This window comes from Lissotriton helveticus, chromosome 8 (assembly GCF_964261635.1).
Source record: "Lissotriton helveticus chromosome 8, aLisHel1.1, whole genome shotgun sequence".
Classification (NCBI taxonomy): Eukaryota; Metazoa; Chordata; class Amphibia; order Caudata; family Salamandridae; genus Lissotriton; species Lissotriton helveticus.
The window spans coordinates 70,763,704-70,907,882 of NC_136069.1; the positions used below are offsets into that span (position 1 = coordinate 70,763,704).

General features: G+C 45.1%; 1 protein-coding gene across 1 annotated transcript; it reads left to right on the top strand.

Moving 5' to 3' along the window:
• Nucleotides 1-575: 575 nt before the first annotated feature.
• Nucleotides 576-97,921, top strand: GPR156 (G protein-coupled receptor 156). The gene is made up of 9 exons (XM_078658854.1): nt 576-683; nt 47,429-47,553; nt 53,486-53,621; nt 54,743-54,853; nt 66,624-66,749; nt 74,970-75,065; nt 83,837-84,073; nt 89,973-90,134; nt 96,515-97,921. Exons 1-9 carry the CDS (start codon nt 576-578, stop codon nt 97,919-97,921), a joined length of 2,508 nt encoding a protein of 835 aa, XP_078514980.1.
• Nucleotides 97,922-144,179: the final 46,258 nt, after the last annotated feature.

Genomic DNA, 144,179 nt, shown 5'->3' on the forward strand with positions numbered 1-144,179 from the left:
CCACTTTGCACACCAGGTACATTCTTTATGGAAGACCAGTACAAAAAATTCTGACTAGCAGCTCAACAACACAATAACTTAGAAAAAGAACCCACAGGGCTTAAATTACAAAGATGAAGATGATAAATGTAATGTAATAACTTTAGCAAGGTGTTTCATTCGTATTTCACACTGTTCTTTTTCTTGTGTTTCATCTTTATGGCAGGCCTAAATGATGGTCCTCCTGCAAGAAGTGGGACAACAGGCATGAAAAGTAAGACACTAATTTGTCAGAGGCCTGTAATACAACAGCAAAGACTGCCATCTCCTGGTGCGGCTGGGATACTTCTGGTGGCGTGGAACCAAATACGTTTGTATACTGACCTCCTGTGGTGGAATACCACTACTGCATCTGTGCATGATGTGGATTACATGCGTTGGCCAAATAGGACCGGGTAATTTATCTGGACGTGTTTAAGAGACTGCGCATCAATGTTTCTCGCTTGGAAGTCGCATCGTCTACCTGCCAGCGTCTTTCTTTCTTGCAGTGAGAGCGCCCTCTAGTGGAATGAGCTGGAGAGTAACATCTGAAGGACATGGAGCCTGCAGCAAACTGCACCGGCCTCTGCGACTGCCACACAGAGGGCACCAACAGCAGCCAGAAGGCATGGAGACTGCTCCAGGAGCTGTGCCGGGCCACCAAGGTAAGCATGTCCTGAAAGGCGGTGGGGCACTTTGACCATTAGGGCCCGGTGCACTCTGGCCATCAGGGCCCAGTGCACTCTGGCCACCAGGGCCCGGTGCACTCTGACCATCAGGGCCCGGTGCACTCTGACCATCAGGGCCCGGTGCACTCTGGCCATCAGGGCCCGGTGGCGTGAACTTCAGAGCACTGGCGACGCTCAGGTGGTAGATGTGTATTTAAAACTCACTGAAAGGGTTGTTATCTGACCGATATTATACCAACAGGGTTGGTATTTTTATATCAAAGGCGGGAAAAAAAGAAAATATAATCTAAGTGAATCTAAACTTAAAATTGCAAATACAAGATGGAAACAATTCAAAAGTAGTTTAGAGCAGTGTAAGATGTTCCTCAATTAATATTAGAGCAAAGAGAGGCATAACTGCTGTGATAAAAAAGAATATAGAGGATTTTACACCAAATTTATTTTCAAGTCCCAAAAATGCCGCACAAACAAGCTTGACATAAGAACTGAGCAGGTTTAGAGTTTGCTTTTTTTGAGCATGAGAATTTTCGGGGGGCTCCGGGTGTATAGGTGGCTCTACGTCCCCGCAGGAGTTTAATCTAGAGGCCAGTACATTGAGCGCTGACCCCCTAATGTTTGATTGTGTGAAGAGACATTGCATAACTTGAGGTCATAGAAGCCATTGGGTTTACAAGATAACAAGAGAGCGAATAAAACAAGCAATGGCCACACAGCCGTGAAAGCGAAACGGCGGCGCGGCCGCAAAAGTGAAAGTAATGGCCAGCAATGCGGAGGAAGAGATAAGAAAGGCAGATGGCGCCTGCGCGCGTGCACGTGTGCGTTCACGTAAGCTTGAGGCCAGGCAAAGCTTGTGGGCAGCACTTTGAAAACCCCCTTACTAAAAGTCGAGCAAGCAGCGCATGCGCTGCTCTAAGCTCAACCTAAAAAGGAAGGGATACAACCGGATGGGAAATGTATGTGTAGTGTGGGTAGAAAATGTGATATCATACACATACTATTAGATTGTTTAAATGTTTTATCATTGCCAAAAGTGTTTTTACGCCCTATTTTAAAAAAAAGCAAAATTATGTATCGCAACCAAACCTTAGAATTTCTGGTTGATATGTGTAACCTTTATATTGCAATAGCTATTGGAAGGTCCATAGCTGCCGCAAAAAAGTTTTATATGGTGTAATGAGTCGAACGATGTAACCATGGGGAAGTAAGGAACCATGCGGAGGGGAAGAACCTCAGATCGATACGAACTGAAAAACTATAAATAGGATGATTATCTTTTAGGGTTTAATAATCATTTATCTTTTTATTAAGTATGTATTAAGAAGATGTAGCGTGATTATACCGTATATATACTGTGGGATTGAACGGGGAAGTGTTATGAAAATGTAACCAAATTATTTTTAAGATGGTTGTTTCAACAGTATTAGTTGATGACTTTATTTATGATATTAGAGTGTATATAAATTGATTGTTCTCGTGTTGTTTAAAGACTAACGGTCTAAATAAACATTATCCTGACTGACTGACTGACCATTGGGTTATACTTGATAATCTTACCCCTCCTCATCTGGGTTAGCTCCATGTGTTCTTAGGTGTTACCCAGGGCAGGAGGTTACACCTTGATGTAGCCTCTTTCATGAAAACACTAAATTAGACAAGCTGCATTGTTTTCTTTATTTTCTGGGAATTTGTTTGGAAAAGGTTTTTCTATACTAGATTTAGTACTTATGTCCAGATAACTGACATTCAGTAACGTGTGAGGTGGGAGTGCAGGTCACAACGACTGGTGTTTCCTGCAGTCAAAGGTGTTAAGTATCGCTAGGACAAGAGCAGTTGTAGACCTGTGTCAATTTTAAGAAAAAAACACTTGGAAAAACACATTTTGACAAACACAGACAGATGAGCAGCCAACTTGTTGGCAATCTAAGATGACGAAAGGAAAAGGTGACAAAAATCTGACGAATTCCATCAACTGTTTGCCCCAGCTACTGAATGGATATTAAAAAATCCTCCTGTTTAGCACACAAAGGGCAAATGTAGCAAGATGAACATAATGCTGGGCAGTGTTGAATTGCCTGAACAGCAGAAATATAGCAAAGAGCCATATATAGAACATTTGGGGGCCCATTAGGATGGCGGGCGGACTTAGTCCGCCCGCCATCCCAGTGCAAAACGGGACCGCCCGAATTGATGCGGTGGTCCCGCCTTGACAATTAGGGCGCATCCTGTATTTTTACCTTTGCGCCGGGCGGTGCAGAAAGTGCCGCCCGCCGCAATGGTAAAAATGCACGTTGTGCATATCAAAGCACAACATGACAGGCACCGCGCGGTGCCTGCCATGTTGCACTTTGAAATGCGGGGGGGTACCATAGGTACCCCCCATGTGCACCCCCCACCCCCCGTACTCCCAGGCAGCCCGCAACGGGCCCCCGCAGGGAGTCTCCGCATGCCTTTCGGATGCCTGGCAGGGGCAATCCGCCCGACATCATAATGGGCTCCATAGTGCGCCAATGACGTCATCACCATGCTTGTGCAAAAAATAACATCTGAGCAGGAGATTAAACTGGATTTGGTGTTTGAGCAAAGGTGCGCAGTGTCTTATGTGAGGTGCGTGCTCGAGGCACACCCTCCAGTATAAATCTCTATGCACACATGCCTAAGTGTTAATTACTTAGTATGTGGAATATGACATTGGAAAATTGTGAGATAGGATTCCACACAGGGTGAGGTCGCTCCAGGGGTGTAGCTTGGTCACTAAGATTGTGGGGGGAGCTTTAGATTTTCCAACAATCACGCCAGCCACGACCCGTGCAGGTAAGAGAGGTGGGGCCGGGTGGGGGGGGTCGACAGACGAGGACAAGGGAAAATTAATCATTTATTTAATTTTCCCTCTGTGTCATCTCTCAGCTACTGAATATGACTAAAAGAATAGTATAACATATTATTTGGAAAAGTAAGAAAAGCATGCTACCACAATGCGAAATTCACATTCACACAGGTAGAACCAAATAAATTTAGCAACCTTTTTTAGCAAAAATCTCATACTTTGGGTACAGCTGGCAAAAGACGGAACAAATGTGTTATACTATTAAGTCATTCCAAGGAATGTTATTAATTCTTCCTTGTCCTCAGGAGCATGCAAGTTCTCAATGGTTTTTACCAACTGCTCTTTAGGTTTCACTCCCTATTTGGTTAACCTATGGCCCAAATATTTCTGTTTGTTTAAAATTGCATTTATTCTCTCGTAAGGTCAGACCTCTTGCTCTGAACCGCTCCAAGACTAAGGTCAGTATACAATCATGTATAAGAGATATAGAGGAGATATTGACGAGAAGATACTTGTCCACGACCACCGTCCTATTGAGACCCCTTAAATCTACGCATAAACGTATATCACCTGAGGTCTTGCATGCTAGTGCCACTGGTGCAAGCCATTCTGTTGCTTAAGTCTTGACAATAATCCCCTGTTTTTCCAATTAATCAAGTTCGGCCCGCATGCATTGTCTCAAAGCTAAAGGTATTCCCCGCTACTTGCAAGCTACAGGCGAATTCTAATTTTCAGCGTAATATTTTGCATAATTAATGAAGGAACAATTTACACCAAGTTTGATAATAAAATATTCATAAATGATCACAAGCAATGAGGACAATTATTCACACAATCCTGGTGGATCACTGAAATAATATCGACTACCAAAATATCGACTACCCAAAATATCGAGGAAAAAATATCTACAACCAAAATATCGAGTTTGTATGTACAAACAGGTAAGTACAAAAATATCGAGTACAAAATATCGTTTACAAAAATATAGTTGTAAAAAATATCGACTTTAATAAAAACAATGTTTAATTACATTAATATAAAAAATTAATTACTAAAATATAATTAACAATACTTAAATTAACTTTTAATAATTAAATAATTAATGAAAGTAAAAAAATAATATTTTTTTAATCATATTTCTTAAAACATATATATATAGTAACAACATTTTATTAAATAATAGCCAATATTATTAACGTACAAATACAAAAGAGTAAAAATTACTATTCCCACTGCAAAGAGTGCAACAGTGGATATATGACGTTACAACGCAACTTTTACAACGCACTACCATTACAACGTAAGTATTGGTAAGTATATAATAATTTTTTTTAATTTAAATTATTTAAAATTATTTAAATATAATTTAATTTAATTTCATTTCATTAAATTAAATTAATGTAAATTTAATTTTACTTTATTTTTACACTGTACCCCTGTACCCCTGTACCCCAAAACTGACCCTGAACCCTAAAAAAACCCTTTACCCAAAAACCCAAAACTGACCCTGAACCCTAAAAATACCCCTTTACCCAAAAACTAAAAACTGACCCTGAACCCTAAAAATACCCCTTTACCCAAAAAATAAAAACTGACCCTGAACCCTAAAAATACCCCTTTACCCAAAAACCCAAAACTGACCCTGAACCCTAAAAATACCCCTTTACCCAAAAACCAAAAACTGACCCTGAACCCTAAAAATACCCCTTTACCCAAAAACTAAAAACTGACCCTGAACCCTAAAAATACCCCTTTACCCAAAAACTAAAAACTGAACCTGAACCCTAAAAATACCCCTTTACCCAAAAACTAAAAACTGACCCTGAACCCTAAAAATACCCCTTTACCCAAAAACTAAAAACTGACCCTGAACCCTAAAAATACCCCTTTACCCAAAAACTAAAAACTGACCCTGAACCCTAAAAATACCCCTTTAATTTAACATAATTAGCAATTAATCAATTAAATTAAAATAATTACCAATTACATTTTAATTAATTAACAAATATTATTTAATTACCAATTAATTAATTATTACTACCAATTAATACATTTACATATTTAATAAATAATAATTAAATTACTTCCCACCCTATTCCCCTATAAACCCACAACCCGCTACAGGAAATACATTATTTTAATTTACATAATTAGCAATTAATAAATTAAATTAAATTAATTACCAATTAAATTTTAAATAATTAACATATATTATTTAATTACCAATTAATTAATTATTACTACCAATTAATAAATTTACATATTTAATTAATTATAATTAAATTACTTCCCACCCTATTCCCCTATAAACCCACAACCCGCTACAGAATAAAATTACACAATAATTTAAAAAAAATCATTAATTAAAAATAATTATAACATAAAATGACACTTTTCAGACATATTATAACATTAAAACACTATAAATAATTACATATATAAAAAACGATATTTTTTACTTTCGATATTATTTACAGTCGATAGTACTTCACTTACCTTAAAAACGATATTTTGGCTGGTGATATTCTGTCCTGTCGATATTTTCTCCAAACGATATTTAAAACTCGATATTCTGTCCAAACGATATTATGGAGTCGATATTATGTCTGTGTACCAATTCGGGTATCAGAATAAGCAAAACTCATTAACTCTCCAAATTGTTTTAAGAGAAATGACTAGAGAACTCCTGATCAATAAATAGTTTTAACTGGGACTTGGTGTCCGAGAACACCCCAACACACCCCACTTCACTCCCTTGCGAGCTTTCCGGTGACTGAGAAGACACCCGAAAAGATCCCCCTTAAAATGAAAATGAAGTTAACACTAGTATTACTACTTCTCAGATGCTGATAAGTTTCTTCGTAGCAACAGCAACATTGTTCCCAGTAACAAAGCTGTTGAGATCAAAACGAAGATAAGAGGCTCTGTAACAATACACTGCAGCAGTGAAGAGTTGCGTCCGAGAGAAAAGATGTCACTGTAGCGTTCATGCCTATAGCAGTGATGACTTGAGTCTTGGTTGGCGAAGAACGAATAGATACCGCCGCAGGGAGTCAAACAACCAATGAGTGGAGTACCAATGTCACTGAGCAACATAGAAGCGTGAGAAAACATGAGGAAGAGCTCTGTCAGAGCTGTGGTCCTCGTGGAGAAGAACTCACAGGAGCACCCACATGGAGGATACAGTGGTACGTTCCAACATAACACATGAGACTAAGCAGTGTTAGAGGGAGCATGAGGGAATGATTTGTAGCGCCAACAGCGGCTCGCACAGGTAAACACTGTGAGGCGGTGAAGCAGGGCAGGGCGGGGGAAGTAGAGTTCGATATACAACGGGAAAGGTGAAAGTAAATAAATAAATAAATAAAACCACTTACCTTGCGCTCACCGCATCGCCGACCCACAGTGTTACCTGTGTGAGCAGCCTCTGTGTAGCACGTGAGGTTGTGCACATCTTTAAACTGAAAGCTTGATTGTCCCGCGATGAGGTTCAAAGTCGTCGCCAAATGTGGTAATTGAAGATCGTACACGAAGAAAGAAGGCTGAGCCAATATGAAAGGAAGCTATACACGAAAATGTCCCAGCCATCTCAACCACTGCAGGCCAACTGCTGCTGGGTTAAACATTCTGAGCCCCCAAGAAGACCGAACTGGTTCTTAAGGGTGGCAGCCCGACTGATCTACAAACTCCCCAAATTTCATCACTCTTCCCCCTTGCTAAAATCTTTACACTGGCTCCCTATTGCTGAGCGCTCACAATTCAAGATGGGCTGCATGACTTTCCAGGCCCTGGCTGGCACTGCTCCAGCCTTTATTAATTCTAAAATGACACCATATGTCCCCAAAAGAGATCTGCGTTCTTCATTCCAAATCCTGCTGCGCGTTCCTCGCTTTACAAAGAAGAAAACGGGGGGACTAAAGTTCTTCATTCTGGCGCCGTCCTTCTGGAATGCCCTCCCCTTCACCATCAGGTCCATTCCAGCCTACCCCTATTTCCGCAAGGCCCTCAAGACTCTCTTGTTCACTCGAGCCTTTCCACGCTAGCCTACCCTCCCTGTCTGCCCGGGCCATTGGTCCTCAGCGCCAAGAAACCACTTGGTGATCGAGCGCTTTACAAATCCCTTAACTTCAACTTCAAGAAACATTCTATACACTAAGCATTGGTGCAATATAATAAACCAGGATACCACACATGGCTCGTGGAGAACCGTTCGTACTGCTGCTTTCATTGCCCTTGGAAAACAGAGTGCCAAGGCAGTTTCAGATGACAAGCAAGGGGTAGCATCTGGATGCCCCAGATTGATGTCTGAGTATGCAGGAGACCACTTGGCACCTTGTAGTAGTCTAACTTGTTCCCCATTGTTTCTCCAGCAATCGTCATCACATGGCGCTGGGGTAAAAACAGGGCCCAATTCCCCTAAACAACAGATAGTGAGAGAAGGGACTCACTCCTTCATTCTACTCCTCACTCCTCTTCAGAGCTGCATCAGAATGAACCCCCAGGCCTTTTACCTCATCTCCAGTCGCAATATAAGCAGCTGCAATATTTATCCAGTGATAAGAGTCCCTGAGGATGGGAAGGTCATGGGCCAGGAAGCATTGAAGAAATGCCTTTCTAATTCAATTCTGAATAATGTCATGTGAAGGATACATCTGTATCATATGCACAGAGTAGAGGTTTGTAAGTTTAGAAATTACCTGCACGTCATTGGCACTGCACTTCAGCACCCCATAACTATTGATGCAAAGGTTGCATATGTCCATTGAACGGACAAGGGGACAAGCAGGACCTTAGAGGGACACCGTTCAGCACATCACACCTATCAGATTTAGACCCATCCAAGGCATTTACGGTCAGCATGAAGGGATGTGAACCAGTCTTTGGCCAGTAGCAATGCCCGCGGCACCACCTCCAGGAATCAGGTACGTAGCATGGGGTGTCTCTCTCCGCAATGGCAGAGGAGCGTCGCCCCACTGCCTGGCTCAGAGCCAGTAAATGAAAAATAAAACAATGTCATTTTTTTATTTTTCATTTTCCGGCCCTGAGCCAGCTTGCACAGGGAGGGGTGGGGCATAGGGAAGAGGAGTGCTATGTGCACTCCTTAAATGCACATATGTGTTTGGCCGGCCGGCTCAGCCCGACTAAAACACACATGCGCACTTAGGTTTTCTCCAGCCCAGCTGCACTGAGCAGCCGGGCTGGAGAAAACCCCACAGACTACCCGGTCTGAGCAGGGCTTCTTTCCTGCCTGCTCAGACCAATCCCGCACTGCTCTCACATGAGAGCAGCGCAGGGATTGCATGGAGTCCGTGACGTGGCCCCAGTGCTTTCTCGAACCAGGAAGCACGTGGCTGAGCGCAATGCGACAGCTCCAAGTACTTTTTTAAAATTATAACCCCCACCCCCTGCATGCTGCCACGCTTCCCGCACCTCCTACCACTTCCGCACCTCTTTATTGTGGTGGCCAAAACTGGACGTAGCTACCATTGGTGCAGCAGGTGCAGTGCACCAGGGCCCATGAACCTTGATAATTGCTGTATTTTACTACCCCACCAACAGTAAAATGGCAATTTTCCTTTTTTGCACTACGACACATGGCATCCTTGCTACAGTATTGTCAAAAAATCAGGAATGGCGGGAAAGGCAGGAAGTAAATCTAGCAGACTAATGTATGGTGAGAAAGATGAAAATGATTAAAAGAAGAAAAAGAAGAAAGACAAAGATGAAAGATGAAAATAACACTTAAACACTGCAGGTCTGTGGGTGGTCTCACCCTTTCAGATCCTGGCCAGAGATCAGCCCTGCTGCTGCTGCTGACCTGGCCATTGACGTCATAAGCTGCCAGTGATCTGTTGACTGAAGTTCTGCTGCCCCCCTGACCCCACCCTACCACCAGCCCCACTCTGGGACAGTCACTCTGAATCCCGACTCTTTACAGGACACACTGTACCTGAACCTATAGGAATTTACAAAAGTTTAGCCCCTCTCAGCTACACTTTTTTTTTTTACAGAGTTTTATATAGCGCAAACTTGACCCGAATCGGGTATCAGAGCGCTTTACATAGCTATAGTTGCGTTACATGAGGACACATTCCTGTTTTTTGCATTTTTAGGGCTCGGACTCCTCCCCACTGTAAGTGGGGGAGGAGTTTCGAGATCCTAATGTTAGAAGAAAAAAAAGAAGTATCTCCTAGGGCCTTGGCGAGAGGAATTCCACACATTCCTTAGCGTTTTCTGTCATCTGGCCAGTGATTCGTCTTCCTTGTGTTTTCGTTTTAATAGGCTTGAAGTGATAGGGTAAATGTAGTTTTGTTCCGCCATTTTGGGCATATTTCGTTCGTGCTCGCGCAAAGAAGTACATAAATTATAATTAGGAGCTGTCAGGGTGCCTCCGTTAGTGAATCCAGATGGCCGGGCGCGTTCACAATTCTGCAGCGCTCAGCGCGCAGCTTCCTTGTTCTTGTTTTTTTTACAATTGGATCGCTTTCGCGATTTGTGGTCCGGCGTTGTGAAGCTTGTTTGTTCGGGGATTCTACGCGCGTTCAGTTTTTCATCGGAGGTACATGCCGAGTTGTTATGAAGTACATGGGAGCAGTTTAACAGGATGTGAGCACTCGGATAACTCTATTGTGCGGACCAGGCATGTGAGTGAGCACGAGCTTATTGCCAGCGCGCCGGAGATGCACCTTAACCCTGCGTGTAAAGAAGCGTCGCTGTGTCAGGTACCGAGAACTCCGACTGCTCTTCCGTGGGCTTCTATCCTGACCCCCCGCATCCTTATCATTGTACAGGGGCGCCATAGCTCAGGCATTGGGCCTCAATTCTGATTCCAGGGAAGCCACTCCCTCTGCTCTTTCATTACTAGGCGCGCACACCACAGCGGTCGGTGCACCTCAATCCCGACCTGCCACATCGTCTGCTATTTCAGTTCCGGAGCGAGCTTAGCTCCGGCAGTGTACCTCAATCCCGACCTGCCGCATCCTCTGCTATTTCAGTACCAGGCGTGCACAGCTCTGTCAGTGCACCTCAATCCCGACCTGCCGCATCCTCTGCTATTTCAGTACCAGGCGTGCACAGCTCTGTCAGTGCACCTCAATCCCGACCTGCCGCATCCTCTGCTATTTCAGTTGCGGAGCGAGCATAGCTCCGGCAGTGTACCTCAATTCTCACATGCCATGCACACTGCTCTTTCAGTACAGGGGTGCACAGCGCCATTTTCTCCTGTTTTTAGGTCCGGGGCGCACACAACTCGGTCAGTGTACCTCAGTCCTGAACTGTTGACCCTCTGCTATTTTTGTACTGAGGCGCATCCTACCCACCTCAATCCAGACCGACCGCACCCTGGGCTCCAGCAGTCCCGGAACGCCGCAGCTCTGCCAATGTGTCTTAATGCAGAGCTGCCGCCCCCCCTGCTGTGCAATACAGGGCGCACTCACTTCAGCCAACGTATCTCAGTCGGGACTAGCACAGCATCTGTTACAGCACCACCACACTGTGCCAAAGTACCTCGACCCAGACCTCGGCAGCCTCTGCTGTTACACGACTGACGCACACTCTGCTCTTCCGATGCACACCAATCCTGACCCGCCGCAGCGTCAGGTATTACAGTACTGGGACATACTTAGTTCTGGCAGTGCCCTCTGTACAGACCCGTCGGACCCTCGGCTCTCACAAGCACACACTATCTCTTCCCTGTGGCTCCCCATCTTTTTCAGGGAGACACCCACACACTGCAGAGTGTGAGTGCAGAGTGTGAGTGCAGAGTGTGAGTGCAGAGTGAGAGTGCCGAGTGAGTGTGAGTGCAGAGTGAGTGTGAGTGCAGTGTGAGTGCAGAGTGAGTGCAGAGTGAGTGTGAGTGCAGAGTGAGTGTGAGTGCAGAGTGAGTGCAGAATGCAGAGTGAGTGAGTGCAGAGTGAGTGCAGAGTGCAGAGTGAGTGCAGAGTGCAGAGTGAGTGCAGAGTGAGTGCAGAGTGAGTGCAGAGTGAGTGCAGGGGCAGAGTTAGTGCAGAGTGAGAGCAGGGGCAGAGTGAGTGCAGAGTGAGTGCAGGGGCAGAGTGAGTGCAGAGTGAGTGCAGGGGCAGAGTGAGTGCAGAGTGAGTGTAGAGTGCAGAGTGAGTGTAGAGTGAGTGTAGAGTGAGTGCAGAGTGAGTGCAGAGTGAGTGCAGAGTGTAGAGTGAGTGCAGGTGCAGAGTGAGTGCAGAGTGAGTGCAGAGTGAGTGCAGAGTGAGTGCGAGTGTAGAGTGAGTGCAGAGTGTAGAGTGAGTGCAGGTGCAGAGTGAGTGCAGAGTGAGTGCAGGTGCAGAGTGAGTGCAGAGTGAGTGCAGAGTGAGTGCGACTGCAGAGTGACTGCAGAGTGAGTGTGACTGCAGAGTGATTGCAGAGTGAGTGTCACTGCAGAGTGACTGCAGAGTGACTGCAGAGTGACAGTGACTGCAGAGTGACTGCAGGGTGACTTCAGAGTGACAGTGACTGCAGTGACTGCAGAGTGACAGTGACCGCAGTGTGTGTGTGCAGGGTGAACAGTGTGTGAGAGTGCAGGGTGAACAGTGTGCAGAGTGAGTGTGAGTGCAGAGTGAGAGTGAGTGTGAGTGCAGAGTGCAGAATGAGTGCAGAGTGCAGAGTGAGTGCAGAGTGCAGAGTGACTGCAGAGTGACAGTGACTGCAGAGTGACTTCAGAGTGACAGTGACTGCAGAGTGACTGCAGAGTGACAGTGACTGCAGTGTGTGTGTGCAGGGTGAACAGTGTGTGGGAGTGCAGGGTGAACAGTGTGCAGAGTGAGTGTGAGTGCAGAGTGAGAGTGAGTGTGAGTGCAGAGTGCAGAGTGAGTGAGTGCAGAGTGCATAGTGAGTGCAGAGTGCAGAGTGAGTGCAGAGTGAGTGCAGAGTGAGTGCAGGTGCAGAGTGAGTGCAGGTGCAGAGTGAGTGCAGGTGCAGAGTAAGTGCAGAGTGAGTGCGAGTGCAGAGTGAGTGCAGAGTGAGTGCAGAGTGAGTGTAGAGTGAGTGCAGAGTGAGTGCGACTGCAGAGTGACTGCAGAGTGAGTGTGACTGCAGAGTGACTGCAGAGTGAGTGTGACTGCAGAGTGAGTGTGACTGCAGAGTGACTGCAGAGTGACTGCAGAGTGAGTGTGACTGCAGAGTGACTGACTGCAGAGTGACTGCAGAGTGACTGCAGAGTGACAGTGACTGCAGAGTGACAGTGACTGCAGTGTGTGAGTGTGCAGGGTGAACAGTGTGTGAGTGTGCAGGGTGAACAGTGTGTGAGTGTGCAGGGTGAACAGTGTGTGAGTGTGCAGGGTGAGCAGTGTGTGAGTGTGTAGGGGCAGTGTGTGAGTGTGCAGGGTACGAACACTTGAACTAAGTCCACCACACACACATACATAAGACCACACACACATCACACACACACCACATACACACACACACACCACACACACACCACATACACACCACATACACACCACACACACACACACCACACACACACACCACACACACCACACACACACACACCACTCTCTCACCACCACACACTCACCACCACACACTCACCACCACACATGCAACCACACACACACACCACCAGCCGTCAGTGCACGCTTTCACCAGGCACAAACACCACCAGCCATCAGTGCACGCTTTCACCGGACACAAACACCACCAGCCGTCAGTGCTTGCTTTCACCAGGCGCACTCACCACCAGCCGTCAGTGCACGCTTTCCCCAGGCACACACACCACCAGCCGTCTGTGCACGCTTTTACCAGGCACACACACCAACAGCCGTCAGTGCACGCTTCCACCAGGCACACACACCTCCAGCCGGCAGTGCACGCTTCCACCAAGCACACACACCACCAGCCATCAGTGAACAATTTCTACAGGCACACACACCACCAGCCATCAGTGCACACATCAATTGTTAACGCATCCACAATAAACTATTGTAGCAATTGCAGTATGGTGCACTTTACTTTTAAACATATTCATCTAAAGCGCAGCATGTCACCATTGCTACAATTCCAATCCAACCCACATAATTCCACTACACACCACATGCATACACTCCATAACACATGGCTAAAAGACATTGCCATTGACAATGCCATTAGCTCTAACTCAAATAAATCCGAGACCTATTGCATTTCCAATGCTTGTTTTTTGTAAGGGATGGGGAGATTAAGTGATTTGCCCAAAATCAAAGGATGTTCAGCGTCGTTGCCGAGACTCGAACCCAGTTCCCCAGATTCGAGGATGACCACCCTAGCCATTAGATCAACTGCTCTCTCAATTAAACTGTAATGGGCAGAGCTTAAAGGCCCCTTCGGTCTAATGCAAAGGGGACAGAAGTATGGGTTTAGGGGTAGTGGCTGCTGCAGCACCCCCAAAATAAGAATGCTGGAGTTCAGAATCTGAATGAGAAATAAAGGATCAATTTAAATGTTGTTTTTATCTTGACACATTCATAGTGTGTTCAGAGACAGAGGTCAAATGTCAGTCTATGCCTTCTGACGAATCGCTGCTTCTTCTTTTAACATAGACATTGGTGTTTAACCTTTCTTTCTCTCACTGGAAACATAGAGCATTCCTGGGGTTCAGGGAGTATCAAAGGAAAAGCTGTAGGCTGTCAATTTTCTTCTAACACACAACAACATTTAAACACCTGTAAATTAACTGTAGGACTATTTCAAACTGCATCACCAATGAGGAAAGCACAAATGAAGCACTTGATTGGAATTCTGAAGGCGGATGAAATAAAGATTTTAACAGGATCAATGCAAATCAAGGCACTTTACTGGGTGATGTGCAAATGATAAATATTTGCTGAAATCCGATTTCCACACATTTTTGTTTGTGCACTATATAGTTTTATCAGTAAAACAGCATGCCAGTGCCAATGTTGTGGCCATTTCAATGGAAAATATATTGTCTGAAAATGGCAGTGCACTACCACACCACACTTTGGTAATATATTTGCAACAGTGAACTCCAAAATTTACAACTGGCTACTGACCATCTTTCTTTATTTCGGCACGATTATGCTGGACGTAAAAGTACCTAAAAAACATCATCAATAAATATAAAACATAAAGCACATCAATAAGGGTAAAAATACACATATATTTTAAATACCCGAGCCTTCCCTAAAACTGTTTACTGCAATATAATGCTTTTCCTGAGATGTATTGCCCCTGCAAAAAGAGAGCAGTATTAAAACATACAGTCCAATCACCAAGTTCAAATAAATACTGTAAAGTGTAATTGTAGTCTCTTATATTCTGTGCAAGGAAAATCGGGTTGAGATAATGTCTCCTCAGATGGCCATAGAAACCACAAAATAACATAAAGGGCCCGATTCACAGAATGAACTTAAGACTCAATCCTAAACTTACTACTATTTTGGTATTCACAGAATCCACTTACTACTTTTGGCATTCACAGAATGAACTTACTACTTTTGGTATTCACAGAAGTTAGGATTTTGTCTTAAGTGTGGCTTAAGACAAACTTAAGACAGACTTAAGACAGACTTAAGTTAGGATTTTGTCTTAAGTCTGTCTTAAGTCTGTCTTAAGTTTGTCTTAAGACAAACTTAAGACAAAATCCTAACTTCTGTGAATACCAAAAGTAGTAAATTCATTCTGTGAATCCCAAAAGTAGTAAGTGCATTCTGTGAATACCAAAATAGTAGTAAGTTTAGGATTGAGTCTTAAGTTCATTCTGTGAATCTGGCCCTAAGTGCTGTGTGCTTTGCTTCAATAGACCATCACAGGGGCAAGGGAGGGTGCCTAGGTGTCGTGTTTTCCTTTCGGAGAAGGCTACTAAATGATGGACCGTAAACTGGATAAGGCAAAACGATGCTGAGTGGTAGTTACCATGGACAAATAAGGCTGGCAACGCTCCTGCAAACCATTCAGCATATATAAAACGACCGTAGGCATCCTAGAATCTACACACATTCGATCTTCCTGTCTATAATTTAAAAAGGGTGATTTAAATACAGTCTTATCGAGGGATAAGGTACTGCGGAGGTCTTGAAGTACTTGTCTGTTGAAAAGTAGGTTAAAAAATCATTTATTTAGGACAGCAAGGAATTTTAACCATGTGATCTAGAGTTAAACAATCTAAAATTGCAGATTTTGTAAAACTTGTTTCTGCTTTTGCCCAAATAGAAAACCAGAGTAATAAAGGTTTCAATACAAGTGAGTATTTCAAAAAGTGCAACCCACCTTCCTTTTGGACAATAATAGAATGAACGTACTACTTTTGGTATTCACAGAAGTTAGGATTTTGTCTTAAGTTTGTCTTCATCCATGAAGGCGAAAGGTTTTTTTTGAGTCATGCAAAATAACTGGCGTATCCCTGCTAATATGCAGGGATGCACCAGTTATTGTAAATCTGCCCCTATGTACTCAGGGGCACCAAGGGAGACCACACTCAGCCCCATGGCAACCCAACTAAGGGGCCTCCTGTGACGTGAGAGATGGACTTGACACTGCCCCACTGAGAATGCCAGGAGCTAGCGGGATCTAAGAGCAGAGGCCTCAACAGATTGCAGCACGGCGGGACGGTTTTCAAGGAGCCAAGCCACAGCACTAAGGCAAGCTTCAAGATGGACTACGACTCTGCTCCTGACGCACTGCGCTTTTTGAACTGTCAACACCAACCACAAACCATCTGGAGCATCAGCAGAGTGGACCAACTGCACACACTGGACATGACTCCAGCCGGCATGCAGCCAGAAGGCTTCGGACATCCTTGAACCAGTGTTTGCGTCCAGTCTGACTCAGATTTCAGTATGAATGTGAGCAGGGCCGGACTGGGAACCAAAACCGGCCCTGGCAAAGTGCTTGGCCGCCGCACCCCCCAACCCGCGGGGGGTTGGGGTGCCACCGAGCTCTTTTCCAGGCCCGGTTATGCTGCAAAAATGGCCCTGTAACAAAATCGGCCCCCAGGGACCCAAAACCGGCCCCACCCCGCCCCACCCCGCCCCGGGGGTTTGCCCGGTGCCCGCTATGGCCAGTCCGGGCCTGAAAGTGAGCACAGATGTGTTGCACTACGTCGAAATAAAGCTCCCTTTGAAAAACCACAATCGCATACTAGGTCACACTTTAGAAAAATATACACCAATCTGATATAAACGAAGACCAGGAACCTTCTTGGTCTTTGTTTATATTAGTTTGGTGTATATTTTTTTAATGCTATTGAAAAAGGGTTTTTCACTTATATAAAAGTTTTTAATTGTGAATGAAATGTTGATGTTGATTTATAAAAGTGTGATGTATCCTGTCCAAAAATTGTCGATATACATTGTATAGAACTCTTGATTGTCAAATCACATTTTAAACACATGAAGTTTTATTAATTCTTTTTATTGTACTTAATAGATATTTTTAATGTTTTGCATTCACCCGGTGAATAAAGCATTCATGTATTGTCCTTTGGCTACTGTTATAGTCTTAATGTGAATAAGGTTTGATTGAGAATTGATTGACCTAGTATGCGATTGTGGTTTCCTAAAGGGAGCTATATTTCGACGTAGTGTCATTTTGAGTCCTGTCCCTTTGGTGAGTAGGACCACTCTCTATCTTTTGGAGCACAGATGTTTTGCAGCCAGTAGTATCATCTGTCCATGCGTCCACCGCTGTCCTGCTGAGTGCCTCCAGAAACTGAGGGACTATGTGGTATCCCAATAGCAATGTTTTTGTTTCCACTGGTTGGACTCGTTGTCCTTTCTTTTGGATTTTGGAAGGGATGTAGGGGCATATTACCAACGATTAGCGATATTTATCGCTAACGAGGCTTAGCAACGAATTTTTTATCGCTAAGCATCGCCGGAAATTATCGCTGAGATAACTTGCTATTAGCAAGGTTTACCTCCAAAGCAATACATTTTCTGGCGATAGCGTGAATATCGCTGGGAATACAGCGATATTAACGCATTAGCGACAAAATGTTCTTAGCCATGTTATCCACCCATTGGATAACATGGCTAAGAACTGGTCTGAGCAGGCGTTAGTTTTTGGAGATATTCGCGCTTAGCGCAAATATTTCCATCGCTACGCCTGCCTTGTTAATAGGCGATAGCGACGTTATCAACTGCTTTCAGTCGCTAACGGGTTGGGTTCGCCAACTTTGCATGTCATTAGCGATAAACATCGCTGACATGCAAAGCGGGCCCCAAACCGCTCGCTATCGCCTAGAAGCTGTCGCTAACATCAGTTAGCGACAGCTTGCTAATGGGGCAATAGAATTATCGCCGCAATCGGTGATAATTGTCTATCGCCCCCCTTGGTAATATGCCCCAGAGTTTCCTGCTGGACACTTCATGCAGCCTGCCTGGGGGCAGTCCTACCACTCACCCCACGCCCCATACATCTCACATCCATCTAACACAGGCGTCACCAGTCAGGTGCCCCCGCCAATAAAAGGGGCCGGGCACCCGTGCCCTGGGGCACTTACACCCACCATAACTGTGTGTCTGTGTCATCACTTTATTTAGTATGTGGTCCTAGGGCCACTACTTACAGTAACATTGATGGGGGAAACCCACTCTGAAAGTGTTCCAGCAGCACTGCTCTCATAACTACATTTTCTGTGTCTAGACCAGGTTACATAAAGCCAACACACCGTGTGATCCTGGGCAAATCAGTTCCTCTTCCCTTGCCATGGTCACCAATACTACAGGCATTTGGGAACGTTTCGAAACGGAATGAAGCTGCTACATATAATAAGTAGGCAATTTACGGAACGGCTCGTGCGCACCTACCGTTTCTTGGCGTATGGCTCCCTTTAGTGGTCAAAATAGGTAGTGACACGTACTTTAATATCTGCATGTGTGTTGTACTTCTTTGGCCATTGGAAGCTGGTCTTATGCAGTAAATATATTTTAATTGGTTTAGTTTTGAGAATCAGATTGGTTTTTTTCTGATTTCATGCCTTTAGATGTGCTTCGCTGTAGGTATATCTTTAGATGAGCTACAGGCCTGTCGCTCCTGCTGTGAGCACTTCTCTCCAAGTCCAGATGTCCCTGAGCTGCATCTGCAGTGAGTAAAGTTGTTTACCTCTGGTGTTAGAGGACTAGAATATGAGTTCATTACAGCTGGCAGGACTAAGTGGTAGTAATCCAGGCTCTCAGTCACTGTCTGAGACAATAATGATACTCCGTGAATGTCAACGTCAGGTCAAACCATAATTTCTAAACAAAATTGGTCTTTACTTACATTAGAAAAGGATAAGGCAGAAAAAATAAAAACCCTGAAAAAATGAGGTTACCAGTAACTTCTTGCGGGGCATATTATCAAGGAAATGCAATAATTATCGCACATATTATCTAGCAAATGCAATAATTATCGCATTTCCTGCTTAGCGCAACTTTGCACAAAACCGGCCATCGCTGGATTCAATCGCCGAGATATCGCGTTATTATCAACGCATATCTCCATGGCGATCAATACTCCGGCGATAGCGGCGAATTACAGGTTTATGCACCGGCAGCGTTCGGGGAATCCTTGTTAATAGGGAGATGTGTATTGAGCCGTACGATCCATTATCTCTGCTTTTTTTGGCTTTTAAAGCCAAAAAAGCTGAGATATGGCCCTTGTTAATATGCTCCTGCGTTCTTACACAGTAAGGCGCTATAGTCCATCAACGGTGTCATCCTATTAGCCCTAGACTGGGACGCCACAGCAATATCCAGATCCTGTTTGTCACATTGGTTCTACTATGAAGTTGGTTTGCTCTGGTAAAGGGAGTCCAGGGGCCAGAGAAGTTCCCATGTGTCTCTGGGGGCCGCCATGGTTCTCCACAGTGCAAGGTTCATGGGTAATAGCTCAGCAGGGCTCGGAAAACACAGAGACGCTTACACGAATCCCAACATCAGCACCATGCAAAAGGGCACGGGAAACACAAAACCCTGACAGGGGTTTACTGGTTAGCACAAGAAACTGGACAGAGTCATGTCAAGGGGTGGCCTGTGTCCTGAGGCCACTGGCTGCAGCGTGGCAACCGGACACAGCTTAAGGGACCTCACACTGGTCCCAAGATTGCCCAGGGTAACACGACTAGGCCTCCTGGCTGGACGCAGCTACACCTGCTCTAAGCAGGAGCATTCTAAGCTAGCGTTGGTGGCACCAGTGCTTGTAAAAAAAAATTATAAATCAGATCACTAAATCACGGAAGACTGGTGCAACAGGTCTGAATTCAGGCCCCAAGTAATGTGTGACACCCCAGAGATCCTGGATGGAGCGGACACACCCTGGTGATCCTCAAGGATTGGAAAACGTGAGGTGCGGGAACCCCACAAAAACATAAGGCCACACTCCATGTGCACCCCTAAATCACAAGGGTCTGGCCTTTAACGCTGGAGCGGGCTTTTAATAGCCGGTATAGCCCGCTACGGCGGGCTATAAGGCTTTAGTATAGAGCTGGTGGATTTACATGGATCATCCCTGGGATACATTTTTATTGCAGGCCAGAGACCAGATACTGTTGAAACAACTATGGGATCTCTGAGGTGAAGGCCACAAAACCTGCTCTAAGGATGCGGATACCGAAATTGTCGTAACTCTGAGGAAGCGATCCTCAATCTTGTATACCTAACACCCAAATTATCTCCACACAGCACATCAGCCCCAAATCTACCTTAAATATTAACTCCTCGTAGCGCACTGATAGGCGAGACCAGCAAACTTTAACAGGAGCGTTGGTAAACAACTTTCCCAGTGTTACAACGACAAAGGCCTAGGTCCCTGTGTTACAGGTTGACTGTGGTCAACCTTCAGACTCTCCATAGCCAAGCGAGGGTCCTGCTACCAACCTTCAGCCTCTCCATAGCCCAGTGAGGGTCCTGCCACCAACCTTCAGCCTCTCCACAGCCCAGTGAGGAGGTAAAGACCACTCTCTCCTATAAGGCGGGTGCACTTTGGCGTCATCCCCAATACATGCTCCTGGAGCAACAAAACATTGTGGAGCGCCCCCGCGGGTCTCAATGAAGTGATGGCCACTTGGGGCAAATGTACATGTCAGCATGAAAAGCAAAAGACTTTAGCAGAGTTATGTGGAAAGGGCAAAGAGTTTGGTCTTTCAACCTGGTTTATCATAAATGAGTAATAATTGTTGTTCAGGAGGACTTGGTTAAATGAGCAGTAATTGATCAGGTTAATATTGAAATGCTTTGAAAAGTAAATGTGTCTCACCTACATGTCCTTTCCACTTTCTCATTACACCCTAGTCTGTGTAATCCAGCCTCAGGAGGACCCCCTATAATAAAGTTCTACCTGTTTTCCATAAAACTCTGTGTTGTGAGTTAGTTTGCATTACACAGATAACACCTACAATATTGGTAATCATAGGTGTATCAAGGATCTTTGCTGCAAACATCTCACCTACTTGGAAATGGTTCATCTAGCACTGGTTAAAATTGGGACTCTTCACAGCTGTAGAATAGCTGGGGGTCCCTAAAAATGTGGACTTTATTTCTTGGTTTCACTGTGGTATTTCTTGGATTATACTAAATTGCCAGTTTTAGGAGAGTGGTTGGAATATCATTCATGGAAACTGGTTTATTTAAAATATATGACATACACTCATTGGAAAGAAGCATTTGTGTGTAACTTTAACAGCCAGTTCTGTGTCTTTGGCTGAATCTAGGCTGAAAATGTCAATTTAAATTTAGAAAATTCAAAACATTAGTTCCACCACTAAGGAACCTATAATTACAGATTAAATATAGTCTGTTTTTCGAAAATTCATTAAAATGTTAATTGCTTTTGACATTCTTCAATTGGTTGTTGCTTAAGGTGCCTAGTTCTAATCCTCTTCCTAGCCCTTCCAATAACCCTAAACATACACCTGTCACTACTATGAAAGCTAAACCTACCCCAGCCCCAATGTTAACTCTAGCCATAACCCTAATAGAAACTCATCCCTAAGCCTAATGCTAACCCCATCCCTGCTGCTACCCCTATCCATAAACCTAACATTAACCCGTTATCTTCCCCTAAAGCTAACCTTATGCCTAACCCTAATGTTGACCCTAATGCTAACCCTATCCCTAACCCGAATTCTAATCCTTTACCTACCCCCAATGTTAACTTTAACCCTAACCCTAACACGTTGGGCCTTATTACAAGTATAGGTGCTCTTTATTGCACCTAGTAAATAATGATACCACAGGGTTTGTTATTTAACCCCTTCGCTGCGGCGGCTATTCTGCCGCAGCGCTAAGGGGGAGGCGGGGCCGCGCGGCGCTCCCGTACTTGTGACGGAACCGCTCCGTCACGGCCCTCGGGTGAGCTGTGCTTGTGACGGAACGGTCCCGTCATGGCCCCGCCCGCTCTTTAGAACGTCAGCGCAGGCGCGGAGTTGGCGCCACGCAGGCGCGGCGAGCGGGCCGTGACGGAACCGTTCCGTCACCAGCACAGACCACCCGAGGCTCGTGACGGAACGGTTCTGTCACGAGCATGGGAGGGGTTAACAGGTGCGATAAATAGCATCTATTATGCGTTTCTGGTGAAAAACATGCAGAATTTGGTGTTTAACGCATCAAAATCAACAGGATAGGGTAAATAACGTACACTTTTCCCCTGTTAAGTTTTGCAGGAACTTTACCGCAGGTTGAGGTATTTAACATATCGGATGCAATAAATAACACTCACCTCGTTATTGTGATCACTGCAAAAATAGGGGTTTATGTAGGAATCGCAAAATAACAACCTACTCATAATCAGGTCATAAGCCTATACCTAAAGCTATTGTTAACCCCATTACGAACCTTATTGCTAACCCTGTTCTAACCCTAATGCTATCTCTAGCTCAATGCTAAACCTATCCCTAACCCTTATGTTAACCTTGCTAATCTTAACCCCATCCTAAATGTTAAAGCTACACCTAAAGAGAACCCTATACCTAACCCTAATGCTAACCCTAATGATCACCCTATCCCTAACCCTAATGCAAACCCTGCCCCTAATCCTAATGCTAACCCCTTACTTACCGCTAATACTAACTCCAATGCTAACTCTATCACTAACCATATCCCATACTAATACAAACCATATCCCATACCCTAATGCTAACTTGTTACCTACCCCTAGTGCTAACTCTATCCCTAACCCCAATGCTAACTCATTGACTTACTTAAGATAATCATACTTAAATATTAAAATGTAAAGGCATTTTTACATTTCCTCACTTGTTTTTTTCAAACGTTTATTTCAAACTTGGTTTTTTCTACACGTTACGAACTTAGGGGTCTATTTAGTATGATTTTATGCTGAGTTTGCATCACAAAAGGGACGCAAATCAACGCAAAATGTTTTTTACCTATTAACTTTCCAGCGCTAAACTTGTTAATCACTGGAAAATCACTTGAAATTAATGCAAAGCAAAGCAAAGCATACCACTGCTTTCCATTACTTAGCGAAAAGGGGTCGTACCATGGGTGGTGCATGGGCGTTCCCATGCAACCACCCAAGGATTCAGATGCTGAACCCTATTTACTTAAAAAAGCAGACAGAGTTTAGCATCAGAAAATAGAGCCCATTTCACGTAGGCGCTAGTAAGGAGAAATGCTTTCATTTCTCCTTCCTTTCCAAATTTGTATGTGTGCTGCACAGACAGCACACATAATGGTTCAACGTTAGTGGAGCGTAGTATTTTGTACTGAAAGGCTATCCTTCTAGTACAAAACCTATGTTAGACTCACGCAGACACCCTTACTCTATGGTGCAAAGGTGTGTACATGGTGTACCGCAGCTAAATTCTGTGCTAAGGAGAGGGGAGGAGAGTGCCATATTTCTGTAAATATGGCTCTCTCCTGCTCTTCACTTCTAGAGCAATGCATCACACCTTTTTTGCCTGCTGAGCTGCTTTGAATGAGATTTTAGTAAATCTGCCCCATAGCATTTCAAACTAATTTGTGATAGGGCTGACACAGTAAGTTTTGCCACCATTAGGAAAGTGGCAATTTGACAACCCCTACACAAGTCAACCGTTCCTGCTTGTAGGAACAATCTAGCATCTCTTGCCAGTGGCACCCTAAATGGTCATATAATTGGGAACCAAAGTTGTGGGACAAGCCACATAGTTTCCTCCAAAACAGCTCCTTAATAGAAGTATGTGAGGATGTCGAGATGCTGAAAGGTGGAAGTTAGAAAAATGCTGGTCCCCCTATGGTGCAGGCGCCAAAAGATGTGATGTCAAAAGACATGGATGCCAGTGGGCGGGGGTGTTTATAGGCATGATGTCTAAGAGGGCAGAGACCGGAAGTCAAAGAGGACTGAGGTCAATATTGAAAGAGATGCGGATGCCAGAGGCAAAAATATCAGAAGATGCAGACCCCGCCAGGAGGTGTGGATGCAAGAGGCGTAAATGGCAGAAGGTGCTGATATTAGAAGATGCTGTGGATGCCAGGCAGTGCAGGTGAAGGTAGGCTAAGATGAAGGAAGGTACAGATGCTGGAAAGCACATATGTCAGAAAAAGTAGATGACAGAGTGTTAGACCTGTCTGCTTCTGGGAGTATCTTTACCATTAATTATTTATTTTGTCCCCTTTGGCCTTCCAGCGAATCCAGTTATGTATTTTTTTTTTTATGTCCTCCAGAACTTTTCTAGTATTGTCGCGAGGGCTAGGTGTTCCTTGAACCTGTTATTTTACTAAGGCCTAGTTCCCCTCAGAGAAGTAAACTGTCAGCAACTGAGACCTAAAATGGTGGCTTATAACTGCCATAACGGTCACCTCAGGGAGGCAGACCCATAGGACAGCATAGGGAAGGTTCTGGAACCATCTAGTAGGTTCTAGTGGTCTGAGGCCAGCCTATAAAAGGCCAGTGACCGGGCAGCCATTTTGTGCACATACAGAAGTGACCAGTGTGGAGGGAGGCAACTTCATGAGGAGGGCTGTGCACTGGTAGGGGCGAGATCGACCTGTGGGCCGACTGTTAACCTGCTTGGATGTGACCTCTCATGGGCTGACCAAACCCCACTGAGGCAGAAAAACACTTGAGTACCAGGAAACCTCATTATCACCTCAAAGGCACTGGAGACGCTATCGGTGTAAATACTGAGGAACAGCGGGGTTCGTACATCCAAGGGACGACCCTGACGTCAGTGAACTCGGTACCCCATTGGTGATACGCTGCAAGAGAAAGGAGAAGGGGGCTGAGAGCGAAGCCAATGAGACTGAAGCGCGTGAGGTGAGGTGTACTCACTGCGGGGGGGGGGAAGCGGCGAAGTCTGCTGGCATCCATTCTGAGAGAAGGCGACCTCTGCGCCGTGAGTTTCCTGACGCGGAATCGGTGGAAACGGGGCTCAGCTGCTCCGCGTTGACATCCGGGGAGTTCCGGAAGGTGACGTCGGAGGAAGAAGGCGGACCAGCGCCAGAGGAGGCCAGGTGAAGAAGGAGCTTCCGGAGGTGACACCATCGGAAAGAAAGATCGGCGGGGGCTGCGACGCGTCTCTCCAAAACCAGAGGAGAAGATCGGCTGATTCTTCCGGGCCGGTGGCAAGGAGCACAACCCTCACCGAAACGATTCCAAGGGCGAAGCTACAGACCGGGACTGACCCGCTCAAAAGAAGGAACTCCAGCAGAGTCAAAGTAAGCTGGGACATACACGGGTAGAGGGCGGAGGCAGTACCGAGCTGAGCTGGGCTCTGGAGGGTGTCGGGCTGTGGCCGCAGATACAACAACCAGGCCGGTGGCGCTTTCAAACTGTCCTGCAGCCACACGAGAATCCAGCCTTAGGAATTGGACCTACTTAACCCTTGAACTGCCGAACTAAGTGAGGGAAGAGCTTGGGGCGGGGGAGTGAACCACGGGTAGTGTACAGCCCCGGTGGAACAAGGAGAAAAAGGCTGAGTTAGAAGCCCGAATTGTAGAGAGATTATCCCAGGCATTAAAAATGTATGTAGGGTTGCCTGAGTATTCCTTATAGAAGAAGGGGAATCTAAGTAGAAACAAAGAAAGTGTGTTTCTAACCTACCTGTTCTTTTCTAGTGGAGCAGCTGTGCAAACTAATGTCAAAGATGGTGAGAGACAGTGATCTTTAAACCTTTTTGACCCTGCACGCCCAGGGGTAATGAATAAACCGGTTACCCTTAAGGAAACATCAAACTGAGTACCCCTTTTGCACTTATATTGTACTGCTTTCTCTAGAAGGAAGGTCAGGTTATCTTCCAATTGAGGTAGAAAAATGTCTAAGAATGTAATGTAAGAATGTGATAAGTGAAAATATTGTACTAAATTGGAAAGTGTCGTACTGATGTGAAGAAAATATTAAGGAGCACAGAGAAAACAGAGTTAATTTTATAAAGTACGATCCGTATTTTTCTAAAACTGGTGTGGAGTCTTTATTTTTAGTGGTAAGTCATTGAGTTACTTTGAGTAAGTTTATAAGCACAACACGTAAGCCTTGGAGGTTAGCTGTTTCCATTCTGTGCCTGGCTACCCTATGTAGTCTAGGTTTCCTAGGTCTAACATAATTGGTGTTTCAGCGGTGGGATCGAGCTTGTGCTTACATCTACTCAGTAGTAACGCAGTGCATACCACAGGCCTACACCTGGAGTTTTCTCCTTGCGGACTCCCTAATTGTCTTTTTGTTTTCCAAATTTACTCCTGGTGGTGGGTGGAGGAAGCTTCTAGTTACCCTCTGAAATAATTCCTTCGAAGTGGCTGTCCCGAAACTCTCTTGGCAAAAATGGAATTCGCACTGGAGGAGTTAGAAACCTATACTGTGGCAAAACTCCGCGAATTTTGTCAGAATATGGGAGTGTTTTTCAAGCGTGGTGCTAAGAAGGGGGAACTTCAAACCAGCTTGAGGGCGTGGGTGGCAGCTCACCCAGATGGGAAGGAGGAGGAGGAAACAGACAGGGACACTGTCATCGGGGTGGATGTGTTGTACCAATCTGAGAGGGAGAACTTACTGACAGGTCCCAGAACACTCTCAAGAGAGGGCCGCAGTGTCTCAGCGAGAAGCTTGACTGAAGCTGAACTAGCGGACAGGAGGGAAAAAAGACAACTAAAATGGGAGTTAGCCAGGTTGGAAAAGGAGAAGGAGGAGCAGAGGATGGCTCACGAGTTGAAACTCAGAGAGTTAGATCTCAAGGTCCTACAGGCAGGGACTCCCAGTTCTCTAAATGGTGGCAGCGAATCCAAGGATGTGAACAGGGAACCCAGACCTTACCTACCTAAGGATGTAGTCGCCAGCTACAGTACAGGGGATGACATCGCCAAGTGGCTGGCCGCCTATGAGGTCTCCTTAAGAGCCCATGGGATACTGGAGAAACACTGGGGGGGTGGCTTGTATAAATACATACCTCCTGCAGGAAGGGATACACTTTTGGCCCTAGAGCAGGGTGAGCAGACCCACTACCCCACCATGAAAGTGGCGCTGATCAAGAAGTTTGGACTGACCCCAGAGAAGTATCAGCAGAAATTTAGGGGTAGTCACAAATTAGGCACACAGAATTGGGTGGATTTCCTCGATTACGCAAAGAAGGCCTTGGAGGGTTGGGTGAAAGGCAGCGAGGTAGGGGACTATGAGGGGTTGTATGACCTTATACTCAAGGAACACCTACTCGAGAAATGTTTTCCCGAGCTGCGACAACACCTGGCGGACAGCAAGCTGACCAGCCCCAGGAAGCTTGCTGAGGAGGCGGACATCTGGGCTAGTACCCGGGTGTCCTCAAAGGGGACTGGAGGGGATTCCCAGAAGTCCGGACAGGGCGCTCCCCAGAAGAAGGAGGGGGGAGATAACAAGAGGGAGTTCTCAAAAGGTCCCCAAAATAATTTCCAGGGTAGGGGAAGAGGATTCATCCCTAAGGCTAACCCACCCCGAAACCCTAATCCTGGCCAAAGCCAGCAGCCAAGGGTTATCCATTGCTTTGAGTGTGGTGGTGTTGGACACTATAAGGGAGACGTGAAGTGCCCCAAGAGACCACCCCCTCCCACTGGAGGAAAAGCCCCGGGAGTAGCTAGTGTAGTGCTCGGGGAGGAGTTGCCCTTAGATAAGGGGGGGGGAGTGGGCGGGTGTCACCTTAGTGTCCCTGGGAGATCGGGAGATGGTTCCAAAGATCCAGTTGCCCTCAAATACTACTAAGTATGAGCAATGGGTCACCATCAATGGCCAAAGATGGGAGGCTCTGAGAGACACAGGAGCCAGTATGACTATGGTAAGGAGTCATCTGGTGTCTCCAGAGCAGATACTTCCCCATGTACTCCACCCCGCCGCGATGGCTGACGGCAGAATGGGTCACTATCCAGTGGCCGAGGTTCCATTTGAGTGGGAATTGGTTGCAGGTCTACTTCGAGTTGCCGTAAGCCCTGCCGTGCCAGTTGATTGTCTGTTAGGGAATGACATAGAGCACAATGCTTGGAGGGAGGTGGAATATCGGACTCATTCTGAGATGCTGGGTACACCTGACTGGGCCTGTGTCAGCACAAGGTCCGCGACTACCCAAAGGGGGAGTTCGCTTACGCTGGAGCCTGGAACAATGGCCCAGCCAGCTGCCGTAAAAGGGAAGGACCAAGGGCAGGAGGAGCCTGCCTCAACATCCCCATCTCGTGAGATGGATAGGCCACTTGCGGTGGTAGACCTGGAGTCCACAGAGGAGGATGTTACTCCATTGGAGAACCTACCCATCCCTTCTGAATGGCATGTGGAGGGAGGTCCTACCAGGGAGGAATTCTGCAAGGGCCAGAAGGAGTGTCCTACCCTGGAGGGACTGAGGTGACAGGCCGAAGCCCAGGCAGCAGGGAACGTTACAGGGCACTACCATATTTACTGGGAGGATGGACTCCTCTACAGTGAACCCAAGGCACCCGTGCACGGTTCATCACGGGCCTTGGTGGTCCCTCAACGTTATCGAGCCTTTCTTTTAGAACTGGCTCATGAGATACCCTTGGCAGGACACTTGGGTCAGGACAAGACCTTTGCCCGGCTTGTCCCCCACTTTTATTGGCCTCAGATGAAGGCGGCGTCTGACACTTACTGTCGGACATGCGCGTCTTGCCAAGCCAGTGGGAAAACAGGGGTGAAGGTGAAAGCTCCCCTGGAACCACTTCCTGTCGTTAGCACCCCCTTTGAAAGGGTGGGCATCGACATTGTAGGGCCATTGGATCCACCAACTTCAGCTGGTCACAGGTTTATCCTGGTTCTGGTGGATCATGCCACACGGTACCCAGAGGCAATTCCTCTGAGGACCATCACTGCACCTGCAGTGGCAAGGGCCCTGATGGGGATCTTTACCCGAGTGCGTTTCCCCAAGGAAGTTGTGTCCGACAGGGGGACCAACTTCATGTCAGCATACATGCGGGCTATGTGGAAGGAGTGTGGAGTTACCTACCGGTTTACCACTCCTTATCACCCACAGACCAATGGTCTTGTGGAAAGGTTCAACAAGACCTTGAAACTCATGATAAGAAGTCTGCCTGAGAGCCTGCGGAGGAAATGGGACGTCCTCCTACCCTGTCAGTTGTTTTCCTACAGGGAAGTGCCACAGAAGGGAGTGGGCTTCAGCCCCTTCAAGCTTCTGTATGGGCACCCTGTACGCGGACCTCTCAGCCTGGTGAAAGACGGATGGGAAAAGACTCCCAGGAAGCTTCCCCAGGACGTGGTGAGCTATATGCTGGCCTTCCGGAGCCAAATGGCTAAGTTGTGGAACCAAGCTTCTGGCAACTTGGAAGCCAGCCAAGCAGTGATGAAGGAGTGGTATGACCACAATGCTCACCCGGTGGAGTTGGAGCCTGGCCAGAAAGAGTGGGTGATGGAACCTGGAGAGCTAAGTGCCCTTCAGGACCGCTGGACAGGCCCCTTTGAGGTGAAGGAGAAAAAGGGTAAGGTCACTTACTTAGTGGACCTTAAGACCCCCCGACAGCCCCTACGGGTGCTTCATGCTAATCGCCTCAAACCCCACCATGAGAGGCCCGAGGTCATCTTAATGATGGTGACTGATGGGGCGGAGGAAGCGGAAAGTGAGCCTCTCCCTGATCTGTTCTCGTCTCAGGAAAAGGATGGGTCGGTGGAAGGAGTGATTCTCTCACCATCCCTGTTAGAAAGGCGGTCCCTGGGGAGGCAGAAGATGTCTGACTGACCACCCCGAGTTCCACCTCTCCGTATGGAAGTTGGCCGAGCGCTGTCGAGAGGCCACCTGAGGGAGGCTCCTCTCTTAGAATTGTACAACAGAGCAATCACCCCACTACAAAGGGACACCACACAAGAGGATACTTCTTAGAATCTTTATCAGCAATAACGATGGATTCCTTCGGCACTATGGACATACGGATCGGGGGATCCTTAAAGTCTCGATAACAAAGGGAAAAGGGGGTAGCGGGACAGTCTTAGTACCAGCTCGGTACGGGGATACCCTACGCACAGCCCTCAATCCTCGAGCCGGGGGGTTCCGTCAGGTCGAGCCGCGGCAGCGCCAGCGGGCTCCGAAGATGGTTTCAGCGAGGATGGGCCGCGGCAGCGCCAGCAGGCTCCGAAGATTGTTTCAACGAGGTTGGGCCGCGGCAGCGCCAGCAGGCTCCGAAGATGGTTTCAGCGAGGTTGGGCCGCGGCAGCGCCAGCAGGGCTCTCGACTCCAGGATACAACTACTGACCCATTCCAGAGCTGCCCCAGATATAGGTCTGGAGTCCTTTGATGTCCAGACCCTTCGGGCCTGGGGGTCAGAGGGGCCGGGATGAGAGTGTCCAGACACCCAGCAGGGGGGTGGAGCCAGCGCCCAGGGAGGCCGGAGGGCAATCGAAACCAGGTGTCTGGGGACGGCTGGAGGGCCATCGAAACTCCCCGCCTCCTGGATCCATCAAGTGGCCGCTTTACCACCTGGTCGGATCTTGGTGCCCCGACTGGGACCGCAGCCGAGGTCGGGCCGAGGCCATGTGGTCCGAACGTGGAGGGTCCAAGATGGAGTCGGGGCCTGAGATGGCGGCCCGGGAAAGGGGTCGGCCCAGCAGAGTGGGGCTAGTAGGGGTCGCCGTGCTTCTGAGGGGGAGAGCCGGGGGTCACCAGGAGTGGGGGCTCTCGTGGAGGGTTGCAGAGGTAGCTTCGTTGGTGAGGTCAGGGGTCGCTGCTGTCCAGGGCCCGCCATGAGGGAGAAAGGGGACCACGCCACGAGGCCGGGTCCAACACACGTCACCCCCAGCTGAAGGCGGGGAGAGTCACCCATCTTCTTGGGGCGTCTCCTCGTCGAGGCGGAAGAAGCGGGACAGGCCGTCGGCGTTGGCATGGTCATTGCCGGGGCGATGTTCCACAGTGAAGTCCATCCCTTGGAGGGAGATGGACCATCGCAGCAACTTTGGGTTCTCTCCTCGCATCTGCATCAACCACCGCAAGGGCCGGTGGTCAGTTTGCACCCGGAAGTGGGTCCCGAAGAGATAGGGTCGGAGCTTCTTGAGGGCCCACACCACGGGGAAGGCCTCTCGTTCAATGGTGCTCCAGCGTTGTTCTCGGGCCAGCAGACGTCAGCTGATGAAGGCCACAGGTTGATCAATTCCCTCGGGGTTGACTTGAGAAAGGACTGCCCCGACACCGTGCTACGAGGCATCTGTTTGGACTATGAATTCCCGGCTGTAGTTGGGGGCCTGGAGCACGGGGGCGGTACACATCGCTGTCTTCAGAGTCTCAAAGGCGGCCTGACACTCGGGTGTCCAGTGCACCTTCTGTGGCTGCTTTTGGGAAGTGAGTTCGGTGAGGGGGCCCACAATGCTCCCATAGTTCTTTACGAAGCGCCGGTAATACCCAGTGAGCCCCAGGAAGGCTCAGACTGCTGTCTGGGTGACCGGGGGCTCCCAGGCCATGATGGCATCGATCTTGGGTTGGAGGGGGGCCACATGGCCGCTTCCCACTTGGTGTCCCAGATAGGTCACGGAACCTTGGCCTATCTGGCATTTGTGCGCTTTGTTGGTCAGTCCGGCCCGTCGGAGGGCCGCCAGGACCTCCCCGAGGTGCTGGAGGTGCTCGGCCCAGTGGAGGCTGTACACCGCAATATCGTCCAGATATGCGGCGCTGAACTCTTCTAGCCCCGCCAGCACCTTATTCACCAGTCTCTGGAACGTTGCGGGGGCGTTCTTCATCCCGAAGGGCATCACCCTGAAGTGGTAGTGGCCATCGGGGGTTGTGAAAGCGGAGCGCTCTTGGGCGCCCGGGGTGAGTCCGATCTGCCAGTAGCCGGAGGTTAGGTCGAATGTGCTCAGGTAGCGGGCCGCCCCCAGGCGGTCGATCAGTTCATCGGCCCGGGGAATGGGGTGTGCATCGGTCCGGGTGACGGCGTTCAACCCCCGGTAGTCGACACAAAATCGCAGTTCCGGAGGGGCGCCAGGGGCGGCGGCTTTTGGGTACCAGGACGACAGGGCTCGCCCAGGGACTGTCCGAGGGTTCTACTACCCCCAGGGCCAACATCTTGGAGTCCTCCGATTGGATGCAGGGCCGAACTCGGTCGGGAACTCGGTAGGCCTGGTGTCGCACAGGCGGGCTGTCCCCGGTGTCGACATCGTGAACGCACCACTGGGTGACGCCGGGGGTGAGGGAGAACAAGTCTGCGAATTGACCCAACAATTTTCGGCAGTCCGGGTGTTGTTCTGGGGTCAGGGGGATAGAGAGGGTAAGCCCCTCGACGGAGCCGTCTTTCTCGGAGGTGCCCAGGTAGGGGCTCGGAGTCGTCTTCGGCCCCGCCATCGGTAGCCATCAGCAGGCTAAGTTCCGTTCGGACAAAGTGAGGCTTGAGCCGGTTGGAGTGGAGGACCCAGAGGGGGTTTCTGGGGGACTTCAGGTCCACCAGGTAAGTGACCGGGCTCTTGCGTTCTACCACTTTGAAGGGCCCCGTCCACTTGTCCTGGAGGGCACAGGGTTCGACCGGGGACATGACCCAGACCTGTTGGCCCAGCTCGAACTCAATGGAAGAGGCGTTTTGGTCATACCAGCGTTTCATCTCCTCCTGGCTGGCCTCGAGGTTGGCTTCTGCAAGTTCCCGGAACTTCCGAGTCTGATTTCGGAGGGTCAGGAGGTACCGGTAGACGTCGGGGGGAGCCCCTTTGACTGCAACCTCCCAGCCTTCTTTGACTAGGCTGAGGGGACCCCGGACGGGGTGTCCGTACAATAGTTCGAAGGGGCTGAATCCCAGGGACTTCTGAGGGACCTCCCGATAGGCGAAGAGGAGGCTGGGCAGCAGCACGTCCCATTGGCGTCGCAAGGGCTCTTCCAGGCCCATGATCATCCCCTTGAGGGTTCGATTGAAGCGTTCCACCAATCCATTCCCTTGGGGGTGGTAGGGGGTCGTAAACTTATACGTGACCCCGCACTGCTGCCACAGGGACTTCATGTATCGGGAAATAAAGTTCGTACCCCGGTCACTGACGACTTCTCGAGGGAAGCCCACACGGGAGAAGATCCCCATCAGCGCCCGGCCCACCACGGGGGCCGTCACAGTCCGGAGAGGGATGGCTTCAGGATAGCGTGTGGCATGGTCCACCAGGACGAGAATAAACCGGTGTCCTTGGGAGGTGCGGGGCTCCAGAGACCCCACAATGTCTATTCCCACGCGCTCGAATGGGGTGTTGACGACTGGGAAGGGTTGGAGAGGGGGCCTTGTGCTTCCCTCCACTCTTCCCGCTGGCTTGGCAGGTAGGGCAAGTCCGGCAGTGATTGTTCACATCATTCTTCATTTTTGGCCAGTAGAAATGGGTCACCAGGCGGCTGTATGTTTTGTCCTGCCCCAGGTGCCCGGCGAGGGGCACATCGTGTGCCAGGTTCAGGAGGAAGTCTCTGAATCGGAGGGGGACCACCAGCACGCGGCCGGCCCCCAGTTCTGCAATCTTTTGCTCACTGTAGAGGAGATCGTGGTCCCAATAGACCCAGTGGGACCCCGAGGGGTCTCCGGCGGCTTGAGTGGCGGCTTGCTGTCAGATTCCCTCGAGGGAGGGACAGGTTTTCTGTTCTTGCCGGAACTGTTCTCGTGTGGGGCCACCTTCTTGGCGCCATTGGGCTAGTTCCGGGAGGCTGCCGAGCTCAGTAATTCCTTCACTGTTGAGCCCCAGGGGTTCGGGCTCGGGGTCGGTGTCTTCGGATACGGCGGGCGGCGGAGGTGCAGGCCACTCGGGGACTTCAGCCGGGGCGGCTTCCGCCGGGGTGGGGGCCCGGGCGGCCATGGATCGGGTGGTCGCACAGACCCACTCGGGAAGGCGTAGCATCCCCAGATGTTCTCTTCGCTCGATGCCGGCCCAGGGGGAACTTTCTAGGTCGTTCCCAAGGAGGCAGTCCACGGGGGCATCGTCCCGGATGGTCACCTTCAGCATGCCCGACACCCCTCCCCACTCGAAGGGGATGCGGGCCATGTGGCACAGGCTCTCGGAATTGTCTGCCGACCGTACTGGGCACAGCACGTGGGGCAGGGTTTGGTCGGGGGTCACCAAGTGGCAACGGACGGCCGTCACGCTGGCTCCGGTGTCGCGGAGGGCTTCGGTCCGGTGGCCATTAATGGTGACCCATTGGCGGTACTTCTGAGTGTTGCCCGGAATCGGGGCCCGGGGGACCATGTCTCTCTCGCCTAGACACACCAGGGACATGGCGGCGGGCTCCCACTCGGTCTGGTCTTCGTCATAGTTCCCTTCTTCGCCCCTCTCTTCTCCTAGGGAGGCGGCCGCGATCTGGCGGTTTGGAGGACCGGTAGTGCCGGGTCGTTGGTTCATCGGGCAGAGGGGGTCATTGGCATAGTGATCGGGCCGCTGGCATCTGTGGCAGGTAACGTTCGGGCGGGGCCCCGGTCGTGCCGGGGGGCCCCTCTTCCGGCCAGGGGTGGCGAAGTGGAGGTCGGGGGCGGCCCCGTGGGGAAGTCTCGGCTCCGGTTCTGGCCTCCTCCGCCGCCGCGCGGCCGGTGGTTCCCCGGGGAACCTCGGCCGTAGTCTCCCATCGGGCTCCGGGGGACTCGGGTGCTCACCCATCTATCGGCCTCGACGGCGAGTTTACGTGGCTCGGTCAGTTTGCTGTCGAGGAGATGCTGCCGGAGTTCGATAAAACAGTTGTTGGAGAGGTGCTCCCATACAATGAGGTTGAACAGCTGCTCGTATGTGGTGACTTGGCTGCCTTTGATCCACCCCTCTAGGGCTCTGCTATAGAAGTTCACGTACTCCACCCATGTAGTCCCGGGGAGTTTCTTACAGTCTCGGAATCGCTGCCGGTACATCTCGGGGGTGAGTCCATAGCGAGTAAGGAGGGCGGCTTTCATGTGTTCGTAAGAGGTCATCTCCGTGTCTGGGAGCTCCAGCAGGGCGTCTCTCCCTTCGTTGACGAACTTCCCCCATAAGCCGGCACCCCAGTCTTTTTGGGGTATTCTATGAGAGGCCATGGCTACCTCGTAGGCCTTAAAGGACTGTTGGATGTCGTCATTTTTATAGTATTCTTTGACGACATCTTTGGGGATGTGGACCTTCGTGTCTGCAGGCGGAGGTGGGCTTCAGTTCCCGGAGGCGCTGGCCTCACCATTTTTGGCCTCGATCTCAAGTTCTTTTAAGCCACGCTCGTGCTCGAACGTGAGCTTCTTCTCCTCCTAAGTCTCTCTGCCTTCGTTTCTCCTCCAGGTCTCCTTGCAGCCGTAGTTGCTCAAGGGCTATCTTTTTCTCGGCCAGCTGTAGTTCTCCGTCCAGACGGAGTCGGGCGAGCTCCAATTCGTGGAGCCGGCTCCTTTCTCGCTCTCGGGCGTCTTCGTGGGAGAGGCCCGTGTCTACGTTTGTAGGTCTTCCCCCCGCCGGGGTTGTGTCGGTCTCTGGCTACATGTTCGGAACTGTGTTGTCTTCGCTCTGGGGTGGCGTCGCTCCTGCCTCCACCCAGGTTTGTAGGGCCAGCTTGAAATCCTCCTTGGTGTTCAGTCCAGTGGTAGCGATGCCCAGGTCCTTGCAGAATTGTTTCAATTCTTTGTGGTTATAATCCTCCAACCGTTATTTCTGGAACTCCGCGGTTGGTCTGGTTTCTTTGGTGGTCATGGTTGTGGTGTGTTTCTGTCAGTAGTGGGTGAGTCACTCTCTGTACGATTTGCGTCGGCTCGGATCGCACCGCCTGCCACCAATGTTAGAAAGGCGGTCCCTGGGGAGGCAGAAGATGTCTGACTGACCACCCCGAGTTCCACCTCTCCATATGGAAGTTGGCCGAGCGCCGTCGAGAGGCCACCTGAGGGAGGCTCCTCTCTTAGAATCGTACAACAGAGCAATCACCCCACTACAAAGGGACACCACACAAGAGGATACTTCTTAGAATCTTTATCAGCAATAACGATGGATTCCTTCGGCACTATGGACATACGGATCGGGGATCCTTAAAGTCTCGATAACAAAGGGAAAAGGGGGTAGCGGGACAGTCTTAGTACCAGCTCGGTACGGGGATACCCTACGCACAGCCCTCAATCCTCGAGCCGGGGGGTTCCGTCAGGTCGAGCCGCGGCAGCGCCAGCGGGCTCCGAAGATGGTTTCAGCGAGGATCTGCCGCGGCAGCGCCAGCAGGCTCCGAAGATGGTTTCAACGAGGTTGGGCCGCGGCAGCGCCAGCAGGCTCCGAAGATGGTTTCAGCGAGGATGGGCCGCGGCAGCGCCAGCAGGCTCCGAAGATGGTTTCAACGAGGTTGGGCCGCGGCAGCGCCAGCAGGCTCCGAAGATGGTTTCAGCGAGGTTGGGCCGCGGCAGCGCCAGCAGGGCTCTCGACTCCAGGATACAACTACTGACCCATTCCAGAGCTGCCCCAGATATAGGTCTGGAGTCCTTTGATGTCCGGACCCTTCGCGCCTGGGGGTCAGAGGGGCCGGGATGAGAGTGTCCAGACACCCAGCAGGGGGGTGGAGCCAGCGCCCAGGGAGGCCGGAGGGCGATCGAAACCAGGCATCCGGGGACGGCTGGAGGGCCATCGAAACTCCCCGCCTCCTGGATCCGTCAAGTGGCCGCTTTACCACCTGGTCAGATCTTGGTGCCTCGATGTCGGGGCTTCGCTGGAACCGCAGCCGAGGTCGGGCCGAGGCCATGTGGTCCGGACGTGGAGGGTCCAAGATGGAGTCGGGGCCTGAGATGGCGGCCCGGGATAGGGGTCGGCCCAGCAGAGTGGGGCGAGTAGGGGTCGCCGTGCTTCTGAGGGGGGAGAGCCGGGGGTCGCCAGGAGTGGGGGCTCTCATGGAGGGTTGCAGAGGTAGCTTCGTCGGTGAGGTCAGGGGTCGCTGCTGTCCAGGGCCCGCCATAAGGGAGAAAGGGGACCACGCCACGAGGCCGGGTCCAACAATCCCTGACTCCTGAACAGCAGAGGGACTGCCGCCAGGTCCTGGAGCAATATTCCTCGCTGTTCTCCCTTGTCCCGGGAAGAACCCACCTGTGTACCCATGATGTGGACACAGGAGACAGCCCACCTGTGAAGTCTAAGATCTACCGGCTGTCAGACAAGGTGAAGGCCAGCATCCACAGTGAAGTCGCTAAGATGCTGGAGCTAGGAGTGATTGAACCTTCTATTAGCCCCTGGTCCAGTCCGGTGGTTCTGGTTCCAAAAGCTGCCCCGCTGGGCACCACTCCAGAACTGAGGTTCTGTGTGGATTACCGGGGACTGAACTCAGTGACAAAGACTGATGCTCATCCGATCCCAAGGGCGGATGAACTCATTGACCGGCTGGGAGCTGCCCAATACTTGAGTACCTTTGACCTTACTTCAGGGTACTGGCAGATCTCCCTTACAGATGGAGCAAAGGAAAGGTCAGCCTTCTCCACGCCTGAGGGTCACTACCAGTTCTGTGTGATGCCCTTTGGGCTTAAGAACGCTCCTGCCACTTTTCAGCGGCTGGTGAACGAGGTCCTCGCTGGAATGGAAGCTTTCTCTGCTGCTTATCTGGATGACATTGCTGTCTTCAGTAGCAGTTGGGAGGATCATTTGCATCACCTACAAGCTGTTCTCCAGGTCCTGAAACGGGCTGGCTTGACAATCAAGGCCAGCAAGTGTCAGATTGGGCAGGGGTCAGTGGTGTACCTAGGCCACATGGTGGGCAGGGGAACGGTGCAGCCCCTCCAGGCGAAGATCGAGGCTATCATGGCCTGGGAGCCCCCCAAGACCCAAACAGAGGTCCGAGCCTTCCTGGGCCTCACAGGATACTACCGTCGCTTCGTGAAGGGGTATGGCACCATTGTGGCACCCCGCACTGAACTTACATCCAAGAAACAACCCCGACGGGTAGTCTGGACAGAGGTTTGCCAGTGAGCCTTTGACACCTTGAAACAGGCAATGTGTACTGCTCCAATTCTCAGGGCCCCTGACTTCTCAAGAGAATTCATTGTCCAAACAGACGCCTCAGAACATGGCATTGGGGCAGTGTTATCGCAACTCAACGAAGAGGGCCTGGATCAACCTGTTGTCTTCCTGTCCAGGAGACTGCTTCCCCGGGAACAGAGGTGGAGTGCGATTGAGGGGGAAGCCTTTGCGGTGGTATGGGCTCTGAAGAAGCTGCGGCCATACCTGTTTGGCTCGCACTTCCTGGTTCAGACTGACCACCGGCCCCTTCGTTGGCTGATGCAAATGAAGGGGGAGAATCCCAAGTTGTTGAGATGGTCTATCTCCCTACAGGGAATGGACTTCCGGGTGGAACATCGGCCTGGAGTGGACCACGCCAATGCAGACGGTCTCTCTAGGTATTTCCGCCTTAGTGATGAGAACTCCCAAGGGGTTGGGTAGCTCTCCCCACTTTCAGCTGGGGGGGACGCGTGTTAGACCTGTCTGCTTCTGGGAGTATCTTTACCATTAATTATTTATTTTGTCCCCTTTGGCCTTCCAGCGAATCCAGTTATGTATTTTTTTTTATGTCCTCCAGGACTTTTCTAGTATTGTCGCGGGGGCTAGGTGTTCCTTGAACCTGTTATTTTACTAAGGCCTAGTTCCCCTCAGAGAAGTAAACTGTCAGCAACTGAGACCTAAAATGGTGGCTTATAACTGCCATAACGGTCACCTCAGGGAGGCAGACCCATAGGACAGCATAGGGAAGGTTCTGAAACCATCTAGTAGGTTCTAGTGGTCTGAGGCCAGCCTATAAAAGGCCAGTGACCGGGCAGCCATTTTGTGCAGATACAGAAGTGACCAGTGTGGTGGGAGGCAACTTCATGAGGAGGGCTGTGCACTGGTAGGGGCGAGATCGACCTGTGGGCCGACTGTTAACCTGCTTGGATGTGACCTCTCATGGGCTGACCAAACCCCACTGAGGCAGAAAAACACTTGAGTACCAGGAAACCTCATTATCACCTCAAAGCCACTGGAGACGCTATCGGTGTAAATACTGAGGAACAGCGGGGTTCGTACATCCAAGGGACGACCCTGACGTCAGTGAACTCGGTACCCTATTGGTGATACGCTGCAAGAGAAAGGAGAAGGGGGCTGAGAGCGAAGCCTCTGAGACTGAAGCGCGTGAGGTGAGGTGTACTCACTGCGGGGGGGGGGGGAGCGGCGAAGTCTGCTGGCATCCATTCTGAGAGAAGGCGACCTCTGCGCCGTGAGTTCCCTGACGCGGCATCGGTGGAAACGGGGCTCAGTTGCTCCGCGTTGACATCCGGGGAGTTCCGGAAGATGACGTCGGAGGAAGAAGGCGGACCAGCGCCAGAGGAGGCCGGGTGAAGAAGGAGCTTCCGGAGGTGACACCATCGGAAAGAAAGATCGGCGGGGGCTGCGACGCGTCTCTCCAAAACCAGAGGAGAAGATCGGCTGATTCTTCTGGGCCGGTGGCAAGGAGCTCAGCCCTCACCGAAACGATTCCAAGGGCGAAGCTACAGACCGGGACTGACCCGCTCAAAAGAAGAAACTCCAGCAGAGTCAAAGTAAGCTGGGACATACACGGGTAGAGGGCGGAGGCAGTACCGAGCTGATCTGGGCTCTGGAGGGTGTCGGGCTGTGGCCGCAGATACAACAACCAGGCCGGTGGTGCTTTCAAACTGTCCTGCAGCCACACGAGAATCCAGCCTTAGGAATTGGACCTACTTAACCCTTGAACTGCCGAACTAAGTGAGGGAAGAGCTTGGGGCGGGGGAGTGAACCACGGGTAGTGTACAGCCCCGGTGGAGCAAGGAGAAAAAGGCTGAGTTAGAAGCCCGAATTGTAGAGAGATTATCCCAGGCATTAAAAATGTATTTAGGGTTGCCTGAATATTCCTTATAGAAGAAGGGGAATCTAAGTAGAAACAAAGAAAGTGTGTTTCTAACCTACCTGTTCTTTTCTAGTGGAGCAGCTGTGCAAACTAATGTCAAAGATGGTGAGAGACAGTGATCTTTAAACCTTTTTGACCCTGCACGCCCAGGGGTAATGTATAAACCGTTTACCCTTAAGGAAACATCAAACTGAGTACCCCTTTTGCACTTATATTGTACTGCTTTCTCTAGAAGGAAGGTCAGGTTATCTTCTAAGAACTCTTCCAATTGAGGGAGAAAAATGTCTAAGAATGTAATGTAAGAATGTGATAAGTGACAATATTGTACTAAATTGGAAAGTGTCGTACTGATGTGAAGAAAATATTAAGGAGCACAGAGAAAACAGAGTTAATTTTATAAAGTACAATCCATATTTTTCTAAAACTGGTGTGGAGTCTTTATTTTTAGTGGTAAGTCATTGAGTTACTTTGAGTAAGTTTATAAGCACAACACGTAAGCCTTGGAGGTTAGCTGTTTCCATTCTGTGCCAGGCTACCCTATGTAGTCTAGCTTTCCTAGGTCTAACACAGAGGGTGTGATTGCCAGAAGGTGTAGATACCAGAACGTGTGGAGACCACAGAGTCCGGGTGCAGAAGGTTTGGGTGCTAGAAGGTGCAGGTACCAAGAGGTGTGGATGCTAGAAAATGTGAATGGCAGATGTTGCTGATGTGACAAGATGCAATGGATACCAATAGATTAAGATGCAAGAAGGTGCAGATGCCAGAAGGTGGATCTCCCAGAAAGTGGAGATAACTGAAGGTGCAGATACCAGAACGTGTGAAGACCATAAGGTCTGGATCCAGAAGGTTAAATGCCTGGTGGTGTGGATGTTAGAAATGGTGAATGGTCGAAGGTGCTGCTACGACAAGATGTAGTGGATACCCGAAGGTAGAGATGCCAAAAGGTGGATCTACCAGAAAGTGGAGATAACTGAAGGTGCTGATGCTAGAGTGCGTGGAGACCACATCTTAATGCCAGAAGGTGAGGCTGCCAAAGTGTGTTGATGCCCAAAAAAATGTATGCGAGAAGGTGGATGCCAAAGGAAGCAACTGCCAAAAATTGGATGCAAGTGGCCCCGGAACTGATGCCAGAAAACATGGATCCCATGGGACATGGATGCAGGAGAGCAGAGGTAAGAAGGCATCACTGAAAGAAATAGCCAACTTTGCAAAAGGGAAATGCCAGAAGCTTTACATGCCAAAAGTTGCAGAAGACATAAATTCAAGAAAGCAAGGGCACCAAAAGTCATAGATCTAAACAATGGTGAAAATCATAACGGATGCATAACAAAAGGTGTGCACACAAGATAACGCTGATGCCAGAAAGCTGTGGGAGGATAAAATCTGGTTAGTTCTTGTTGCAGTCGGATTTACCTGCTTGATTCTTCTCAGTCTTCATAACCTTCATACACCCTCATAATGAGTCATATCTCTATTTTACATGTGTGGAGGATATATATCTAAGAATCATCTTTGTATGAACACAAATTGGTTTGTTGGCCCAAAGGATTCCCATGAGTATCAACAAGGATGGATAATGGGGTTACCCTGAAGTTAACTGCTTGAGCAGGAACCTCTGCTGCCTGACATCAAGTACAAGGAGAGCCTTTCATGTTGTTTTGTTTGATTGGGCCACCGTCCACCGTTGAGCAAGAGGCTCCTTGTGAGAGGAGTTGGCCTAACGGCTAGAGCGGTCGACCTCGAATCTGGGGATCTGGGTTTGAGTCTCGGCAACGACGCTGAACATAAAGTGATTCTGGGCAAAATCCTTTAATCTCCCTGTGCCTCAAAAACGTATGTGTGTCCTCATGTAACTTAACTGGTGCTATGTAAAGCGCTCTGATACCCGATTTGGGTCAAGTTTGCGCTATATAAAACTCTGCAAAAAAAAAAAGGATGCCAAAAGGTCACATAAACATCGTGACTCACTTCTCGAAATCTGACCAGCACACGGGCTAGCCGGTTCACCCATCTGGGTCCAACTCTACCAACAAAGACCTGCTTTTTTTACCTCAGGATGTAGAAGGGGTGATACCTGCATTGTAGCAGGTGGACACCTGTACCTAGCTCTGGGGCACCTCAAATGAGGTAGCTATGTGCTTTAGAAATCACATTATTATTATTATTATAACTACTGTTGAGAAGTCAGCAAGACTGTCTGCAACAGCTTTCTCCATAGTTGTTCGCATTACAGTCATGATGGGCTTTTAGCCTGAGAAGACGACCATACTTAGATGTCCAATCTGAGGAGCTGGCCATGGACCATCTGAGAATGATTTGTTGATAATAATTGACCCCCTCAGGTCAGAAAGCTTGTAGGCAAAGCGCTCATTTTATCATGCTTGGACTACGGAAATGCTTTGTACCGGGAAACATCCTTTACAACGCAACTTTTACTCCGCACTACCATTACGACGCAACTATTACAACGCAAGTCATTACAACGACTTGCGCTGGAAGGCGCTCTAGGATAGGGAATAGTTTAATTACTATCCAACACATTCCCTACTATCCACGGGGACTGGAGTTGGAATAGTAAATTAAACTATTCCACTATCCAGCGCCCCCCAACGCAAGTCGTTGTAATGATTTGCGTTGTAAAAGTTGTGTTGTAATGGCATGCGGAGTGAAAGCATGCGTTGTAGTGTCATACATCCCTTTGTACCTTGGTGCCCCTAGCCTGGTGCTGGCCAAACTTCAAACCGTGAAGAGCTGTGCTGCTAGGATTCTTATGGGAATTCATAGCCGCCACACAGCAACGCCAGCCTTAAAGGTTCTGGAAAGAGTCCAGTTTAAAGCCCTGTGTATTGCTCACAGGCTGATAGCAGGGAAAGGACCTGCTATTATTTCATCCTTGGTCCAGCCCTATCGAACTAATAGGGCCCTGCGCTCTAATCACCTTTATTTGGCCTTTGTCCCCAGAATCAAGAGGGCTCAAAGCGGCGGCCGTCTTTTTTCTTACAACGCCGCTAAGCTGTGGAATTCACTCCCTCTGCAGCTATGAAAGAAACCTAACCATATGACTTTCTGCAAGATACTTAAAACTTGGCTTTTCCCCAAATGACCCTGCCTCAGCTTTACTCAACTTTGCACATAGCACTGGGATGCCCTCGGGTAACCACGCGCTTTATAAATATTATTTCCATTCATTTATAAATATTTTCATTTCAAATGGTTTCGGAGATTAGAGGCGCACAGTTTCTTAGTTTTACTGACAGCTGTCTCTGAGTCTCAAGAGCTGAGTTGATGAAGGTGTCTTGAGATGCCCGTTTCATTGGTGTATGTGATGTGGAGCTGTTGTCCACTGGTAGTATTTTCTTTTGAAGAGGGTGAGTGGCTGTTTCAATGATCTAATGTATTGGATTGTGGTCCCCACAGTGCATTCCTATGTTAAAACACTGGTTAATTCCTTGTTTAATCCTTTTTGGCCTGCTACTAAGGTACGCCCTCCACCCTGGGTGTGTATACACAATACACCTCTAGCTGTTTGTCGACAGACAGATAGTCCCTTAGATGCACTGCTCAATGTGCTGAACAGTTGACACTGGGATGCGCTGTTGTATTGCAGCCTTTCCCTTGCTACACAAGTGAGATTGAACCTTTGTGAATAGGATGTATCTCCTCCTGAGGAAAGACTAAAATTGACGATTGCTTGATGAAATTCAATAAAGGATCATTTAGGGCAGCCAATGTCCAAAACAGTGCGCACACAAGAAGATACCTGAAACTGACGAGCATACGCGCTGCTGGTTATCAAGCCAATCGTGGTAATCTACTGTATAAAAGTCTCCTCAACATGGAAACTATGACAATTTGTTGGAACATACAACGTCTCTGAACATGTTTTTCTGACACTTGAATAACCCCTGAAGAAGTCTCGTTGTGAGACGAAACGCATTGGCTATGGTCCTTTGAATTTTAATAAATGAACTTAATATAGAATAGTCCTGTTAAGAAACCAACATCTGGGACCTGGACATCTTCTTTTGTGCTCACTGTTTTGGACATTGGTTGTTGTAACTGTTGGAAGTGCTGAACCTTTTTGTGTTTAATGTTTGTGTAGGAATTCATTCCTAGGTGAGGAGCATAGAGGGAAGTGCTCCTTGGTGCTTTGCACTATCACAATATACCTAGACACACTACACTTGTCAGGTGTGAACTTCTATAGCCTCTACCCTCAATCCACTTGTATCTAAAGGATCATTTAGGGCCTGATATAGAGATCGGCGGACAGGTTACTCTATCACAAATGTGTCACAAACATGACGGATATGCCATCTGTCTTAGTACAAGCGCCATTGGATTTAATTCACTTGTAATTCAGCAATGGGGATATTCGTCATGTTTGTGATGGAGTAACCGTTCACCAAACTCTAAATGAGGCTCTCGTTTTCAAAAAGTCCATCATTTTATGTGGTGCAGTCATGGACTAAAAGTTTGGTGCTGTGTTCAGAACATTGAGCAGTATATCTAAGGGACTACCTGTCTGTCGACCAATAGCAAGCAGCATATTGTTTTGATGATCTGACATCTTGCCTAAGGTATCTTTCCCACTGGTGGCATGGGCATTACATGACCTTCATGCCCGAGCCATGGATGGGTCTAGTAGCTGAGGAAACAGTATTGAGGAAGAGAAGAGTTTAATCATGATTTTTAGAGAAATAGATTTCTTAATAATCTATAAGCACATATTTATAATTTTTCAATGTTATCTTCTTTACTCCAGCCCTTTGGAACCAGCTATTCAATAGCAATTTAAAATATATTAACCAAACAGTAATGCATTTTGATATCATCAATGTAAGGCAATGTCTTTATTTACTATCGAAGAATCAAACTATTAATCCAATAGAGACCTCAGCATTGAGCTCACCCTCTCATATAACACCCAGATCCCAGTTTCTTTGTTTTCCTTTTTTTACCAAAGGTTGTAAATTTCCCAGAAAGAGGTTGGAAAAGTGCATCTCTATTCTATAACCTCTGGCTGGGACCCATAATTCACATCTTGGTTTTTACTCCATTAAGTTTGAGACCAATTGCTATTACTTTTCATCCAATGGGTCAATAGGAAGTTTCTTAGGATCAGAATGCTGTCTTTTGGGCCTGTTGTTATTCAGATACACCTGAGTGTCATCTGCAATGAGTGCTAATTCAGGTCTCTGTCCCTGAGGATGAAAACCAGTGGCTAGATGTAACCATTGAATAGTAGCGATGAAGGGGTTGAACGCAGTTCTACTCTGTACTCAAACCTCACCTCGGAGGATACAAAAGAGCCAAGCCCCACACTCTTTGTTGTCCGTCCATAAGAAAGGTTGAAACCATCTCAAGGTTGCATCGAAAATGGTGGATCGCATCATATGACGATCAGGTAGTAAATCATAGTCCCCATGTTGAAAGCGGTTGACAGATCAAGAAATATGAACCGGTAAAGGTGTCCTTTATCAATGATGGTAAGCACACCCTCTAGCAGTGTGTTCAACACTGCCTCGGTGCCATGATGCGGTCTAAAGCTTGACACAGGAGGCCCACGAAAGCCTAGAATAGCTCTACTATAGAGCCAGAGTGTGTAAGATAATCAGGATCTAATGAAGTCTTTTAATGAGAGGAGTTGATACTGATTTTATTTTAGAGAATCTGGAATCTCTCCCTCGTTAAGCAAGTAAATGGCCAGTTTCGCTATGCAAAGGCCAATTATTGCGCCATTGTCGCCAGTGGGTCCTACCTCATTTTTAGCTTGGAGAAGCGGAAAAAATATATTTTTTTCTTTGCATTATGGGTTCATAGTAGGATAGCACATGATTAACGCGTGCGGTCCGTTTGTTCACATATCACTAGATTTTCCTTGTTTCACACCGTTTTCACATATTTCATTTTGGTCTTGAAAGATACCGGTGATGAAGACGTGAGCATACTGGTGAGTACCTACCAGCAGCTCCTTTGGTGGTGCTTATGTGAGGTACTTTCAGACCTTCACACACATTATTTTTCCAATGGGCAAATGTAAGAGGGGATTCAAGTAAGGGGGGTAGACACACTACTCCTAAAATTGGACAGCAAAACCATATTTCGAGTAGCATTTTTGTAGCTATTCCATTAGTATAGTAGCCAAGTACGGTGTTTGTGGTTTTTCAAAATAGAGTAGGGTATCAAAGCAGGTCTTTGTTGATATATTGTGCTTTGAGTGGAGGGCGAACTGCTTTGTAAATCCCTCTATTGCTCCTCATTGTACATTTTATTGGTGACAAGATTGGATAGCACATCATAATTGTGACAAGTTGTTTTAAGCTTTTTTGATAGTTCTTTAATTTCTCCAGGTGTCACATCAAGGAACTAAAAGTTTGGTAGCAGCTCTTTTTCCTGGCTATTCTTTTTTAACATTGTTTTTACTGACTCTTGTATAACATCTGTGCAGTGACAAACATATGATTGGGGTATATCAAAGCCATCAAACAGTTGACTTGGTGTACAGAGTGCTGAATGTTGTATTTTGATTCTGAATTGTGCTTGAGTGGCAACTTGTCTTTGGGTTGTGTTTTTGCTGTTTGAGTTGTAGGTTGTTTTACTGTTGTGGGTTTTATTTAGATTATGGTTTCTATTGGTGAATTGGGTTGTGTCGGAGCAGCAATGCTGCAATACAAATCATTAGTGGTTAATATTGGAAGTGAGGTTCACGTTGTGGGTTGTGTTTGGGACTCATGGTGTGTATGGCTTTTGTTTTTACTGTGGGGTGTGTTTGAATCATGGCTTGTTTTTAGGTCACTGGTTATATCTGGATTTTGTAAGATGTTTTTATTGGGTTTTGTGGTTTGCAATTAAGTTGCAGGCAGGGTTGGATTGCAATCGGGTCGATAGATCTTTGTGGAAATTAGGGGCCCAATTCAGAGAATGAACTTAAGACTCAATCCTAAACTTACTACTATTTTGGTATTCACAGAATGCACTTACTACTTTTGGCATTCACAGAATGAACTTACTACTTTTGGTATTCACAGAAGTTAGGATTTTGTCTTAAGTTTGTCTTAAGACAAACTTAAGACAAACTTAAGACAGACTTAAGACAAAATTAAGACAAAATCCTAACTTCTGTGAATACCAAAAGTAGTAAGTTCATTCTGTGAATGCCAAAAGTAGTAAGTGCATTCTGTGAATACCAAAATAGTAGTAAGTTTAGGATTGAGTCTTAAGTTCATTCTCTGAATCGGGCCCTCGGTATTTTAGTTGTGGTTTGGGTATTTCTGTGTGGCGTGTTTCACTTTTTGATTCTGTTTGGACACGGTTTGCATTTGGCGCAAGCAATATTTTGGTGTGAATGTTGTATTTGGGTCACGCGTTGTGCTTGAGCCGTGTTTCTGTTATTATTGTGGTTGATTGCAGATTGCGATTGGGTTGTTTTTTGGTTGTAGGTCGTATTTGAGTTAGTCGTGTTTGTAATTCAATTTTAAGCATGTTATATTTTGGACATCGATTATGGATGTATGTGTCATTTAACATTTGTTGTATTTGTTCAACTCTGACAAGAGTAACAATTAAAAATATGCACACACCATCATTTTCTAGTTGTGTATAGGTTGTGAGTTGTGTTTGTGAAAGATTTCTTACATATGTGTGTTATTGCCCTTCTCTCCCCACTAACCTATTCCACAGCTTATACCTCTCTCATGGAACAGTAACAAGTCTGTAATAGAACATTGTTACTTTTCTCCCACCCATTTTTTCATCCCCCAGCAGAACTCCACGGACAGCAGTAGGATCTCAGCGCTGCTCCTGGGCGCCCTGTGTACTCTCCTTACCTGCGGGCTGCTGCTGGCAGCTTTCTTCTTCGCCTTCACAATACGCTTCAAGAATAACAGGTAAGAGTTGTGTTGAGCTCAACAAGGCTCCCAGGTGGTGCTCTGTGAGGTCCCCATAGCTAGGTAACCCTACTAATTCTCATCCTGCCATTCATATCCAGTACTTGTCTAATCGATACAGAACAGATGCCTCCAGGATCTAAATGTGTGAGTACATTCCCTTTTGTGTATGATTATTTTGACTTCCCTTGAGCTCTCCTCCCATCTTTCTCTTTCACGTTACTACACATGTCCTGGAGCTTTGTAGGGCAGGATGTGTGCTCAATGGCTGAAGAACATTGCCGCTTCGTTCATACTGCTGGGGTAAATAGTTGCCTCTTGCTCGGTGTAGTTGCCCAGTTTTGAGGCTTCTTTACCCAGTATGTGGCTTTAATGCAGTGTTTTGAGCCTGTGCAGTTGGTGCAGTTAAGCTAACTTCTGAATGGTTGATCTGTGGCTTGGTGAGAGGATATGGATTTACCTAAGGGGTGGCTAACACTTGAAACCTTTTTGGATCACAGTTTTGCCATGGCTTGCATCTACTGAAAAACACTAAGCATTGGTTATAATCATGAAATGTTCTGATTTCAATGAATGTGATTGGCCGGAAAGATTTAGTTGATGCTGTATCGAAATAGATCTATTTGACCTGTCGTACCACATCAAAATTCCCTGGACCCCTGCACCACAGGTCGAATGATTAAAGATATACAGCTGTTTCTTAGAATTTCCTTTAAAAAAAAGTCATGTCTGATTTTTATCTCAAATGTTTTGGGGAATTGGCAAATCAAAGGTACTTTATTCGGTTAAAATTATTAACCATAAAAGCATACAAAATACAAAATTCATTTACATTAGAATAACAATAAATTTAAAAGAAAAGTACATCAGTTTTCCTTACAATCAGACAATACAGAGTTGGTATGAGTGATATCCTTGTCCTATCAGAGTAACATATCTGAGGCAGGGGGTAGGATCTGGTAATTATGGGAGGCTATCTGCTGGTAACTAATTGATACAGGGCCCCTCCTGCCCCCCCGGTGGTATCCCTCTACACTCCACTTTGTGATTGGCGAATACGCAATTCTAGGGTAGAAATCGCACAATTCAAGTGTTGTTATAGGCCCGTCTCCTCTTTGTGGCTCCCAGCTTTGCAGATAAGGGACGACCAGGTTATCCCAGAAGTTTACAATGACCAGGTCTCCCGCTGTGTTCTTGGGACGGTATCCTATCCACCCCACCCTTCTCACATTTAGGATTGTCCCGTTAATGTTGGATGGAAGCGGTCTGTTCTTTGTCAACCAGAACTGGACTTTGTTTTTAAGGTCCTGATGACCTTCAATTTTTCCGGTAGTGAGCTAAGGCACTCCCGAGAGGACACACACGTAGGGTGCTGCCTCTGGTGGTAAGTTTATGCATTTATTACTCGCAGCTAGCCCCTCAGACCATTTGCCTACTTTCGACCACCCAGCTCTGGGAACAGAGCGAAGGGCCATTGTCGGTTCTTTGGCTACCTCCTTGTTTTTGAACACTGATAGTACAGGATCTGGTGGCTTATTCTGGGCAATTTTGCTGTGTACAGTGGTATCAGACGTTTTTGGGGCAACTATTCTCTGGAATTGGTTATTTGACTTGGTTGGCTTGGTATTTTCATCTATTGTTGAGAGCTTTTCCCCAATTCTCTCTATCCTTTCAATAAGCGGGGATAATAGGGTTTTTACCAATTCTTCAAAGTGGGCCAACAAAATAGATGGTAAAAGGGATATAGGGTTTTCCAGTATTTGACATGCTTTGGGTGTCTCAGGGGTGGTGGTGGCAGTAACCAATGGGGGCTTAAGATTATTTTTCGGTATTTCGCTGGTTTCCCCTTGTGTTTCATGCCTTTACGTTTTGTGCTCTGGGTAGGGACCTGAGGATGTGCTTTCCCTTGAGTGGTAAATTTATCTGTTATTACGACGGGAGTTTCCAGTGGACTTTTACTAAGTTGATACGAATTCCTGAGCTGGGGGCTTCCACTACCCGTAGGGTATGTTGGGGAGCCGGTTTGTTCGGTTCCCTGTTCTATGGGAATGTACCTGGTATTGCAAATAGCATTTAATTCCCTCTGTAGTAAAGAGTTCGGCGAGTCGGTTGAGATCGGAGGGGATCGTTCGCAACATATGGTGTCTTTAGAGAGGCTGTGTTCTATTGACTCAAAAGCCGATGTTACCCTAGTTATATATAGGTCCCGTGTCCCCTTGAGTGACCCTCCTTGAGAGGCGGATTGTTTGGCTGGCCCTTTAGAGGTCATGGTGGAACAAGGTTATGACCCAACTACACACACCTAGTAAGGGACCAATGGATATCTAGGTAGACAAAGAGGCTACTTGAGAAAAATAAACAAGGACATTCGTTGTTGGGCTCTAGATGGTTAGTCTCTAATTGGGCATACCTTAGTTTATGTCATTAGTACCGAGTGCCCAGCCAAGATGGGTGTCCCGACCCGACCTCCTCTGGCCTCTGAGGGCCACAGAGGGCCCGCCCTTTGCCCGGGCTTAGCCCGGCGTCCCGCTCGCTTCCCGCGAGGGAGGGCTGTCGATAGTTTTATGCGCCTCCTGGCGCTACGATGAGGTCACGTGGTTCCCTGGGCTGCTGGGGATTGCAGTCCCCTGACCTGCACTCCACGCGGCGGCCAGCGCTTCCCCAGATGGAAGTGGGAGCGGGCAGCGGGAGGCAGGTGGCAACCCCAGCAGGTCGGACGGCGAGAAAGGCAGCAGCCCTCCACCCGGGCTCCCAAGCGGCAATTTCAGTGGCAACAGGCAAGTCCCAAGGCGCTACCCCCGCTCGGCAGGGCTGTCGATAGTTTTATGCGCCTCCTGGCGCTACGATGAGGTCACGTGGCTCCCTGGGCTGTTGGGATTTGCAGTCCCCTGACCTGCACTCCACGTGGCGGCCAGCGCTTCCCCAGATGGAAGTGGGAGCAGGCAGCGGGAGGCAGGCGGCAACCCCAGCAGGTCGGACGGCGAGAAAGGCAGCAGCCGTCCACCCGGGCTCCCCAGCGGCAATTTCAGTGGCAACAGGCAACAGGCAAGTCCCAAGGCGCTTAAACCATATCATTAAAGTGGGTCAATGTTTTTTGCTGCTACATTAATTAAAAAGCCTATGGCATCAGAGACTTGTGAGACGTTTAACTCTGTCTCATAGTTGAAGTTCAGGGGTTTTCGGGTTATTTAGGACCTCAGAAATTATCCACAAATACAATGATAAATTTCACCCACTCAGTAAGTTACTGGCAGGGTAGAGGTGTAAGATAACCCTGAGGCTTTATAAACTCCAACCAGTCTTATCCAATACCCTCAATTCATCTGTCCACAGTTTGTGGTTGCTAAAGGTTCCTAGAAGCAGCCCTGGCTCTCAAGATAGGGAGTGCAGACCACACACAAGACATAACCCCACCGAGGTGGTGGAAGATGCCAAAATCAGCAAGTACAAACATTATACAGTTACGCAAAACTGAACCAATGATTCAGACAAAGACAGACATACAAATAGTAAGAATGTATAAACTGAATGCCTCTAAAAGATGTGATCATTAGCGCAAACTGGTTTGAAGTTAACTTTGTTGCAGCCAGCCTTAATAAATCTTTAACATTATCTCAGGGTAAGTAATAATGAACAAGAACCACTTGTGGTGTTTGTGGTTCGGCTTCCCAAAATCATGAGACAAAGGCACTGGCCCTCCCTTACTCATGGTGACATACAGGCCTGGAGTCTCCAGGGCCTTAGACCATGAGAACAGGTGTTGAAACAGCACTAGCTCAGGATTTCCACAGAGTTCTTAGGACTCTGACCCACAAGGTCCTTTTCCTGTCCCGTGTCTCTGCAGGTTTCCGATCACTTATATAGGACTAGCTTACCCATCGCGCGTTGCTGCGGTCTCAGAAGAAAGCAAATTTAAGGAAACTTGTTATGATAACATTCAATTTACATTGTGTCATTTTTATTGAAACGTATTCATTTTAATATGGAAAACATTTCAAAATGTTGTTTTAATTCTGTTTATTTATTCGAGTGCTTGTGGCAACATGCTATTTTTTGTTTTTCCGTCTGGTGCGTACACGAATAAATCAGAAGGTTTTCCTACGCGTGAGCGGGCCACATACAGTTGGCCATGTGAGAAGCACGGATTCTCCAAAATGGTGTAGTAATGCATCATGGATCAAACAGACAGACAGACATACATTCGTTTTGGGCCGATATTTAACAAAGTTTTTATGCCAGAAACCTTTCGCGGGAGTGTACTCAACAACTTCCCAAAGTTTCATGGCGATCGGATGAATGGTGTAGTAATGCTAAATCAGAATATTTTCCTACGTGTGAGCTGGCCACATACAGTTGTCCTTGTGAGAAGCACGGATTCTCCAAAATGGTGTAGTAATGCATCAAGGACAAACAGACACACAGACATACATTCGTTTTGGGCCGATATTTAACAAAGTTTTTATGCCAGAAACCTTTGTGGGAGTGTACTCAACAACTTCTCAAAGTTTCATGGCGATCGGATGAATGGTGTAGTAATGTATCAAGGACAAACAGACAGACAGACAGACATACATTCGTTTTTATATATATAGATTTGGCAGGGCGTACCATATTTAAGGACTAAGAGTTTTTTGGCTTCTGCTCCCGGCTTCATGACAGAAGTCACAGTGGCAACAAAAAGAAAGCGATGACGTGCTTATAAAGCAATATGTCAGACAAAGTGCCACTTTTTACATTTTTTGAAGATGGACCCCCGAAAGAGTGAGCTTTCAAATGTGGAAGTTAAAGGGCCAATGCCCTTGCTGTTGTGGAACTGTCTATGCACATGACAGTCCTGGACAGGAAAACATACTCTGGATGTGGTGTCAGATAGACAACCTTGCCAGCTGGTAAACTCATTAATTTGTTCCATTTAATGTCACTGAAAAACGCCCCCTTTAACCAGTGTAAAATGAAGCTGCTGGTTTGCAAATCCTGACTAGAAGCAGATAGAACATGTTCTGAGAGTTTAAATGGATGGAATTCTCTCACAATCCATCAGCCGGACTGCAGTGCATTCTGCGTTTTTACTCCTGTTCCATCATGTGATGAATCTTTTCAGGAAGTCTGAATTGATAGAGCATTGTAGCCAATCAGGATAGCTAAAACAGCCAACACCATTGACTGTGTCACTCCTTTTGTTTTTTGACATTGTGCTGTCATACCTAGTAGGGGAACATTGGTGGCCGCAAAATGTATCTCCATAGTGCCATTCCATAGTGACATTCCGTCAACTGGCATGACACCGGAATTCTACCCACACTTACTCCCGACCAGTATGCCCTCTTCCTTCTCTTGGACTCTCTCTACCAACATAGACATCACCGATCCTTTTATTCAAAACTCAACTCTCTTGTTCTCAATCTCCTGTTATAAGGTCAAGGCCGCCGCATGCCAGTGGTGTCCTTCGATACAAAGGATAGGCCTTGGAGCTACATGGTACAAAAGACAAACTGTAAAGAGGATTCTGAGCCTGTGCTAATTACTTGGTCCAGGTTACCCACGATAAAATAGGAAGTACAAAAGTACCAATAAAAACACTGAGGGCCATATCATCAAGAAAGGGCGATACATTATCGCCGCTTTTATCGACAGGAAACTGCCGCTAAAGTGGTGATAATGGGCTTGATAATATGCCCTTGTGATTTCCCATAGAAGCTCAGGTTAACCCCAGATCCTGGGCTTCTATGGGAATTCATAAGGGCATATTATCAAGCACATTATCGCCGCTTTAGCGGCAGTTTCCTGCAGATAAAAGCGGTAATAATGTATCGTCCTTTCTTGATAATATGGCCCTGAGTTCTAAAAAGTATGAAATTACCACTGCCTTGTATGCTCAACACCTCACCCCTCTAACACCTCAATGTATTTTCTCTCTGCCGCTCTCTTGTAGGATTGTGAAAATGTCCAGCCCTAACCTGAACGTGGTGACCCTGCTTGGAAGTGGCCTGACGTATGCCAGCGGCTACCTCTTCGGCATCCAAGAACACAACATGGCAGCCGGGGCATCCGTAGAGACTTTAGTTCAGGTGGGTGATCACCACAAGGGTAAATAGATATTGACTGTTGGGATGGGTGTGAGAATGACACCACTTACACATATAAAGAGGCTAAATGGAAAGACCAGGCAAATGCCACAAGACCTTCATCTTAAGCACCCATTAGTAGGGCTGATTGTTTCATGTTGTTCCATGTTGAGATGCTGGAAAATATATACAAAGCTCGTGACACAGTGAGATTGACACACGTTTCATAGCAATCGTTTCTCATCGCCATCTTGGCCAGACCCAGATTCCATTTTAGATCCTGTCTTGTACACACAGGGGTGCATGAGCTTGGTAAACCCACCCAGAGTGCAGAGACGATGGAACATGTCATACTTCTTCAACCTTCCCATACTTCTAACATTCACGGTTAGAATCAAAGGCAGATTTTGGGTCCCTGATATATTTACCAGCGGCTCCAGTTTTCAAGAAAGATCTAAATTGAAGATGTCCACAACCGAGAATCACAGCCTGGCTGTAGTTCACGCTATCACTGGAGGAATGTATTTATGACTATGGACCCCAGAATATCATGATAGAAGAAGAGTATCGAGGACAGAATATCAAGGGCGGAAATATTGGAAGGTAAATGTAAATAAGGAAGCATAGATTTCCTATTCCTAACTCCACTAATCTAGGTACCTTGAAGATTTATGTACCGCTTAGGTACCTATATTTTAAGTTGGGTATAGAAAATCTAGATTTACTTACAAATAGAAATTTGTTTTATATACTTTGTCCTCGATATTGTGTTCCATCGATATTCTGGGGGCGAAATATTCAGTGTGCATTCTTCAACTGCATACCACTTTCCCACCATAGGTGCTGACTCCTGGATACCCTCTCGGGTGATTAGTACGCTATACAAATCAACATATCAACTCTGTTACTGTTACTATTCATAGTTTTAAATCAATTTATGCATAAGTAAAACAGGTCAGATATTGACACAGTTCAGGCTCTTTTACAAACCAATTAAGAAGCATGCCCTGAAAAGAAACCCCAGATATCCCTACACCAAGTGACACCAAGAGTCTGTTAAGATGTTTTCTTCATTATCTACAAAAAAACAGAAAATCAGGAAAACTGTTTTTTTTTGTTTTCAGATGAGGATTGGGATGCTGTACCTCGGCGTCTCACTGGTTTTTGGGCCCATCCTCGGCAAGAGCTGGAGGTTATACAAAGTCTTCACACAGCGGGTTCCAGATAAACGTGTGGTGAGTATCAGACAAGTTGCCTTATGTCTGCACTGGCAATGGACTACTGACAGTAATGAAATCAATCTGAGCACAATAACCCAGGACTTTAAAAATATTCGAGGACAATCTGTATAAACAACACATATATCACACAGAAGAAAAATCAGCATTTCTGAAACCATTCTAATGAATCTTAAGAAAAAAAGAATAAATATAAAAGAGGAAAAGACAGGCTATCCACAGACAATTCTTTCCAAAATGTATTGTCAATTGCTTAAGATAGCATGGTACTCTGAATTTCAGGATTTATAAATCTGGATTTGAGTCATGAAGATCTCCTTAGTTTTACAGACACTTAATAGTTTTTTCCTACCATTTCATTACAATGGGGGAATTGGGTGTTAGTCAAAACGCTGCTATCGGTTTTCTCAAGATTCGAACGCTATTATCATAGGAAGATTTAATCTCTAGTACTTTCTAATTAACTTCTAACAAAGTTAACCAAACTCTTTTTTCACTTTTCATTTTAGTCTCTACAATTGTCCTACATTTCCTCTGCAGTTCACAAATATTAGTCAGATTTTCTTTATATGTTAAGAAATGCACTTGGAAGTGCCCTCACACTTAATTTCAGATACTCTGGGGGTTTAGTGTACTTTGCACAAGATATAGTTGAAAAAACAAAATGAGTTTCTACTAAATAAACCAGCGCTCTAAAATTTTCATGTTAAATTGATGTATTACAATTTGGACCCGAAAACACTTCGGACATATGTAAAGTACTTTTTTCAAGAGCAAAATGTTCTAAAAATATCTAACCAAATAATTTTATTATAATTACATTTCTATCATCTTATAAATGCAAAAAATATTCATATTAAAAGAAAAATACATTTGTAGTACAAATGTCCCTACAAAACACCAACAATTAATATTTCTTTGTTCAATACATTACGAGCTTAAATTGAAGAAAGCCGCTACATCTTATTTTCCACTAACCCGACATCTTGTGCCCCATTACCAGTATGAAAGAAGTACTAGGACAATTCAGTATGGTGGATAAGAATCTGGGTAGTAATACAAGAGAAATAACAAGATCCGTTATTGACTCATTCAAAAATGCCATATTTAAGTGGTAAATCAGATGGGCTTAGAATCAATTTGCAAAGTATATTATTGTTTATTAATCCCTCTGAGGCATTTGTATTGTTTAAGTCTTAACAATAGTTTATTTACTCTTCTGTCTCTATTTTAAATATTTTTAATCTAAGAGAGTAACTATAGGTTATGGCAGCTCTGCACTTCATTGACATGATGCTCCAACAGGAAGACATGGAGCATCCACGTGATACTGCTAGATTGCACATATAACTTTGTGAATCAGGAGAAGTTTGACAGCTGTGTGGAAATTGCTATTTTCTAGTCTCCATTTCCAAAACAAAGAAGCTACTATACAATTATCAAGCTGTTTTTTAAGTGCTTGACTATAAATACTTGGGATTTCTGTATACATTTGTGGTGCATGACAGAAGACATAGGATTGACCTTGGATACTGAACCCAAACAAATGTTGGCTATCTTCATGAATTGGAATACTGAAAAATGTGTTTTTTTGGATCTATCACTATAAACGATTTTGCATTGGCTGGGATAGAAGAAAACATTGCAGTAATATCTGGGACCACTGGATATTAAGGCTAGATTATTTTGTTAATGACCCGCAAATCAACTATCATACGATATTTAATTTGTCCTGTACCTCCATCTCTTTTGACCACTGGTAAAATAGGGCTGTTGCATACATATCCAGATACACCTCGTATTATTGTTTTATCTAATAAATCCAAAATAACCTATTTTAGTCCTGCATCACATTCCTTTGATATTTTGTATTGAGGTATGCGAGGCAACACAGCATTATTTTTTACTGGTATGTGTACTGGGTCTTTTTGCATATAACCAGTGTCACTTGGTTCTTGGGCCCATTATTGTGGATCTATGGACAACAATTCTTGGGGCAAACTAGTTTTTCCTGTCATCAAATTGTTCTTTGTTAGTGCATCTTTTTAGCATTTCTGTTATACGCCATCTGGTAAACAATATATAGTGAAAAGTAATTGGGGTGAGATGCACACCTCTTTACTCAAATTGTTGCTTGTATTCCTTGTCATGTACTCTCCAGTTTCAAACTAGTAGGCGTGCTCGCTTGCTCCGCGCTCCGTCCACTTGCGCTGCAACATAGTAGGAACACGAGGGCACCACTTTACGATCCCCATCAAGCTGCACAGCCAATCGTCAATGAATCCAATGAATTACATTCTTAATAAACTTTTTCCATTAACACCTTCCGTGCGGGGCTTTTTCCCCCCGCTGTGCTGAGGAGGCAGGGGCGCATACAGCGCCCCGGTGCTCATGACGAGGTCAGCTCATCATGAGCCACGGCGCTCCGGTGCTCATGGCGAGCTGAGCTCGTCATGGCCACACCCGTTCCCATGGAACGCTCAGCACAGCAGGGGAATCAGCCCAGCGTGCGAGCGTTCCACGGAACGGGCGCAGTCATGACGGAGCTCAGCTCGTCATGAGCACCGGAGCGCCGTGGCTCATGACGAGCTGACCTCGTCATGAGCACCCAAGGGGTTAATCCTCAATTTTATCCAGAATTATTCATCCTTTTTTCTCCCCTTTTTTTTCAATTCATTTTACTAATTTTCGTTTTTGTTCATTTGCTGTTCATATAGACACAGGAGAATGACTGTTTCCACATGCCACACTTTATTTAAAATCACCCAATGCATTTCGGGAAAAATCTCTTCTTCAGGGGTTTCGTGACATGTGCAGGTTAACCTCTAAATACGAAGCTTTTCTAAATAACCTCTCATTTTCAGCTGTATTCATTTCCATAACGCGGTGAATCCTGTGCACTGCTCCCACACGTCTAGTCACCAAAAACCCGAAATGCATTGGGTGATTTTAAAGAAAGCGTGGCATGTGGAAACAGTCATTCTCCTGTGTCTATATGAGCAGCAAATGAACAGAAACGAAAATGAGTAAAATGAATTGAAAAAAAAGGGGAGAAAAAAGGATGAATAATTCTGGATAAAATTGAGGATTAATAGAAAAAGTTTATTGTGAATTTAATTCATTGGATTCATTGGCGATTGGCCGTGCAGCTTGATGGGGATCGTAAAGTGGTGCTCTTGTGTTCCAAACAATATATAGTGGCATACATCATTCTTAATGCTTTCAGGACCAGCACATTTAGGGAGCATTTGTCAGTCAATACTAATGGCATTTGTCCTGTCAAAGGAAAGCATTATCATATCTCTCAAAATAATGAGTACTTGCACAGTGCCCTGCATGTTCTACCCTTGTCTGTCCTTGGCCTCTACCTCTGCCGTTGCCTCTCATTAATTCTGTTTGTAGCCCTTGTCCTCTTCCCTGAAGAGAAGGATATTCATTTTTCCAGTGCCCTTCTTGTAAACAGTATGCACAAGTATTATAGCCTATCCTAGTTCTCTGCGGTGCGGGGCAGATTGCACTCAGCCCCTCCCTCTACTACTTCCTCTTGCCCTCATATTACTTCCAAATGCCTGCAATGGATATGCCGGCTGCATCAATGCTTTCTTTGTTAACTCTTTCATTTCATTATCTGTTTTCTCTTTCTTAGCATTTCTTTTATTCGCGCAATAACAAGCCATTGTTAACAATTCTGCTTTGCTTTGCTTTGCTGTCATAAGTCTTTATGCTCTCTCCCAAATCAGACGAACTGAATGGCATATATGCTTTGCCCTGCCTCTGTGCCAAATCCTGCCCACTGTGAGCCTTGCACGGTTCTTCAAGTCTACTAAAGAAATCAGTTATTTCCTTGTCCTCCTTCTGTTTACATGCTGTTAATTTATCCCAATCAACCTTCTCCCTGGGCAGAATCAATTGCAATCTTCTAATGAATAGTTGAGGCAACCGTTAAATACTTTGCGGGGGTAAATCTCCTGCGTGTCTATTTCAATCATATCATCCCAAATTAGCCCAAACTAAGTTCACTTGGGCGTGGCCATTTAGCCTTACCTCATCCCATATTTCAAGTGGCACAACATAACCAAACAACATGTCAATATCTTTCAGAGTCATGGGGGTGTTATTAGTGGCTTGCTCTAAATTGTCATAGATTCCCTTGGGGTCTTTCCTAGGATTAGGGTGATCCTTTTTTATTGACATTAATTATGTCTTTGTCCATGCGGTATGAACAAACTGTGGGACAGGGTTTACTTCCCCAGCCAAAGGGGGCAAAGGGTGTATTTCTCTCATTGGCAATATGTTTGCTGTGTTAGCATTTCCCTCTTCACTGTTATAATCTAAATCTGGAATTTCCAAAAGTAGGCAGGAGGCACGTGCGTGCCATGCATAACACTGCTAAAACCAATCTTCCCATTCGCGCTCAGACACGCGGGAAACATCGCTATTCCTCCATAACTGTCTTAATTCTTGTGGGAGCATTTCACTACCCTCTGTTTTTCTTTCTATTTCTCTAAATAAATCAATTAGGCGATGTGCCATACATTGTAGGACATAATTTTTAGTCCTTGGGGACATGGGGTGAAACATATTAAATGCATTTTCTTTTGTTACTTCCCCTTTTTCCATCCATTCATAAGCCATTGCCCTAATTATTTTATTTTCATGTTTGTCTAATTGCGTACGTGTGCTCATTGGTGTGCCTTTATCCAAAGAGGAACGTCACATGGGCGTTTTATATTTATTTGATGACCACTTAAAACATGGTGACCATTCAATAAAATCATTAGACTGGGAGGGGACAGAACCTCCATCTACCTGCAGTCGGGCGGTATTAATAATATTGGACCCTATCTGTGGACTCACTGATGCTCCCGTATTGGGCGTGTTCTGGATGCTATTCGGAACTATTGGAAAGGGTAGACGACGTGCCAGAGGTGCGTTGGGAGCTATCTGCACCGGAGGCAGTATTTGTTGCAGGGCAATAGGGGTGTAGTTTGTTGGGCCATGTTATATGGGAGTGGTCTATCTAAAAGGTCTGTGAAGAAGGGATCGTCCTCATTTTGGCCCGTTTTCCCTATTTGCGCTACAAGGTATTTCTTTTTCTTCATTTTGAGTCCCCTATCTTTTTGTTCTAAGTTTTCCTGTATTATCCTAACGTCATATTCAGATGCTTTAGTTTGTTCTAACCTTTTCTGATGTTTCTCTCTAGCTAGTTTTTCCTTCTTTGCTAGCGTGCGCGCATAATTTTCTCATATTTTGAAAACTTCCAACATTGCAGGACATACTTTTCTTTGCATTACATATTCTTGTAAGTACTGCAATTTTGCAAGATCAAACGTTTCATTACAAGGAAATTGTAATTCCTCATTCTATTTAGTATACTTGGCCTATAACTTGTTGTACACATTCACAAACACTCCTTTATTTGCCATTAGAATCCAACCTGGGCTATCTTCAAATGGAGTGGGGACTTCATCTAACCTATTCCCTGAATTTATACATCAATTCGAAATGCATTTCTCCAATTCGGTACAATTAGTACCAATATTTGTCGACAATCTAACCCAATACCAATATGACCAGTTAATACCAATACCAAATATTTGCAAATACCAATACCAAAATGTTTCAATACCACTACCAAAGACTTCTAGAAATCAAAGAATTCCAATACCAATGAATTCCAAAACCAAAAGGAATTCCAATACCAACACAAAAGAATTCTAATACCACAAAGAATTCCAATACCAATACAACAGAACAATCTTTCCGATTGTTTTCATCTGTGGAGTAGTGTGGCTCACTGGTTAGAGGCGGCAGACCTGGGAGCAGAAGTTGGCCTGGAACCAGGGTTCAATTCCCGACGCAGCAGGGTCATGGACTTGGGTCAGCGGACTCGATAATTCTCGCTTCGGTGCTTACTCTAATCAGGGGTTCCACTCGGCAACTCTGGGCATTAGCTTGCCTAATCTCCACAAAGGCCCCATCAACTCTGGGGATGTCTGACTCCACCTTGGGGACTGCCAGCAGGGACCATCCCACAGGGAAAGCCAGGACGGGTTCCCCAGAGTTATACAGCACCAGTTGACCTACGGACGGGTAGCAGTGCGCTTTACAAGCTCAAATACATTTACATTTACATCTGTTTATGACGTACGGACATCAGCTGCTTAAGAAACGTGGTCTCTTTAAATTGCAGGGCGCCCCATGATCAGTCGGTCCCAGGTCGCACCTCCATGACCACGGTCTTTAAACCTGTTGGATGTCTCTCAGCAAGGTCCCTTCGTGGTAGCCAATTGTGGAAATCGCTATTTTCTAGTCCCCACTTCCAAAACAAAGAAGCCAGTAGTTGGAGGTCTTTCAAAGCAACTCGTATTTAATAGTAACACGGGGTGCGCATAATCACAGCGCTCAGGTGGCTATGACAAGAGTGGACAACTTACACAGTTCTGCTAGAATATTCATACAGTTGGCATCGGCTGGGGATGTGCAAAATATTTACAGAAGGAACAATCCCTAACGAGGTAACAATGTTAAGGTTTGGTGCAGATACTCAAATACTAACATACAATGAAACAAACCAGCACAAACATTATCGGTGGACATTTAACCCCTTCGACGCTCATGACGAGCTGAGCTCGTCATGAGTTACGCCTCTCGTACACTCATGACGAGCTCAGCTCGTCATGTAACGCGGGTTTTTAAAAACCGACGCGTACAGCGGGAAAACCGCTAGCGCGCATGCGGTTAAGACATTGGCAGACAGTCAAAAAAACAAGCACCAATATTACCCGTGCTCATTGCTTGCTCCTTAGGTCATTGGCAGACAATCGAACAAACGTGCATAAACGTTTTCAAGATGACATTGCTTTTTCCTTCTCCTACAACTGCAGACAATTGAACAATCAAGTATAAACATTGCTAGATCAGCCTCAGACGGTGAAAGGGCAGGTATGTCAACACCAGGTGTGTAAAGACACAAGCAAAACAAGTCTGTTTGTGTTAACTTTAAAAGAAGTCAGCAAGGCACCAAAGTTTGTGATCAGAAACTATTCAGGGAATTACAAATGGAAGAACTGATGTTCAAAATCATCAATAAGATACGTTTGTCACAGCTCGATTCACGTATTATCTAACTGAGCGAATGAGTGAAAATTCTGTATTCCCCTCTCCATTGGCAGAGGGCCTCTGAGCCCTCTGAGAGGACCTGTCTATGAGACTACCATAAAGCAGCCAGGTCCCACTAAAGAGGAAACCCCCCCAATGGTTGATGCTGAGCCTTCACATTGCTGAATGTTGGGGTCTCCCTCAGCCCTGACGGGGTCCCCCTCAACTCTGATGGACTTCTGCACTTATAGATGCTCCCGCTTTTCATTGAAAAAAAAAAATTCCACAAGGGGGGGGGGGGGGGGGGGGGGGGGGGTGTGTGTGTGTGTGTGTGTGTGTGTGTGTGTGTGTGTGTGTGTGTGTGTGTGTGTGTGTGTGTGTGTGTGTGTGTGTGTGTGTGTGTGTGTGTGTGTGTGTGTGTGTGTGTGTGTGTGTGTGTGTGTGTGTGTGTGTGTGTGTGTGTGTGTGTGTGTGTGTGTGTGTGTGTGTGTGTGTGTGTGTGTGTGTGTGTGTGTGTGTGTGTGTGTGTGTGTGTGTGTGTGTGTGTGTGTGTGTGTGTGTGTGTGTGTGTGTGTGTGTGTGTGTGTGTGTGTGTGTGTGTGTGTGTGTGTGTGTGTGTGTGTGTGTGTGTGTGTGTGTGTGTGTGTGTGTGTGTGTGTGTGTGTGTGTGTGTGTGTGTGTGTGTGTGTGTGTGTGTGTGTGTGTGTGTGTGTGTGTGTGTGTGTGTGTGTGTGTGTGTGTGTGTGTGTGTGTGTGTGTGTGTGTGTGTGAGAGAGAGAGAGAGAGAGAGAGAGAGAGAGAGAGAGAGAGAGAGAGAGAGAGAGAGAGAGAGAGAGAGAGAGAGAGACACCTAGGCTGTGGGGAGCAGGCCAGTCCTTATAATGTTAGTAAACCCTGATAAAGTCAGACACTGTCTCTGTGATGTCCAGAGCATTATTAGGACCAGTCCTCATAATGTGTTTCACTAGCAAGTGTCTCAAAAAGTTATGTTGATGTTAGTTTTCTACGTTCAATGGCCAGTCCTTGTACATATAAGGTAAGTGGTGGGCATAAATGAGATTAGTCTTTGCTGAATATTTATGATGTGTGTTAATATTTACAAGTTGTACTGAATGTTAATGAGGAGTGGGTGCTGAATGTAAATGAGGCCAGTCTGTGCTGAATATTTATGATATGCGCGTGCTGATGATGAACGATGAGCAGTGTGCACTGAATACTCATGATCAGTGTACAAGCAGAAAACTGAGACCTGTCCATACAAAATATTAATAATGAGCATCGGTATTGATGAGGAGCAGTGTACTGAGCAATGATGAGTGTGTACGCTGAATACTAATGAGAGCAATGCTACTGAATATTAATGAGGAGTGTGTGCTGAATACTAATGAGCAAGGCCAGTGCGGAACTTTAACGAAAGGTGTGTGAGGAACACAAATGAGAACTCTCTACTATATCAATAAGGTGCCGTGCATTGCCCAATGACAGTGAGGAGTGAGTACACAGAATAATAATCAATCATATCATTTGTAAAGCGCACTACTCACCCGTGAGAGTCTCAAGACGCTGGGGTGGGGAATGCTGCGACGGCTCGAAAATCCAGGACTTGAGGAGTTTTCTGAAGGTCAGCAGGTCTTGGGTCTACCGTAGGTGGATGGGGAGGGTGTTCCAGGTCTTGGCGGCGAGGTGGGAGAACGATCTGCCCCCTGAGGTCGCTCTTCGTAAGCGGGGGACTGTAGCGAGGGCAAGGTCGGCGGAGCAGAGCTGGCGGGTGGGGGTGTAGAAGCTGAGTCGTCTGTTGAGGTACGTTGGTCCGGTGTTGTGGAGTGCCTTGTGTGCATGGGTGAGAAGCTTGAAGGTTATCCTCTTGTTGACCGGGAGCCAGTGCAGGTCTCTCAGGTGGGGTGTGATGTGGCTGCGGTGAGGGATGTCGAGGATCAGGCGTGCAGAGGCGTTCTGGATGCGTTGGAGCCGTCTCAGGAGTTTGGCAGAGGCTCCTGCGTAGAGGGCGTTTCCATAGTACCACCTGCTGCTGACAAGGGCCTGGGTGACTGTTCTTCTCGTTTCAGTGGGGATCCACTTGTAGATCCTACGGAGCATATGGAGGGTGTTGAAGCAGGAGGAGGAGACGGCATTGACCTGTTTAGTCATGGAGAGGGTGGAGTCGAGGATGACCCCTAGGTTGCGTGCGTGGACGGTGGGTGTTGGAGCGGTTCCCAGTGCGGTCGGCCACCAGTAGTCGTCCCAGGCCAAAGGGTTGGATCCGAGGATGAGGACCTCCGTCTTGTCCGAGTTCAGCTTCAGTCGGCTGTTCCTCATCCATTCAGCAACGGTCTTCATTCCTTCGTGAAGGTTGGTTTTGGCAGTGTGGGGGTCCTTGGTAAGGGAGAGTATCAGCTGGGTGTCATCGGCGTAGGAGAGGATGTTGAGGTCGTGCCGATGGGCGACGTGGGCGAGCGGTGCCATTTAGATGTTAAACAGAGTTGGGCTGAGGGATGAGCCCTGGGGTACGCCGCAGATGATCTCGGTGGCTTCGGAGCAGAAGGGGAGAAGGCGGACGCTCTGTGTTCTGCCGGAGAGGAAAGAGGTGGTCCAGTCCAGGGCCTTCTCTTGGATCCCAGAGTTGTGGAGGCGTGTTCGTAGTGTGTGGTGACACCGTGTTGAAGGCGGCTGACAGGTCCAGGAGGATGAGGGCCGCCGTTTCTCCGTTGTCCAGCAGGGTCTTGATGTCATCGGTGGCGGCGATGAGGGCAGTCTCGGTGCTGTGGTTGCTGCGGAACCCGGACTGGGAAGGGTCCAGGATGTTGTTCTCCTTGAGGTAGCAGGTCAGTTGTTCGTTGACGGTCTTCTCGATGACCTTAGCCGGGAATGGGAGCAGGGAAATGGGCCGGAAGTTCTTGAGGTCCTTGGGGTCCGCCTTGGGTTTCTTGAGTAAGACGTTGATCTCGGCGTGCTTCCAGCTCTCCGGGAAGGTTGCTGTCTCGAAGGAGGTGTTGATGACTTTCCGGAGATAGGGTGCGATGGATGTGCTGGCTTTGTTGAAGATGTGGTGTGGGCATGGATCTGACGGAGATCCGGAGTGGATGGTGTTCATGATCTTGATGGTGTCATCGTCGCTGATGTTGGTCCAGTAGAGCAGCCAGTTGGTGCGGATTGTGGTCATGGGGGTGGAGGTCTCAATGGTTGTCGGGGCGGTTGTGGCGTTGAAACTGTCGTGGATGTCTGTGATCTTGTGGTGGAAGAAGGTGGACAGCGAGTCGCACAGGTCTTGCGAGCGTGGGACGTCGTTGGTGTTGGAGCTGGGGTTGGAGAGTTCCTTCATGATGTTGAAGAGCTCTTTGCTGTTGTGCGTGTTGTTGTCTAGGCGGTCTTTGAAGGAGGCCCTTTTGGCAGATCTGATGAGGTGATGGTGTCTGCGGGTGGCATTCTTGTGGGCGGCGAGTCTGTCCGAAGTTTGTTCATGGAGCCAGATCATCTCCAGCTTTCGGCAGGTTTGCTTGGAGGCCCGGAGGTCTTCAGTGAACCAGCTGGCTTTCTTGTTGGTATGATTGTTGGAGGGTTTCTTGATCGGGGCGAGGGTGTTGGCGCAGTCGTTGATCCACTGTCCGAGGTTGCGGGCGGCGGTGTTGGGGTCGGTATGGTCGGCGGGAGGGCTCTAGGCAAGGGTGGTGGTTAGCTGGTCTTCGGTGACTTTGCTCCAGCAGCGGTGAGGCATCTGTTGGGTGCGGTGGTGCATGGTGGGTTTCTTGAAGGTGAAGTGGATGCAGCGGTGGTCGGTCCAGTCTAGTTCGGTGATATGGTTGAAGGAGACTTGGGGACTTGCGGAGAAGATGGGGTCAAGCGTGTGACCGGCGGAGTGGGTGGGTGTTGTGACGAGTTGTCTGAGTCAGAGGTTGGCTAGGTTGTCGATCAGGGTGGTGGAGTTGGTGTTGTCATTGATCTCGAGGTGGAAGTTCAGGTCCCCGAGGAGGATGTATTCCGTGGAGGCGAGGGCATGTGTGCTGACGAAGTCGCGATGGATTTGCTGAATAATGAGAGCAATTGTACTTAATATTAATGAGGAGTGTGTGCTGATTACTAATGAGCAAGGCCAGTGCAGAACTTTAATGAATGGTGTGTGAGGAACACGAATGAGAACGCTCCACTGTATCAATGAGGTGCCGTGGGCTACTCAATGACAGTGAGGAGTGCGTAAGCAGAATAACAATGCGAGCAATTGTACTAAATATTAAAGAGGAGTGTGTGCTGAATATGAATGAGAACATTTCTACTGAATGTGAATGAGGAGCGGTACACTGCCCAATGGTGGTGATGAGTTTCTATGATGAATATGAATGAGAGAAGCCAGTCCTGAATATTAATGAGGCGCATTCACTGAATATACATGTCATCGATCTGCAGTGTTAAACAAGAGAAGTGAGCTGCAAATGGTGGGTTTGTATGCTGAATATTAATTAGACCAGCATGCCTGGAATATTAATGAGGTGAGCTCACTGAATATGCATGAGATCAGTCTATACTGACTATTAATGAGGTGCAGTGTACTGAACAACGAGGATGATACGTGTCCATGAAGAAGGTGTGGAGAACCTGAAGGATGCGGTCTCTGTTGAGCAAAGCGGTGAGTGCCATCCATGGCTCTTCTCAATGACCTCTGCTCTTCCTGCAGATTATTAAAGACCTCCAGCTGCTGGGGATGGTGGCGGCGCTGCTCTTTGTCGACATACTCCTGCTTCTCACTTGGATGCTGTCGGATCCCGTTCATTGTGTGCAGTCGCTCAATGCTGCCATCAAGGTAAAGCGCAATCGAATGTTGAATGGCCCATTATGCGAAGCGCAAATATGATGAGCACCCGAGAACTAATGCCTAAACTGTACATCAAAGCTTTCAATCAAGCAATCAATTCTCTGATTTATAAAGCATGGCAACTCACCCGATAGGGTATCCAGGCGCTTGCAGGTCCCAGAGGCTTATGTGAACAGCCAGGTCATGAGGGCCATTTAGAATTCCGGAAGTGAGGTAATGGTTTGGAGGAAGCTGTTCTGGGACTTTGCTATGATGTGGGAGAAGTAGCGTCCTCCACTTCTGCTACGGTCGATGCAGGGAGTATGGGCAAATGATAGAGAGGCAGAGCGTACACTTCTCGATGGTTGGTGGAAGTTCAGGTGGTGGTTAATGTAGGCGGGACCTTGGTTGTGCAGAGCCTTCTGTGCGTGAGTCAGCAGCTGGAATTGGCATCTCTTCTGTACGGGGAGCCAGTGGAGCTGCCTGAGGTGGGGAGTGATGTGGGTTTGTCGAAGGCCGAAGATACGTCTTTGAACCCCTCTAGGGTCGATTCTGCCACTCCTTCCAATGTCAGTAAAATGAGCCCCATTGCATTGGGTAATAATAACACCTCCATTTCCATTAATGGTGTGTGTAACATAAATCATGAATATGTACAGAGTGATGTACCCACAACTCTCTAGTATAAGAACATTAATAGGGTGCAATGCTGGAGGATGAGAACTTTGTACAGGCACAAAACTTGAAGGTGATTTCTATGATTCTTATAATGTAACCGATGGGGTGCATTATTCTGCGACCCCTGGCACCGTCTTTGCTACTCCCAGCCTCAGAGGAAGCAAATTCATTTTCAAAAAGACTGAGACAGCTTGTCCTATTGGACTTTGTTGCTCCACCCATGTTTTCTGCCCATGTTTTATTATACTAATAGTAATTAAGAGTTTATTATTCACTAGTTTAATAAAAAAACAGAGCACCAGGAGCTGGAGCGAGTTCCACTGTTGCAGATGATGTAAGTAAAAGAAATGTTGCTACATTTAAGCTGTGTGCATGCTGGTGGATAAGAGTGTGGTTGTGTGCAAGGGAGTGTGTGTTTGTGGCCATGTGTCTGTATGAGTAAACATTTGTGAGTGACAGTGAGTGAGAATCAGTGACAGATAGTGAGTGAGAATGATTGTCAATAAGTGTGTCAGTGAGTGAGTAAGAGAATGCAAGAAAGTGAATTCATTGCAAGCAAGTGAGAATTAGGGAGTGTAAGTGACTAAAAGTAAGTGAGCGTGGGTAAGAATGTACCGGAGAGAGGTACCGAGGGCAGACTGAGGAATAAGCGCAGTACAGGAGAGAGGTATGGATGACAGGCTGAGGTATAAACACAGTACCTAAGGTATCAATGGCAGGCTGATGTAAAAGCAAAGAACCGGAGAAAGGTATCAATTGAAGGCTGAGGTATAAACACAGTACCTAATAGAGGTATCAATGGCAGGCTGAGGTATAAACACAGTACCCAAGAGATGTATCAATGGCAGGCTGAGGTATAAACACAGTACCTAAGAGAGGTATCAATTGCAGCCTGAGGTATAAACACAGTACCTAAGAGAGGTATCAATGGCAGGCTGATGTAAAAGCACAGAACCGGAGAAAGGTATCAATCGCAGGCTGAGGTATAAACACAGTACCTAATAGAGGTATCAATGGCAGGCTGAGGTATAAACACAGTACCCAAGAGAGGTATCAAGGGCAGGCTGAGATATAAGCACAGTGCCCAAGTGAGGTATCAATTGCAGGCTGAGGTATAAACACAGTACCTAAGAGAGGTATCAATTGCAGCCTGGGGTATAAACACAGTACCCAAGAGAGGTATCAATGGCAGGCTGAGATATAAGCACAGTACCCAAGGGAGGTATCAATTGCAGTACCAGAGAGAGGTATCGATAGCAGGCTGAGGTATAAACACAGTACCTAAGAGAGGTATCAATGGCAGGTTGATGTAAAAGCACAGAACCGGACAAAGGTATCAATTGCAGGCTGAGGTATAAACACAGTACCTAATAGAGGTATCAATGGCAGGCTGAGGTAAAAGCACAGTACCCGAGAGAGGTATCAATTGCAGGCTGAGGTATAAACACAGTACCTAAGAGAGGTATCAATTGCAGCCTGAGGTATAAACACAGTACCTAAGAGAGGTATCAATGGCAGGCTGATGTAAAAGCACAGAACCGGAGAAAGGTATCAATCGCAGGCTGAGGTATAAACACAGTACCTAATAGAGGTATCAATGGCAGGCTGAGGTATAAACACAGTACCCAAGAGAGGTATCAAGGGCAGGCTGAGATATAAGCACAGTGCCCAAGGGAGGTATCAATTGCAGGCTGAGGTATAAACACAGTACCTAAGAGAGGTATCAATTGCAGCCTGGGGTATAAACACAGTACCCAAGAGAGGTATCAATGGCAGGCTGAGATATAAGCACAGTACCCAAGGGAGGTATCAATTGCAGTACCGGAGAGAGGTATCGATAGCAGGCTGAGGTATAAACACAGTACCTAAGAGAGGTATCAATGGCAGGCTGATGTAAAAGCACAGAACCGGAGAAAGGTATCAATTGCAGGCTGAGGTATAAACACAGTACCTAATAGAGGTATCAATGGCAGGCTGAGGTAAAAGCACAGTACCCAAGAGAGGTATCAATTGCAGGCTGAGGTATAAACACAGTACCTAAGAGAGGTATGAATTGCAGCCTGAGGTATAAACACAGTACCAAAGAGAGGTATCAATGGCAGGCTGAGATATAAGCATAGTACCCAAGGGAGGTATCAATTGCAGTACCGGAGAGAGGTATCGATAGCAGGCTGAGGTATAAACAGAGTACCGGAGAGAGGTATCAATGGCAGGCTGAGGTATAACCACAGTACAGGAGAGAGGTTCCGATGGCAGACTGAGGAATAAGCACAGTACAGGAAAGAGGTATGGATGACAGGCTGAGGTAGAAACACAATACCGGAGAGAGGTATCAATGGCAGGCTGAGGTATAAACACAGTACCGGAGAGAGGTACCGATGGCAGACTGAGGTTTAAGCATAGTACTGAAGAGAGGTATTGATGACAGGCTGTGGTATAGGCACAGTATCGGAGAGAGGTATTGATTGCAGGCTGAGGTATAAACACAGAACTAGAGAGAGGTATCGATAGCAGGCTGAGGTATAAGCACAATACCAGAGAGAGGTATTGATGGCAGGCATGAGGTATAAGCACAGTACTAGAGAGAGATATAGATGGCAGTCTGAGGTAAAAGCCCAATACCCGAGCGAGGTATCGATGGCAGACTGAGGCATAAACACAGTACCGGAGAGAGGTATTGATTACAGTCTGAGGTATACACACAGGGCTGGAGAGAAGTATCAATGGCAGGCTGAGGAATGACCACAGTACCGGAGAGAGGCATCGATAGCAGGCTGAGGTATAAGCACAATACCAGAGAGAGCTATTGATGGCAGGCATGAGGTATAAGCACGGTACTAGAGAGAGATATGGATGGCAGGCAGAGGTAAAAGCACAATACCCAAGAGAGGTATCGATGGCTGGCTGAGACATAAACACAGTGCCGGAGAGAGGTATTGATGGCAGGCTGAGGTATAAGCACTATACCAGAGAGAGGTATTGATGGCAGGCTGAGGTATAAGCACAGTGCTGGACAGAGGGATCGATAGCAGGCTGAGGTATAACCACAGTACCTAAGAGAGTTATCAATTGCAGCCTGAGGTATAAACACAGTACCTAAGAGAGTTATCAATTGCAGCCTGAGGTATAAACACAGTACCCAAGAGAGGTATCAATGGCAGGCTGAGATATAAGCACAGTACCCAAGGGAGGTATCAATTGCAGTACCGGAGAGAGGTATTGATAGCAGGCTGAGGTATAAACACAGTACCTAAGAGAGGTATCAATGGCAGGTTAATGTAAAAGCACAGAACCGGACAAAGGTATCAATTGCAGGCTGAGGTATAAACACAGTACCTAATAGAGGTATCAATGGCAGGCTGAGGTAAAAGCACAGTACCCGAGAGAGGTATCAATTGCAGGCTGAGGTATAAACACAGTACCTAAGAGAGGTATCAATTGCAGCCTGAGGTATAAACACAGTACCTAAGAGAGGTATCAATGGCAGGCTGATGTAAAAGCACAGAACCGGAGAAAGGTATCAATTGCAGGCTGAGGTATAAACACAGTACCTAATAGAGGTATCAATGGCAGGCTGAGGTATAAACACAGTACCCAAGAGAGGTATCAATGGCAGGCTGAGATATAAGCACAGTACCCAAGGGAGGTACCAATTGCAGGCTGAGGTATAAACACAGTACCTAAGAGAGGTATCAATTGCAGCCTGAGGTATAAACACAGTTCCCAAGAGAGGTATCAATGGCAGGCTGAGATATAAGCACAGTACCCAAGGGAGGTATCAATTGCAGTACCGGAGAGAGGTATCGATAGCAGGCTGAGGTATAAACACAGTACCTAAGAGAGGTATCAATGGCAGGCTGATGTAAAAGCACAGAACCGGAGAAAGGTATCAATTGCAGGCTGAGGTATAAACACAGTACCTAATAGAGGTATCAATGGCAGGCTGAGGTAAAAGCACAGTACCCGAGAGAGGTATCAATTGCAGGCTGAGGTATAAACACAGTACCTAAGAGAGGTATCAATTGCAGCCTGAGGTATAAACACAGTACCAAAGAGAGGTATCAATGGCAGGCTGAGATATAAGCACACTACCCAAGGGAGGTATCAATTGCAGTACCGGAGAGAGGTATCAATAGCAGGCTGAGGTATAAACACAGTACCGGAGAGAGGTATCAATGGCAGGCTGAGGTATAACCACAGTACCGGAGAGAGGTTCCGATGGCAGACTGAGGAATAAGCACAGTACAGGAGAGAGGTATGGATGACAGGCTGAGGTAGAAACACAATACCGGAGAGAGGTATCAATGGCAGGCTGAGGTATAAACACAGTACCGGAGAGAGGTACCGATGGCAGACTGAGGTTTAAGCATAGTACTGAAGAGAGGTATTGATGACAGGCTGTGGTATAGGCACAGTATCGGAGAGAGGTATTGATTGCAGGCTGAGGTATAAACACAGAACTGGAGAGAGGTATCGATAGCAGGCTGAGGTATAAGCACAATACCAGAGAGAGGTATTGATGGCAGGCATGAGGTATAAGCACAGTACTAGGGAGAGATATAGATGGCAGTCTGAGGTAAAAGCACAATACCCAAGAGAGGTATCGATGGCAGACTGAGGCATAAACACAGTACCGCAGAGAGGTATTGATTGCAGTCTGAGGTATACACACGGGGCTGGAGAGAAGTATCAATGGCAGGCTGAGGAATTACCACAGTACCGGAGAGAGGCATCGATAGCAGGCTGAGGTATAAGCACAATACCAGAGAGAGCTATTGATGGCAGGCATGAGGTATAAGCACGGTACTAGAGAGAGATATGGATGGCAGGCAGAGGTAAAAGCACAATACCCAAGAGAGGTATCGATGGCAGGCTGAGACATAAACACAGTGCCGGAGAGAGGTATCGATGGCAGGCTGAGGTATAAGCACTATACCAGAGAGAGGTATTGATGGCAGGCTGAGGTATAAGCACAGTGCTGGACAGAGGGATCGATAGCAGGCTGAGGTATAACCACAGTATCGGAGAGAGGTATTGATGGCAGGCGGAGTCATAAACACAGTACCAGAGAGAGGTATCGATGGCAGGCTGAGGTATAAGTACAGTACCAGAGAGAGGTATCGATGGTAGGAGGAGGCATAAACACAGTACCGGAGAGAGGTATTGATGGCAGGCTGAGGTGTAAGCATAGTACCAGAGAGAGATATTGATGGCAGGCTGAGGTATAAGCACAGTACCGGAGAGAGATATTGATGGCAGGCTGAGATGTAAGCATAGTACTGGAGAGAGGTATTGATGGCAGGCTGCGGTATAAGCACAGTACCGGAGAGAGGTATTAATGGCGGGCTGAGGTATGAGCACGGTGCCGGAGAGAGGTACTGATGGTAGGCTGAGGTGTAAGCATAATACTGGAGAGAGGTATCGATGGCAGGCTGCGGTATAAGCACAGTACCAGAGAGAGGTATTGATGGCAGGCTGAGGTGTAAGCATAATACTGGAGAGAGGTATCGATGGCAGGCTGAGGTATAAGTACAGAACCAGAGAGAGGTATTGATGGCAGGATGAGGGGTAAGCATAGTACTGGAGAGAGGTATTGATGGCAGGCTGAGGTATAAGCACAGTGCTGAAGCGAGGTATCGATGGCAGGCTGAGGTATAAACACAGTACCAGACAGAGGTATCGATGGCAGGCTGAGGTATAAACACAGTACCAGACAGAGGTATTGATGGCAGGCTGAGGGATAAGCACAGTACCAGAGAGAGGTATCGATGGCAGACTGAGGTATAAGCACAGTACTCGAGAGAGGTATCGATGGTAGGCTGAGGTGTATGCACAGTACCGGAGAGAGGTACCCATGACAGACTGAGGTACACCGAGAGAGAGGTATCGAGGACAGGCTGAGGTATAAGCACGGTGCTGGAAAGGGCAACATATTACCTTTTTAGGTATAAGCATGGGTGGCATGCGGACGTAGTTCTCTGGTATTACCACCAGTAGTGAAACAGAGAAAGATGTCAACATTTGTAAGCAATATTTTCATCGCATCAGGGGCAACACTGGACATGATATTTCTTCCAGACCACCGTGTATTAAAAGTGACCCAGAGGAAGAGGAGAGTCCATCCAGTGAGAGGGCGGTTTCATTTGTTAGCGTTGCACATCACTTTGTAGTTAGGTGGCCACTGTTTCCAGTCCTAGACTTTTGTGTGATAGCCTAATGCATTCTGGGTTTTGTAGTCTTGTTTTGTTTCCATTGACCTAATTATACCAACACACTGGAAATCAATGGTTAGTAGGTTAAACTTTCAGCACTAGAGATAGTGGAGACCGTTAACAGAAGGCCTCTCCACTCGTGACAGAGGTCTCTCAGTCGTGGCAGCGGACCCGCACTTGGGGTGGGATCTCCACACTGATGGAGGGATCTCTACAGTCATAGTGAGGCCCTCCCCACTTGTGGTGGGACCTCTGCACTGGTGGTGAGACCTCCGTACTCATGGTGGGACCTCTGCACTCGTGGCGGGATCTCTGCACTCGTGGTGGGACCTCTGCACTCGTGACGGGACCACCGCACTCGTGGTGCGATCTCCGCACTCGTGGTGTGATCGCCGCAATCGTGGCAGGATCTCTGCACTCGTGGTGGGACCTCCGCACTCGTGGTGGGACCTCCGCACTAGTGGTGGGATCTCCACACTTGTGGTGTGATCTTCACACTTGTGGCAGGATCTCTGCACTCATGGCAGGATCTCTGCACTCATGGTAGGACCTCCACACTCCTAATGGGATCTCCGTAGTCATGGCGGGACCTCCACACTTGTGGCGGGATCTCTGCATTCGTGGTGGGATCTCCGCACTCATGGTGGAATTCCTGCACTCGTGGTGGGATCTCCGCACTTGTGGTGGGACCTCCATACTACGGAGGTCCCGCCATGGGTGCAGAGCCCCTGCCATGACTGCAGGCCCCTTTGCAATGACTGCGGGACCTACGCCACGAGTGCGAAGGCCCTTTGAGAATGAGCCCCAGTATCTGTAGTGACCTTGAGTGAGGTGACCACCCTAATATAGTTATTATAACAGATGCCATTTGCTTTCCTTTTTAAGATCTCTGGAAAATCGTCTACCATGAAGTAAGGGAGGAATGACATCTTCAATGGAAGAATTCCTCTTTAGGCCCTGATTACAAGTTCAGCGCTAAATTAGGAGAGCTGGAAGTTTGAACAATGACCAGAATTATGTGCAGTAATTCCTGCACCCCTACAATCTTCCCCTGGCAAATTTTGGCAGCTCGAACCTGCTGAAATTCACAGGGGGATAAATGCATGGAGAATTCAAATAAATGGAGAATTCATTGCCCAGAGCTCCAATTCTACTTGCAATTCCTCATTTTGATGGGGTATAAGTAACTCACAATAAGAGGAATTTATCTCACCCAGTAAATTGGTATTTATTGGGCGTGGTAGATACCTCTCCCAATTCCAGACCACTTGTCATCTGGTCTATGGAGTATGAAGCTTGGGCTGAAAAATGATGGTTCTGTTTTTTGTTTCCCAACTAGGTGGCTGAGAAAGACGTGTCCTGCTCCGTCACCAGGATTCAATTCTGCGCCTCTGCGTACTCGGAGCTGTGGATTCTCCTTCTGTTTGGTTTTAAGGTAGGGGGGTGCACATTTTGTAGTGCAGTAGCAGGTGGCAAGTCAGTGGGCTCAATGCTTGGAAGATGCTGGTGGAGATGGGTCAAGCTGCTCGGCCACAAGTCACGACACGGTAACAATGTAGATGCAAAAATTTATGGAGACTCCATTTTCACTCTGTTGGGAATTCATATTTTTGTAATTGTATGTGACTTTAATCCCTTCTCCTTGAATTCATGAATGTGGATTTTAAAAACTGTCTGCACCTCTTCAAGGTCTCCATGTTTCCCTGAAGTATAGAAAGAAAGAGTTGGGTGGACTAGATAGGTTGTCATAATTATAGTACTTGTATATGGTTGTTGAATGAGACACACATGCATGTTACCACCACGCATACGCTATACTGTGAAGATGTACTAAAAAGAAGTTCCAGACATAGGGCTAGATGTAGGTAATCTCATTTTACCGATTCCTAAATACCGAATTTTACCGATTCGGTATTTAGGAATCGTTAAATATGATGTAGGTAATTAATCGGTAAAATATACCGATTCAGTAATATTTCTTATTACCGATTCGGTAATACCAATTCGGTAATAAGAAATATCTTCCTATTTATTCCTATGGGCCTGAAGCCATTCACTATTACCGATTCGTTATTTACCGAATCGGTAATAGCGGGAGAATATTCAAAGGTGGCAGGGTGTCACTTTGACAGCCTGTTGCACCCCTGAATCGTGCATGTGTGCACATGTGGTGCACATACATGCCCTAAGGGCATGTATGTCTGCCACATGGCACCTTGAAAAAAGCAAATTATTGCTTTTTTAAAGGTATTCGGTATTTACCACCAACTTGCAGTTAGTGGTAAATAACGAATCCTTAAAGCAAATATGCACTCACTTGAGTGCTACCTACATAGATTTTAAGGATTCGTAATTTACTGATTCCTTAACATAAGGAATTGGTATTTTACCGAATCCTTAAAATAATCAGAAAGGGCTAAATACTGGTCGGTAACGGGAAAATCACCGATTTTCCACCGTTACCGACCGGTATTTAGCTACCTACATCTGGCCCGTAGAGAGCTCACTTCATATTTGATAACCTACTTGACTATTTTGCTGCCTCCTTGCTACTTTGTACAATATGCACCAACCTGTGTTGACTATTTTCGTTACACGGCGACAAGGGTGCCAGATGACCTATGGTCACAGTGATGCCCGTAGCTAACACTACTCTCAGCTAGTCCAATTGGGGGGCAATGAGTTGCACAGATTTCTGTCACAAGGTCATTTTTACACCATCTTCTTCCAGCTAAATGACTCAGTTGTTCACTATATACAGACTATCCAGAATGCTTTGCTTCAACTGCTAACTTGGGGCCAGATGTAGGTAGGCTTTTACCGGTCGATAACGGCCGAAATCGGCCGTTATCGACCGGTGAAAGCCTTTTCCTATGTAGGAGGCTATTTTACCGATTCGGTATTTATCGAATCATCATTTACCAATTCGGTATTTACAAAAACGGTAAATGAGATGTAGGAAGCACTGTAAACGGTGCTTCTGGGCTTTAAGAATTTGTTATTTACCACCAACTATTAGTTGGTGGTAAATAAGGAATTCCTATGTAAATGCATAAATGTGCATTTACACCTGTGCCATGTGACAGACATACATGCCCTTAGGGCATGTATGTATGCCGCATGTGCACACCAGCACTAATCAGGGGTGCAACAGGGTGTCAAAGTGACACCCTGCCACCCTTGAATTTTTCCCAATTTTACCGAATCGGTAATTACCAATTCGGTAATTGACATTCATTCCTATGGGCCTCCAGGCCCATAGGAATGAATGGCAAATACCGAATCAGTAATTACTGATTCGGTAAATACCGAATCTTAACGATTCGGTATTTTTTACCGATTAATTACCTACATAGGATTTACCGATTCTAAAATACCGAATCTGTAAAATTCGGTATTTTAGAATCGGTAAAACCTATTTACCTACATCTAGCCCTTGGTTTTTGCACCCAGGTTTCGGAGGACTATCCTTCTCTGTGCTGACTGCTCTTGCTGGAACCACATGCCCTCTGCCATTCGTACTGGGCCTTATCTATTTTTTTATTTAATTAACTTTTAAAAACACACCTCTTCCAACAATAGCTTTATGCTCACTAATTTCTTCACTTCTCTTCCTTTGGTGTAATTTGATATCTTTCAATCTTTAGTTTAGTACCAGGCCACCCTTCAGTATCATCGCACTCTATGAATCCAAAAATGAATCAATCAATAGATGAACACACTTCTCTTGTTTGCCTCTGATGTGGTGGAAAGTTTAAAGCTCTTGAGGTCCAGGCTGTTCAGGTGCTTTGGGGCAGCCAAGGGTAAGGGTGCAGCCAAATGTTGTTAGGTCTTCTCCATTGTGCCGGTGGCAAGATGCGCAAGCTGTTTCGGAACTCCAGTGACCCTCACGTCTAGCCTCCTGCTGTTGTGTAGGACCTGCTGGTGGAGCTACAGCCATTTAATTCTCTTACCTGTCATTTGTTTTGGCCCACCATGCAATATCGAATGTATGACGTTACAACGCATACATTTACAACGCAGGCACTTACAAAGCAGTTTTTACATCGCAACATCCACTACAATGCATTCCATTACATCGCATGACACTACATAGCATATTAAAAAACTACCTTTACAATGCATTCCATTACATCGCATACCATTACATTGCATTTAAGGTAAGTGTTGGATAGTGTAGGGGTTAAAATTACTATGCTAACTCCAGGGGGTGCAACAGTAGGGTAAGTGTTGGATAGTGTAGGGGTAAAAATTACTATTCTTACTCCAGGGGGTGCAACAGTAGGGAAAGTGTTGGATAGTGTAGGGGTAAAAATTACTATTCTAACTCCAGGGGGTGCAACAGTAGGTTAAGTGTAGGGGTTAAAATTACTATTCTAACTCCAGGGGGTGCAACAGTATGGTAAGTGTTGGACAGCCGCGGGCCGTGGAGGGAGTTACGGTGGGGCAGGGAGGCGGGGAGGGGGAGGGCAGGGTGGAGGGTGCTAAAAACAGGCATATGGATCATTGCAGGTAAGTACACAATTTAATTAATAAAACGAAATTCGTAGCGCGCACTGCATGGCAAAAAGCAATGCTGTGCGCGCTACGACTTTCGTTTTATTAATTAAATTGTGTACTTACCTGCAATGATCCATATGCCTGTTTTTAGCACCCTCCACCCTGCCCCTCCCCCTCCCCGCCTCCCTGCCCCACCGTAACTCCCTCCACGGCCCGCGGCTGGTTTTGGATAGTGTAGTGGTACTATGCATTGTAATGGTATGCGTTGTAATGGTATGTGTTGTAATACATGCGCTGTAGTGACATGCAACGTAATGTCATGCGTTGTAATTGTATGCGTTGTAATGCCTGCGTTGTAGTGACATGCTTTGTAAGAGATGTTGCGATGTAATGACTGCATTGTAAGTGTAGTGCGATGTAATGACTGCGTTGTAAAGGTTGTTTCCCTGCAATATCTAATGTAGGGACACAGTAAAAAAAAAAAAAAACAGTAGCATGAAATACTCGAGGCGAATGAGTCCAGTCCAAAGGCAGGGGGTACACATTTCATCAAGATCACGCCACCAGCTGCTTCCTCACTGAGAAGCCACTCACTGCTGATCTGTTGGAGGAGAGGAGCTACCATTAATAGACTAGGGGTCAAATGAGGTCCTTATCCCTTAGAGCATGTTTTTAGCAAGTCTACTTATGAGTAAGTATCAAGGAACCCCTGAGGAACTAAATGCTATAAGTCCTAGGTCAGGGATTAAACAGCAATTGAAACAAAACAACCTAGGTACTTAAACGTAACACTTGTCAAAACCTAATATTGCACAGAAAGAGAGGTTACAAAAAGTATATACTCAATATTTATTGAATTCTTCATGAAAAAACAAATATCACATATTATCAGTCACAAGTTAAAATTTATCACAATTCATATTAAAAACATAAAAAGCAAATGACACAACAATAAAAAGTGGCAAAAGGAATAAATCTCAAGCAAGTCTACTGACATGCGCCCAGCAGCCAATCATAAGCCTCTACAGAGCCTGCCAGACATCCCCAGCCTGGAATGTCCAATGCTCTGTATACACCACAGTCATTACTCTGTCCACGCATTGCAGTCATGAGTGTCCAGCCATCTCACTTAGGGGTTCTCCCCTAAGTCTGAAAGTCTGATCTTGGAAAGGGCAACCAATAGATCTTTCTGGAGCAATGAAGGTGTTTCAGACAATTTAAGTAAAGACAAAGAAAGATTATATTTTACTATTGTGGTACTTAATGCCTGCTGGTGCAGGGAAACCTATGGATTGCCTGTGACAAGCTACTGATTTAAGGATTGATACTACTCTATGCATTGAAGGAGATTAAATAAATCCTCCACCTGAACCTGTGGATATCTTCGTTACCGATAGCTTCTACTGGATCCAGCAGGCGACATATGGGCTTGGGGCATCTGTTCAGCTGCTATGATGAAAGTTCTGGTCGCATCTTAGAACTCATCAGTTGCATTTAATGTTGTCAGCTTGTGTTCTAATTTAACCAGGGGAATTTTCATTGACCAAAACCCATGTGCCGCAACTGGATCCGGTCAAAATCACTTCTAAATGGTCCAGTGGGAGAAGCTTGTCTTTTCCCCTATTGTCCTCAGTTTGCGGTAATTTGCCTAACTTTATGAAGTACACATATTTATAAGCAAAGACTTTCTACTAGAAACCTTGGATATAGTAACATCGCATTACACTGCATCATAGGCGGTGGAAAGGTTTCATCCATCTTTAGAGGAGGTCATTGGTAATGAATGGAGCAAGACAATGACAGCTCATTACGTAGAATTTCCATTTCTAGGGACATCATAGAATTGTGATCATACTCAATTTCTTGAAATTTATTTTACCACCATAGACAACAAGGGTCCTGGAATCCTGCAAAATGTCTAGGCATTCAGTTTGACAGATTACAAGTAGTTTCTCTTGGAACCAGCAGCTTATGCATAGATTTTTAGACATATAATACATTTTTATGGGGAACATTTGTGTGGATTTAAGGTTGTCATCTTCAGTGGTGTTTGTGCTTATAAGATTTGGGTAGTAATTACATATAATTAGACAAACAATTGTTTTTTTAGCTTGTTATGTTATGCACATCTGTAGAACGCGCTATCACCCAGGAAGGTATCCTGGCGCTGAGCAAATGTGAGTCTAGGTAAACTCAAGGCCTGGTGGGACTACTCAAAAACCCAGGTAGAGCCATTGAGGAGAAGGCTCGACTGCCCGATCTGGCTCTCCGTATGTGTTCAAGTAGGAGTCGGGACGAGCTGAGGTGTCCGGAAGGTTTGTGAAAGAAGATGCGAGGAGTGCTGGGCCAATGTTATGTAGTGCCTTGAAAGTGTGGGCGAGGAGTTTGAATTGTGTTCATTTGTGTATGGGGAGCCAGTGGAGCTCCTTGAGGTGCGGTGTGATGTGAGCCCAGCATAGGAGGTCGAGAATGATTCTGGCCGCCGAGTTCTGAATGTTCTGCAGCCTTCAGGTGAGTTTTTGTTGACCCTGACATACAGAGTGTTCCTGTAGTCCAGCTTGCTTGTGGCTGGGGCGTACGTGATGGTCTTCTGGGGGCTGATTGGTATATGTAGGGGCACCTGAAACCAGCAGAAACCATTTACCAACTGATTGACTGAATATTCCAGCTCTAAGGTTACCAGGTGAGTTCATGCCACTGAGAACACAGCATCAACCCTTGCCTTTCATTGAGCAATCCGTTGCGTTCTGGGAGTTGTAGTTGTGATTCACTTCAAATCAACCAATTGCTACAAAGCTACAGTTCGGTATTCTGTTTGACCCCTTCCATGCTGATGACGGCCCCCAGCCGACATGCATCACGGTGGGCGTGTGCTGATGACGGCTGGGGGCCGTCATGAACTCGCCCACTCATTAAAACGGCCGCACAGGTGCATAATCGCGGCCGCGCCCAAGGGGTTAAGGTAGTAGTGACCATTCATATTGCATCCTTTATGAAATGTGACCTTAGTAGCCTTACACAGCTCTTTGTTTTGTGGCATTTCACCTTTCTGTAGAGAGTCCAAGAAAGAAACTTGTGGTTTCTTTTCAGAAACTCCACTCAAGAAGTGTCCAACTCATCAGATTCGCTGTGATGCCAATGAAAAATGACAACACCAATCACTGCCATGGCAAATGCATTGCATTTTTATTTTAGCCAGGTGTTGTCTAATGTTTGTGATTGTCCCTACTGTGGAGTCCCTCATGGGGACTTAAGGGCCCGATGTAGGTAAATGGCATTTACCGATTCGTAAATACCGAATTTTACCGATTCGGTATTTACAAATCGGTAAATGCCATGTAGGTATATTTACCGAATATTTTACCGAATCTGTAACATTCGGTAATTACCGAATCAGTATTTACTGATTCAGTAATTGCCATTGATTCCTATGGGCCATGAGGCCCATAGGAACCAATGTCAATTACCGAATCGGTAAATACAGATTCGGTAAAATTACCGATTTTACAAGGGGGACAGGGTGTCACTTTGACACCCTGTTGCACCACTGATTCAGGCTTGTGTGCCATGTGACACACACACATGCCCTCAGGGCATGCATGTGTGCCACATGGCACAGGTGTACATGCACAGATGTGCATGTACACAGAAATTCGTTATTTACCATGCAATAGTATTACATGGTAAATAACGAATTCTTAGGGGCCTGTGGCACTGTTTCCAGTGCCACCTACATATAGATTGGCCCATTCGGTAAATTTACTGATTCTGTAAAATACATGCCCCCTACATCTCACTCACCAAATACCGGTCGGTAACGGCCGAAATCGGCCGTTACCGACCGGTATTTGGTGACCTACATCTTGGTGTTGCTGCAACCCCTAACACCTGTGTCAGTATAGTGAGTGGGATGCATGTTCAGAAGTTGTGGATCTAAGTGCACTCTGCTTTGTCTGTGTCCCTTAGAGTTTTGTCCAAGTGACATCCGCTGAATGTTGGCTTTCCCCGGGGTGAGCCCTCTGGCATGGTTGGGTCAGGTGCACCTACAACACTCTTGTCATGTGAAGTTGTGAATTGTGTGCTCTGAGGTTCTGGGTTTCCATACAGAGGAGACCAGTGTCTGATTGTGTATCTTTTACTGACTTTGAATGTATTAGTCAGTAGAATAATATCTGATGTCAGAGTCTTATCTTATGAGGGCAGTTCTGCCCCAACAGCTACCTAACTGCAGTGTGTGAAAATTGTGATCCAGTGTTACAGTCTGAGGTGCTGTGGACTGTAGTATGTGTGTGTGTGTCTCATGATTCATCTGGTGGGCTCTTAGTTAGAGTATTTTCTACTGTTTGCGAGCTGTCTTACTAGAAGCTGCCCCTTACAACATCTTGAAAACTCATGTGTGTGGGTGGCCAATAGGATCCATGTGGAGAGTGTGTGTGTTGTCTCAGGCAGTGGTTCTTAATATTTTGGCTTCTTTGGACCCCCAAGAAGTCATTACTGGAATCAGAGGACCCCCACCGAGTCAAAATTGGAAGCCAAGGACCCCCAGCCTAAGTCAGTCCTATGATTTGGACCTCAAAACAATACACAAAAGTACAAAAACAATTATATACCAGATATCAAATATTGTAAACCTTTGTATAAAATTCACAATCTAATATATAAAAAGTTTTCAAGTTTATTAACTTTAATTGATTCATTTTAATATTATTTTTGTGAAAGAGTCGAGGGCCCCCTAATGTTGGCCACGTGGACCCCCAAGGGTCCTCAGACAGCAGGGTAAGAACCATTGGACTAAGTCAGTTGCAGGGTCTCTTGACCTAACTGTTGTCTCACTTTGCAGACAAACAACTACTGGTTGAGGATTTCCCCTTGGAGCCCCATGTGGTGTAGGGGGTGTGGGATGCGGAGTTTATTTCTTGAGTCCATCCTGAAGGGCATGAAAAGCTCCTCACTCAATGAACACATTTGTGTAGGAGTGCCTGAGTTTAACTGGCTTTAAACTGATGCTTGGGCCTCTCTCCCCAATACATCTTACATCCTTTCTAGTGGCCTGAAAAGCCTTTCGTTTATGTTGTCCTTGTGATCTCAAGCCAGGGAAGAGCAACATTATTTAATTAAAATGAATTCCAAATGTTTTGAGTGCAGCACATATCAGGCCCACCTTGTCTCCACCCAACTTCAGTATCACCGCCACTGTTCCATGTCGATGGGTGGCTGGATGGATGGATGGATGCAACTCCCTAACACATAAGATGAATGTCATGGGCCTTTTTCTGATGATGAGTTCATCTGCCGATTTGACGACTCTCCCACCTGAGAGAACAAATCAGGCCACCCATTTAACAAACTCTATGACTGCAAAAAAAGCATTGCTCCATGGTGGGTTTGTGAAGATTATTTAAAGAAAGACTTGTGGTAGCTCAGAGTGAGATTACGTCAGCGAAGTTTTCTCTAGCTCACAGAGGTTTTGTTGAGAACATAGTCCATAAAGCCCTACTCTACTGCTCTACTCAATGTACTAATGGTGAGTTCATCACCCAGATAGGCACAATATCTTCAGTAATATTTATTTTTAATGCCAGGATAGTCTAGCTTACAGAGAAAGCTCAAAAGCATCAGGATTGGGGGCTTGCTTAAATAATGACACTATAGAATCCACTGTTATGTTGTTGTTGTTATTGACTTGTGCTTCATCTTTCTGTACAGGGCACTGTTCTAATATACGGCACTTACCTGGCTGGCCTGACTGAGAACGTCAGCTCCCCACCAGTGAACCAATCCTTGACAATTATGGTTGGTGTAAACCTAGTGATCCTTATCGCCGGGGTGGTCCTTCTGGTGACACGTTTCTTCTACGCCTGGTCCAACCTGGTGTTCGGGCTGACTTCGGGTGGGATCTTCCTCTGCACGACCACCGTCAATTGCTTCATTTTTGTTCCGCAGGTAATCGACGAATCAATGAATTGAACCAGATTTAGCTATACCACAGCAAAATAAGAGATCTAAATTTACCCATGGGCCTCAGAAATTAGGAAACAAAGCTGGACTTAGCCATGGCCCTTAAAAATAGGAACAGCGACAAGGAGTAAGGCATGTTGATCCAGACTTAGTCGTACTCCGGAGAAATAAAGAAACAGATCGGATTATGCCATTGTCCTAAGAAATAATGAAACAGTGACAGACTTAGACACAGACCAGCAAATAAGGGAACACAGACAACTTTCGCTTTGCCCCTGACAAATTATGTAATCGCTCCAGATTTAGACAGAGCATAGCTTAGAGGATACAAACAGGTCCATGGCTGGCACGCTCCCTTGACAAAAGTGTGACAATACGGTTCGCACATCACTAAGCTTCTATGGAGCCACTAAATGATGCCCAATAAATTCACTGAGGAGGTATCTCAGGATGATTTGTAATGTATGGCATGCAAAGACAAAAATTGTGTGCATGAGTTTGAGTCACAAAATTGTCTCATTTCACAAATAGTGCTTACCTAAAATTTCATATGGCTGGAACATGTAGACCTATTGATGTGGGCGTCCATTACCACTCCTTTGACATCACATCTTTTGATAAAGGATCCATAACTAAATACAATAAGGTACAGGAAACCTGCAGGAAATTTTAGATAGAGACCCCTCCCCAAGAAAATCAAGAGCGCCGCTGATCTTCAGCGTAGAGCCCGCCCAGATAGACAAGATGTTGTGGGCCAGGACCTAAGGATGAGGCATGCGACTAGTGGTTCTAGTGGGCAAGTGGCTTTTAAAGCAAATAGGGATGCCCCCCACTCTGAATTTTAGAGAGGCGTAAACAGTATTGTTTTCTCTCTCCTTTTGTTATAGTCATTAGTGAAAAATCAAACTCTATATAAAAACAAATTGATGCACCGTATACAAATCCCTGTACCCGGTGTGACTGCAGAACCTCCCACGAATGACTCGTCATGTTGCACCAGTCATTAGCTAAGCCACTTATAACCCCCTCTCCCTATACTGCTGTGGAGGCAATAGTGATTGAGTCAGGGACCACCTGCAGAATCACATCAAACAACAGTGTCCATTGGTTTATCTAGATTCCATGTGTTACATAACCTGATGAAGGCCATGTCAACTGAAGCCGGTGAACCAATCACATGCAGCCCTCAAAGAAACATCTTTTATGTGTATTATGAGTAAGAGATGCTACTAGAAAATACTCTTATATTTTCCACATTGAAATGAGGTTTGAATATATCAATTTGCTTTAGGTAATGCAACATAATTATAACTTGTTTTACTAAACCAAACTCCTGCCAGTTCTCAGCCCAGTAAATAACAAATGTTACTATTACCCAATTTATAGCATTCAATTTACCCACCTCGAAAGGGTGGAAGGTTGAGATTTTCTTGCTGGTACTTGAACTTGTGACACCCAGAACACTACTGTGCAGATTTATTAAATTATGGTGCAGCGAAGCGCAGCAGCTGCAAATGCTGGCTGCGTGAGAAGGAGAGAGCAGGAGAGTGCCATATTTACAGAACTATGGGCCCGATGTAGGTAAATTAGATTTACAGATTCATAAATACCGAATTTTACCGATTCGGTATTCATGAATCGGTAAATCTAATGTAGGTAATTATTCTGTAACAAATACCGAATCGGTAGGATTCAGTATTTACCGATTCTGTAATTACCGAATCAATATTTGTCATTGATTCCTATGGGCCTTGAAGCCCATAGGAATCAATGGCAAATACCGATTCGGTAATTACCGAATCGGTAAAATTACTGATTTGACAAGGGGGACAGGGTGTCACTTTGACACCCTGTTGCACCCCTGTTTCTGGCTTGTGTGCCATGTGGCACACATACATGCCTAAGGGCATGTATGTGTGCCACATGGCACAGGTGTACATGCACAGATGTGCATGTACACTAGAATTCGTTACTTACCATGCAATAGTATTACATGGTAAATAACGAATCGGTAATGGCCTGTGGCACTGTTTTCAGTGCCACCTACATCTGTATTTACCGATTCGGTAAATTTTCCGATTCGGTATTTTACAGAATCGGTAAATTTACTGAATCGGTAAATATACCGATTCTGTATATTTTAAGGCCCCTACATCTCCATTAGCAAATACCGGTGGGTAACGGCCGAAATCGGCCGTTACCGACCGGTATTTGCCAACCTACATCTGGCCCTTGGCCACCTTCCTCCCCTCTTTCTAGCACTGGTTCAGAAATGTGCTGCCACACGACATGCACACACCTTTGCACCATAGTGCAAGGGTGTCTGCATGAGTCTAGCATAGGTTTTGCACTGGAAGGATACCCTTCCAGTAAAAAATACTATGTTTAAACTAACCTTAAAACTTTTACCACCTTTTATGTGTGCTGTACAGTGCAACACAAATGCAAAGTCGGAAAAGTGCCCGGTTGAAATGGGCGCTTTTGTATGACGCAAAACCCTGTCTACTTTTTTCCGTAAATAGGGTTTTGTGTCAGAAACCTTTGGTCGTTGCATATGGACACCCATGCACCACCCATGGAACGCCCCCGTGGCAATAAGTAATGAAAAACCTGCTACTTTCAAGTGATTTTCCAGCGCTAAACAAGTTTTGCACTGGAAAGTAAATTAGTAAATAAAGATTTTGCATTGATCTGCGTCACTTTTGTGATGCAAACACAGTGCTAAATTTTAGTAAATATACCCCACCATTTGTTTCTGTCAAAAGTTTCGCACAGTGAGCCTTCCTCTCAATTTGTGTGCTTTCACTACACACAGCGTAAGCTGTCTTTCACAGCCACCGTTGCTTACTGCAAAACCAACAGTTGATGGACAGAATGCAGAACAATGTCCTACATTCACCCCAGTACAGAGATCTGGGCCTAAATCCATCGGTTTTTTTGCACTCCACACCACCCCAGTTCAGACATGGCCATATGCAAATCAGCCTTGACCCTGTGCCTCATGGCAACAGTCCAGCCCGAATTGCCAAGCCATGTCTTTCCTGGACCGGAATCAAGCATCCTAGGACCGGTTTCTGGCTATCAGCCGTCTTCAGCCAGGATAGCTTGACTCCAGGGGTGTGGAGAGCATGGGACTCACGTTTGAGCATACCCTTCCCACTCGGGGTGACAAATGCAAAACCAACAGTTGATGGACAGAATGCAGAACAATGTCATACATTCACCCCAGTACAGAGATCTGGGCCTAAATCCATCGTTTTTTTGCACTCCACACCACCCCAGTTCAGACATGGCCATATGCAAATCAGCCTTGACCCTGTGCCTCATGGCAACAGTCCAGCCCGAACTGCCAAGCCATGTCTTTCCTGGACCAAAATCAAGCATCCTAGGACCGGTTTCTGGCTATCAGCCGTCTTCAGCCAGGATAGCTTGACTCCAGGGGTGTGGAGAGCATGGGACTCACGTCTGAGCATACCCATCCCAATCAGGGTGACAAATGCTAAATTTTAGTAAATATACCCCACCATTTGTTTCTGTCAAACTTTCCGCACAGTGAGCCATCCTCTCAATTTGTGTGCTCTCACTACACACAGCGTAAGCTGTCTGTCACAGCCACCGTTGCTTACAACACTACTCATAGTGGGCTTTAGGTCATTTCTTCTTTACCTTGCTTTTGATTGGCTGAGTTGTATCCACCCAATGCTATTGTCATGGAACTATTTTTTCTTTTCTATTTTTGCTATCACTTCCTATTTAGCACGTCATGTGAGAGTATATTCTGCTTTTTTCTCACTAGTTCGCTTTTCCATGCTCCCCTCTTCCTCAACTTCTCTGTTTTCCCACCTGAGGCTCATTGTCAGGCTCTCTGTCCCCTCAACTGCTTCTCTACCCTATCCCGCTTCTATCCCTTCCTTATTCGTCTCTCGCCTCCATGGCCTTTTTCTCCCTTTCCCCACCCCTGTCCCGGGATAGCCCCCTCCCACTGTTCACTCTTATTGGCTCTGCCAGTGCTGGATGCTTTTAAAAGTGCTCCAATAGTGGCCCCTGTCCATCTTCACGAGGAAAGAAAGTGTACTTTCTATACATTGAAGATGGCGGCCACGTCACTTTCACACCTGAAGGCCACCTATGCATAGCAAATCACATACTTCCAAGATGGCCACCATGTTGTGTTACAAACATTGCCATCATGTCACACTATGTGGCAGCCATCTTAAAAACATGGAAATATATTTTTTATACTTTTAAGGTCACGCCTGCATTGCATTAAGCAACGTTGTGTCATGCAACGGGGTGGCTGTCTTGAAAGTATAGCAAACAGACGTTCAAGAAGGGCTTGTCTCAATTATTGGCTTTGCCAGTGCTTGCCCATTTTAAAAGCAAACAGCATAGGAAAATCCAATATGGCGACCATAATGCATTGCCTAAGCAGGACCAATTTGCCAATGCTTGTTTGCTTGGCATAGGGCTAAACTTACATCTTTGACTGCCTTTTGCAGCATTGTGTTGCTTGTTTCAAACAAATGATATGGTGTGATATCTTTAAAAAAAAACGAGCATCTCTCCAACAGTGGACAAGAAGGGAAGGAACAATGTCAGGTTTTCAGGGTATATACATGAAATACATTTGCATACAATGAATCTAAATGAGATTAATTTACATATTAAGTGTATAGCCTAGCTTTGACCCCTGGCAACCAAGGGTGAACACCCTAACACAAACATCTTCAAACTTTTTAATGACACACCGCCAAAACCCCCATATAAAATAATTTCATCAGTCCCATGCTCCCTAAAATTACAAATCCATTTTCTCACACTTATTCTACTAAATGTCATATACTTGCAAGCAAGATAAAGGATTGTTATGGGCCTTGAAAGATGGCACTCTAGTAAATATAAACAAATCTGATTTACAGTAATGCATTTGCAGTTAATCCTACTTGATAGAAAGCAGGCAAACATTTCAAATGATATCACAGGATTGAGGGATACATTAAAAGATTTGTCCAAAGCAATGTTCTTTCGTACTTATTTTACAATAAATCCCATATGTGAAATTGAAAAAATAACATAAACCAATGAGTCATAAATGTGTAAGGAATTTTAGAGTTTGTCAAACAAGTTTTTCATCCTTGCCTTTTATTTTCTCATATTTCCATCCAGCTGGTAACTGGCCCTTTGTCAAGCCTGTCACCGCCCGCCATTCCTGTTTTTTTGGACAAATGCACTTTGCATTCTGGAATTTTTGAGCCATCTTTACAATACTAAATATAAAACTGCTAGTCACAAAATACAACGTGCTGCTACTAAAAATAAAATGGGACTAGCAGCTCAAGACATATTCAACAATGTGAACGTTGCAGTAATGTTCAATTATCCATTTTAAAAGTACAGCTAAATACATGATTATCAACATACTATTGGCAGACCTGTCACCCTATAAGTATCCACAGTGTGACAATCAGAAACGAGAAGGTGCTACGTTGGCCATTATTCCCCCCTGTGCAACCTACTCCCTGCCTGACAAAAGACTTGCTGATGGCCCTCTACAAGTAGCTCTTTCCTTTCACTAAATCACAGTGCTGCTTTTCATCTGTTTTTGTCTGTGCTCCATAAGGCATACTAAATCCTCATCTTGGCCATTTAGTATACCTCCAGGCATTAATTCACAACAGTTTCAAGACCTTTGCCCTAAATCAATGTTGCCCAAATTCTTTTATTTTTTAATATATTCACCAAGCTTATCTTCATTATCTGAAATTTCTGAATGTAAGGTAATAGCCTTGTCCATTTTAAAGCTTTTAAAGTAAATAAAACACAGTTTTATACTCTTTATGATGAGTGTAGTCTGGGTTATGACATGTGTGCTTGTTATTTGCAGCTCATGCAGTGGAGGCAGTTTGAGGAGGAACACAACCACAGCATTGGGCAAATGGCCAAGTTCTTCAACAGCCCCAGCAAGAGCTTCCGCTCCATGTACAGCGAAGAGCAGATTTACCAACTTCTGGGAGAGAATAACTCAATGAAACGACTGCTGACTGAGGTACGTGGGTCGCCGGGTGTAGGGTGTCGGGACCAGTGCTCAATGAAATGACTACTGACCGAGGTACGTGGGTCGCCGGGTGTAGGGTGTCGGAACCGGTGCTCTATGCGGACTTACTCAAGGAAACATTTATAGTTATGGCGTACAGAGACTGCAAGGCACATTTGCTGTTCCCATCTACTGAGAGGGACTGACGGCCTATCAAGAAAGATCAAGGTTTACCCCGGCATGATGACAGCCAATATATGCACTGGCTTGTCAGAAAATCTCTACCAGGCCACCTCTGCTTGGATAACAATGCCTTCTGTTCACTGGCTTTTTTCTACAAATACTACATTTCTAGTAGCTTCTTCTACACTGATGTGCATTATCGGCACCTTGCATTCTCTCAAACATCACCTTTATTTCTTTTAAGTTTGAAGAAACCTGGATCTTTGATTGTTCCCTCCGTAAAACGTGTGGTTCATGTGCCTCACCAAGTTAGTAGAATTTGCCTATTCTTTATTTATCTTGAGACATAGCCTCCACTATTGGGCATCATACCCTAGATGAACGGCCATCTTTGTTTTGAGAAGCAGCAATAGTACCATAATCAAATTTGTGATGGCGTTAAAGTCAAGTAAAAGTGTTGCTTAAGGGGGGAAGGTGTTTATTGCTTTGGTATCTCTTGGCCCGATTCACAGAACTAACTTAAGACAAAATCCTAAACTTACTACCATTTTCGTATTCACAGAAGACACTTACTCATTTCGGTATTCACAGAAGTTAGGAGTCCTAACTTTAGGACTCCTAAATGCCTTCTGTGAATACCGAAAGTCTTAAAGTTAGGATTTTTCAAAGTTTAGTAGTAGTTAAGTTAGGACTCCTAACTTTAGGTCTCCTAAATGCCTTCTGTGAATACCGAAAGTCTTAAAATTAGGATTTATGTCAATTTAATAGTCGTAAAGTTAGGACTCCTAACTTTAGGACTCCTAAATGCCTTCTGTGAATACCGAAGGTCATAAAATTGTGATTTTTCTCAGTTTAGAAGTAGTATAGTTGAGAAAAATCCTAATTTTAAGACTTTCGGTATTCACAGAAGGCATTTAGGAGTCCAAAAGTTAGGAGTCCTATCTTTACTACTACTAAACTGAGAAAAATTCTTATTTTAAGACTTTCGGTATTCACAGAAGGCATTTAGGAGTCCAAAAGTTAGGAGTCCTATCTTTACTACTACTAAACTGAGAAAAATTCTTATTTTAAGACTTTCGGTATTCACAGAAGGCATTTAGGAGTCCTAAAGTTAGGAGTCCTAACTTTACTACTACTAAATTGAGAAAAATCCTAATTTTAAGACTTTCGGTATTCACAGAAGGCATTTAGGAGTCCTAAGGTTAGGAGTCCTATCTTTACTATTACTAAACTGAGAAAAATCCTTATTTTAAGACTTTCGGTATTCACAGAAGGCATTTATGAGTCCTAAAGTTAGGAGTCCTAACTTTACTACTACTAAATCGAGAAAAATCCTAATTTTAAGACTTTCGGCATTCACAGACGGCATTTAGGAGTCCTAAAGTTAGGAGTCCTAACTTTACTACTACTAAATCGAGAAAAATCCTAATTTTAAGACTTTTGGTATTCACAGAAGGCATTTAGGAATCCTAAAGTTAGGACTCCTAACTTCTGTGAATACCGAAATGAGTAAGTGCCTTCTGTGAATACCAAAATGAGTAAGTGTCTTCTGTGATTACCAAAATGATAGTAAGTCTAGGATTTTGTCTTAAGTTAGTTCTGTGAATCGGGCCCCATGTGTCTACAATTAGTCACCTACAGGTCATGTGGTGAAGGAGTTCTTTGAACCCATGGATGGAAGAGAATAACATTTCCAAACTTCAGAACTCAGCTCAGGAAAACCAGGTTTAATTCTGGGATTTTACAACATTGAAGGATGCTCAAACGTTGGTGTGTATCCATGACGCAAACATTGTACTGTGGCCAACAAATTAGTTAAACTCACTAGTCACATTAAGAGTATTTGAGAGATTGTCTTTCAGCAATTTTCTCATTAACTTTGAAAAAGGTCTGCATAAGGAGACTCTAAAGATATATAAAGAACACTTTCAAACCAAAATTAGGCATGAGTGGAATGTAATTCTTCAGAAGAATCTACAAGATTGCAAAATAGTCTATAAGATTGCAAAATAGTGAATACTTTATTCCATTATGCGTCAGCAAAAACATATTTTTGCAGAAATTCTGTTTCACAAATAAAAATGTGTAGGGATTGTATTGTATTTATATAGTGCTTACTATCCCCGACAAGGCATTGCAGTATTTCACTAATTTTACTAAACATAAAGGGCGCGAAATGTTAGTTTTGTGTAAATCTTCTAGTACAATACATGAGGAAACTGTAACGGTTTCACTTACTATGCTAGGAAAATAATCTACGTAGCTGCATTTTGCTTTCATAATAATTGAAATAAACCCCAAGAAGGTTTCACCTTTTTTTACGGCTGACACGAAAACTAGTATGATTTTATGCTTAGTGCTTAATGTTATGCTTAATTTAATCACTGTATTTTACAAAGTTTCTTTCTAGTTTTACCTCCACCCATAGTTAAAAAAAATGATTTGCAAATTGCATGGAATAAAATGTTTACAAAATTTCATGAAGTCGGCAAAAGTAATTCCCTAAATCATTCCTTAACCAAATTATCCAGATCGAAACTATTATTTCAGTTTAAATTTCAGTTTTAAAGAAGCCGTATCAAAAAATCAATGATGAAAGTGTGTCAACAAATTACAATCATGAATGAATTTACAGATAATAATTTATGTTTAAATTTCGTATATTTCCTTCTAATTTCAGTTCCTCAAATTATTTCTGAATAGAACACGTACTGATTATGCTTTAGGTGCACCATATAAAACAAACCTTGACAATCTGCAATGTTTTCGAAATATGGAATTGTAAATAGCTGACCTCTTTGCTGTGGTTGTTCACAGCTACCAGCCTTCCGTTCCCTCCCCCAATATCAACAGCTTTTTATCAGACTTTATAAGGTGTTTTATACTAAGAGCTGTGTGTCACAAATAAGACACATTGAAATTAATGTATATAGATGCATTTAACTATTGGAGAAATGCAGTCCAACCTGTAGGGTGCAATAATGAATTTTGAAAGCTCAGCAGGGCTAACGTCTGGTACAAAGACGTTAGGAGACTTCTCGGTGGAATATTTTTGTTGTGCTCTAAGGTAGGGTCACATGCTTTCAAAATTCCTTGGGGGTGTACTCCCACTCTGCACCCCCACTGCCAGGCACCTGCAGGGGGACAGACTACCCTGCTATGCCAGTTTGGTACAGCCTGGAGCAGGTACTTTATTTTTTCAGGGGTGCTTTTGATTCTGAGTATGATGGTTTTAAAAATTTTAACCGAATAAAGCAAATTTCGAATTTGAAATTTGATTCTGAGTATGGCCCTGAAGAGCATCAACTGAAAAATCCAATGTATGTTTGTGAAGTCTTTATATCACACAACTCTATAACTCAAACAAACTTGTAAGAGGAATAAAAAACTGTGGATACTACAGGCATCATGAAGCAAACATCTGCTCAAGTAGCAGTGTCAGAAAAAGAGGCATATGAGGAGTGAGGAACAAGATATATGTGGAAGAAGAGGGTCTAAGGGAAGGAACAGCTTATCAGTAATGGAGATGAGATGGGGTGAATGAAGGGAGTGCAGGACCAAGAAACTAAGTGAAAAGATGCTAAAGAAGCTAGTGGGCAAATTAAGAAAACAAGTGCGTTAAGCAAGCAAATTACAATATTTAAATTCAACGCTTTGTGGCTTTCTGAGCAGCTAATTGATGACCATGAAAACTTAAAAGCTAGCCGATCATAGAACATTGCCAGGTCATGAAGCTTTTATGAAAGTTGCAAAGATTCTTTGTCAATCTGAGGCTCAGAGGAAGAAAGTTCAAGAGAGGAGAAACATAGGCAAATTCCAAATTCCTCTCCAGATGTGGGACACAAAAGCAGCAGTAGTGGTGAAGTAGATACCATAGAGAGATTTAAGACAGGAATTTGAGTGTGAAAGGGGCAATAAACCAGGCAGAGGTATTACCTGATGGTGAAGGGGCAGGAATTGATATCTAGCAATAACAAAATGGAAATTACAAAGAAAGTGCCTAAGAAGCTCAAGGGTGGTGAAGGTCACTGTCAACAGTCATAGAAATTCAGATCCAGCCTAATGAATCGCGCCTTTCACAAATGGACTAGAAGGAGGGTGAGGCCACCCATGCCCAGGGACTGGAGTCTTTCTTGCAGTAACTCTTGCAGGAGATTCTCAATAAGAAATACAGCAAATCATTGGCACAAATTCTCTTTCTAAGGGATAGTGGCAGAAGAATTCAATCTGCCTCTTTGTAGTGAGATATTTCTCAAAAACTGTGCAGAATTTCATCACCTTGGGTAGGAGTGTATAATAAGTGATTCATCAATGTGTGCACTGAACAAAACCTATTATAGTGCACACACGTACATCCTTCTAACCATGCTCTCGGCATAGTTAGGAATATGAAGGCAAGACTAATATTTACAAAGTCATTGATGGCGTATGAGACAAGGGCCAGAACCAGTGGCGGCTTGCAGAGGTAACGCTGTGGGGCAGTGAGGCGGGGCAGGGGCGGGGCTGGGAGGGGGGTAGTGGAGTTCGTCATACGACAGCAAAGGTGAACGTAATTAAATAAATATCTGCCGTCGTATCCCGGACTCCACTACGCCCCACCCAGCCCCACCCCTTCCTCACCGCCCCCACAGCGTTACCTCTGTGAGCCGCCACTGGCCAGAACGCATACAGTGAATTAGAGGAGCAGGCCATTTTAATATGATTTACGTGTAGATTGCTGAATATATTTATGAAATGATTTATATTTGGGGGATGGTGGTAAATCTGTTGGTTTGGTGGAGTTATTTACTCCTGCCATACCGACAGTCTACCACGGTCTGGGGGCCATTTTGCAGGTTGGCATTAAAGGGCAATGAAAACTGTCTTTCGTTAGCCCCATTTAAATTGGGTGGCCAGTTGAATCACCAAACCTCCAATAGCCATTATCCCGTTGGGCCGTCAGAGGAGTATGTCAGCGAAGGAGATTGAGTAGTCTCCGTTGCTGGAATATTTGAGATCTATCAGGTGAGTGAACAGTAAGTTTTGTGTAGTGAGTCCTCCATCTACCCAGGGCCAGCCTTAGGCATGTGCAAGCTGTGCACCTGCACAGGGCCGCCAAACCCCAGGGGCCGCCACGCCAATATATATCCTTAATATAATAATCCTCTGAGGATGGATACATATTTGCGTGGCGGCCCCAGTGGCAGGGATTTGGCGGTCTCCGGCTCTCTTCCACTTCCAAACACCCTGACCCCCTTCCTGAGCTCCAGGGGACTCCGCCTTGCCTGGACCCCCTCTTCCGGGCCCCCTATCTACGATCCCTGCCCAGGGCCGCCATGAGCCTAGAGCCGCCCCTGATCTACCCCAAACTCTAAATCAGCCCCTTCATGTATATGTCTCTGATAAGCCAAGTTCTGTAACCGAGGGTACTGGAATTGGACTGTTGTTCACAGAGTGATCCCAGCAGTGCAACAGTGGAGCAAAACTAGAGTTCTTTGCCAATGGGATTTAAAGATGACAAAAGAGACCAATTCTGGAATTCTACATTTGTGCCTCTGGTGTATGCGAAGTTCTAAAACTTCTATACTAACAATGCAGTTCCCCTCCATATGCCAGAGTCAGAAAAGTAAGACAGAGACCTCCAAGGAGAGAGAGTCCAGAACTGGCCCAGAAGCTATGTGAAATAATGCCTAGAAAAGGCCATGGCACCCCTCTTACAGCACTATACCTTAGTATCAGGCTTTTCCACAGTTTCCGTGCTACCACCCACAAAGAGTCTGAGCGTGCTAAGCTAGAAAGAAGGTGAGCTATGTATCTCTTCCTAGTTTTGGTAGCACTGACAACATGTGCCCACCTTCAATAACCCACCTCCACCTGTATTAATTGCATGATGCTTGTTTCTTCCACTTTTCTGCAAAACTAGCCATACACAATAGAATGTTGAGCAACCATACATTGTTAATTTGTAGTGTCTGATTCGCTATGGTCCTGGTTAAGAATTATGCAATAGGATAGTCAATTATTTTACCAAACAGCATGAGTCTTCAAGGTGCTGTGTCTTGTGAACAAATTACAATGATAAGATGTAAGAGAAAAATAAGATAAGAAGTCATGTCAGATATGTGAACAACTTTACTGTGGCAACTCAATGTGATCTGGATTGGTTGGAAGGTCTCGCTGTCAAGGGCTTACACTCCTCATGCTTTTCTTTAATATTTATATTTTCACAGAAAGATGCAGTGATAGAAAGTCTACAAGAGCAGGTGAACAATGCCAAAGAAAAGCTCTACAGGCTGATGTCTACGGATTGTGATGACCAGCACCTTGGCACAAACCCTTCGTCTACTGCAATCCCAGCTTTTGCTCACAGCCCAGAGGGGGAAGCGGACAATGTTGGCCACAGCATGACCACTGCAGATTCATGGCCAGAGCTGGCAATACGTGTGGACCAAAGACAAGAGGTGCTTAGTGTTGATGTCCTGATACAGAACCAGGTGTCCACATCTGGTCATCAGAAGAACAGCAACAATAAGGATCCTTTGGAAAAGCTGAATCTTGACAGTGCGTCATCAGGAAATAAAGACACCGAGGCTGTGCTTGGTGGATCTGTAACCGCGCCTGCATGCACCACTAAAAAGGATGGTAAAGAGAGGTGGACTAATTCAAGTGAAGGCAGCTCTGGGTTTGAAGATCAGCAATCAAGCGTTGACCATTCAACAACTCCTGAGAATAATGTTTCACTGAAGCCAAGTCTGCCCTTGACGTTAGGAGGAACCACAGAGCAATCGTCACCCAGGGTGAACTACGTGAGCAGCGAGAAGCTGCAGGAAATTCTGAAAGAGCTAAGCATAGACACGGTGGGGATCCGAAACCTGAAGTTGCCCGACAGGCCACGGCGTGCTAGCCAAGGCATGCAGCACGAGGTCAACGTGAGGTCACCGGAGCCCTTCAGGAATGTCAGTCTCAGCCTTTCTCCCTACATGATGAGAAGGAGGAGGGGCCAAACCTACTCTTCCAAAATCCTTCCATCATCATCATACCACCTGGGGCCACTGCCCTCACATGTCCTGTGCATGATGAGCAAGAGGGCCGGTGTGGCATGCAATGGGCTCAGGCCTCACACTGAAGAGGAGCTACCTCCCATCAACGAAGGCCATGAGCGCGAGGTGCATCCTCGCAGCAAGTCGATGCGGCCTGCCTTCAAGCGAGACCTCAGTCTGCAGGCTGAGGACCATCAGACTTCACCTGAAAATCCAGGAGATGTAAAACAATTTGGAGTAAATAATAATCATCACTTTCTTAAGAGAAGGAGGAGCCGTCCAACAGAACAGTTTGCCCTGAGCCCGCTGAACAGACCTAGGCGCGAAGCAGCAAACAACGAGACTGTGGATGAACCCAGGAAACGTTACACCCAGGAGTCCTTAGATTCAGATTCCAGCAGCTCAGAGGAATATTTCTGCTGCTGCCACAGGCCATTTTGTGAGATCTGCTTTGAGAATCCCTATGACTCTAGTGACAGTGGCACATCTGGAACAGATGGTGAGACTTTTGGCAACGCAGAGCATTGGGTGAAAATGCGTGCTGGTGCCCAGGCAGTGGTTAACTTCAAGGAGGACCTCCAGCCCACGTTTGTGTGAGCAGAACTGCCCTGTTGTGAAAACACGAACACTTGACAAGGCACGAGGCACTTTCAAGTACGAATCGGGAGGACATTCAGACTCTTCGCTCTGTGCCACCATGAAGACAGCGGAGGACAAAGCTCTGGTCTATAGAGAATGTATGACGTTACAAGGCATATATTTAAAACGCATCCCTATACAACACAGTTTTTACATCACAACATCTTTTACAACGCACTCCATTACATCGTATTGTTTTAAATTACATTTACAACGCATTCCATTACTTTGCATTATACCTTTACAATAGATACCATTACAACGCAAACCACTACATTGCAATTAAGGTAAGTGTTGGATAGTGTAGGGGCAAAAATTACTATTCTAACTATAGGGGGTGCAACAGTAGGGAAAGTGTTGGATAGTGTATGGGTACTATGTGTTGTAATGGTATGCGTTGTAGTGACATGCGATGTAGTGTCAGGCGATGTAGTGTCATGTAATGTAGTGTCATGCGTTGTAATGCACGCATTGCAGTGACATGCATTTTAAAGGATGTTGCGATGTAATGACTGCATTGTAAGTGTAGCGCGATGTAATGGTTGCGTTGTAAAGGATGTTTCCCGTCTTTAGAGGACCACACTTCCTGAGGTCTTGTAACTAGGCCTGGAATCTCAAAACAAATGTTATTGGATTTATCCTAATGTGTGAATTCCCTGAAATGGTATGATTCAAGAACAACAAACCCCATCTCACACTTGTATGTAAGTTTTATTCTAACAGGTGGGTGGATTTCTGCTTTCCACTCAGGCATTTCAGAAAGTCACTCTTCAGCAGAAGAGTGAATTTAATGCAGGTGATCTTAGATGTTTATTGAGTTTAACTAAGGTCCTATTTCCTCACACAGGTCATGTTTCTTTAATGTTTAAATGTTAACTTTTTTAGAAGGACTTAAGGCTAATTTCTCACAGTGTATCCCACCCCATTGTCTACATCTCAGCAGTGTCGCCACTACAGTGCCCGTTTCCTACACCTCAAGTCCCTCCCTCATATCCTTCTCCTAGCGAAATAATGATATGTTATTACACAGCACTTATTCTAGTGCGCAGAAGCAATATAACATGAAGGGGTCATATATGGACCCAAGAACAACCAAAGGTATAGATGGCAATTACTGAAATAACAATACATGAGTACACTGTTGGAACAGACAGCATGGCAAAAGGCAGGGATAGTGAGCAGGAAATGACTTGAGTATCAATATTTATTAATAATAGTGACCTTGGTAGCCTTGTTACTTATTGAGGATGGGGGTACAGCTTTCATATCTATATGGGCTATGAATCAAGTCTGTGTTATAGACCAAGAGAGAACAGTTTCTTCAAGTTCTTAGTTTCCTATGATGGACAGAAGGTAGAATTCAATACCGTCCACATGGTTTATTGAATTTAGTGATCTGAATGTATTTCTCAAGCTGTGTACGATCATGAGAAATCACATTTTAAATCTAATACCAGCTCCGAAGCTATCCTACTGGTCTCTTATAAGAGGTCTGTAAATCTAACAATTGAGGCTATACACCACAGCTCCTCTGTAAGATGTCTTTAAACTTAGGAACAATTCAGTCCCTTCCCTTCTAAGAGTCTGCTTCTAAGAGATGTGTAAATCTACCACCTGAAAATATATCCCACAACTCCCTTGTAAGGGTTTTCTAAACAACAACTGAGAAGTTATCCCAAAACCCTCTTTAAGAAGTCTTGAAATATAACAACAACTCAGAAATTATCACATAACTCTCTTCCAAGAGGTCTATTATCTTAACCACAACTGAGAGTCTATCTTACAAATCCCTTGTAGGAGATTGATAAACCTAAGAACAACTAAAAAGTCATCCCATAATTCCCTTTAAAGAGGTCTGTAAACTTACCAACAACTGGGAAGCTGCCCCAAAACTCTATTGTAAGAGATTTATAAATCTATGAACAACTCAGAAACTATCCACAACTCCCAAGTGTCTACTTCTAAGAGGTTTGTCAATCTAACAACATAGGTCTATAAACAGCAACTGGGAAGCTATCCAGAACTCCTTTGTAAGAAGTCTAAAAATCTAGAAACAACTCAGAAATTATCCCTCCTTTTGAAGAGGTTTATAACTTAACAATTCAAAAGCTATCTTACAACTCCCTTGCTCCCTTGTAAGAGGTCTATAAACTTAACAACAACAAACAAGCCATCCTAAAACTCCCTTTTAAGAGGTCTATAAGCCTAAGATCAACTCAGAATCTACCCCACATGTCCCTTCTGAGAGGTCGATAAATCTAAAAAACTCAGAAGCTATCTCACAACTCCCTTTAAGAGTGTGATAAACCTACAACTGAGAGGCAATCCCAAAACGTCCTTAAAAAAGGTCTATAAACCTAAGAAAAAATCAGACACTATTCCATTACTTCCTTCTATGAGGTTTATAAAAATAACAACAACTGTATTTATGTATGAATGTAGTATTCCTATAGAGCAAACCTATCCAAAAGGCAGCAGAGGACTGAACAGGGTCAAGGGGAAACATAAGGTCAATGTGTGATAGGAGAGTTATCTGTGTAGTTGGCAGTTAATGCTATGTATGTTTGTGGCTTTGTATAGAGTGTGCCTAGCCAAAAGGCAGTGGACCTAGCTGATATCACCACCCAGTGCCATGCAGAAGCTATTGCAAGACTTTGTGGAACTAGTTTGGTGTCTTGGGGATTTACAAGGTGAGGAACCTGCTATTAGAAGAGTCCATCAAAAATAAGCATTCTCCAGGGAAATAGACCATGTGAGAACAAATCCAACATTGATGATATTTAGCCCTATTAGAATGGTGAAAACAGGAAATGACATGTTAAATACAACCCACAACTGATAAACTATTCCCCAGCTCCCTTCTAAGAGGTTTATCTTGAGCCATAAAGTATACAGTCATTTGGATGTATAACCTTCTCTGTCTCTCCAATCTATTGGAAGTCAGAATATCCTCAGCAGCACTTTTCTGACAGAAATATCATGCTCCAGTTGTTGTTTACAAACATATTAAACCATTGGGTGTAGATATTCTATTGCTAACTCCAATGGGGAAATATTTTTGTAAACAATATTCAGGAATCAATATTTCGGTCAGAGGATAGTTTGATTATCTTATTCTTGTACTATATACTCCATTCCGTCGTTTACCTTAATCATGACTCTATTCCATTCTCACAGATGAGTCATTTCCCAGATTATATACATTTTCATCTGACAAAGCCTTCCCTATGACATATCATCCTTTATCTGCATACGCGGGTACAAGAGGAATATGCATCCTACTCCCAGCAGCCCATAGTAATAGTGCAAGTTAGTGACCTGATTACTTACCAGTAATCTTCATTCTCCCGACTTCTGACCATCCACATCACAGCCCTTAATGTTTGAGCATCCCACTCCCCAAGACAGTCTCTCACCACAGAGTTGTATTGCCTTTTAGCTCGGTTCGCCCTATACAAATACTGTATACATCCATGCATACTGTAGCGCCTTCCCCAGCCCTGATGAATTAGGCCACATGGAAGCAGCGGTCAAACCTTACTTTATTCTTCAACATACACTCACACTCTGCGCATTACATCATACTTCCCATTAACCACACCCTAGCGCCTCCCCACATATTACGTACTTCCTGTATAGAGTCCGCCAGTGAACCACGAGGGTCCTGGTGCGTATAACATCAACATGCTACACATACAAACTCTTCTTCAAAGTTTGTTCCTCATCTGCAGCGATATGATGGCGCTTTTTGTGCATTGATACTGCTTTAGTCTCAGTATGACAACATACATGCATACTGCGAGGAGGACGCGGACGTACATTTCTCAGAAGGTTCTTCCTTGCATCCTCATTGCCTGGTTACTTTCTCTTTGTGTGTGTTTGTGCAGAATGGAGCCATCTCAGGGTCAGGCACTGCCTGTGTTTTATGTCGTACTCGTGTTATCAAAGGGAAATAAGACAAGTAAACCCTTAAGCGCAATAAGGCGCAGATGTTCTGAACTGTTTCGTAAAATGCTCCAAACCCAGTAAGTTGCAGTATGGGGTTTATCCAGTAGTGGCTGCTACCGGACGGGGGTGGTGGGGAGGAATGCAATAAAAAAAGGACTTACCTTTAACAGTTGGCCGCTGCCTCTCCTCCGTCCTCCATACTCGTCTTCTTAATCTTCCTGTCCCAGCCGGCTGCAGCAGGAAGCACCCAGGCAGACAGGCTCCCCTGAGCCAATCACAACCTGCTATGCATGCTATGCTATGCTATGTATTGCGACTTATATAGCGCACGTATCACCCGAAGGCATCAAGGCGCTTGCTTAGGGAACCCGTCCTGGTATTCCCCTGTGAGATACCCCGGCAGGGTATCCACAAGGTGAAAGCCAGGCATCCCGCCACGAGGGGCCGTAGTGGAGATTAAGCAAGCTATTGCCCAGAGTCGCAGAGTGTGACCCCGTGAGTCGAGTAGGCACCGGAGCGAGAATTGTCGAGTCCGTGGAATTTTTGAGCCCGAGTCCCGCCGAGGCGGGGAATCGAACCCTGGTCCACGGCCGATCTCAGCTTCCGGGTCTGCCGCCTCTAACCACTGAGCCACGCTTCTCCACGCTATGCAGCGTTGTGATTGGTAGAGCACCGTGGATCGGCGCTCAGACTGGAACAGGGAGCCTGTGCAATGGTCCTCACCAGGCTGTGTAATGCAACCTGGTTGGAACATGCAAAGTGCGCATGAACTGTTTGGTGGCCCAAGAGGGTCGGCCAAACAGTTCATGCGCACTTAGGGAGCACACACCACTCCTCTCCTGCTCTGGCCAGCTCCGCCCACCTCGCCACTGACCGCAAAAGGGAAAATAAAATGATAATAACAATTACTGGGTTTATCACCTCCGTACTCCAGAGTTACAATACAAGTAAAACTTATCGGACGATCTTTAATTTAGCTGTGGTGATTTTGCGACAGGAAAAACACATGCCGCGAGACCGGGGCCTAGGAAGGAATTTAATAGTGATATAACAGGAAGAGGAGGGAAAATAGGAAAATAGAAAAAAGGCGGCAGTGGCAATGGCCTGTCGAGGATAGAGGGACACTCAAACTGTAAGTTCTGGGATGTGGACGGCAGATACGGATGTGGTGAGCAGCTGGTGGGAGTGTGGGTTGGTCTAGCACCAGTTTTGTGCTTCTTTCTACAGTAGTTGTGGAACCCAGGATGACAGCTGTAAAGCATGTTTCTGCACAGAGGCCTTCCAGCACCAGTTATAAACTGTGAGTGTTCCTGATGGCATTGTAATACGAAGGTTCATTAAGTGAAGTCACCGCTTATTTGCTTATGGCATTAGAGAACATTAACTATGCATGCATTGGAAATCAAGCATTTAAAATTCATTAGTACCTCCCTGATACTGCTGAGTCAGCAGACGCGCCTAAAACATCCAGGGCTATGAATAGCTAAGTAATCTGTTATGCATTCATAATCTATTGGCAATCCACTGAGCAAATACCGCAGACATTCAGGCTCTATAAGAGGACATTTCTTATCGCTGATCATAAACCAATTGTAAATAACAAGAATCAGGGCCAATGCTATCACAAAGGCATCAGCAAATAGCCTCATGTCATAAACATCTCTGTGTTACCTTCTGTCAACCAATGTGGAGAGAAGTTAAGCACTTTAGTTGCTGCTTCTGGCTTCCTGGGGCTTGGGGAGGTTAGCTCATGACCTTGAAAGCTAGGTTAGAACAGGGCTACGGAGAGCCAGGTCTTGAGGCGTTGGCGACAATGAGATGGTCCTCGCTTTATCTGAGGCTCAGACGAATAATGTTCTAGAGAAGGGGGAAGGAGGACAGAGGAGGTTGAGGCTCCCCACACCACACCCTGGAACCAGGAGACAGGAAAGAGCTGGTGTGGAAGCAAATCAAGAACCTTCACAGTCAGGAATAGAGGGCGGTGACAGCGTCAACATGGATGGATCTCAGAGCAACTTCCATTGAATTGTTACCCAGATTAAGGATGAATGCATTGCACAAGGAGGTGAGATGTAGTCACTTCTTAGCACTCCAAAGACAAGGCATGCAGCAGAGTTCAGAATCACATAATAATCAAATAGGCAAAAGTACTGTTTATCATGATCAAGTCTTAAGAAGATAGAAGTGATGTCTACAATAGCCTGACGAAAAGAAGAAAAAATAGGTATATATTTTAGTAGAATCCACACCGCATGAGCAAAGTGATCAAATAGGACTCTGCTTCGGTGCCCATGTTATTGAATGTCATTCTAGGGAAAGGGTAGTCTCTTATAGGCAGGGTCAGAACTAGAACGTCGGCTGGTCTGGTGAACCACAGTCAGTCCTGATCTCAGTTTTATCTAGCCTCGACGTCCTCGGGTTGGACAGCATCTGACCGTTGATGGTGGATCTACCAACGAGTTGGAAGTAGTGTCACGCAGATCGAATCTGAGCAGGAGCCAAGTGTCCTCTAAAGATGCCTGATTCATACCCGTCTAAGTACCAGCAAGAGACATATTTAGTCAGCACCTAGAATTATTAACAAAATAACAACAATCAGATCTTCTACCACTTCAGTTGAGCACCAGCATCTACAGGTCATAACTCTGGGCCCTGATTTTCCCATCCCTGTGTTTTTGAACCACACCTGTATAATATATGAGGTTTCATATTTTCGGTGTTTATCCTCTGTGATTTGCAGTGGGTATATTCCAGTGCCTTCGCAAATTCAGAAAATCAATGTTCACCAGTGTTTACAAATTTAGGCTTCACAAAAATTTGCAGGAGACTATATTTTTCGATTATCTACAAAAAACATCCATATATAACATTTTATTGCCACAGGACAATCTCTAATATTAGGGGATGTTCATAGGAGCTGTCAATCTTTGAGGCTTTGGTATGAGAAATTTGGTGTCTCACATCCCAGCAGTGGGAGCAGGTTGGATGAAGGTCAGAAGAGATCTCCTCAGCTCTACTGCTCCCCAATGTACATGGCCATCACTTGCAGGGGTGGTGGAGATGGGGGTCAGAAGAGAACACCCCACATTGCAGATTCCAACGCTTCCGCGCCTCCCCGCGCATGCCCCTCACCGACAGTGGAAGCAGGGTGGGAATGGGGATCAGAAGAGATCACACAAGCCCTCCTGCTGCTCTTGGTGCCTCTACACCATCTGCAGCCGGAGCGGCTAAAGCCTCTGCAGTATCCTCTTCCTACCACTTCCCCCCATGATCTTAGAGTGTTTGTGAAAAGTTTCCCTTTGTGTCCGTAAACGTTAGTCCGTATAGAAAAGCAATCCCAACACTTGGCACGTCTCACAAAACATTCGGTGTGACATGAAGTGTGGTGCCCAGCTGGGGGAGGGGCTCTTATGGATTAAATATTCAGGGCCTTATTTATGAGGCCGTGCGTCACTTTTACACTGCTGGTGCGTCACAAAATGTGCCTTGTTGCACCATATTTACAAAGTGACGCATCTAGGTAGATGCGTCACTTTGTAAACCCCTGTGCCACATTATACCTGTGCCAGGTATAATGTATGCAGGGTGGGGCGTTCTGACGCAGGAAAGGGTCATAAAAGTGACGCAGTGAAATCTATAAGATGCCCCACTTCTAGGATGCAAATGCGTCAATATCTTACGCCTGCCTTACAGCAGACGTAAGACTGACGGAGGCACATTCACATGGGGCTTGCCCCATGTGAAAGGACACATTGCTGGAGTTGCGTCACTTTTGTGACACACTCCAGCAATGCGTCACTTTTGCGTCATACAGATATGTCAGAAATACTGACGTATCTGTAACTCCTTGCGACATGATGCGTCATACAGTAAATATGCCGCATCCGTCATGTCGCAAGGAGGGCGCACTGAGAAGTGATGCATCGCTGCTTTCACGCAGCCATGCGTCACTTCTCATAAATGAGGCCCTTAGACATTACTAAAGTTTGCTAACCACGGGGGTCCAGGTATCTGATAAGAATGGGATGGCACAGCCACTCTCAGCCTCCTTCTCATCTCTCCCAAGTACTACAATTCTCCTGGTTTGAAGAATAACTTTATGTCTATTTGTAAAGCACATGTTCACCCCTAGGGACATCTTGGTGGTGTGCCACAGATATTTATTGTTACTCAACTCAATGATTCTGATTTGATCATCTTGGGAAGGATGTTCCACCAAGAATAATCCCTGACCCTTTCAGCAAGATGAACCAAGAGGTCAAAGACTTCTCTAGCTTGTAGAGTTTAAATAGCACAACTAGCTCTAGGACCTCAGAACTACCCGACAGGTCTTACTCCTTGACGTGCTTGCAGAGCTTGTGCCGCCACTTCCTGAGCCCAGACTAGGAATTTTTAACATTACTTGTATTTTTCTCTATTTGTTGTCTCTGTTATATTGCTCACACAACCTGACTGGCTCTGCACTTCTCTGTCAGACAGACCAGCACATACACACTTTTGGGAATGTTTAAATGGTTTAACACCTTCCATGCTCATGACGAGCTCAGCTCGTCATGAGCCGTGGAACGCTCACACGCGAGGATAATTCCCCTGCTGTGCTGAGCGCTCCACGGGAACGGGTGCAGCTGTGACGAGCTCAGCTCGTCATGAGCACCAGAGCGCCGTGCCTCATGACGAGCTGAGCTCGTCATGAGCATGGGGGCGCTGTGCACGCCCCCCGCCCTTCAGCACAGCGGGGAATTACTCCCCGCAGCGGAGGGGATAAATGAAGATTTACCAAAGTTTACAATAGGTCGCAACAGGGTAGTTTATAGCCGCAGTTTATAATTGTGTCTGTCTGCTCCTTAGAGTAGGGCACAGAAGAAAAGTATGGCAACAGTGGTTCTTGCAACTGTTCTGTAAAATACTAATTTTTATTAAAGACACAGAGTCCAATTTTATACACTCCCTATTCTTTATGACCATTCAACACACCTAATTCTAATACATTTATGTAATAAAAACATTTTAACAACACAGAAACTTCAATTCCTATGAGAATTTGGGAAGACATGCCCAATATTAGAACATTGGAATGTTGGGAGCTCCATTAAAAACAATGGGGTGCTCCGGGCTTATAATGGCTGGTATAAGCCCGGAGCTCCAACATTCCAATGTTTCTTTGTTCACAGCTCTGGCTGTGAACAAAGGCTTCAGGGAGCCTGAGGGGATTCCAATCCCCTCGCGCTCCCATAGGGCTTTGTTCTTTTTGTTAGAACATTCTGCCCTCTAGTGGCAGAATGTTCTAATAGCCTTATAGCCCTTCGTAGCTGGGCTATGCCGGCTATTAAAGTCCCTCTCCCGTGTTAAACACTGGTCAGGGCCTCTAATAGCCAGTATAGTCCTCTAATGCGGGCTATAAGGCTATAGTATTACCACTGTAGCCCCAATAAGGAGACAAAGACAAACTTTGCTGCAGCGGCTGTCTCCTTGATCCACTTTTCTTGTTGCTCACTCTCAAGTGTTTCTTCTCCCAGTTCCTTTGTATATCCTATCACGAAAATTGTAAATGTGGTATTTGTTTTATATATTTCTGTGACAGATTTTCCTGGTCAATAAATATATTGTATGTTCAAATTATTTATATTAAAATATTGTTTACACAAAATGGTTTTGATTATGAGTCATTATATGTTCGCCGTTTGTGGTTTTCCAAAGGGATAGTTCTTGCTTTCTGCTGGTCTTAGTTTTAATTTGTTGCTTTATTTTCAAATACAACAATGCAACTCTTATATTGAAACTTATACCTATGATTTGCCTGGATTGCCACTTGTTTGGAGATTCACAATTATCCCCAGGAGTACAATGTAATATCCGTGTAAATTGTAGCTGCTCATGGGCATTGCTGCTTCCCCATTTTACTCCTGCGATTTGTCACCTTGCAAACATGTCTGTCAATCAATCAATCAGTAGATTGGTATAGCGCTACTTGTCATCCATAAGGGTTTCCAGGCATTCACCAGACGCTTGAGAATATTTCCAGTAGGATAAAGTTTGTGGATGTTATGGGCCAGATGTACGACGGTTTTTAGGGTGCACGAACCGGTTTTAGACCCGTTTGCCCACGCTAAAAACCTTGGGCCCATGTACGAAAGCTATTTTGCGACTCGCTAATCAATTAGCGACTCGCAAAATAGGTTTTGCGACTCGCTATTACAAAGGGGCATTCCCTTCCTAATAGCGACTCATGAGCCATGTATGAATGTTTTGCAACCACAATTGCGGTTGCAAAACACTCGCAAATTACCACCTACTTCAAGTAGGTGGTAATGCAATCGCAAATGGGAAGAGGTCCCCAGGGGACCACTTCCTCTTTGCAAATGCATGCGAAAATATTTTTTGAGGGCAGGCAGTGGGCCCAGAGATCACTGCATGCCCTTTAGAAATGAAACAAAAACGTTTAATTTTTATTTTTTTAAATGCATCCCGTTTTCTTTAAGGAAAATGGGCTTCATTAAAAAAAAAACAGCTTTATTTAAAAGCAGTCCCAGACATGGTGGTCTGCTGAGCCCAGCAGACCACCATCCCTGGGAGGGCCAGCCATTCCCAAGGGGGTCTCAAAATGCGAGTGCCTCATTAATATTAATGAGACTCACATTTTGCGACCCCATTGGGAATCGCAAACAGTGTCTCTGACACTGATGCACATAGTAAATTGCGACTCGCCATTTGCAATTCGCAATCGAGCGCAAATTACGAGTCGCAATTTACTATGGTCGTACATCTGGCCCTAAATACTTTTGTGAGGGTCCTACTACTTTATTGAGGTTTGAAAATCATCTTGTCAAAATGTCAACTCCAGCTTATCATTCCTTGAAGTGTACCTATAGATAAGTATAAATTTACTATTCTTAACTCCCTATCTACATAGCATGAAAATATATATTTCCAAGTTTGTAAATATGGAGTAAAGAACAGTAACTCCACACATATCTATAAATTCTTACCTTCATGATAAAGTGGTAGTCAGTATTCCGCATACTATATTTTTGCAGGATTATATTACTTACCTTGATTCTGTATTATACAACCCAGCTACTGGGAACGCCTATATTTATAGCTCTAAGCCTACGTTTCCCACTGCAGAAATTCCTACCAATTTTTAAATTTTCCAAAGACGTAAGTGAAAACTACAAATCCTGATATTGATAATCAGGAGTTTAGGTTTTGAAAAGCAGCTTCAACAATCTGCATAGAGTTGTAACACTTACATTCACAAAATGTCCTGAGAACCAGAACCCAAATGAACCTGTGCATTTGAAATAAAATTCCCATTAGCAAAATCTCATGATTACCCATATAACCTGAACGTATTACTCTACGAGTTAGACAATAATTTCTGGAGGGGTTCAGGGGATTATAAATGATCCTGATATTTGCGGACTAAAAGCCGATCATTGGGCTCTTGATTTACTATGATTTGCTCATCAATTTTACAAGGGTGTGCTAATGATTGCCACTATGGTTTGCCCCAACAACACTCTGAAATTGGCACTTGAATTGTCTTTGGGGTAGCTTACAAATTACCTCAGTTTCTCTTCTTTCATTTATGCAGAGACTCTGCTCATGAGGTTTTCTGAGGATGTATTCATTAATTTTTCCAAGGGAGTAACCTTTTCCTGAATAGCTTTAAGGACATCTAAAGACTTGGCATACATTTTTACAAGGATCTGCCCCCATGCGTTTTTAGGTCTCTTATCATAGGTTTTTATTCAAGAATCACCTCATAGGTTTTTCCAAGGACCTGATCATAGCTTTTGCTAAAATGTGCACGTTATTTTCTTCAAATATTTGTCCCTAGGTTTTCTAAGGATGTTCTCAATGGATTTTCCTAAGGGCCTTCCTGTATATTTTTCGAAAGATCTGATCATAACATGTTGCATTATTTTGTTTCAAATATGTCCCCTAGGTTTTTCCAAGGATCCTCTAAAATGTTTTTTTTCCAAGGATGTTGGCAAAGGTTTTTTTAGGCTTTTGCTTTGCTCCTATTTGAAACCAGCTACGGATGCATTTTCCATTTTCTACTCTTTCATTTTTCCAGGTTCTGCTCATGCCTTGCTTCAGAGAGTGGAGATGAAGTACTCTTTGAGAATTGTTTTAAATTATTGAAGTATCTGCCTGTACTGTATCAAAAAGACCTGATGATAAATTATCCCATGATCTGATTTGCCATTATTTTGGTACCTGCTAATGAACCTGTATAATCATTGCCTGTGGTCTTGTATCTAGTTTCACATTCTCCAGAGGTCGGAAACTCATGACCCCTGCACAGGACTCCGTAGTGCAACCACAGACTACCAAAGACAGCAGAAACAATTTGCTTTTGGAAACTCCATTTGCAGGTTTTACATCAAAGCAAGGATTTTATTTCTGAGAATATTTAGTGTTATAAATATATTTTGAAACCACAATTCTTTGATTTCACACATTTATGTATTAACATGTGCTTACAGAACAATTCATTTGTCTTGTTGTCTCTATGTTGTGCCCTTCTCATTGTTTAGTTTTGCTTAAAGCAAAGCAGCATTGATATTTAAATATATTATGTTGTTGCTGTGAACTATGAGACAAAATAATTCAATTCAATTTAATTCATTGTTCTGTTTCTGTTTGCTCGCTACTGCCAATTTTCTTAAACCTTTAACCCACTTGCTTTTAAACTTGCCCGCCTATTCCTCCATCACTTTTAATCACTTGCTTTGCACATTTGTTTTTAGCACATTCTGTACTTTTACATTTTAAATTGCAGCTCTTAAACCTACCGCCGTATTGTTTTGGTCTCTTCCTGTCTCCGCTTCTGCCGGTCTGACGCAGCTTTGCCGTTTGTTCAGAGGGTAGCGGACACACCCCCTTGCCTGGCCTGCTTAATTTCCGGCCTGGTGGGCAGAGCTCTGAGGTTCTCCCGTGTCGGCCAGCTACTTCATTCAATGCTAGGGCGGACGCGCGCAGCGTGCCAATGGCAAGCCCGTCTGCACCCGTCCGCGCCAGGACGGGCATGGGGCATACTACTCTGCCCAAAATTACACCTATTCAGCAGCCTACCTTAAAAACCTGGCGACCAATAATGTACAATTACTTGAAAAACAATTGACACAAAAACTGCAATCCTTGGAGCTTTTAAATCCCAATCCTTTGGCCTACAGACACCTCTAACATAGGTGAACATTCTATGAGCCGGTTAGAGCCACCTACTACCGTCACAGACAAACGACCAGTTAAAGATCTCAATATGATGTATCTAAACACACGTTCTCTGGTTAAACATCAATTAGAAATATATAACATATTGGACACTGATGCACCAGATATGCTTTTACTGACCGAAACTTGTCTCACAGAGGAATCCTCACTGATATTTTGGCAGAACTTCCTGATAATTATTTCTTTTTGCACACTGACAGATCACCAGGGAAAAGAGGGAGAGGAGTGGCTGCTGCTATCAAAAAAGAACTATCTGCCTCTACTCTGCCACACTTTGAAATTCCCTTAGTTGACTCTTTAGTAGTCAAACTAAACCTGCATAATAGTACTCTGATCTGTGTAGTATTATACAGACCTCCTAAAATGATGCCTGATTTTCCAAAAGTCATAGCTAATAATATTGCGTCCTTAATTACTGACTACGACAAAGTGCTGGTCGTAGGAGACCTGAATTACTGGGCAAATGAGACAGATGGGGGAACGCTGTCCAAGGAACTCACGGAGTCCCTCGCCTGCCTCAACCTTACTCAAAATATCCACACCCCCAAGCACATTAAAGGCAATACTCTTGACCAAGTGTGGTCCATCAATGTCACTTTGCACAACTTGGCAGTTCAACCTTGTGCATGGTCAGATCATTATACCGTTAGTTTTAATCTGCACATTCTATCATTGACCATAAATCCTTCTCTTTCTAGAAGCACATTTAGAAAGTTGAACCGTGTTAACTTGAAAGAACTACTGGAGATGCTTTCTTGTGAGCAGCCTGCCCTTGAAGGAGTGTTAGATAACTAGGAAAAAGAGATCACCGTCTTGCAAAGAAAGGCCTTTAGCCTCCATGCTCCTCTACAGACTAAAATGTCATGCTCCAGGCAACACAAAGCATCGAAATGTTTTAATAAGGACTTGAAAATTCTCAAACTACATGTACGCCAAGCCGAGCGGATATAGTGAAAATCCTATATAGCGGAAGACAAAATTAATTACACCGCAAATTTGTACACGTATAAAGCAGCCATGTTGGAGGCTAAGAGAGCCTTCTTCACTAACAGGGTACTCGACTCCGACAATGGCTCTAAAGAAATCTTTAGGATTGTGAAAGAACTATCTAACCCAAGTTGCGTGACCCCGCCTTTCACATCCAGCCAGGAACTCTGTAATGATCTGAACTCCTTCTTCATGGAAAAAATAAAAATAATTCAAAACTCCATCGACTTTAACAATAGTAGAACTGTAGACAGAATGGTCTATTCCAATTCACTCTCCCTCAACATCTTTCCTAAGTTAGATAAGAAACGCTTTCTGGATCTTCTAGCAAATGTCAAATCAGGCTCCCCCCAAGGAGGATTGCCCCAGTAACATTCTGAAAGCAATCTACCTGTCTCTCTCCCTGACACTTTTCTTAAGTTTCTTAACCTCTCACTGTCCCACGGCACTGTACTGCCAGCTTTCAAAGAGGCCGTGGTTATCCCACAAGGCTTGGACCCCAAAAAACTGGAGAATTATAGAACCATATCACTTCTCTCATTCCCAGCTAATTTACTGGAGACTCATGTAGCCACCTGTCTTAGTTCCTTCTTGGAAGCCACCAAGTTCCTGGACACCCATTAGGCAGGCTTTCGTCGAGCGCACTCCACTGAATCTGTTATTCTTTCTGTTATGGATAACCTCAAAGGACAGGTTGACATTGATTGCACTCAGGCTTTGATCCTCATTGACCTGTCTGCAGCATTTGACACCGTGAACCACAAAATCTTGCTGGACCGCATTGCCGCAGCAGGTCTCGAGGGGTTCGGCACTTGACTGGTTCAGATCCTTTTTAGAGGACCGCAAACAGTCGGTGTGGCTTTCGCCTTTTCACATCTCCCCAGTTTTAAAATCCCTAAGCTGGCTTCCCTATGAAGCTAGAATTCAGTCTGTCCCACAAAGACCTCCACGTCAAAACCCTCAACTATCTAGCCGAAAAGCTAGAACTATGCAGAGGGGGTAGACTGTCTAGGAGTGCTAACACTTACCTCCTGAAACCTCAGATCTTTCGTAAAAGGAGAACATGCCATTGAGCCTTCTCCGGCCATGCACCAAAAACCTGGAACTCTCTTCCACCGGAAATTCATAGAATCTCCTCCAAGGTTGTTTTCAAAATTGGAAGTAAAAAGATTCCTCATGAATAAGTTCTTACCTTAAGAAGATGTGCGATTGTCTGCTCTTATTACATCGGACATGCTCTAGAATTGGATGTTAATCTTGTATATTGTTATTATTTTTTTTCCTCTCGTGTTGTTGCATTTGATCCTCTCCTATGTCGCTATGTATCAGCTACTAGCCCATTCGTCGTTGACCCCAGGATTTGTAACCGGCCTTGTTAGGTGAGACCTATTTGATTCATTGCCTGTTTACATTCCCATTTGTTTCATGTAGTGAACTGTTACCTTCCTTCCCTTCAAATTGTAAAGCACTCTGATATCCCTCGGGATCAAGTTTGAGCTATATAAAACTTTATAATTAAATAAATAAAATCCAAAACTGTAGCATTGATTTGTGGTGACCCACAGGGTTCTGCCCTATCGCCGATTCTTTTCAATATATATATATATACGACCCTTGATTTCTAGTCTTCGGCAGTTGGGGGTAAAGATCTTCAATTATGCTGATGACATGCAGCTAATCTTTGCCCTGGAGAACTCCACTGAATCTAAAGACTTCGTCAGGAGTTCTATGATGCATGTAAAAAACCTGGATGAACAACAACCAATTATAGTTAAACTCCGAAAAGACTGAGATCATTGTTCCCAGTAGTAAACTAGCTCATTGGACTCCCTCCTACTGGCCCCCTGAATTAGGCATAGCCCCTACTCCTAAACCAGTGATAAAGAGTATGGGCCTACACGAAGGGCACCCTAAAACTGACTTGGCGCCAAAATGTAGGGCTACACGAAGGGCACCCTAAAACTGACTTGGCACCAAAATGTTCTCGCACTGTAAGATTGAAGTTGACATGCTGCCGTATTACTTAGATAATGATTTCCTTCTATTTATATTGATTCCTTTGTTTTAAATTGTCTCTTTTAACCATATTGCCTATTTATATAGTCGTCACAAGCTTTAAATTTTATTGACTCAGTGAGAATTGGGTTGCATGTTTTATCTATTTGATATTTTTGCTTTAACATGCTCCAAATTTACCTAAAGAAGAGAGATCTTTGTTACACCCTTTTATCTTTTTATGAATCTCGAGGTCTACATCGAATTTGTTACTGCTTTTATGATATTTATATCGAAATAAAGCTTGATTGAATTGTATGGGCCTTCATATTGACACAGATCTCTCTATGAGTGCCCAAATTGGCTCAGTTACATCTGCTTGCTTTGTCCAACTTCGTAAATTGCATAAGATCAGACGCTTCTTTAGTAAAGAGGCTGTTACCCAAAGTGCAATAGCTCTTATTCTATCCAAAATTGACTACGGTAACACCCTTTACTTAGGCCTCCCACAATACCAGACACATCGCCTTTAGATGATCCAGAATCAAGCAGCTAGAATCATCTACCTTAAGGATAGACGCTGCCACATCACCCCCTTGCTTAAAGATCTCCCCTGGCTCCCAGTGGAGCAGCAAGCTATGTTTAAAATTGGCTGTATTCTTTTTAAAGCTATTCAAGAAACTGGCCCTAGTTTCATTGTCTTGCTAGTCAGTAAGCACTTATTTATTTATTTATTTATTTATTGTCGGATTTGTAATACGCATGGCTGCCCCAGCAACGTGGCGTCCCAGCGCAACCAAAGACTGGAGGCTGTAAAGGTTAAAGTGAGTTTAGGCCGGGCAGAGCCAGGTCTTTATGGCTTTACAAAAGGCAAGATGATTCTGAATCCCTCTAATAGAGACTGGAAGTGAGTTGCATAGTCTGGCCGCGAGCATTCTAAAAGAGCTCTGGCTCTTATGATTTGGGGAATGCAAGCCAGCCCTTGGTCAGCTGAGCGTAAAGAATGCCGAGGAACATCAAAGGCTAGTAGATCCGCCAGCCCGGTGGTGCTTGCTGAGTCAGAATTCTGTGGGCCACACATAGTACCCACTACTACTCTGGGATCTATGCATCAGAACCTTCTGACCGTGCCCAGAATCAGACATAAACGCATTGGTGGGACCCGGTTCTCTTTTCTGGGTCCAAAGCTCAAGAACGCACTTCCTACCTCCCTTAGGCTCGAGGTCAATTACCTACGGTTCAGGAAACAACTCAAGACCTGGTTGTTCACCCTGGCCTACAATTAGATGCTTCGCTGCTTAACTATTCCCCTCTCAGGCTCCCCAGCGCCAAGAGACCTGTCGGTGCACGTGAGCTATACAAATACCCAAGTAACATAACATAACATTTTGTAAATTCTATAAAATCTCAAAACGTACAGTATATATTTTTTTTAATAATCACATTCCCAGTACATATAAATGGACAGATGTTAGATAATATCACATTGAGTAAAACAATGTAATTTTATAAAGTGCTTTTGGGTCTTAGGAAGATGGATGATAATGGCTGTTGCATTTTCTTTCTGTACCTTCAAGCTTTCCAGATATAATCCACAAAAGAAAATTAAACTATTTTGATGTAGGAGTCTTTTCATAGACTGAGCGCTTCACTCCTAGTCCACACCCAAAACATAATACACATTGGCATAAGCCATTAATTTTCCAATATCTTACAACATGTACTAGAAACTAAAAAAGTTCAATTCGCTACCTCCTACCTCACAGTCACAAATCTCTAACTGATCTTTATTCCAACTTGCAGTGAAACATCTGAGGAGGAGAGCCCTTAAATTAAATTTAATATAGAGGTTACAGAGAGATTGCAAATTGCTTTCCATTCCAAGCTTAGTTTTACACATCAAGTACAGTACATTTAAGGAAGGATTCAATAAGGTCCTACTTTCTTACAGTTCGCAACTTTTAAGTACCGCAACACTGCCGCCCAGTCCTTCGTCACTGGTGCCGAAGTAAGATCATTGCTTGGTGGCTGGGTGCTAATGTCACTGATCATTTTTGAAGTGCATGCATGGCTTGTTGTGGAGCCTTTTTAACAGTGCCAGAAGAATACACAAGTGCCTAGCAACATTAGTATACTGTAAGCCTTGGAGTTTCCGTACTGTATCCACTTTGCTTTCTTGCTTGCTTACTCGCCGTAGCTCTGTTACAGTGAGGGTCTTAGTAGGATTTAGCCCTAGCTCCTTTCAGTCTGCTTTTACTTATGTTTGCATCTTTCTCATCACATCCCTGCAGTGCCTCAGAAAGCTCCCAGGTACTGGGCTGTTTCCTGGTAAGCTGTTGATAATCATAACCTCATCTCCTGGAGCAAATGAAAAGGCTCACTATCAATTATATCACCTCCTAAGTCTCCACCTCTTACCAATTGACTTCCTATAACTATTTGGTTTCATCTCTATGTTTCCTCTAGTGTTGCAATTCATTCAGTCCACCTACCTGTAAATGTCATTGCAAGGACCTTGAAGGCAACAACATCCACCAGTTGTCCCCAGCTCTTCCCTTTTGTAGTGGATTATAGTTGGGAGGCTTGGGGGCTCACATCTAAAATTCAATCATGTATTTTCATTGCTTTTGCCACTATTTTGTCTGGATAGTTGTGTGCTTTCAGTTTTGGGCTCAGATCTGTTGCTTGTGTTTGAAATAGTTGATTTCGGAACAGTTGCGCCTTAGTCGCAAGAATTGCCCGAACGGCAGGTTCTCCCTCAAGTGCCTCGGATGGTGACTATCAAAACTTAAAAGGCAGGTTTGGGCTGTGGCTTTGAAGTGTGTTGTAGTCCTCAAACTACCCCAATTGGGGAAAATATTGAGGTCTAAAAAAACAATTTCAGTTTTCCAGCTAGGGCAAGAAACAATGACAGACAAGCCCTATTAGATCCTACCACAAGAGTAACTGATGAAACGCGTCACATCTGTATAACAGCATACAATAGCGCTTCCAACACAGTAACCAAAATAACTAACAAGCACTGGAGAATTCTAAGTGGCAGTACTAACACACTACCTAAACCTATGTTTTCCCATAGAAGGAATCGCAATCTGAAGGATATGTTGGTCCATACTTGACCACGTACTCCCCGAGTCAACCCACCAAATCAGGGTTTCATAGCACCCATTAAAGGCCATCACCCATGTGGTAATTGTAGTGTGAGCCACATGACACAGACCAGTAAAAAGATCACTTTTAATGACAAAACCACTTGGGACCAACGCTGGTTTTACAATTGCGACTTTAAGGGGGTCATATATATGATCACCTGCCCATGCAACCTGTGGCATGACTTTCAGGAAAATTAAAACACGCATATGTGAACACCGAAGTAATTTGAGATGTCAACGAGCCACGACAAAGATGACATCTCATTACATAGAAAGCAAACACACCCTGAAGGATTTGAGGTGAACTGTGACTGAACGAATTAGCAATGAATCCTATCTATTTGAGAAAGAACAGAAAGGGGTTTATAGACTCAAATCCCATGAGACAGGCCTAAATGAAAATATTCCTTGGGGCCAATTCGTATGAACATAATTTTTCAACGGTGAACCAAGGATTATTTACCACCATTCTGATAAGGGGGCACACTCTTACATACTTTTACCAATCCATGACTTTCATGTGACGGAGTGAACCACCCCGTTTCCAGTTCCCCATTCACGATCTGCCTGCCTTAAAAAAGACAACTTTTTTGATCAGCATGATTAATAGACGGGCGGTTATTTCATTTGTTCAAAACATGAACCCAAATGCCACGACTTCCCTTTCAGCCTTCTAAAATATACATTATGGTAACCAACATGATCACTTAGTGAGTGGTTAAAAATACATGTCCGCACAATGCCCCAATTTCCCCTTCATTTTTTCAACCTTCAAAATACACATGATGATAACCAACATGATCACGTAGTGAGTGGTTAATTTTTCGCTCTTAATACATGTCCGCACAATTTGTTTTCTTATTTTTGTTTATCACCTTAACTGTGCTAATAGCAACATCAGGAGTAGGAGCATCATTTCTCCTTTGAGGTCCTGACGAAAAGCCTTGGGGTAGGGCTTGAAACTAGTCAACCAACCAGGGAAACAAAAGGTAATCACACCTCCAGCATTCCCCGCTTGTCCCCAAATTTTAGCATATTAGGGGTAAAAAATAAAGTTGTTTTTGTCCCACTATTTTGATATTTTTAACATTCACTTCCAAAATCCACTCCATCTTCATAACAAGACCACATAGGTGTATAGGTGTACAGGGCCACCCTTATTTTTCTATTAAGTGCTCCCGCGTATTCGTAGGTAGCAGCATGCCTCTGTCCGTAGAGGGCAGGGATGGACCATATGATGAAGCATGCCACTAAGGGGAAGCCCGGGTGGGTGAGGGTTATTTGAAAGAAAAGGTTTTTCTTTCTTTACAGTCCAAGCAAGAGGTGCCCTTTCATCAATATTTCTAGTCAAGAATTTTCTCATTATTTTCTTCTTGAAAAGTAAGTGGGTATGGTATATGCAAACCCTGGCTTACACTACCCCTCAGGCTCTGTCCAATTTCAATCCCACCATATCACACTGTTGCCCTAAATGCCAGGCGAAACAGGCAGATTTCTTCTATTTATCATGGACTTATCGGGTGATTGCATCCTAGTGGGATGACAAATATTCTACTTTGTCTCTCATGCTTTAACAACCTCTTGCGCCTGACCCCCTGATGGCTTTGCTGGGGTTCGTTAGGCCACTACCATTAGGATTACTTTGTTTTGCCGCCATTGCTCTACTCCTGGCCAAACGGTAGGTCCCGCTTCACTCAATCAATCAATCAAAACTTTTGTAAAGCGCACTACTCACTCGTGAGGGTCTCAAGGTGCTGGAGGAGAGGGGGATGCTACTGCACGAATAGACAGGTCTTGAGTAGTCACTGGGGTGCTTGCACTACCCCTACGGTGTCTGCCTAGCTCACAGAACTGTCCTATTGTGATACTAATTCTGAACTGTATGCTTTCTTGCAGCCAGTTACTTCCAGTCCCAAAAATATCTGGCAGCCACTGCAGGACTACTTTCTGTCCTTGGATTGCTCTGCAGATGATGAAGTGGCAGGTTAAACACTTGTTAACTATTGAATGCTATGGAAGCTATACTCCTGACTTGATCTGTGATGCACAGATGTGCCGTGTCTGCTTTTGAAATGTACCTTGTCTCTATAGTTTCTCTGGCCGTCTCCTTGCGTCTAATTGTTCTCTTCCATAGCTATTTGCTGTGCCACAAATGGTACACTGGCGTAACGAAAATTGAGGGGGCCTCCCTGCACGGTGCGAAGAGGGGCCGCCTCCAGGGTCAATTAGGAGCTCTCTGGCCAGAGTGCCGTGCCGAGGGGGCCCTTGGAGCTTGGGGCCCCCCCCCCCGCACTGCAGGGGCTGCGGGGGCCTGTGTTACACCCCTGAAATGGTATTATTGTTTTATATTTAGCCCTGGCTTCATTGTATGTACTTTGTTGAATAAAATAATACGTAAAGTAAAACAAAACAAAGGTATATGCAAACCCTCTCTAGCACAACATTCTTTAAGAAATTCATAACTATCTCAGTTGTTGACCTTCTGATAAATTTCAATTCAATTCATTTGGAATAATACTCCATATGAATAATCATGGTAAGCAGGTCACTTCCTAGACTGTCATTGAGAACCTGAAAATCAACGCAGATCTGCTCCTATGAACCTTTGGGACAGGGGGGGAGCATTAAAGGAGCATTGTGAACATTCATGGACCTGACAGTATATGAACAAACTACACATGACCTAAAAAACACTGAGATCCTCTAATCCATGTGCGGCCACCAAAACATAGATCTTACTATTTGTTTTTCTTGCAATGTCTCCTAAGTGTCATATGTGAGCAAACCTTATGGTCTTGATGCTGACACCCTCTAGAGGATCAAACAAATTATCTACTCTTACCACTGCCACACCCTCCACTGACGGACGATTGTTCTTTGACCTTCCTGAACACCTGCTAATTTGTGAACAAAACACTTTCACATGGCAAATTATTGACCATATTTTTTATTTGAATTCACTGATAGTTCTCCTTTATACCTCTCACCCAGTTCTCCTCAGATACCTCTTCCACCACAGTTCTCCTGGCATCAAACACAGACGTGTCAACACACATCTCAAACACACCTTATATATTCAAACTTACCTTACCACACAACGATCTAAATAACTGTTCTGCTCCATAATTGTTCTCTACTGGGATATATTGCATTGTGAAACTGAACTAGTTTGGCTAAAAGCCTACCAACCTGGAATATGTTTTGCTGGTACCATTTCTGGAAAGCAAAAATACCAAAGGTTTGGGATCTGTTCTGAGAGAGAATTCTCTTCCTCAAGGAAACATCTTTCAAAAGTTCCATGGACCAAACGCACCCTCTCTTTCGTTGAGTATCTCTTTTTAGTCTTTGACAAATCTCTAGACCCGAAGCAACTTTGTTGCGTATTGAACCTCTCCTGGCAGGATTCTGGATTAAAATCACTCTCAAGCCCATACCAGGCATCAAACGTAACATTACAATCTAACTATTTATTAAAAGGAGCCAAAGCCGGTGAACTGATAATTTTATCACTTTGTGAAAAACCTCAACCAAGGAACAGCTATACTGTGTTCTATATATTCTACTTCTTTCCATACATTTTTTTATTATTTTTATTTATTTTTGTGTTTTATAGAGCGCGAACTTGACTCGTTAGGGTATCAGAGCCGCTTTACAAGAGTTGTACAAAAGGCATGGAATCACGGGAGTACAAGGGGGATGCAAGGAACACAAGGTACAGTTAGCATTACAGTTGCAGAGGACACGGGAGGGAAGGAAGGATACAAGGTATAGTTAACATTATAGTTGCTGTAGATAGGACACAGGTTTCTTGGTGGGGCGAAAGGTCGACGGAAGGAGGCAATAGTCTCTGTAGTCTCTGTTGGGGGTTATAGGACAGGGTTTATATGAGGAATTTACTCATGAGGAAAGATTTGGCCTCCTTTTTGAAACGTGCAACAGAGGGGATTCTTCTGATGGCGGGTGGGAGGGAGTTCCATATTCTTGGCGCAGCCCCAGCGAACGCCCGATTCTAAGGTTTTTTTTCCGAAAGCGTGCGGGCTGGAGTAGGAGGTCTCTGGCGGACCGTGAGTTTCTGATTCCTCCAGATAACACAAGTTTCTGTGCCAGATATGCAGGGGAGTTCGAGTATAAGGCCCTGTGCGTGATGCATGCCAGCTTAAGCTGTATTCTGGCCTCGAGAGGAAGTCAGTTTAGCATTTTCAGGTGTGGAGAAATGTGATCAAATTTCCTTGTGCTGGTGAGTAGTCTGGCTGCCGCGTTGAGGCAGGCTTTTAAGGGTGCTAGAGAGATCTTGGGTAAGCCAGAGAGGGTGGAGCAGCCATATTCCAGTCTAGAAATGACTAGTGCTTGGACTGCCATTTTTAGGTCGGGAGCGTCCAGGAAGGGTTTCAGTTTCCATAGGTAGCTCAGGTGGAATCTGGCAGATTTGGCCATCGAGCTGATGTGGTCTTGCATGTTCAAGTTGCAGTCCAAGGTTATTCCCAGTAATTTGGCCGAGTTCACAATGGTCGGTGGACAGTTTAAGGCTGTGATGGCCTTAATCCAAGTCTGAGTTTCAGGGTCGGTTTTAGGAGGGGAAATTAGAAGAAATTCTGTTTTCTTTGCGTTGAGTTTGAGTTGATTGGAGGCGAGCCATTGGACGGTCTGCTTCAGGGCCTCATTCAGGAAGAGAACCTCCTTGAGAGATGAGATTTTGATGTAGATCTGAGTTTCATCAGCGCACATATGGTAGGAAATATTTGCGGTGCGGAAGACTTTGGCATGTGGTTCTAGATAAAGGTTGAAGAGGGTGGGGGACAGCATTGAGCCTTGACGGACTCCAACCATGACTGAAGAGGGAGCGGACAGGATGCAGTTGATTAGGAATCTCTGAGATCGGTTTTGGAAGAAGGGTCTAAACCATTCAAGGACAGTGCCATCTAGTCCCATCCTAAGTTTTAGACGTTTGAGAAGTTTCCCATCGTTGACCGTGTCGAAGGCCGAAGATAGATCTAGGAGAATTATGCCTTGGTCAAGGGCTTGGAGTGCATCATCGACGATGTGGAGCATGGTGGTTTCAGTGCAGATTCCCAGCCTGAATCCAGATTGGAAGTAATCGAGTAGGTGGAAGTTGTTGATGTGACCACTAAGCTGCAGTTGCACACATTTCTCCAGCACTTTAGCTAAGAGAGGGATGTTGGAAACAGGTCTGAAATTGTCAGGTGAGGCTGGATCCAGAGACAGCTTTTTCAGAATGGGGAGGACTTGGCCCACTTTCAGGGAGTCAGGAATTGATCCCTGCCGGAGGGAGGCATAAATTATTATAGTCCAGCTAGGAATAATGGATTGGGCGACGGTAGCTAGGCATTTAGAGGGGAGCGGGTCATTGAAGTGGTCTCTGAAGCATTTTAAGTACTTTGCTTAGAATTCTATTAAGTTCTGCAAGTCAAGGATCAAATGAAAAAATAAATCTTGGAATACAGCAAACTCCTCTATGTTCTCAAATGAATTATCCACAAGTCTTTGGAACAAAGAAGTAGCTGATGCCAAACCAAAAGGCACAAGCAAAAACAACACTCTGGACTTAATAATGTAATCAAATGTTGGGAATTCGAAGTTACCTTTATAAGGTGAAATGTGGCCTGTAACTGTTAAGTGGAAAAAGCCATGTCTTGCCTATGGACGTAAAATCATCTTGGCTTCTGGGAGAGTGACAATCAACTACAGTCTGCTTGTTTAAAGGCCAAAGATTATTACAAAGCGTTAGACCAACATCTTCTCTGATACTTGCACAATTCAATGATGCCATACTAGCACATTTTTTATTTTAGCACGTTATAAAACTCTTGCCTATTGCTTAAAGCACATTGTGTAGCTGAGGTTTTACCAGAACTGCATTTTCTTTTCATCTAATTATATGCTAAAATCACTTGACTTTTCCTAAATGTTTGGCAAACACATCCTTAAAATGATTACGAATTTGCGTAATTTGACCGTTCTGTTTGGCAACACAAGAATTGGGTACAGCAGTAACAGATCTCAAAGTAAGGCTCAAATTACCCTACAGTAGCCAAGCCACCAGATAATGACTTTTTCATACTATAAACCTTTCCAACAATTTTCTTACCTTTGAGTTGAATGTAAGCAATTCAATATCCCAACATATCAATCAAATTACAACAAAAAGAAATGTTTTAACATTAAGATCATCTAAACACCGGTCATCTCAATTGGACTTAAACAAAATTGTTATCAATTATATGGAGAAGCAGAATCTGCTAATATTTTATAAGGCACGTCTCCAATTACATTTTCACAAACAGGAGTAATGTGAAGTTCTTCATCAATTTCACAGTTATTATTTTCCAAAATTGTGTTTGAAATAATATCTTCATGAGATCACTGTAGTGTATCCATGCTGAGAATCAGGTTGATCTTGGAATCAGTATTGCCACTTTCAACATCTTCTACTAGGCTGATTTTTTTCTAAGCTCTGTTACAGATATTTTCAAAGTTACCAATTTTTGTTGCATTTAAAACATTCTTTTCCCACAGATGGACAGCGTTTAAAGTTGGCTGCATGAATATGTGATCCACATAATAACATTAGCGAAGAACATTAAATGTTCTTGTCCTTAGGTTTGCATTCCTGTTTATTTACAAGTAACCTGCTTTCGATGGTACGTATGTCATGTAAGGCCATGCATGGGCTGCTTCCAGTCCGCTAAACCCCCAAATGAACATTACGGATATTTCCACACTCCTCACAATCTCAATTGCCTACTTTAAGTTTAGGTTTTATGCCTGTGCAACTTTTCTTGAATTTCTTTGTTAAAACCATGAACAACAATTTGATCTTTAAAGTGTAACTCAAGTTAGCTATCAATTTTCACTGAGGTGCCTCACTTCTAAAAGCTGCAACATAACAGTTAATGGGTTTACTAGGCACCTGAAATAGTATACAAAATGCGTGTCTTTCCATGACAAGGTGGGGTTCATCTGTGAAATGGCCTTGGAGCCAATCCATTACTTCAATGTATAGATTATGATTTCCAGCAGTCATTTCAGTGAGAAGTTGAAATGTTGGCAAATGTTCAAAATAATTGTGAATTTCTAAGTCAAATAAATTAGGAACAAAAATGAATTTCTTTCGTTCTCAATTTTTTGCCAATTTTGTTCTTAATTTTTTGCCATCCATGACTATCATGTACCTAGAAACCAATTTAAACCAATCCTCACTTAACATAACATAACGTACATTTGTAGGAAGAAAAAAAACTTTCACAATGAAGAGAACTTGAGGATGAAGTAACAGATTCTTAATTGTTATCAAATTTAATAGAACTCATTATATCAATCTCGAAAGGAAGAGAATCAGAAAAGAACAGAGATGCCACAAAAATAAAAATGTATATATAAGATGTCTATACTGATGAATTGAGAACAAAAAGCCAGTGAAGAATACCGAGAAAGCTGGAAGCCTCTTGTTTTGTTTTAAATTATACGGCTTGGACAAGTCATTGTAGCAAGCAATGAAAACAGAAAGTCTTGTGGTTCTTTAATTATATGGCTACTCACCACAGTAAAAATGATCAAACTCTGCTTTCAGATTATGAGACAGAGGGAAGGGTGGGACCAACTGAAGCCCAGTGATGGAGAAAAGCACCTGAGACAAGGAAGCATGAATATGTATACATACCCTATGATAAAAGTTTCTAGTAATGCTCACAAGGCTAAATTTTCACCAAGAGTATACGCTTGTGTACAGACTGCGTCATGAGAGAGAAAGAGTAGCCAGCATTCATAAGTAGCAACAATGTACATGGTTTGTCCTCATATTCACTCCAACAAGCATTAAGGTGTAAGGTGGGGAAGTTCCATTGCCTCCTGTGTCTCACTTTGATTGAGGCGATACAAACTCAGATTTGAAAGTAAATCATATGATAAAATGATGCATTAAGCCATCTTGGTCTGTGAAATAGCAATTCTTTGTGCATCTAATTGGGTAGTTATAAGAGCAAGAACATTTGCAGTTGGATTGGCTACTTCCTTCAACACTAAAGCAACCTGCCAAACCTCTTTAATTGACAGGGCCAATCCACAATTTGATAATAAGGCGAATCGTGGACATCGATTTGGGTGGACAACCCACCGAAATGACGCTGTTTAGTCACATTGCATTCAATGTGTAACAAGCACATACTGCTGCTTCCTTCTTTGCAAACCAGTCCTCTGGCTACAGAAGGTGGGTGAATAGTAAGGGGCAAAATGTACTGATGAGGTAATGGCACAGTCAACTCATCAAGGTTGGCACAAGTGGTACATATCGCATTCAGGAATAAAGTACCCCTGCATGTGTAAGACACAGGACTCTTTTTCTGATTCAGACGGGTTCAGGATCATAGATATACATCCATTTAAGTCAGTGGGTACACACCCAACATCAGTATATGCATGGGTGCTTTTAAATATTGATCCAGAGCTTGCAGGAAAGTATTGTCTTGTAGATCACTCGCTTGCTCCAGATAAAACACAACAAGACTACAAATGACCAAAGGGAGAATGTGATACAAAATTAACAAAAAGAACAATAATACTGCTACTGATCGAAGAGCCAGGTCTTGAGAAGTCTTCTGAAGGCCAGCATGTCCTGGGTCTGTCGTAGGTTGGTAGGGAGAGTGTTCCAGGTCTTGGCGGCGAGGTAGGAGAAGGATCTGTCGCCGGCGGTGGTTTTCCAAATATGAGGAACTGTGACGAGGGCGAGGTTGGCAAAGTGGAGGCTGCGGTGGGGGTGTAGAAGCTGAGTCGGTTGTTGAGGTATGCTGGTCCGGCGTTGTGAAGGGCTTTGTGTGCGTGAATGAGTAGTAGTGGATGAGGGGATCCTCTTGTTGCCGGAGAGCCAGTGTAGGCCTCTCAGGTGGGGTGTGATGTGGCTGCATCGGGGGACGTCGAGGATCAGTCGTGTCGAGGCGTTCTGGATTTGTTGTAGTCGTCTCAGGAGCTTGGTTGTTGTTCCTGAGTAGAGGGCATTCCCGTAGTCGAGTCTGCTGGTGACGAGGGCCTGGGTGACAGTTTTTCTCGTGTCGGAGGGTATCCATTTGAAGATCCTGCGGAGCATTCGGAGAATGTGTTGAAGCAGGACGCGGAGACGGCGTTAACTTGCTTGGTCATGGAGAGGGCGAAGTCGAGGATGACCCCCAGGTTGCGTGAGTGGTCGGTGGGTTCCGGGGCTGTACCTAGCGATGTGGTTCACCAGGAGTCGTCCCAGGTTGATGGGGTGGGTCCGAGGATGAGGACCTCCATCTTGTCTGAATTCAGCTTCAGCCTACTGTCCTTCATCCAGTCGGCGACGGCCTTCATTCCTCTGTGGAGGTTGGCTTTGGCGGTGTGGGGGTCTTCGGTGAGGGATATGATCAGCTGGGTGTCGTCGGCGTAGGAGATGATGTTGAGGTTATGTTGTCGTGCGACGTGGGCGAGTGGTGCCATGTAGATATTGAACAGCGTCGGGCTGAGGGAAGATCCCTGTGGGACGCCGTAGATAATCTCTGGGGTTTTAGAGCGGAAGGGTGGGAGACGGACACTCTGGGTTCTGCCGGAGAGAAAGGATGTGGTCCAGGCCAGGTCCTTCTCTCGGATTCCGGCTAAATGGAAACGTGCTGATAGGGTGCGGTGGCAGACCGTGTCGAAGGCTGCTGATAGGTCCAGGAGGATGAGGGCGGCTGTTTCTCCTTTGTCCATCAGGATCCTGATGACGTTGGTGGCGGCAATGAGGGCGGTCTCGGTGCTGTGGTTGCTGCAGAAACCGGATTGGGAAGGGTCCAGGATGTTGTTGTCTTCGAGGTAGCTGGTTAGCTGTTTGTTGACAATCTTCTCCGTGACTTTCGCCAGGAACGGGAGCAAGGAGATGGGCCGGATGTTCTTGAGGTGCTTGGGGTCCGCCTTGGGATTCTTCAGTAGGGCGTTGATCTCGGCGTGCTTCCAGCTTTCCGGGAAGGTTGCTGTCTCGAAGGAGATGTTGATTGTTTTCCGGAGGTGGGGCGCGATGGCTGTGCAGGCTTTGTTGAAAATGTGGTGAGGGCAAGGGTCGGATGGGGATCCGGAGTGGATGGAGTTTATGGTTTTGATGGTGTCTTCGTCGCTGACGTTGAACCAGGCGGTCAGGCGACTGGTGCGGGTGGAGGTCGCACGGGTGGTGGGCTTGGCGGTGGGTGCGGGGGTGTCGGAGTTGAAGCTGTCGTGGATGTTGGTGATCTTGCGGTGAAAGAAGGTGGCTAGTGAGTCGCACAGGTCTTGTGATGGTGGAATGTCATTGGTGTTGGAGCTGGGGTTGGAGAGTTCTTTCACGATGCTGAAGAGCTCTTTGGTGTTGTGTGTGTTGTTGTCTAGGCGGTCCTTGAAGGCGGTCCTTGAAGGTGGTCCTGATGAGTTGGTGGGGTCTGCGGGTGGCATTCTTGTGGGCTGTGTGGCTGTCTGGTGTTCGGTCGCGGAGCCATTTCTTCTCCAGCTTCCGACAGGTGCGCTTGGAGGTCCGGAAGTCTTCGGTGAATCAGGTGACTTTCTTGTTGGTGTAGTTGGTTGTGGAGGTCTTGAGTGGGGCGAGGGTGTTGGCGCAGTCGTTGATCCACTGTTTGAGGCTGGTAGCGGCGGTGTCGGGGTCGATGGGGTCAGCGGGTGCTCTCAGGGCGAGGGTGGTGGTCAGTTGGTCCTTGGTGACCTTGCCCCAGCAGCGGCGTGGCAACTGTTGGGTGCGGTGGTGTGTGGTGGGTTTCCTGAAGGTGAAGTGGACGCATCTGTGGTCGGTCCAGTGGGGTTCAGTAGTGTGGTTGAAGGATACGTGGGGACTTGCGGAGAAGATGGGGTCCGGCGTGTGCCCAGCGGCGTGGGTGGGCGTGGTCACGAGCTGTTTGAGTCCGAGGTTGGCGAGGTTGTCGATCAGGGCGGTGGAGTTGGCATCGTTGTTGTTCTCGGGGTGGAAGTTCAGGTCCCCGAGGAGGATGTAGTCCGTGGAGGCGAGGGCATGGGTGCTGACTAGGTCGGCGATGGTGTCGCTGAACTGTGGTCGGGGTCCAGGTGGTCTGTAGACGAGTGTTCCTCTGAGGGTCGTGTTGGGGTCGGTGTGGATCTGGAAGTGCATGTGCTCGGCGGTGGTGAGGGTGTCGCCGGTGTTGATCGAGACTCTGAGGGTGTCCTTGTGGATGATGGCGATTCCCCCTCCAACTCCATTGGTGCGGTCTCTGCGGGAGATCTTGTAGCCCTGTGGGATGGATGGCTATGGCTTTGTCTGGTGCTGAGGAGGCGTTCAGCCAGGTCTCCGTCAGGAAGGCGACGTCAGAGTCTAGGAGGTCCCAGAGTTCGATGGCATGTTTCCAGGTGTTCTGGAATGTGTATGTGGTTGAGTCGATGGAGGCATTGAGGTGGGTGTTGACTGATTGAGTTATTGAGGAATTTATAGAGCACACAGCTACTTCGCCAGGAAGCATCCCAGCGCTAGCACACAGCAAAATAATTTGGAAAATCTTGCTTGTCCGCAAAAAAGAGAATTTTTGACCTTTTTCTAAATAAACTTTCCAAATCCAGCATTGTAAGTTCAGTCGGAAGTGCATTCCAAGGCTTGGCTGCCAATATCGAAAAGGAATGTCCTACCAACATGGCTTCATAGAATCTCGGAACCTGCAGAAAACCGTGAATAGCAGAGTGGAGAGCTCTCGGGGTGATAGAAGCTAAACCTATTCAACAGGTAAGTGGGACATTTTTTGTAAATTGCCCAAAACAGAATCACCAAAGCTTTGAACTTAATTCTGTCTGTGATCTGGAGCCAATGAAGATGCTTGAGGTTGGCCCGAATTGATTGTGACTTTGCAACCTTAAGTGCAGCTCTTGCTGCCACGTTCTGGGCCAGTTAAAGCTTCATAATTAAATAGGCAGAGGCACCCAGATACAACAAATTTGCACAATCTAATTTAGAATTGACCAAGGCCAATGCAATTGGATTTCAAGTCTGGTGAGGCAGCAGATTCAAGATCTTTCTTAGCAATTTCAACCTACCAAAGCAGGTTCCTGTCACAGCACTAATTTGGACTTTCAAGGACAGATCATGATTGAATTTTACTCTTAAATGTTTTTACCACCATGGCCAGAGCCGGTGGCTCACAAAAAGAGGATGGCCACTGTAGGAAAGTGCCTCTTTTGTACATGGTTAGCCCCCACTTCTTGCCTAGAAAATGATGTGGTTTGAGTGCACAGGGTCCAAGCCAACCAGGTCTCCGGTGCCAGATCTTCTTCCCTAAAGTGTACCTGTCTTTTCCACAATTGGCACCCCTTTAGCTCACTTGTAAGTAACAAGTTAAAGAAACCCCTGGTACCAAGGGCCTTGTGCTCAAAGAGGGTCCCTAAGGGCTGTAGCACGAATTGTGCCACCCTCAGTGACCCCTCACCAAGCACATGTACACTGCCACTGCAGCCTGCGTGTCTTTGTGAAGACAAAACTGAAAAGTCAACATGGCACACATGACACACATCCCTGTGTCAAAATAGTGCACAGCAAATTTTGTAATTAATTTCTCTGACATTATAGTCCACGCGCGGAAATATTTGCCATTTTTCAAAGTTTCTGATGTTCCCAATACACATTGGGAACATCAGAAACTTTGAAAAATGGCAAATATTTCCACGCGTGGACTATAATGTCAGAGAAATTAATTACAAGAAACAGGAGTACATAAAGGAAAGAATGAATAAATCGTGAAACATGGAGTAAACTCGCCTCAATGGCAAAATTTGCCGTGCACTGGTTTGGGGCAAAATGTTGCCCCATCTCTTGTAGCTATTGTTTGAATTATGTCATTTGGGCATGGCATCGAGCCAGTTTGCACGCAGTCGTGGTACAGTTTAAATTAATACATGTGCTTAAATTTGGAAAAACGGTGTGCATCCCACCCCCCATTTATGACACATCCCTGTGTGCCATATCCATATACGCTGCATGAGATATAGCTATGACACCCGTCTAGCAGCATCAGCCCTAAAGCAGGGTGCACTACATCTCCTGTGAGAGCATGTGGCCCTGCAACATCCTTGCAGATACCTGGATATTGTAAGCGACAACGGAAGCCATAGTAAGTACATGAGCTGGACACTCATCAGTATGAGTTCCCCAGCTCCATGATGGCTTCACTGAAATATGGGATATCAAACATCTCAGCATAATAAACCTGCACTGGTTCCAGTGTCAGATTTATTACAATGTGCACACAGAGGACGCCTTAGAGGGGTTCCCTGCAACCTACCAAGCCTTAGTGTGGTCACTGACTGTCCTGAGCCAGCCTGCGACCACCAGAAAATGTTCTGACTTCTTGGGGAGAGTGCCTACAAGCTCGGAGGTCAAGAACAATGCCTTTCCTGGGTGGAAGTTTTCACAGCTCACCCTGGTCGGGAGGAGTCATCCATGGCGAGGAGCTTCAATGGATTTGCCGCCTTTGAAATGCGACCCCAGTCTCTCATGTTAGAGGGAGCAGGCCCCCTTCATGTCCTCATCCCCTTTTTGGCAGGAGGACAGGACGGAAAACGTAGAAAGAACAGGAGTGTGCCCCCTTCTGACAACTCCAACCCTCAGGTACTGGAGGCAAGGTGAAGTACACTTTTCAGTACTCACCATCTTGAAGATGGTGGGGCTTATTCAATCAGTATTAGGTCTATGTCTCCCCTCAAGGAGGAGGTGGGCCTAATAGACAGTGAAGACACCCTGGTTAACACCTTAGGAGCGTTGTAAATTCCTCCCCAGTGCTGCGCTGTCCATTAGCCAGTGCTGAACTGGACGTCCAGCGGTCGCACGCAGCACTGGGGAGGTAGTGGCCGTGACGACCGTTGGCCGACGGCAGCAATTAAGGGGTTAAGGGGTCCATTGGTCACTACCTGTCACTCCTTATAACACCCCTAAATCTAGTATTTAGGTGGCATCCCCAGACCCTGAACTTCAGTTCCTGAGGACCTAATAAGAGCCGGAAACACTACAGAGGTGCACCAGCAGAGAAGACAGCATAGACCAACTGACTTTGTCCCAGTCCTATCGGCCTGTCTGCAGTCCTCGACGATCCTGCCACAAAACATGCATTGTCCTGCAGCCCAGCGACCTCCAGAACCCTTGGAGACTGACTGCCTTCAACAAAGATCAAGACCCCCGAGAACAGCAGACTTCTTCACCAGGCAACCATCTTCAAAGTAGAGACTCTGTGACCTTAAGAACCGCAAACCCTGCCCCCGGTTCCACCTCTGCACATGAAACCTCTGGCCCAAGTCCAAGTGACCCACCAGTTCCGGCAAGGTTTCCAGAATTCTAGAGCCCTAGTCCAAGTCCATTGTGAGCTGACCTCTGCCGGACTCCTCGACGTCGTCAGTAGCATCTGCACAGAGAGTCTCTCAGCCGCAACCTGGACCGGTAAGCCATTTCTGACACCTAAAGGCACCCCTCCATCCTGGGCCCGTTGTGAAGAGGACAAAAGGTGTCCCTATGTCCCTGAGCATTGCAATTTACCTCTACAGCTGTTGTTTCCATTGATCGGCCTCCTGGCCTGAGCCTGCCCCCTTTTCCGATTTGGTCCATCTCCATTGCTTTAAGTTGGGCACCCGACGCCGTGTTGGCACCCGGCCACCACTGTGCCGCTGGTAGTGTAGTGTTGGTGCTCCCTTGGGCCCTGTCCAGTTTTAGCCTCAAACTCCTGAGACTGGTCCCCGAAGCTGATGCTACTTAGCTGTAAGCAGCTTCTATCTGATTGCCCTAGTCCCCATGGATTTGTATTAGGCGCCTGACCCCAAACTTGCACCCGGCCGCCCCTATGCCACTAGTCTTGTAAGTTGATGTTATCCCTATGTATGCTGAATGTTTTCTTCCTCACATAGGTTGACATTTTAAAGTCTGAAAATTGCACTGTGTCAATTTTTTAAACTAAAATGTATTTCTATTGAAAAATGTATTTACCTATGACGAAGTTCTGAGGTTCTGCAAAATAAATATAACCAAGTATTATCTTTATAAATTGGTCTCAGATTTATTCATTGAGCGTGTGTCTCATTTATTACCACTGTATGTGCAACGAATGTTTAACACTACCCTCTGATAAGCCTTACTGCTCGCGCATAAAACCACAAAAGAGGGCATTAGTATTATTTACTTTACACTCTGTAAAGCCTCTGGGGATCCACAGTACTCTCTGCACACTATACCTCTTTTTGGTATAGCATATAGGAGAGCCAGCTTCCTACAGCCACCTTTGTAACAAGTCAACGGGGTTGCATTTCCTAAAGAAATGGAGCTTAGATTTACTGGAATTAAGCTTTAGATAGTTATTTTGCATCCAGTTTGCCACCTCTGAAAGACTAAATGAACAAAGAGATTGCCAATACTGTGCAATTATTTGTATTTATTTGACCAGGTGTTGAGCAGAAAAGTTTACTCAACCCAAAGACCACCAATTCAGTCTTGAGTCTTTATGAAAATAGATTTATTTTTTTATTATATTTATTTTGACTTGTTTCTTTTTCTCATAAACGGAAAATATATATAACCAAACAAATTGAACAAAAAATTAATTCAAACAAGGAGTGTTCGCAGAACGCTCAACAAGTAAACACCAAATTTTTTAAATGGTAACAAAAGCCAAAGACAACAGGGTGGAAACCCACAACACAGTTCACCAATACAACATCAATGGCACATTTCGACAACAATTAGACAATAGACAATCGACAACATATAAAGGTAATAGGGCTAACTAAAGCCACTCTTTAGATTCTAACTATGCAAGGTAAGGCCTATTGCAGAATTTCTGCTCAAATTTTAAGACAAGGCCTATACATCTAAATGAAAACGTGCCTAATTAGACGTATCTTTCTGTATATACGACCACACACTGTGTTTATATTTTCGATATTTTGAAATAAAGGTTGGTCGCAAAAACAGCATGTATCAAAATCAATGAGGAGAGAGGGTCAATTAATGAAGGAAGGGGGTCGACGCGTTTCGAATCTCTACTTAAGTTGAGAGATTCTCTTCAGGACCGACAGACATGATCTGAAAAACATAAATAAACATACACTCAGTCAAAACCACACATGAGGGACCTTCAACTCGCATACCGATCAGCGCAGTTTGTATCATACCTGTATATGCTTGGTGCAACTATTCAAGTCCTAAAATCAGAAAGAAAAAAGCCATTCTTGGTAATTACAATACTTGGTAAAGGAGGGATTCAGGCAATGAGGGCACAACGTTTACGAAGTCTAAGCAACTTACATTGTTGATGTTTTGCGACGGTCAAAAAGTATATTTGACGGACCAATGGGGAGTTTCACCCGTTCTGGCTGCTTGCTTGCCTGGTAACTCCTAAAAGTAACAACCGAGTTCGTGAATGACAGGGCGTGTGGAACGCCAGACCAATACTTAACGTTTCAACACTAACGGCGGTCTAATATGCTTGTGCTTAAAAAACGGATGGTTTGTCAACTAATGTGCCTGGGAATACTCGCGCGGGTGGGAGAGTTTTCCATGTTTTTTAAAAAACAACTTGGACATCGGGCGGAGCCCGTGCGGTGAGTCATGTCCGTGGACGGTGAAGGGTCAACTAAATTGGCGAAGGACTCAACCCGTGCAACGGGAACCCCTGTACCAACGCGGCTGCATTTACCTTGTGATTGTTGCGCTGTCCTGTTCTGGTTGTTCCTCACTCACACGGAAGACGCCATCTGGTTTGGCTTGTTCAATTCCGTGTTGATCCGGAAGTTGTTATAAAGTCCACGAAGTCTTGATGGGAAATGTAGTCCCTGCTGCATTTTTTGCTTTTGGTGCGACAGTGTATCGCGGCTGTATGTTTAATAATTAAAAATTAAAATTGGCCACAAATTGATGTGCGCTACAGGCGCCTGAAGATTGGATAGTAATTTAAATATCTTTGTGCACGCGATGGCATATCATGAAAGTTGTGGTTCTGGAACGAACTCGACGAGGAATATATTAGGAAAAAATTGCATATTCTCTGTTCTTTTCCAAAGGGATGCGGCATGTGCCCCTCCTTACAGATTGTACAATTCAGACATCTCGTTCAGGCCTGTAATAGTAGTGTTGAATTTAAGTATAAGCATTGCTTCTCTCTGTCTTAGTTTGACCTCTAAATCACCACCTCGTGGATCTGGTTCTACTTTGGATATAATTGTCCATTTGAAATCGCCATCCCCATGGGATTCATCAATCCAGTGTTGGACTAATGGAGCTGTTGGTACTTTCATTTTTATGCGAGATTTATGTTGTGACATTCTTTGTCTCGCCTCTTGATTCGTTTTTCCAATATATACCTTGTTGCAAGTGCAAATGATGGCATATACTATATTCCGCGTTTTACAATTAGTAAACTGGTCGTGTTTCCATGACACGCCCTCATGTTGGAACAGGTCGCCTTCGATGGTTGAATTGCAGCATAAACATGTGCCACATTTGTGGTGGCCTGTGATGGGAGGTAGGCTGACATAATCACGTAGAGCCATTGTCTTGGGTTTGGGTACTGCTGCTCTCACGATCTGATTAGCTATACTTGTATCTTTTTTGAAAGCGAAGAGTGGCAATTCTTTTAACTGTTTGTCAATTTCTTTGACTAGATGCCAATTTTGATGGATTGTCTTTTTCAAAAAATTGGATGCAGGACAAAAAGTTGACACACAAACCGTCCGGTTTAATTGCTTCTTCTCTTTCTTTTGCAAGAGTTCTTCACGTGGTGTCCACCACGCTCGTTTTATTGCATGTTTCAGCAATTTGGCTGGGTAGCCACGATCTAATAATCTCTCTTTCAAGGCGTTAGCATGTAGCTGGTATTCATCTTTGAATGTACAATTTCTCCGGATGCGGAGAAATTGACCTATTGGTAGATTTTGTTTTAGGTTTCTTGGATGATTGCTGGTATAGTCCAAAGCCTTGTTTCGATCTGATTTCTTGCGATATAAAGTTGTTACTAGTTGACCGTTTGAGCAATAGATTTCGACATCTAGAAAGGAAAGTCGTGTTCTAGATGACTCCAGGCTAAATTTAATGTCCCTTGTTCTTTCATTTAGCCATGTGTGGAACTGTTCTAGTTGTTCTTTGTTCCCAGACCATGTGAAAAACACGTCGTCAATAAATCGGACCCAACCACCAATCCACTCACGGAAGGGGTTGTTGTTGTAAATGAAGGTGTCTTCATACACACATGAGGGACCTTCAACTCGCATACCGATCAGCGCAGTTTGTATCAGTCAGTCAGTCAGTCAAAATACTCTTTATTCGATTTTGTTAAAATCATAAAAGACATAAAACAAACACAAATACAATTTCTTTATAACATTACTCGATCTCATTACAAAAAAAATTTCTGCTTTCCTTTCTAGATGTCGAAATCTATTGCTCAAACGGTCAACTAGTAACAACTTTATATCGCAAGAAATCAGATCGAAACAAGGCTTTGGACTATACCAGCAATCATCCAAGAAACCTAAAACAAAATCTACCAATAGGTCAATTTCTCCGCATCCGGAGAAATTGTACATTCAAAGATGAATACCAGCTACATGCTAACGCCTTGAAAGAGAGATTATTAGATCGTGGCTACCCAGCCAAATTGCTGAAACATGCAATAAAACGAGCGTGGTGGACACCACGTGAAGAACTCTTGCAAAAGAAAGAGAAGAAGCAATTAAACCGGACGGTTTGTGTGTCAACTTTTTGTCCTGCATCCAATTTTTTGAAAAAGACAATCCATCAAAATTGGCATCTAGTCAAAGAAATTGACAAACAGTTAAAAGAATTGCCACTCTTCGCTTTCAAAAAAGATACAAGTATAGCTAATCAGATCGTGAGAGCAGCAGTACCCAAACCCAAGACAATGACTCTACGTGATTATGTCAGCCTACCTCCCATCACAGGCCACCACAAATGTGGCACATGTTTATGCTGCAATTCAACCATCGAAGGCGACCTGTTCCAACATGAGGGCGTGTCATGGAAACACGACCAGTTTACTAATTGTAAAACGCGGAATATAGTATATGCCATCATTTGCACTTGCAACAAGGTATATATTGGAAAAACGAATCAAGAGGCGAGACAAAGAATGTCACAACATAAATCTCGCATAAAAATGAAAGTACCAACAGCTCCATTAGTCCAACACTGGATTGATGAATCCCATGGGGATGGCGATTTCAAATGGACAATTATATCCAAAGTAGAACCAGATCCACGAGGTGGTGATTTAGAGGTCAAACTAAGACAGAGAGAAGCAATGCTTATACTTAAATTCAACACTACTATTACAGGCCTGAACGAGATGTCTGAATTGTACAATCTGTAAGGAGGGGCACATGCCGCATCCCTTTGGAAAAGAACAGAGAATATGCAATTTTTTCCTAATATATTCCTCGTCGAGTTCGTTCCAGAACCACAACTTTCATGATATGCCATCGCGTGCACAAAGATATTTAAATTACTATCCAATCTTCAGGCGCCTGTAGCGCACATCAATTTGTGGCCAATTTTAATTTTTAATTATTAAACATACAGCCGCGATACACTGTCGCACCAAAAGCAAAAAATGCAGCAGGGACTACATTTCCCATCAAGACTTCGTGGACTTTATAACAACTTCCGGATCAACACGGAATTGAACAAGCCAAACCAGATGGCGTCTTCCGTGTGAGTGAGGAACAACCAGAACAGGACAGCGCAACAATCACAAGGTAAATGCAGCCGCGTTGGTACAGGGGTTCCCGTTGCACGGGTTGAGTCCTTCGCCAATTTAGTTGACCCTTCACCGTCCACGGACATGACTCACCGCACGGGCTCCGCCCGATGTCCAAGTTGTTTTTTAAAAAACATGGAAAACTCTCCCACCCGCGCGAGTATTCCCAGGCACATTAGTTGACAAACCATCCGTTTTTTAAGCACAAGCATATTAGACCGCCGTTAGTGTTGAAACGTTAAGTATTGGTCTGGCGTTCCACACGCCCTGTCATTCACGAACTCGGTTGTTACTTTTAGGAGTTACCAGGCAAGCAAGCAGCCAGAACGGGTGAAACTCCCCATTGGTCCGTCAAATATACTTTTTGACCGTCGCAAAACATCAACAATGTAAGTTGCTTAGACTTCGTAAACGTTGTGCCCTCATTGCCTGAATCCCTCCTTTACCAAGTATTGTAATTACCAAGAATGGCTTTTTTCTTTCTGATTTTAGGACTTGAATAGTTGCACCAAGCATATACAGGTATGATACAAACTGCGCTGATCGGTATGCGAGTTGAAGGTCCCTCATGTGTGGTTTTGACTGAGTGTATGTTTATTTATGTTTTTCAGATCATGTCTGTCGGTCCTGAAGAGAATCTCTCAACTTAAGTAGAGATTCGAAACGCGTCGACCCCCTTCCTTCATTAATTGACCCTCTCTCCTCATTGATTTTGATACATGCTGTTTTTGCGACCAACCTTTATTTCAAAATATCGAAAATATAAACACAGTGTGTGGTCGTATATACAGAAAGATACGTCTAATTAGGCACGTTTTCATTTAGATGTATAGGCCTTGTCTTAAAATTTGAGCAGAAATTCTGCAATAGGCCTTACCTTGCATAGTTAGAATCTAAAGAGTGGCTTTAGTTAGCCCTATTACCTTTATATGTTGTAGATTGTCTATTGTCTAATTGTTGTCGAAATGTGCCATTGATGTTGTATTGGTGAACTGTGTTGTGGGTTTCCACCCTGTTGTCTTTGGCTTTTGTTACCATTTAAAAAATTTGGTGTTTACTTGTTGAGCGTTCTGCGAACACTCCTTGTTTGAATTAATTTTTTGTTCAATTTGTTTGGTTATATATATTTTTCGTTTATGAGAAAAAGAAACAAGTCAAAATAAATATAATAAAAAAATAAATCTATTTTCATAAAGACTCAAGACTGAATTGGTGGTCTTTGGGTTGAGTAAACTTTTCTGCTCAACACCTGGTCAAATAAATACAAATAATTGCACAGTATTGGCAATCTCTTTGTTCATTTAGTATCTGGCACAGCCTTACTGTGCTTTTGCCAAAACCCTTCTTGATACATAGTACCTCTGAAAGACTGGCCTGAAAGTTCTCTGTTAGGCCTATATCAATTTGCTCAAAAGAGAGCATAAGTTTAGTTTCATCCGCATATGACTCTAAATTGAAGCCCCACTGCTCGATAATGTAGCTAAAGAAGACAAGTATGTATTATAAAACTTTGGACTCAGGGGCTGAGCCTTGAGGACTCCATGCTTCAGTTCTTTGTAACCATAATTGAATGGTGGACGAGTGAGTGCTTTGCTGATGAGTAGGAGTCCTTTGGTGAAGGCGTGATGGGGCAAAGGTCAGATGGGGCCCCCAAGTGGATGGTCTTCGTGGTAGCAGTTATTTGAATGATGGTGACAGGGGGCCAGGAGTTCAGGAATCGTTCTTCGACTGTGATAGGAATTTGAGTTGCAACTGTGACAGGGTCTGGCTGAGGGTCAAAGTTTCAGTATATGGAGGTGATTTTGTTACAGAAGAACATTGAGAGCTTGTTGCAAAAATCTTGTGAGTGAGTGATGTTGCTGGAGGATGCCAGAGGTACGGTGAATTATATGAAAATGAAAAAGATTTTCTTGTTGCTGTTAGTGCTAGCGTCAATGAGATCTGGAAGACTGTGCACTTGGTGTTCCTTTTCTCCAGGTAGTAGCAGCTTGGGGAAAATTTCAAGATGTGAAAGGTTTTAGGGGGCAAGCACCGCTGGCTAATTCCAGGATGCCATGTTATCCCTCCACCCTTGTCCAAGCCCTTCTGCACAGCATTCTGGGACAATCCACAATGACAACTTCAAGTTGTCTTCGGTATGAGAACCTTTGAGAGCCCCAACTCCACCCATATCTGACACAGGAGACTGATCCCTTCCAACCTTCATTGGTGAATCCCTCCTGTGTTGGTTCCAGGAGTCTTTGCTTCCTCCTTTATTCCAAAGAACCTAAGCTGTCCCAGCCCAGGTGCATTGTGACAAGCTAATTATCAGATGGATGGAGATTTCCTCCTCACCCTTTTCCTGGGGGATATTGTACAAAATTGGAATTGGTTAACCTATGTAGAGTTAAAAGACATGTATTTCACATGTGAAATAATCTTTATTTCGGCCAACGGCCATAAAAGAGACACATATATACATTCATCAATTCATACACAATATATACGTGAAATCAATTGAGGCAATAATTACATTAATATGGTGTAAAATTAAATTCTCGCCAATAGAGTCAAAGACATAATTCATTCAGCAGAAAAATACAAATTTTTAGCAGCAAGAATCACTATTAAAATTTATCCATCTTCAAAGCACCTGTCCCATTTTCTTTCGGACAATAAACACTGAGTAAAGAAACCTACTGATACTAAATACAATAAACTGTGCAGTATTTGTTTTAAGGATTCTATATGCTACAAGACAAGATCTAGTTCCTAAAAGAGCGCACATCGGTTTGAGCCATCTTTTCCGAGCATTTAAATATGCTTTACATATGAACAACATATGTACCTCATTCTCTTTACATAGATCTGAGCACATAGGACATCTCTCACTTGTACTATTAGGACAATCCAGTTTTTTATTTGTCCAACGCTCAACGTTAGAGTTCAACATGAGGTTCCCATACCTAAACTTCAGGAAGAGAGTTTTGGCCAGGGGCGGCTCTATTTCGTCCAAGAACTGTTCAAAACATGGTTCGCTTTTGAAGGTTAGGAAGTTTCTTGTTAGGGTGCCAATTCTACTGTCATGAGTGTGTCTATCATTCATAAAGTACCAATATGCTCTCTTCACAGTTTTTTTAGCAAGAGTTGGTAAATTGTCTGGGTTTTCCCAAAATGAACTCAACCCCAAATTATAGAACCATTTTTTAACATGCCCGAACCACCGAAGGGAATTAAAAGTATCTAAATTTAATACTTCTTGAAGACCCTTTCTGTAATCTACCAGTTCCGGAGTGGACCAAGTCCTTATCCAGAACATTAGCGGTCTTAAGGTAGCTAGGTGGTCGGTTCGTTTGAAGTTCAAATCGAGATGGAGAGGTATTAGTGGTGTGCTGGTTGGGACCCTTACAATTGATCTCATGAATTTGTTATCGAGGCCTTGAAAACTCTCCTTGGCCCAAGGTCCCCATATCTCAGCCCCATATAATGCTGCAGACTGAATCTTGAATTTAAAAAGTTCAAGTACAGGAGTTATACTTTTGCTTGTACTAGCATTCAATCTGCAGATTATAGGTTTTACATTATGGGCATATGACACCTTACTTTTTTCGATTTGAGCCTTCCATGTTAATTTAGAATCGAGTACTACCCCCAAATAAACAAAATTCTCCACAGTACCTAAAGTTTCCCCATTCAGGGTCAGGTTCCCTTTATCCGGTCTAATAGGGTTTAAAGCCATACATTTTGTTTTATCAACATTTATTTCTAGTCCTTTGGTCATACAGTAACTGCTAAAGGAGTTTAGGAGTGCCTGGAGGCCCTTCTTGGTTTGGGATATTAAGATGGTATCATCCGCGAAGAGCAACGCAGGCACTCTCTCTCCATTTAGTTGTGGCGAATCGTTATTGCAAGCATTAAGATAATCAGGCACATCATTAACAAAAATAGAAAACAAAGTGGGGGCCAGGACGCATCCCTGTCGGACACCACGCTTAATCGGGATGTCACGCGTCAATTCACCTTTCGGACCCCATCTGATGTTTGCGTGATTTCTAGCGTGCAATTCAATAATGTGTACCAATAGACTTGCTGGCAGGCCGGCTGTGTTTAACGTTCTCCATAGTAGATTGCGAGGGACAAGGTCAAATGCCGCCCTTAAATCGATAAAGGCTACATACAAATGACCTTTCCGAATTTGGACATACTTCCAAATCAGGCAACAAAATCTAAAGACCTGATCTAGCGTACTGGTCTTGGACCTAAAACCTGCCTGAAATTTGGAGAGTATGGCCGATTCCTCCAACCAGTCATTTATCCTAAATAGTAGGTGCTTAGCATAGAGTTTTTGCAGAATGTCCATTAAACTAATAGGTCTATAGTTTGAGGGTACAGATCTTTTTCCCTTTTTAAAAATCGGGACAACTTCTGCTGCACGCCAACTGTCAGGATAATTACAACTTATGGACAAAGCATTAAACAAACGGTTAATATAGGGAGCCCAAACTTCAGGTACATGTTTATAGAGGTCACCCGATACTTTATCTGGTCCGGGGGCTTTATTATTTTTTAGTTCATTGATTGCTCTGTGTGTTTCCTCCAGGGTAAAGTCAAGACACACAGGTGGTGGGAGTAGACATGGGGGCTCCTCCTCATTATTATTATCATATGGTTTATACAGATTTGAAAAGTGCGTTACCCATGTCATTTCATCAATATACGAATCCCTCACGGGTCTACTGGCGTGTCCCCCATTTGCAACCAACCTCCAAAAGCCGACATTGTCATTGTGTTTAGCAGAAAACAACATTTCAGCCCAAATTGACTCTTCCCATGTTTTTTGTGATACCCTTTGAACTCGCTTGTACTCCTCCCTAGCGAGTCTAACATCATCTTGTACTTTACTTCTAATTGCATATAAGAGCTTTCTCTTAGCCATTTTGCAAGCGTGGTCGTACCACAGTTTTCCATGGCATCCCACGCGTACATTTTGGCAGTTCTTCCTCGGCAATTTAGACATATGGACTCTTAGTTCATCAAAAAAGACAGTGTGTAGCTCAACAAAATAATCACAGTTATCAGTAGATAAAGGTTGTCCTACTAAGGGTGAAAAGGTCTTATCAAACAATGAATAAACTGCAGCCAGGGTCTTACCCTCACTTAAAAGATGTGGCCATTTTAGAGCACGTCTATTATTATTAATTATATGTGCCTGCTCACATAGGACATCAGCACCCACCTCACATGGTGCCGGACCAATAGTGTCATTAATTATATGCGGGTCAATAAAAAGTTCCAGAGGAAGGTGATCACTCTCTGCCCTCAAAGAGACTTTAAAATCAAGCATAAAATGCCAAATAATTAGTGAAACGAAGATAAAATCTAATCTACTATTCGATTTCCCAAAGGTAGGTTGTTTTGTAAAATCTGAGGGAAATCGACCATTGCACGCTCTGAGGCCATGATCAACTGTTAACCTCATTAATTGAACCGCCAGAGTGCTACAGGGGACATAGTTCAGGGTGTCAAGCTGAGGGATATTATATGCTTGGTCTTCCTCTTGAAATATATCTGAAATCCCATGAATCGGTTCAAAATTGCAGTTTAGATCGCCCCCTAGTATTACAGGAGTTTCGCCCACCACCCTTTTCATGAAAGTATCCAGGATTTCCAAGGTGGGCGAGACTTTAGAATGCCCTATTGGTCTATTATAAACATTAATAATATAATATTCACCCCCATTGGTAGATACAATTTTTAGAGCCAAAATATCTGGGGTTCCTGTATCTATAACCTCGGCTCTTACAATTAAAGTGATTTTGAGCCATATGAGCAATCCCCCACAAGGCCTTCCCCTGACAGACTGAGAGGCCTTGATACCAAAAGTTTTGTAACCCATCCTGTGCGGGATATCCAATGCCCAAGTTTCCTGCAATAGGCAGAAATCGCTGGGGTCAATGTAATCTGCCCATTCTGGGTCTTTCAGATTTTTGCCCACTCCAGCGATATTCCATGACAGGAAAATCAATTGAGGGGTTGGCTCGGTACTAGGAGGATCTGGTTCATCATTAAAGACCGGTGGTACCAAGGGGGGGACTGCACTATCTTGCTGTGGGTCGACTATGAACAATATCTTGGGTGGAGGACTAGTCATGGCAACAGCGCATTCATCAGCCTTGTCAATATGTGCTAATATCGGATTTAGATACCTTTCCATGTGTCCGTGATTATAATCAGACATTACAAGGGGGCTTACAGGGGGCCCTGCCATTGAAGTTGCAGAGGCCATTAATTCTACATTAACCTTTGCTTGCCTTGTAAGTCAGTCTACCTCCTCAAGGCAACTGAACCTATTCTGGGTGGGTAGACCATTCCAGCACATAGAGGAATCTTGATAATTGGAGGAATAAATCCTCCAAGGATTGCGCTGTACCAGTGACCAACCATCGTACAGGGGTTTTTTAGGGGGTGGAGGATAGAAAAAGGACAGAAGTCTAGGAATTACACAGGAACCTTCCCCATTGGGACAAGTGCAAATATAACGTGCTGTATGTGGGTCCTCGAAGGTCACCACTACACAATCTCCAACCACAGATTTTTTTGTGGGGCCCACCCAAGGAACACGTCGTACCATCAGCACTCTACTCTTCCTACCATTGGGAATTGCACGGTTTGCATTGAGCCAGTGCATTGTTTTGTTCTTCAAAGACCAATGGTTCTCGTGATGGCCATTTTCAAGCTCTGAAACGCCCGTCAGGACAACCACGTAGTCGTTTGCCTCTGGGGGAAGATCGATATACCCCCCTCTGAAATTATTCTTTTCAGATGTACCCCGGGGATACTGTTGATGAAATTCTGTCGGCCGTTGTTTAGGAGGGGGAACTACAGTAGGGTTAGAGGTAGGTTTAGTACAAGGACGGGAAGGGACAACAGGTTGAGGTGCAACAATTTGATTCACGCCCACTGATCGTGGTTTCGGAACTGGACGTTCAGGTGGAGGTATAGGTAAAGGAGAGTTAGATACCTGTGGAATCGGATTCTCTACCCCAATGCCCTGATTTTCTAGACTTCTCAAGCCAAGAGTAGCCAAGGCTATGATACTTTTCTCCATTTCCAACAAGCTGTTTTCGATGGAGGAGAGTCTATGTGCAAGGGGGGAGAGTAATTTCTTAAGTGTTTCCCAAA

Excerpts from the sequence above, each read along its gene's own strand:
- GPR156 (XM_078658854.1), top strand. The coding sequence starts at position 576 with ATGGAGCCTGCAGCAAACTGCACCGGCCTCTGCGACTGCCACACAGAG. Across the intron at positions 66,750-74,969 it reads CGCTCAATGCTGCCATCAAG|GTGGCTGAGAAAGACGTGTC; the intron begins GTAAAGCGCAAT and ends TTTCCCAACTAG. Across the intron at positions 84,074-89,972 it reads GCTTCATTTTTGTTCCGCAG|CTCATGCAGTGGAGGCAGTT; the intron begins GTAATCGACGAA and ends TGTTATTTGCAG.